Source organism: Trachinotus anak, unplaced genomic scaffold (assembly GCF_046630095.1).
Source record: "Trachinotus anak isolate AG129_WGS33_773 ecotype Australia unplaced genomic scaffold, CSIRO_AGI_Tana_v1 ptg000032l, whole genome shotgun sequence".
NCBI classification, from domain to species: Eukaryota; Metazoa; Chordata; class Actinopteri; order Carangiformes; family Carangidae; genus Trachinotus; species Trachinotus anak.
Genome location: NW_027273883.1, coordinates 12394845 through 12517367, shown reverse-complemented (window position 1 = coordinate 12517367; position 122523 = coordinate 12394845). Strand labels below are relative to the sequence as shown.

The window sequence follows — 122523 nt, the reverse complement described above, 5'->3', positions numbered from 1 at the left end:
CGTCATTAAACCCAGCCTGTTGTGTGTTTAGCCCAGGGTGAAATAAAACAGAGTAACAGGGGTGTGAAAGCCAGGCAGCCTGAGGCAGTGCTCTGCCCAGAGCACAGCACATATCCAGATGTGATGAGCTTGTTATCTGTGTTATTTACTGGCAAGCTCTTCTGCCTCGGGGCATTCATCATCTCTCTCAGACTTTGTACATTTTCATAGGCTGTACTCTATGATTTTAAGGCCAAGGTAATGTCCGTAGCCTAGTTATTTTAACATTCTGCTCTCTGCTTCGCTTTTTATCTCTGCCAGTCTCTCAGCCTCTCTTCATTTTTCAGGACACCAATTTCGTCTTTTAGGATTGCTGTTTGAGCCGCGGATAGCAAAGGACCCAGAGACAGCTGAAGTCATACAATAGAGGAGAAACCTGAGAAAGTGAAAAGTGGGATATGTTCTCATTTCTTTTCTCATATTCCAGCCAAATTTAGCCAAAAGAATAAGAACATTTTAAGACTGTAACACCAGAAAGAATGCACCAAATTTACATTTGATAAATGTAAATGTGGTGTTTTGGTTGAATGAACAAAGCCCGCAATTTTGTAGGTTTTACTATACTATAAAACAGAAAATTTACCTTACAGCTGGCCTCTTTCCAAAGTGAAGTGTGTATATGCTTTCAAAAAAGGGCAGGTATGTGGCTAGGGAGGCAGAGTGAGTTCCCCACTTATCACAAGGCTGATGGGTCAATCCCAGCCTCCTGTCCATATGCTGATTAAGAAATTGAACCCCAGTTGTTGCTGATAATTAGACTTTGATTAGTTCCTTACATGGGAGCTTGTTTCTCCATAGGTATGTGTCAACTAATGAATAAGAGGGTATATAAATGCAGTCTATTTTAAAAAAAAATCACAAATCACTTCGAATAGGACCATTAGATATTGTGTGTTCTGCAGTGTAAATGATACAGTAGTTACTTTCTCATCCTTGTTTGCCTTTTTATACTCTTTCTCCCTCTGACTGCTCAGATGTGACCCTTGGTTTGATAAGTTTCCACCGGCCTGTAGAAAAAAAATGTACAAAGTTCTCCACAACACCATGATCATGCAATTTCGGAAGAACTGCATAGCTGATATGTATGCAATCACACATCATACAACAACACAACTTCTTCTCCAGCAGTGCTTGAATCTGCTAAACTCCTGCTGCTCTGTCTGCATGGTGGAGTCCAGCTGCCTCATTACACTAACACCCACACACCAGTATTGACTAGGATGGTTCATTCATGTTTGTGTGCATGTGGTTTTGTCAGTAGAAGCGGAGGCACAGAGATAGTTGTTGGAGGTCGGCCACTGTTATCACCTGCCTGTGCTGCTCCATGATCATGTGGTATACCTGTCAACTGTAATCTCATCATCATGACCACCGGCCCAAATGTCACCTGGTTCTGTCAGCGGGAGACTGTCCCCATCACTAACCACATCCCTTGTCTCTAACTTCTCTTTGTGCTGAGATGACAGGGGCTGTTTTCTGTGCTGGAAGCTTCTACTAACAAAACCTTTTATGTTGTTGAGACGTAACGAATCGTCAACATTGTTGCAAAAATGCAGCATAAGACGGGAGCAAGTGCACACACGCACACAAACACGCACTCTACTGGTTCCTGTCATTCCCTTTTCATGACAGTAAAACCCTTCAGGTGACCCCACCAGTCACAGTGCACCAGGAAGCGAAGATGTATGATCTCCTCATTCTTATGCCCATGTCCTGGTGTTCCTATGGTAACCAGAGGGACAGATATACCAACACACAGAAGTCTGTACGTGTGTGTGTGTGTGTGTGTGTGTGTATATATGTGTGCATTTATGTATGAATGGGAGAGACTAGAGGCAGCACTGAATTCAACTATGTATCCTTGCATGTTTTCATGAATGTGCATGTACCCAAGTGTCTGAGCAGGTAAAATGGGGAAGTAGCATTGTGAGCTGGAGTGACAGTGATGTGTTGCCGTGGTGATGATGAAAGGAGGAATAGTAGAGGGAAAGAAGCTTGGACATACTACAATTCACATAGTGGATACACCTAACCCTGAACACACCTCCACAGGATAGGGAAGTGGATACACACAAATACATAGATTAAATACACGCAAACAAAAGCAAAACAGTTTGTCCCAGCCGTGTTTTTATTGACATTTTCATTTTCCATCTCACCACCAGATGCCCTTAGAGGTTCCCGTCCCTTGCCAGTCACTTGACCTTGAGCCTCCCTGCACACTGTCCCTTATTAAGTCCCAGGGTACACAGACTTTTCCCACTCTCGGTTACCATGTTGTCATGGTTTCCGTAACATTATTGTGTGTCCCAGCCATTTCTGCCTGCTGCCAGTTTTCTATCTGCTTTACGTCTTAGCCCTATCAGACTTGGTCACCTCTTTGGACTGTCTTCCTGTTGCCAACCTGTAAGACAGTGATCACTGTTCAAAGTTAAGTGCCTGTAACTGAGCCTGTTCTGCCTGTGTGTCTACATTTGAATTCCTGTTGCTCTGTGCTTGAAATGTGACATCTTGACTTTTCCCATTTTAGTTACCTGACGTTTCTCTCTATCTCATCCGTCCATATGATGTTGGTGATGCAACGGCACATGAGGAGACTGAGCTTTGTGGAGGGGTGAAAGGAGAGCCACACCACTTCACTAACCTCGCCCAGTTTCAGGGGACCTCCACTCCCTCTTCTCCTCAAGTGCCAGACCTTCTCCCTCAGGGCCACCTCTCAGAGGTCACTCCTGAAAACAACCTCTTGAATATCCAGACTGCTTCCTGACAAATCTCCATATCAGCATTTTAATTATGGCCGAGGTACGTTTATGTCCTCATTTATAATTACATTACTCAGAAAAGCTTGAGGTGGTAATTTAAATTATTATACCACCTATATATTAAGGTGGTATTTCACTTACACAACTCTACAACAATATCACACTCTTCACCCAGTACTGAAGCCCAGTTGAGAAGTGTCCAAAGCTGGTGAGAGTACCACAACATATTGTTTTTGTTGCGATTTTTTGGGGTTGGATTAGTGTCTGTCTGTCCAGCATCTCCACAATCAGTACAACACTTTTATTTACCTCAGAACTGCAGCATCTTACATTAAGTCAAGTTGTAGAAGCACATCGTCATCCCTCACTTACTTACTGCCAACCCCTCCGTTCATAGACACCTACGTAGACATTTTCATTTAATATGCACTCTTATAGGGTTGGATGCACACAATAAATGGCTTAGGAGTTTATAGCAATATGCTTTCAGCCTTTTCTGTTCAATTAATCCATTATCTGCTAAGTCCATTAGACACTTTATTGGATTAGAGGGTTCCCTAACACATACACAATCGTGGATGTAATATTTCCATTAGTGAAACTGGATAAAATTATTAATGTGTGTGTTGTTATAAAAGATCAGATTACAGGCTCTTAAATGTATACCTGATCCATTCAAGATTTAGTTTAGTCTGCAGTCAGCTTCATGGGCATTAAAATCAAACACACCCTGTCTGTACTGTATTCTTTTTATTGCTTGAAATCCATAAATGTTTGGTGTAATTTTAATGGCAAGACCTTAGACAGCTGGCCAGAACCCAAACAGAAATTCATACAGTTATGTGGACTGTGCATAGAAGTAAGACAGCAGAGGTTCTTAATTGACCTATTTTTCAGCCTGTTCAGTTGAATCGGGATGAAGGGAGAGACGATGGGTTTTTTAATGATGCCACAGGGGAGTTGTGCTGTGCTTCCTCTCCTGACAGGACGTCTACTGTTGCAACTTCCACTGACATAACTCGGCTACCTGTAACTACTCTGCATATTATACTTTCAGTCACAGCCCAGTGCCACTCAAAGGTTAAATTCCCACTTCATGCTTTCTTTTTTTTCTCTGATTGTGCCTCTTCCTTTTTCTAGATTTCTGTGACTGAAGTAGTGCCCTCCATCAGTGACATGCTTTGTTGCATATGAGACAGGTCCAAAGTCATGGCCTCTGGCCCCTTGAAGAAGGATGCGGAAAGGCTAGAGGTGGAGGCAGTCAGCCAATTAGAGGCTAGGAGCGGTCAGCGGCATGCCAGCAGTTTCTGTCTTGTCTGGCTTTCAGCATCCAGGTGGGACTCTGGCATGTGGAAATGAGGTATTTTTAGCACCGTAACCCTTTGTCTCTGTTCCTCCTCCTCCTCCTCCTCCTCCTCCCCCTCCATCCCACCCAAACCCTGCCCTCAATCCCAGTACCCCAGAAGCACAAGTTTATTCATTTAGTTTCATTTCCTCTGCTCTTTTCTATCCTGCCTCCCTGCTGCTAGCACTATACCTTCTTCTGCTTATCACACTTATGCACCCATAGACAGACACTGAGACGTGTGCATGTACGAGCACAAGCACACACACACACAGAATTACATCAGAATTTTATTTTTCATTTGAACTCTATGCTCTGTGCTCAATGCCCCCCCCCCCCCCCCCCCCCCCCCCCAAACCCCACCCCATCTCCTTCCTTCTCTCCCCAGTTGCTTCCCTGAAAAGTGATGATGGTTTCCATAGTAACCGTCTGTGTCTGTACCAGAGGGGAGTTTCCTTATACGGACTAGAAAGGATTCCGAGCAAGGGGAGTCACAAAAACACAAACGCATGCATGCATTCGTGAAAGTGTTGATTAGCAATCAGCGTGTCCTTCATACTGACTGTTTATTTTTAATGAGCCCAGAGAAAGCTGTTGATTGGGTTGTTCAAACAGGAATAGGCTTGAGTATAGTACAAATTGGGCATTCAAGTCAAATTGCATTTGTGGCACATGATGTAATGTGAAAAAAAATCATTATGAATCCCCAAAGATTTATTTATTTATTTTCATATCACACTGAAGTGCCATTAACGTTTGCATTGAATTACATTACATTGGTTTTTAGGATGAATACATACATGCATTAAGTATATTTTAGTCACTTATTTCCTAATTTGACAACTAACAACATGACTGTTCGTTGCTTGATGAATGTAAGTAAGTCTGTAACACAGACTGGACTACTTGCATGACATACAGAATGATGGTGTTTGGTTTGTCTGCATCTCTGTGTGGAGTTTCTATGTTCCCTGATATGCTTGTGTCTGTCTTTATGCACCGCTCTGGTGCTCTCTCGCTTTCCACAGGAATGTAGGTCAGGTGGACTGGAGACTGTAAATTGCCTGCTGTTGTGAGTGTGCTTGTGTGTACGTTGCCTTCCACTAAATGCACGCACAGATAGATCCCAGATCTCTCAGACCTTAAAATGGAATGTATGGATATAGACAATGAACAAATAGAATGAGTGGAATGATGAATGAATGAATGAATGAATGAATGAATGCAGCTAAAGTGACCCTGGAACATTTCTATTAGTCCTACACAATGTACTGTAGCACTGTCATTTAGTTTCATCATTGTCATATTTCAACAAGTAATATGTCTGCCCTTTTGAAACATATCCGTCATACATTATTCCTCAAATACAAAATTCATCTACTTGTGTTTTGTGCAAGTATGCTCATCAAATGTATTTGTCTGACTGTGGAACTTTTGTGACAGGAGAAATAATCCATTTGCCACCTGTGTGTAAACTTTAAACCAAAATAACTGAGTGGCATCTGACTGGTGATTATATTGTATATTTACATTTTCTGAGCCTATGCAAACTATTGACAACAGTCCTAACACGCTATCAGTCAGCTCCATTAGAAGTCAGCTTTGAATTAGCCAACACAGAAGCAGTACACTCTCAGTGGTTGGAACAGGCTGTGTTTACATCTTCTCTCTGCCACCCTGTTCTCTAGCTTCTCTGGCTCATTTCTCTCTATTGCAGTGATCACTCCTTTGCTAAATGAGCTCAACAAATATTTTGGTACTTTCATGTTTTTACCACCAAAAAGAGCCGCACCAGAAAATGATGTATGTCTATCCTCACCATCCTTCTGTAGCTTTACCCCCCTCGTTTTCCGCTCAGTATCATGAAGTAATGGTGCAGAGCTTCAGTTAACTGGCTTTGACCAAAAGGGGGTGCAGTGTGTCAACCTCACTTCCTTCGCAGTGATGCCTTAAACTCCTCCTCATCTCCCTAAATGTTCCTTCACACATGGTGCTGGCAGACACACTCGCAGCACGCAGACTATTTCAGCTACATGGTCAGAATAATTAATGCAGGACATGATCACAGAACCAGGAATGATTCATTTCAAGCTCTGACAAATTGACATGACAGATTTTTACCAGGTCGCCAGGCTGATAATGCTCACAGCCATTCAGGAATAGCATCCATCACAGTGACCCTCACCCCTGCAGAGGTGTGTGCTGTGTGTGTTCCATGTGCATCCAAGCAAGCCTGTGTGCTTGCATGTAGCAAAATCTGACTGCAGTAGATAAGTTCAAACTGGTCTCCAGAAGGATTCATGTAGCAAAAAGACGATGCAATAAACAGTAAACAGGGTCCTGTTAAATGGCAAACACAGTTCAGAATTATAGAAACGTGTGGAAAATTGGGAGATTAAACAAATGACCTGCTGATTGTGCTATAGATCATCCAGAGTCATCAAAGTCATTACAACTACATGAGCAATTAAACTGTGAGTGTGCTGCAAATGGTGCTTTTACAATCCAATTACCACCTGCTCATTTTGGCATTAATAATTTTTTAATCCCATTTTCAATTGTTTTTGATCTTCAAACTGAAGATTCAATAGATTCTGTGTGCGCACGTGTGTCTGTGTGGGTGTGCATGTGTCTTCCTGTCTGGCGTGGAGGCAACAGAGTAGTGAGCTGGAAGACTGAGTGCTGAGTTTAAAGTTTTACAGCAGTAAGCACCTGCTGAAGTGTCCTTGATACTCGTTCCAGTGGAATATAAATTTTGCCAAGAAATCAAGAGTCTGTTTGTCATCGGCGCTGTGTGTTGTTGTCTTGTGTACCAGAGACGCCATCTGCCCTGTGCCCCATGCTCTGTGTCAGTGTGTGACAGGACCCGGCTTGTCACTGTGAACTCCTGGGGGGTTCTGACAAGTGGCCCAGACAGTGGCTGTGCTCTGCTGGAGGTCGTTGCCATGGAGACACGTGGGGTCAGCCAGACCCTGCTCATCAGTGTTCAGGTCAGTTAATTGTGCACCGGATACTAATGATGTGTAATGGCTCCGTCCTTGGCAAAGGAGAAACTCAAATAAATAAAATGTTGTGTCTGTGTGCATGTGTAGATGAACTCTTGGTCTCTTTTGTGTTGTTTGTGCTTCTGTTTAGGGTTTTTTCATCCCTGTACAGCGTGGGAGGGACAGGTCAGCCTGTCTTCCTTATCTCACACAGTGCTCTTCTGTGACAACTTCAGACAATAGTTTCACACACACACATTCCTTAGCTCTACACCCTTTCCTGTATATTCTTGTAATCTCTACACAATTTATGGTTCTTTTTCTGTCTTTCTTCTTCTTTCATATCACTTTTTCATTCTGCAGTGTTCCAGATTTTAAAAAGGGGTGCAAATGCAAACTGCTCAGATCAATACCATAAAAACTCGTGTTGCTCATGTATCAGAATGATTTTTCTGCCCTTCACTATCAATCCTCCTGTCCCGTCCTCCTCTTTGCCCCCCACTCAGAGGCAACCTGGCTCATATGACCTCACATTTTGACAGCCACTTTTCAGTGTCCATCCTATGTCTGCAGGACAAAGAGTGTTAGGGTGGACCCTGCCAACACCTCCCTCACTGACTACACTCCCCAATGTGTCTTTCCTGCTATATCTACCTGGAGGATGCAATGTGGACTTCAGTACCACACAAACATCGGAGCATGCAACAAGTCAGATTGTCTCTTAGGTCAGTAGAGTGTTTCATCAGGAGTTTCATGACAGTCCAAAGCATCCTGGGAAAGTAATGTTTTTTTTTTATAGAAGGACAGCATGTCCTCACATGAGTAAGGGGAGTTTATTGATGCATGTATAAATACACAAATCTATGTCTCTATGGGACTGTGTCTTGTGTCTCCAGCTTAGAGTGAAGATCTCCACTATCACCATCCTAATACACTTATTAACATATGTGACCAGTATAAACCAGTATCAACCAGCTGTCCCACCCATATGCATTCTCTCTCCTATTGCTCTTCATGTGCGTGTCATCATGAACCTTATCGAAGAGGAAATCTACACAGAGCAAGGCTGCACGCTGAGATGTTGCACTTTAGCTCCCCCTGCCTACCACTTCACATCACACAGTCAGTGCTGAAACCATCGCCACACAATAATCATGTGATCTTCATACTGGGCACGGTACCGTACCAACAAAGTGGACTCTCCCTCTATCTTTCATTCACGGCAGGTGTGTACAGATGTCGAGTGTCTGTCCACTCTCAGGAGGGGGTCTGTTTTCCAGCTGCTCCCCACCGACCCTCTCAATTCTCTCTCTCTCTGAGCCTCTTTGCGGGGTCAGTCCCCTTCCCTGTCACAGCTGTTCTCAGGTGTCCCAGAGACGCTGCTCCTACCCGCTGGCATTCCACTGCTCTGTGTCGACCCTGTCCCTAACTGGCCCTCAGCCTGGGGTTGAGTGTACTGTGATGGGCACCAAGGACATGCTCTCATCCTTCAAGGTGCGTCTCACACAAGCATACACAGAAAAACACATACACGGAATTTGTTACACAACCATTTAAAACGCCTCAGGGAACCTTAGAGTGATTACTTCATTTACAGTATTTACTGATTTTTATTAGAGTTGGTGTACATATACTTCCTTAATATCCGTTTGTCCAAAGATATTGAAGTTAGAGTTTTTATTTTTTTACTGGACATGAAACAACAGAGGGTGCTAGAAATTAACTGATGACACTCACATGCATTTTAAATAATGGGCTATTAGGACACACCCGAATGAATGAATTATTAGGGGAAAAATTTAAACAGTCCAAAGAGATTATTACCAAATTAAAAATACAATCTGCTTTGAAAATTCAAATTTGAAAATTGGACATGATCATACAGTGAAGCCCATGCTTCTCGTTGGGTATATTTCCACAGATGATGTAATGTGTGTCCCCTGATACTTAGAGAAGAGCTCATAAATAGAGCTTCTGTCACAACCTCACCGGGCAGGGTTTAGACCCACTCTCTCCACTCCAGAACAGGAAACAAAACATTCAGCTCATCATTATTGTGTCCAAGTAACAGTCTGTGGTGTTCAGTTCCTTGACTTTCAGCTCATTGAGTTGATTACTGAGATTGTCCCGTTGTCCATCAATTAGGTTATTACTGGCAATATGCTTACTGCTTGTACCTGTAGTGTAAGTCTTCACTTTCGAAAGCTGTCCTAAAACTAACACCACTCCTATTCTGGTCCTTCGTGAGATTGTTTGCATAATAGAATACAGTGAGAAAAAGAGTTATTTACCAAGTAGTGGCCGTGTGAAAACACTGTCCTCAACTGTTAATGCCTTAAAACACTTTAAGACCATGGAGTAAATTAGATGTAAGTGAATGACCGTAGAATATTTTTATAATTTATTTTTGTATAAGTCATTGAGTAAGCAGAAGGCACATCAGAATTATATTTCCCTTGATTTTATTTGGAAGCTGTGTCCAATATACAAGCAAGACACAAGAAAAACGTCACCATAGCAACAAGAAAGCTATCATTGAATCACTGCCTCTCCTGATTTAATTTGTCTTTATTCAGAGTACAACTCAATGCTGTCATATAAAGAGACTGTGCAAACGGCCTACTTGCCCACAGGCCTTAAACAAAAGCTGTGAGTAAATTGTAGGTCACAAATCTTTAATTAGTTTGATTCCTCAAGCTACTTTTTTTTTTTTTTTTTTTTTTTGCAACTTCACAAGAATTCATCCCACATTATCATTTTCACAGGAAGCTTGCAAGCGCATGTAAATTCACATCCACAATGTCCATTGTGATGTCATTTAGTGTCACATCGCTGTGTACTGTTTGTTTTACAAGCAGCAGGAAACACAGGAAGTGCTGGCGATGACTTTCCCTGAATCAACCCTCGCTCAGACTGAGAGCGAGGGGGAGGGGCTGCGCCGACACCACTGGCTTTGGAGCAGGCACTGAGAAAATCAGTCTAAATAAAATGTTGACTTCACTGTTGCATTAACTTGGCATAGGTATATGTGTTAATGTCTGCATTTATCACCAGCTCAAATACAACCAGCTTTCATATTGTAAAACTCTGTAGAGGGCTGTTTGTTGGATGTAATTTGCAGTTTTAGCCACAGCGTCTCCTTTCCTAGAACTAGTCCAGTGTTTTCAAAGGTGCTGAGCAACTGCTGGACGATATCTGCAACGCTCATCTTATACCTTCACATTGCTGTAAGTGGTTGTGCTTAATCATTGAAGGGTGTAATGCAAACAGACGCAAAACAACTCGAATCCTCAAACGCCCTGATCCCTACCAGAATAATTACATCAAAGAACCTTCAAGAGATTAAACACAAGAAACTGGATGACAAACGTACAACATTATTTTACCAAAAAAACAGCCTAAATTTATTAAGAGAGGAGAATTAATCTGGTACTGGTGGGATTAAACAAGGCCAAGCATTTTTGTAGATAGACTGCTCCTGGTATATCATCATTAGCTTTCCCACTCTCCATTCCCCGTTTCCATTCCCTTGTCTGTCAGCTCCACGGCAGTGTTACTTGATGTCCATCAAGTTTTGTTCTCTCTTCGTCGATGGTGTCCAGCCATGTCTGGTCAAACTAGTGCTGTTTCCTCCTGAATGAGCAGCCTGGGGAAAAGATGCAGAGAGATTGATTAATTATAAAATTAACAAAAAACTAAATGCTGTTGCTGCTGACTGTGTTTGTCCAAGGACAGAATAAAGATTAGAATTAACCTTTGAGTAAAACACAATACAGTTAGAGTTGTAACTAAATTATTTTCATTATTTAATCTATAAAGTATTTTCTAGCTGAATAAATTTACCCCTGTACAATTTCTGAAAATTCTGTTTTAGTCGAGTGATTTAATGAGCGCATATGCTATCACATTGTCACTGTAAACTAAATTTTGTGAGGATTAACAGTAACAAAGCCAGTCAATGTAGCAGGAGTGGTGTATAAATTGACAAGGATGTAACAGAAAACACTAAAATTCATGTTGCTATCTGCCCTTTCAAAGACTGAATCACCGCCAAAGTGGTTTTAGTGCCAAGGGTTACAGCTGCACCCATAGTAACTCAGAGCAGCGCGCATTCAGAAGTCCTTGGTTACCACGGCAGCAGAGCAGAGGATAGAGTAGGTGGGACAATGAGAACATCAGTAAGAAACCTTGACCTTAAAGCTCAACCAATTCACTGACGTACTGCATGTAGTGTATGAACATTTCTTAACTGTAGTTTGACTGGTGAGGCAATTCTCATCCATCATCTATCAGAAGACACAGATTTAGCTACTCTCCTGAAACTACTTCATGTTGTACTCGTTCCAAGAAATGTTTGTGAATGGAAAAGCATATGCACGTTTGTGCTTGCAGTTGACTGTGAAGAAATGGATCGGTGATGATGAATTTCTGTCACAACCGCAAGAGTCACTGTATGCCTTAGTTGACACCCTGTTCATGAACAATGCAATGAAAGGGCAACACAAAGGCAAATATCCAGGTGTTAGAGATATTTTGTAAAGTGAAGTTCTGCCCCCTGACCTCGGTCCAACAGGCTCAGACATTATATTGAGTTGTGGAACATTTCGCTGTGCTTGTGTTTGCTTTGGGCAGGGTTCAGCTATGATTATTTTCAAATTTAATTTTATAGACACATTTCTGTTTTGTGCAAATGGCCAAAACAACTGCTGCACCCAGAAACCCACCACTCTACTCATTTATGCTTAAATACCCCCCAGATTTTCTGCATGTCAATTTGTGGTAACTTGGTGTAATACCCCTTTATTTAAGAATATACACTGTTCTACAATGATTCAGGAGTTAAAATAACATTTTGGTGAAGGGGTAACTTTACAATACAGGGTCACAAGCTTAGATAATGAAGCAGGTGTTGGATTCAGGGACATTTGGTCTTAAAGACATGAATATGTGGTGGGTTTAGGGCTGTGCAGAACTTTATTGTACTGGGACATGTGATGTCTTCTGTCATGCATATTTAAAAGTACTCCACACTCACAATTTATGAATGATCAATTATTTGAGTATGTGTAATAGGAAACTTTTAAAAACGTTTTTATATATGGGTGTGCATTGCATCACGTATTTAAGATGCTCAGGTGACAACTTTTCTTCAGTGTCCTGTACCTTCTGTCAGACGAGCTTTCCCTCCCGTGGGCTGGCAGAGGACTGTGGAACAGCCGACACACAGCACGACAGTCTGGGCGTGACTGAATACTGTGGTGATCTTGTAACAGCCTGCAAACAGCACATAAACAGACAAATCATTTAATGGGATGCCATGAAACAGCTACACAAAAAAAAACAAAAAACAAAAGCCAACTGCCAAACACTTTACAACCATTGCGCAATCAAATGTACTCGTGATCGCTGCTGTGTCCTTGCAGCTGTTTGTGTAAAGGAGTCACTTGAAGCTCATTTCACAGACAACCACATGTATCACTGTATGCCTTATTTGACACCCCAATCACCAAGGAAACAATGAAAGGGCAACACATAAAGGCAATATTTAATCCCCCAAAGAAAGTTAAATATTTATACACCTATAAGGTAAGTATCTTATCTTACAGAGTTCAGGGACACAGGTCTATGACGTGACAAAACAAAACTAACTAATTGGCCGTAAGGATCAGCAGTTTCTCTGGAACAAAAAAGGTGAGGCTAATGACCAGAGGAATAGGATCCCATCATGGTCAAGCATGGAGGTGGGTCAGGGATGATGTGGGGGTGTCGTTCCTCCGCAGGAACTGTCAATACTGACCATTTGACTTGCATCATGGGCTCACAGAAAAGCCCAGCTATGTTGAGGAGGAATGTTATGTCTTCTGTGGTGAACTTGAACCATAGTGATTATTGGACTTTACAGCAAGATAATGATCCCAGTCAGAAGCTTGTCAGCACTACTGAAAATTATCAGCTTATTAGAAATTATCAAAGCAAAAGGGTACTCCAACAACTACTGAGGCTAGGGGTTGAATAATAGTTCGCATGAATATTTGTCAAGAGAACTGGTGGTTTTTAACTTAAACTCAAATCTATGTCAATTTATGTTATCAAACTTGCTTGAATGTATCAATAAATATTCATACTCTGTCTACTTATACTTATTGTATATTTTCATTTAATTCTATACACAACACCACAATACTTTTCAGGGTGAGGGGGACTGAATATGTCTGATTGCGACTGTATATAACTGTAATGTAGATGTGAGGGAATTTCTCAAAATCTTTACTTTCCTTTAGATAAAATCTTTTTTAAAAAAATCACAATTTAATTACATTACAATAATATACAAGTGTTTAAATTCCTGCTATAAAAGATCAAATATAAAAATTAAAAGTACTGTTTAGAAATACTAAAGAGGTGGTACATCAGTTTATTAATCAACCACGAGAAAAATTAATATAGCTAAACAAATCGTTACTCATTAAAGTAAATTCAAATGTGAAAAAAAAAATGCTATTTTCTCACAAATATAAAGATTTCTTGCTTTTCTGTTTTATATGATACTAAAAATTGAATCTCTTTGTGGTGTGGGCTGTTAGACAAATCAATTCTGACATTTTACTGGAAGACAATTTATCAAGAAAACAATCATCAGATTAATCGATCATATAAATAACTGTTAGTTACTATTGTATGCACTATCTTTCCATTACCTTGTACTCCAATTGGGTTGGTATAAAAGTACACTCCCCTTGAAATATCAAATAAGTATAGTATCTTACAAACGGGACAAAATATTAGTAAAGTACTTTAATACCAAACTGAAAGTAAGCACAGCACTTGAGTGAATCTATTTGGGTTATTCAATAACATTTTTCATCTCTGTTTATGTAATGCTCTACTTCATCATCTGAATCTGAGGGTCTGGGCAGGCTGCCACATTAACAAACTGACCTGGACATTTGACATCCATAAAATATGAATTAGGACTCTGCACAAGACGTTTTTTCTTGTGTCGCCTCTTCTCCTCCTCGGGGGTTGGGTGCAACAAATCCTTTGCGAGCTGAAAGGAAATCGCAAACCATAATAATCAGTACAAACATTTAAAGTGTATCCAGCATGTCACACCAATAAACTTCACAGAATGATAACAGGAGGGCAAAGGTTGAAATATCTTTACAGCTTTGAGATTTAAAAAAAAAAAAAAAAAAAAGGGGAAGTAAAAGAGAGGGAAACGCGGTAGCTGCTGCCACCAGCATACGAAGCCACTGTGTTATTCTTAAATCAAACCACAAAACGAGTCTTGATGCCGGTGTTAAATCAACAAATCACTAAATCTAAATTTAAGAAATGTTCGGACTGTGCTGACAAGGAGCATCGTGGGCTGCTTTGCCGTCCACGTGTTTCGCCATATTGCGTCTGTTTTCAGATCTTTCAATCCACGTCACAGCAGCAGCAACACTTTGACCCCGGCAGGAGCAAAACACGGTTTTACATCGTATCAACCTGTCCCCGTCAAAAACACTTTTTAATGACTGTTGGCAAGAATAGAAACAGTGGGGCTACTTACGGGCATGTCTGCGTGTGTGGACGCTCACCGGAAATAGAAAACCTTCTTGAGCTACGTGCCGGAAACTGTTGCACGAAAACCCGGAGGAAGAAAAATCTACTAGAAAAAATAAAAAATAAAAAAAATAAAATAAATAAATAACTTTTGTTTTTTGGGGAGGGTATTTGTGTGTGTTTACACCCAGCTACCTATTATATAAAATAAAATAAAATAAAATAAAATAAAATAAAATATACCGCTATTTGTGTTACACCAATCTCCAGTGCTGATTTGTTGACCTCCACCTACACACTAAAGTTTTACTGTTTTAACCATGGATGTATTATAAGGTCTTATAATACATCCATGGTTTTAACTCAGGCGCCCAGAAACCAACCAATACTCCAGAGCTGAAACTGTTAGTCGATTGACAGAGCATAGCTGTTTTTATTAATCTGTTGAATAAATTTGGGGGCAAAAATGAGCAAAATCCACTGCTTCTCAAACATGATGGTAAACATTTTGGGGTTTTTGATAGTTGGTTATCAAAATATTTATTTGGGCCGTAGGGAATAATGATGAAAGTTTTTCTTTTTTTTTTTTTCTGGCATTTTACTGAGCAATCAATCGGTTATTAAAGAAAAAGAAATGTCACATGTATTTATAATGAAGGGCAGCAGCTTTAACGTTGTTTTGATGGCGATCGCCAGCCTCTACAACCAGAAAAGGTGACACCACCCCTCACGTCCCCTCGGGTACATGTAGTTATGATGTTTCTGATCAAACGGCGCCATCTAGCCATCATGCTGGGTGCCTGCAGGTCTGAGGAATTAACTCCCATGAAGCACTCCCACACTACGTAGCCTTTCAGCGGATCTGGGATCTGGGCCGACAGCAAGTTTTTTTTTTTTTTTTTTTTTTTTTGGAGGCTGAAAAAAACACGTAGCCACCCCGGTATGTTTGTAAATGGAGTGATACTGACTGTCGGAGGACTGTAAAATGCACCTCGAATAGATTTGGCGATGACGGCTGATCCGCAGTAGGTGGTTGAACTTCGGATGGAGTGTGTTTCTTTATCCAGCGCAGTCCACACAGACGCACTGAGGGGGATCGGAATTTACCGGTGACAAGTCTGCTTGGGGAAAAAAAAAAAAAAAAGGAAAAGTTGATCCACTCGTTACATGGCGCAACATTTTTAAAAAAGCCTGTTTGTTTTTAATCATAAGAAAGGGAATCGAGATACAAAGCCCAAAGTGGATGAAAAGGATCGTTTATAAAGCGACAACCTCAACAAATCCCCTTTGAGTTGTGCTCAAACTTTGAAGAACAGCTCCAACCATGGCGAAAAAGTATGATTTCCTTTTCAAATTGTTACTCATCGGAGACAGCGGAGTGGGGAAAACATGTCTGATCATTCGTTTTGCCGAGGACAATTTCAACTCCACATACATTTCAACCATCGGTACGTGTAATGTTTGCCTTATAACCTATACGACATTATGATTGGCCTCTCTGAAACCTGGGATATGAGCAGGACAAACGTTTGCTGACATTTCATTCTTCCTCTCTTTGATGCCAAACTGGTTTCCCAGACTGCTTTCATGTCTCGACTAGCCTGTGCTCTCTTAGTATTTGTTCTTCTGTATTCAATCTGTCTTTAATCTTTTTTTTTCCTCCTTGTTGAATGTGTGTGCTGTCTCTTCCCTGACCCTCTCCCCGATCTCTCTCTCAGATCTCATTCCTCTCACTCGGCTCTCAGAAGGTCCACCCACCCTCATTCCTATCTCTTTTACCATCTCTACGCTCCCAGAAGTATGGTTGGCTTTCTGCAATGCACAGCTTTTGCACAGGACAGCCCCCTCCCCTGCCCCTCGCTGTCTATCTGTCTGTCAGCTTGTCCATCCAGCAGGACAAAAAAACAACCAAAAAAACCTCACAGACAGTGTGTCCTTCATGACTGTACATCTTTATGTCTGTGGATGGGAGTGCACTGAGGTGTCAAAATCACAGTGGAAATGACCATGAATCAGTCCCCACCCAAGTGAGGGTGACCTATATATTCTGCAATGTGTGTGTGTGCCTGGGTGGGTGTGTTTTTAGTTCATATCTGAGGTATTTAACTCATTCTCTGCCCCCCTCCTCTACGCTCTTTCCTGTCCTTTCGTTATCTCGCAGGCATCGACTTTAAAGTAAAAACCATTGAAGTGGATGGAAAGAAAGTGAAACTACAAGTCTGGTAAGAGGTGACAGCTGCTTGTTGTTTTGTGATTTGGTGGCAGCAGATGAAGCTGATATGTTGAGTTAGGTTCCTCTGTTTTCTGCCTGCCTGTCTCATTTTACTGGCAGGAAAGAGGAACCTCCCTCTTGTTCTCCAAATGAGGACTTTATGACAGGGTTTATTGTCCAAGTGTCCATCGCACATGGCCGCCACAGAGTGCCACTTCATGTCATGTTAAACTTTGTGTAAAATGCACGTTAAAATGCATCGCTCTGAATTTTGCTACATCTCCAACTTTCTTTTAACCACAGTTGCATTTTTAAGGCCTTGCGAGATTCGCACGCATCAGTGCACATTTTTGACTTTGAATGTGTGTTGCTTTGTGCAGGGACACAGCAGGGCAGGAGAGGTTCAAGACCATTACGACAGCCTACTACAGAGGGGCCATGGTGAGCACAGGAGGCCTGCAGAACAAGCAGACTGGATAATCAGGCTGACATCACTGCCCCTTTGTGTCGGCTCTGTACCTTTGACTGACTCTCCTCTCTCCCCCTCTCTCGTCTCTGTGTGTCAGGGCATCATCCTGGTGTACGACATCACAGACGAGAAGTCCTTCGAAAACATTCAGAACTGGATGAAGAGCATCAAAGAAGTGAGCCTGTTTCCACTTAGCCAGACAACCAGGAAATACTTAAAAACAGTGCTCAGTAGGAGCCATATTAGTCATGAGGCTGGGCCTTAACTCACTGCAACAACAAAGCTATGGACAACAGGGTCATTGCACAACTGGTGATTTTAAAGGATCAGTTCATCCAAATCACACAAAACATATTTTAGCCCTTAAGCTTGTTTCTACTGAAGACAAAGCACCAGCGAAAACAATTCACAGTGAAAATTAGTTTTAGTCAGTGATTGTCTGAGGACCAAAATGTAATTAAAAATACTAACAAGGGATCAACGGTGACCAAGATACTTTGACTTCTTCTCAGTCAAGAGTTTTTGATCTTAGTCATCTATCAATATCACTTCATGGTGTACAAGAACTTTGTATAAAGGCAACAGCAAGTATTTCAAAACCTAAACAGAACAAGTCAAAGCATGGCAAGATACCACTAACTGAGCCAACTTTTCTACTGAAAGGGGTTTTTTAAACTTTTATAACTGCAAAGTTTTTAATGGAACCGTTTTGTGGCAGTGTTGTGTTTCATTTGTTGGACATACAAGAAAAGAACTTCAGGAAAATATGAAAGTATTCATACAAAGAATTCACACTGCATAGTCAAATACCTTCACACAATCTCATAAAAGGGACACAAAATATGCAAAAGTAAATGTGACATGAAAATCAACAATTTAGGATTACTGTAAATACTGATCCACAGTGAGCGCCCACATACGGTAGATACCCTACTTTTACTTTCATTTAATGAAACATTTGATTTAATATGTTCAGTGACCACAGAGACCACTCTCCTGCTGCAAACAGCTGCTGTTATTGCCGCTAAAGTGCATATCATTCTGGTTGTCCAGTTCAGGCTTTCATGTTAAGATTTCTGCTCTCTATTCCCTTCGATCTCTTTATCTGTGTCTGCCGCCAAGCAAGCACCTTTAGCCTACCCAAGTGCACCCCAACTCAACTTGCCCTAATCAATTAATTGCATGCCCTCTTTCCCAGAATGCATCAGCTGGGGTCAGTCGGATGTTGCTAGGTAATAAGTGCGACATTGAGGCAAAGCGGAAAGTCTCCAAGGATACAGGAGAAAAGGTGAGACGACCTTTGCAGAAATATAATTACAGCCCATGTGTTGTAAGCTGTGAGTATAATTTTGAAGTATCAGTATTGTGAAAGTACTGTTGTTCAGAATAGTGTGTAGATGGATGGAAAAATGAAGAGTCAGAAGTTTGATTGTGAGAAAGAAACAACAGAAATAAAAAGAAGATTACTGAATATGGAGTCATGTGGGTGTTTTAACTTGTTTGAGGAAGGGACAGAGTATGTCAATTTTAACGTGCCAGCTTTGAATTGATTTTAGATAAGGAGCAGGAACTTTTGATTACCCATATCCTGACCTACACTGTGTCTGTTGTTGACAGTTGGCTAAGGATCATGGCATCAGATTCTTTGAGACCAGTGCAAAGTCCAGCATTAATGTTGAGGAGGTGAGCCGGAAAAAAAACCACTGACTATCAAAACACTGTCTTGACACCTCAGTAAACTTTGCCTTATGAGCAGGTTTTGTTATGAGAGTACACACACTCTGCAGACTTTGACTTTCATTTTCTATCATTCTTTTTATCTTTTTGTTTTTTTTTTTTTAGTCGTTTCTGGCTTTGGCACGCGACATACTACAGAAATCCAACAAGAAACCAGTGAGTAAAAACAAACTTTTTATACTAAATAACACCAAACTAAAGCTTTTGTTCCTCCATGAATGTGGGATTAGTGATGTATGTTAGACCTCATGTATATAACTTCTTTTTCTTTGTCTGTTTTTCCTCGTTTGGCAGGGCCCCACAGGGCGAGAGGTGAAGATCACCAGCAGTACAGAGAAAAAATCCTCCAAGTGTGTTCTTCTCTAGATATGACACCAGCTAGTACACAGAAGAAAGTGCCATACAAATACAGATTCAAGAACACGTCAGTATTACTGGAGGAACACAGTGTAACATGTTTTCTGTCTCCATCTGGTGGCCATAAAGGTTAAATACATACTGGTTCAAAAAGTGTTTTTATACCCTAACAATTAATACTCCCTTTACAAGTGTTTGTACTTTTGTTCCACAAGAATTTGCCATAAAAATTATTTATGGATTACTCCTTTGAGATAGTGCCTGTATTTCACCTGGAACATATTTTCTGTGACATCTACTGTGTGTAAAAGCCATGAAGAGCTGGTGAAGTGGAGTCTTAGATGACCCTAAACTGAGCCCAGATAGAAATTCAAAAACCAGTCCCCACCATGTTTAGTACGGCTATACATTTTTTTAATTTCACCCTGTATTACCCTGGCCACATTATGAACCCTACATCAGCACTGTTTAATGTCTTGGAAGAACTTCAGCTGTGTTTTAAAAGTCTTTTTGGACTAAGTAGATCAGTAGTTAAAAAAAAAAAAAAAAAAAAGAATCACACTTCACTTCAGCTTAATGGAACCATTTCAGTCATTTCAGTATGAGCACATGCAGTAGTAGCTTTTAGTAGTTCAGTAGCAGAGGAGGACTTTGTTGTAAAATGTTTTGATTCACATACATACAGTTCTCACAGCAGACTCCAGGTTGTGGTCCAAAATGTCATTAAATTAAAGTGGCTATGGGCATCTCAAGGATTCTATTAGACAGAAATTAAATGGAAATGCAAAATTGACAACAACAAGTCATGAAACGCCTTTGGTTGGCAATACAATTTCATTTTTGACTGTTTCAAATTCAGATGGTTTGTATTATATTACAAGAGCACAGACAAGTAGACATCCCATTCCTGCAGTGCCATATGAGAGACATGGGACATATTTTGCTTCTCAGCATTTTAGTGGCACATAAATTACATCGCAGAGAGAACGTCAAGTTTTAAATGTTGAAAGAAGTTATATTTACATTTCATTATATTATTTTGTGCAAATCCCTTGAGAATTGATGAGATGTTTCAGTAGTGCACAGCATTATTGTAATGCTGTTATAATGCACTGCACAGAATCTACAGCATCAGATGACTCTGACCATGCTGAATGTATAACATGGAAATTTCCTGGTTACATCATATAAGAAATTGAAAACATGCTCTTTGTGGTAATGAATTAAAAAGGGTTGATCTTGGTTGTTTGTTGAAGCTGAAGCAAACACTTAGTTTTAATAGATGAATGGATTGAGAATGTGGAGCATGGGAGCTGAGATAAGTGCAATATGAGAGGATGAGTAGAGAGAAAAGAATGATGGATAAAGCAAGTGAATGGACAGGATGTGAGAGGCTGGGAAGCAGCTGTGCTCATCTGTCCCTCATTTGGAATTGATTTAGTGGATCGTGCCTTTTATCTGAAGTGCCTGGTAAATCTCTTACTAAACACTATCACACATTAGCTACATCAGACTTGACAGTCTCCTTCTTCAGGAAATTTTCAGATCATTCAAAATGACTGTGATTATAGGTGCTCATCTGATCATGACAGTTTTTTTTTCTGCCCAGACATACTATTTCCTGTAACATGTTATTTTCACATTCTGTGTCTTTTTAGTCCTGCCACAAGACTTTGTTACTTGCTGAATAAAAATACAAAACTGTAAACATGACAAGTATGTAGTGGGTTCAAACTGTGTGTTGGCACAATAATATACAGTATGTCAATTGTTCAGAAATGTTGTAATTATTTTCTTGTAAGGAGTCAACTCAGTCAGTTTATCAATGGATCTTGATCTAGATGTCCTGCAGCCCTTTTTACAGAAGATAAGTGGTCAAATAGTCCACTGGAGGAGTCTCCTTATTAATTAAATATCTAGCTAAAATGACAAATGTGTCATGCTAGAGGTGGATTTTCCATACCTGGCAACCTAAAAGTTGTTGTCTTTAATGGCTTGAAATGGATCTATAAAGTAGCAATACATTATGTATTAGCCAGTAATAGAACCATTTAGCTTACAAACCCTTTGCAGTTCTCATATGTCTGTTGACAGATATGGATTAGACAAGGCACCTATGGGACACTCGTTCCCATTATTAGGACCCTCTGTCGCCTTCCTTTTAACTACTACTACTACCCCCACCCCCCACCCCCAACCCCCCCCCACCCCCCACCCCCCCAGTACAGCGGCCAGTACAATTTTCTCCCTCGCTGCTGCAGCAGCAGGAGCTGGAGCTGGAGTCTGTCGCTAGGCAACCGCCCCTCCTTCCCAGCATCAGCACCACAACGGTGTGCGCGCTCTCTGCCGCATCTTAAAGTTGCCTGCACGTCCTGCGTGCCTTGTCATCACGTCGGGCTGGTTTCGGTTTGCAAACACGATACATTCCTCTCCCAGTGTCAGAGCCGTGCCGAGAAACAGAGGAGAGACGTGAGGGCAGCAGAGGGAGGGGCGAGTGAGAAGAAGAATTAAAAGATAAACGCGGAAGGATTTATACGCGTTATCCTGGACATAGGTGGGCTATAGGCTGGGAGGCAGTGAGGTGAAACATCAGCTCCACACAGGGACACAAAACACACGGGCTGAACGGGATGCCCGCGTGACTGCAGGGAGGACCGAGGCCGCGGAGGAGGAGAGGGAGGGGAGGGGAGGGGGGGAGGGTCTAGGTGCGTGTGTGGACCACCGCAAAACCCCCGAGGTGGAGTTGTCAAAGATCTAAACCTTCAGAAAGATTCAGCCCGGTGTTGCTGCTATTTTTGGTGCAGTTCGAAAATCGATGGAAGATATTTATTTCCTGTTCATGTCGAGGTAATTAGTCCCGCTTCCCGAGCGAACCCGATGTGATCTTTGGGCTTTTGATCTCCACGCCGTCTGTTTTTTTTTTTATTTTGTTTGTTTGTTTTTTTTTTCTTGACGGTAACAGGATGAGGACTTAACATAAGGTCGCGGGAGGGGAGCGCACATTTGCTCCTCCTGAATGGACAGACCGCGGACTGACCGGCTCATGTCATCGCGGCTGATCAGCTGGGTTTTTCTTTGGGATGCTTCAGAATTTGCGGCCTGTCCCGGTCTCCAGTTACCGCAATGCCACTGGCGAGAGGAGGGAGAGGTGGAAGGCAGAAGACGGAGAGGAGAGAGCAGCAAAGAGCAAATAAGTATAACAATAATGTGAGGATTGCAAAAAAAAAAAACTAGCCTCAGTTTGTGTGATTGTGTCGTAGTCAGAGAAGTAGGAGAATGGTATAGACTGTACTCTATAGGCTGTAATGGCCTGTGAACTGCATGGGAGGTAAGAGACGCTGTATTGACTGAAGCAACATTAATATCATGGCTGAAACGTCAAATGAGACGAGTAAAGTGGCTGCGAGTGTGTAGCGGCTGCTCATTTCTCAACTTTCTGCTGACAAAGTTCTTGGACTCACTGACTGGACAATAGTGCACACACCATGGAGCACTGCGCAGCACCTATGGCACCTGCAAATGGAGAGCTTGGTGCATAATTGTAACAGAGTGGAGCTCTGAAGCCAGCATTTATGTGTCTCCCTCTTCTACTCTCCTGTGCTTCTACCCACACAACTGAACTTTGTTTTATGAACCCGGAGTGAGTGTGAAACTTCTCCCAGCCTCCTCCTCTGACAGACGAGCTTAACATGCCTTCACCGTCAGACTCCAGCAGCGTGGCCTCTGCCTCGGGGTCTCGAGGCTGGTCAGACAGCCGGAGGGGCATGTCAGGCCGGGGGCCTGGTGGTGCGCGACTGCTGCTGTACCTGGGGCTTTGCCATCTGGGCCTGGGGGCCATGGTCCTGGCCTTCTCTTTCACCAGCATGGCCTTCACCTCCTCAGCTCGCGTGAGGCAGTCTTGTCCATTTTGGGCTGGCCTCTTTGTAAGTGTAAATCTGACAACAACATGCAACAGTAAGAATGAAACAAGAGGTTAAAGTGTGTGTCTTCTTGTGTATGTGGTGTCTGTTACCAGGTGGTGGCATCGGGAATAGTTGGGATCATCTCGTGGAGGAGGCCTTTGACACTGGTGGTATGTACATTTCCATCTGATAAAAAGAGCATGCAAGACTCTAAGCTGCAGGTGTAGAACCATGTGCCATGCAACAAGGCTGGATTACCAACATGGCAGAGAGTTCCCCGGGGCCTCAGACCTCCAGGGGCCATAAAAGTCCAGGTTCTCTGTGTTTCAACCAGGTTGTAGTGATTTGACATATTTGCCAATTTGTTTAGAAGTCTGCACCATTAAAGAATGACGAGAACTGAAGTGAAAAGTCGTGAGAAGTTGAGGAAACAATTTCACCACAAGTTCATTTTAGTAGCTGATCTTCATCAGCAGATGGAATTTGCCCAGTTGTGGATGAATGTAGACAGATGTAGACAACTTTAACTAAAAGCTGAGGTTAAGAGTTTACTCTTGACCTCGGAAACACCTCTCTGATTGACAGGATGTTTACCAGTGAAATCACAGGCTGTAGTCTTTGTTTATAAGAACAAGACTCGGCAAACACTTTGGACTCTGTGGCACAGGCTTGACACCCTGCTGTATGTCAAATCTCCACGCTCCTCCACAGGTGTCACTGTTCATGCTGCTGTCGGCAGTGTGTGTGATCCTCAGTCTGGCTGGCTCGATGCTCTCCTGTCAGAATGCGCAGATGGTCAAATCTATGCTCACCTGCCAGGTACGCAACATTATGCAAGTATTGTCTGCTGCCTCATGCTGGAATGCCCTTCTAGCCAGATGCACGGGGGAGCATGCCAGAAATAGTTTTTGATTCAAGTGAATATGTTTTTAGTGTGCAGATGAGTGCTTCACACCAATCCTCTGTGTATGGGAATGTGTGTAGGTGAAGAATGGTCTGTGTGTGTGTTGCGTGCCCCCTCACACATGCTCTATCACAGAGGAGGAGAACCTGGTCCTCTACCCGAATGGTGACTGCCACTCAGTCAGACATCAGCTGAAGGTGGGTAGGATGTGTATGTAGACCCAAATGATCATTTTATTGCCCAAGTTAACCATTTAATATGACACATACTACAAATAAAATGCTGATTTATTGTAGAGTTGTGATTTTTCTGAATGCATATTTCTCTGCAGGACCTTTTGTTCAGTGCTTGTGGTCTCAGCATTCTCTCCACCATCATCTGTACTTTGTCCACTGTGACCTGCAGTATTCACATATTCTCCCTGGACCTTGTGCACCTGGTGAGCACAGACACAGCACATTTTACATTTACCAGACTGGCAGTTTTTTTTGTTTTTGTTTTTTTTTTTACTTTGACAAGCACTCTGCAATTCAGCTCTACTGCTGCCTTAAGAAATTAGCGTTCAAGTTTTAAAAACACTTTGTACAAATGTTACAGCCTATAACCATCATGTGTGTGTCTCTCCCTGCCTAGCTGGCCCCCCATCGCTCTCGGTCAGTCAACCCAGAATGCACCACTCCTCAGGATGCCTTCCTGACCAACATCATGGACTTTGAGGAGTTTGTTCCACCCATCCCTCCGCCTCCCTACTATCCTCCTGAGTACACCTGCAGCTCCGAGACAGATGCTCAGAGGTAACAAACATAGAGCAAGTGCTTTCACTGTTTTAATATATAAAAAAAAGACTTGTGTACAGTATGCAATATCCATGAACTTACAGTACATTGGTGGAGTACAGACACACTGAACTGACTGTAAGAAAATGATTACTTTTGTATTAACATCCAGCATCACCTATAATGGCTCCATGGAGAGCCCTGTACCCCTGTACCCCACTGACTGCCCCCCTCCTTACGAAGCTGTGATGGGACAGAGAGCTGCCAGCCAGGTGAGCATGTGTTTGTGTGTCTGTGATCTGTGTGTGTGTGTGTGTTTGTTCTGTGTGATGCATCTGTTGACCATGCTGATCCCTCTCTGTCGTGACTGTTAAGGCAACAATGTTTGACCCCCATGGCACTGAGCTGTCTGGAGAGAGAGGGACTTCGACTGCCTTCAGTGGAGAAGGTGAGAAAACATCACATCTGGACAGGTTCACTGGTACTAGTTGAGAGGAGGAGTGGCACTGTTGTTTATGTTACATTAAAATTTAGATTAGATGATTAACAGTGAAGCAATAGTATTATAAGTATATATAAGTGATTTTCTCTGTTTTATATAATTGCAAATGTAATATTCATGAGAATTGATAAAATTCTTTGAGTATTGAAAACAACTGGGCCTTTGTTGTTTGTTAGCCTTTAGTTTTGTGAAATCCATATTCTAAAATTTTATAGACTAAATGATCAATTGATTGATATAACAGACCAGTTGCAAATGAAAATAAGCTTTAATTGCAGCCCTGATTTAATTGATATGCAATTTTGGGGCACAATGTTCATATTTGAATGTGAACTTCCAAAAGACTAAAAAGTCTATAAAGGTTCTGGTCTTGATGATAAAAGATTACCATTTTACTTTGACTAGTGTCCATGGACAGTGGATCTCTGTTGATGTCAGAGATTGTGGACATCCCTGATGACTCCTCCCCATCAGAGGACTCCTGTTTGATGGAAGTTGGGCTCCGGCCCCAGGGGGAGAGGGGCAACAGGACAGCTGGTGAGGGTGGAGATGGGGGAGATGGAGGGGAGTACTTCAGCTTCCGTGGTCCTCTATCTCAAACGCCAGAGAGTCCTCTGGCAGGAGGACCAAGAGCCATGCGCTTCCTCAGAGGAGAGAGGTCCAACTCCTGCTCTTCTCCCAGCACAGCCACCACCACATACAGGTGAGGACACACACGCAATGGATGAAATCATATCATAGTGCAAAATTATTGGGATATAAGCTAATTTTTATGTTGTGGACATCCCTGATGACTCCTCCCCATCGGGCATGTTAGGTTAAAATCAAGGCTCAAATCCAAAATTAAGTCTGTAACCAGTAGACAAATATCCTCAGTTCTCCTATGTTGCCCTCCAGGTCTCCAGTGCTGCGTCGCCAGGCCATGCTAGCTAGCAGCTGTTCCCAACTGGAAGCAATAGGGAGCTCCGCCTCTCAACAGCAATCCTCCATCCCAGAGATTCGAGTTCGCCCCTCCACTCCCTCACGCCAAGGAGCTGCTCCAACCTCCTTGGTTCCTCCCACTTCATCCTCCTCAGCTGCCAGTGAGCAGGGCGGTGGTCAGGCTAGTGGGCCACCCCTCCCACATCAACCACTGTACCTTCGACGAAGGGCAGGGAAGAGTGAGAAGGATGGAGAAAGTGTAAGAGTGGATAGTGAAGGGCTGCTACGCCTCGTGAGGTCACACAGTGAGCCAGGCCTCGGCTCCTCGACTGATACAGGTGATTTAGACACCAACATGAAAACATCTCTGAACTTTAGTTTTACAGTTTCCATAACTTCCCTTTTGTCCCCTCTTCTCTAGTTGACTTTGGCTCTGGAGACAGCAAGGCATCTATAGATACAGGTAACAGCTTTTATCTAAAGATGTGACGTACAGGTGCGTCATACATGTGTCTGACTGGGCTAACGTGCATGAAATTCTCTATTTAAATATAACTCAGAACCTCGATGTATGGTCACTGCCTCTCTTTTCTTTCCTGTCCACATTTACTATAGAATTAAAGAAGGGGGAAACCCAAACAGAAAACATGTCACAGTTGTTTTGATGAGATGTATCTCAGCAGCTAATGGCCATCATTTATCAAACATCGTTAGAGCCTAGTGCCGATTTAAGCACCGTAGGAGACCTGCAAATCTGTCCCCATGTGGATGTGATTTATGAAACTCCTCTGCAACATCTAAATTAACAGTGATTTGATTACAGATTGATAAATTAGACTCCACTGTAGAAACAATAATGTGCCTCACCAGCTCCTCGTTTACATTATTTTCAGGTGGTCTGATTTATGAATGTTTTATTGACACTTGTCCTATCACAACAAAGGCTTAGACAGTAAAGTGTGCAAGTACGTAGGTAAAGATAAGCCATGGTAACTTGGCTTCACTGCAGGAAGCCTGTTTCCATTAGCCTACATTTTATCGTACTGAATATTGCATTGCAACATTTAAAAACATGATAATGCTCTTATTCTTTGTTTCAGAGCATGACAACAATCTCTCTTTTTCTTCTGTGATTTCAGTGTAGTTCCATACACATACCGCATACCCACAGCTATGACAGATGTGGAATTGGTACATACTGTCTACTGAGGGTAAAAAACCTTCTGTTTTTCTTTTTGTCTGTCTCCAAAGGGCCATCCTCTGAGGCGTGTCTGTTGCCCCGCACTTCTTTGCCTCCTACTGCAGCTTTGCCCAGGAAAGGCAGCATGAAATCAGCAGCCACAGGGGTGCAGGTCCCTGCCAAACCTCCACCCACATCGCCACTGCGTTTACCTAAAGACTGCCACCGCTCCCTCGGAGACCTTAAGGCAAGTCTTGAAAAGACAGGGTTAATTGAACTTGACGGTTGCCATGTCAGTCTAAGCAACAGCTGGACTGTTTGCCTCATTCCAGCCTTCACTACACTGATCGTTTCTCTTTTCCTTCAGGTGACTCGAGTTCTGGTGGCTCGTTTCCTGCAGCGCTCTAAACGCAACCTAGCTCCATCCTCCGAGCATGCTGGGAGCACAGGGCAGGGGGCTAAGAGGCGAAGTGGAGCTGAGGGCGCTGCCACCAACCACATACCCCTGGAGCAAGTATGACACCAAGCTCCGATTAAACTAATTTCAATTATTCACCTTTATACTTGAAATATCATGTTACCCCTGTACTTAATTTTCCACAATGACTTTTACCAGTTTTCTACAGCAGAATCGAGCTGTCTAGTGTTTGTCTAAATGTTCACTTGATAAAATCTTCTTCAGGTGTTGAGGACCCCCTGGAGCACCAGCCGAGGACAGCCCAACCAGCAGCCTCATCATCCTCCTCATCATCGAGGACACCACCATTCCCATAGTGACAGTCGACACAACCGGCACTACAGCGGCCGGGCGCCAGAGGGGATCCACCTGCGCAGCTGTGGAGATTTAAGCTCCTCCTCCACAGCGTCACTACGTCGATTGGTGACGCCTTATCCACCGCATGGGTCATCGGGGACTCTCTACTCAGAGTCTGCACTGTGAGGACAGAAGGAGGGCAAAGGAGAGATTGGGGAGGGAAATAGGAGGCATACGAGATGGCAGGTTAGGGTAGGGAAGAAAGGCAGGTTGATGATAACTGAGTCTAAAGCAGGATTTAGTCAAGTGAAAACATCTATTATTGATATTTTGAAAGTCTTCCCTCCTTTTTCTCTTTGTCACTTCCCGTTTCCTGAAGCCAACTGTGCGAATGGCCTTATTCAGTGGTGCTCTCCATCACTCGGAACATCAACTCAGAGCTCACACTTAACTCACTGTACAACATAAGTGAAACAGTCATTTGATGCGTATTTCTGGCTAGTGTGGTCTTTCTTCCAACAGAACAAATACATTATTGGCTGAGAGCAACCCGCCAGAAGCATCTTTTTTGCTGTATTCTCCACCTCCTCCCTCTTAAGAGTCATCTGGAAACATCTTTTCCTCAAGAATGGAGACAGAACTCAACTAGCACTTCATGCTAGAACAGCCACTTACTCACATGTACATTTAATCTATTACATAATGATGGGTTGCAATATGCATCTGGCCCTTTTGTACATTGCTATATATCCACAGGATCGCTCAGGTGAAGTGATCATGGAAACCCTTATTTTGTCTTCCATTGATATAAAAAAATGCATCTCAATAAACATATAGTTAGCTGAGTACAATGTAAGATAAACAGATGAGGTTTTACACGAGGATAAATGCTCTCACATTAAAACCCCTTCCCTGAGTTGCTAGTTTTGCCTTTTTTTTTTCTTTTTTTTTTGTTTTGCAATTCAGATTCCCACTTTTTCCACACTTTCACACCTCCACATTGGCCTTCAAAGAAAGGCAGCCAGCATTTCTAACACTGACAGTACTGCACGCCACAGACACACGTTTAGTCTTTGCAATGTATTCTCTGTGGGTGGCCCCATGGACATGGTGGTTTGATTTGCATATGTGCATGTTTTGCTACAACCTCCCAAGTACAGCAGGAACCTTATGCATTAGATCCTGATTGTCTGTGTAACTAAGTAACATGTCCTCAGAATGTCTTTATCTGCATGTTTTGACAGTGCTTATTATTTTTTCTCCTCCTGCACCCAAGAACTATGATAGTAGCCATTTGAAATGTGTTTGTGCTAATAGATAGCTGACGGGAAAGGTTAGAGTCAAAGATGTGCAGTGTTCCCAAGGTTTACTGCCAGATGGCCCCAAACAGGCCTCTGCATCCTAATTTGATATTGATGGGGGTTTGAAAATGATTCAAGTGCACATGTATATCTGTGACACAGGCTAAAGCAGCCTGATCCTGTAAGATAAAGAGGTGTAAATTGCACTGTGACTCTGATGAAATGAAGAGTCTCTTGCAATAAATGTACAGACATTGTTTGTTACAAGGTCGCGCTTCACACTATGTGTTGGCACGGTTCCCTTTGGACTTGCAAGGGGTTGTGTGTGGGCGGTTAAATGAAGAAGAAAAAAAGAAGCCAGCTTGGGCTGCTGACACTCCAGTGACAGTGAACATGTGATGGGTCTGGCAGCTCTGGATACTGAATTTTCAACTGTATGAATATATGCGTGTCAGATTGGAGTTTTCTTTGGAAAGTCTTTTTGGTGTGCTCACTAAGTGATGATATTGACTCCATATCAGTAAAGGCACATTTTTGGGACACTCATATGTATGTAACTAATTTTAAAAAAATTACATGCATACACATGCAGTCTGCACACAGATACAGGCACACTCATACACCCTTATAAAGGCACTGAGCTGTGTTTCTACCTCCTGTCTTGCATAAAACATTATTTATTTGAAGAGATGTATATCTGTATGGCAGGCCTAACAGGATAGAGCCTTGAAACCTGAATAATAAATGTATCCAAATATGACACCTATTCCAGATTTTAAATGCAGTGTCAATAACAAAACTTTCAATGCAAGTTATGTATTTCAACATATGAAATAAATAATAGACATAAAATACAATACCAATGTTGATGTTTTATACAAATAATGAGGGGCAAAATCACAATCTTTCAACCTAATATCCTTTGTTTTTTGTCTCTATTTTGTCCTTTTCTTGATATAGTTTTTCTCCTCAGTTAGTACAACCCTGATTACAATACTTGAAATGCACCACTCCACTTAAACCCCGCCTCTTGTCAAATCCTATTGGTCGTCACACGTGAAAGCCCATCCTGGTTCGATACTACCAGCCAATGAAAACGCTCAATGTCAAATGGAGCCTTCGAAGTCCACGCCCATAAGCACTACTCGCAAGGGATTTTGGGAAAGCTAGTTCTGCTGCTTTGTAATAAAACGGACGGTAGCGGGACAGCGAACTACGACCTACACATCCTGGTTTTAGGAGACGTTCACAGGCTTCAGTTGGACAGCAAGACTACGAAACAGAACAGGGGCTTTTTTTTGCTGAATTATACTGAACAGCTTGGAATAACAGGATTGTATCATTATGGTATGTAAAGGCATGTGTACGAACAAAAATGACGTTGATTCTGCATGCTATAGCTAATTTAGTTAACTGACGGGATGCAGGGGGACAATGTAGACTAACGTCAGCTAACGCTTCTTTCCCTGACAACGGAACTTGCTAGCTAATAATAGTCATTCTCTTTCCCTAATCCTTGCTGTTGCTTACTGATCTTAGGGTACGAGACCATGGAGCTAACTAGGTTAGCCTGGCAGTTTTCCTCACCCGGAACAACAAGTTCCTAACGCTTTGTGATCTCTTCACTAGTTGGTACAGTCTGGTAGACCACAGCTTGTTTATCGTCGGTCAGGACACTTGACGGCTGGTCGGGAATGAGACGTCTGCTCAGCTTTGTCATTAACAGCACTAAAATGTGGCTGGCCGTGTCCCCGCTGAAGTTAAAAAACACGTCTCTTCTGTTGCGCACCTCGTCATTGCAGGGAGACATCACTTGCAATGGGACGCACACCAAGAAAGCGTTGCTGTCAGACCCTCAGCTATTTGAAGCCCAGTTTGAGGAGCTGGTGACGGAGCTCTCAGAGAGGGACCTCACCGACCCTGCGCTGGCCGACGCTCTGAACAGGCTGAGAGAGGTATGTGTGTTATCTTGTCCCTTGCCGAGCATTGTCCGGCGTTTGCTGAGCTGCTGTTTCATGCAATTTCTCTCTGCACTTTTTGCTCATAGGTTTTGGTGTACAATTCCCCGGGAGGAAAGAGGAACCGAGGCCTGTCTGTGATTGGCTCACTGAGGGAGCTTCTCCCACCCACTCAGCTCACCCAGGACACTGTGCAGCGGGCTCTATTGGTTGGCTGGTGCATTGAGTTGGTAAGTGTATGTTGTGGGATGTAAAAGTGAAATATATAAGTATGTATGTAAGTAGTGCACTGTTGTCCAAAAGCTACTACAACCTTTGCATGCACCTCTCCCTTCCACATGCATCGTCCTGCAGCAGCAAATACACACTAATGCACCAAATCCTAATGAGTCTTTCCTGTTGACCTTTGCCAAAAACTAAGCAGCTGGCTGTTTAAGGTAACTAGGCCCCCTTTGAAACACATACCTATGTATTTGTTACCCCCCTTTAAAGATTTACAGATTTTGTGAGGACAAACGGGCTTTGTCTTCCTTTCAGTGATATTTGTTGACAGTAATAAAAATGTAGCATAACGTCAACTAGTGCTTTAGAATTTAACCTGGCTGGCTGTTCTAATGATACTTTGCAAGGGGTGTTACGTCCTCTAAGTCATTAAGTGTTAAATCTGTGTCACTGTTTCTTGCAGCTACAGGCATTTTTCCTCGTGGCGGATGATATCATGGATGCATCTGTGACTCGGAGAGGACAGCCCTGCTGGTACAAGAAGGTGAGACTTCATGTATTCCAGAAACACAAAGACTAAAATGGCTTTTTGTAGTGTGATAATTATTTATTTTTTACTATTAATGGTGTGCTCAGTTTCTCATGTCAATCCTGTCTGCTTAATTTTAAGGATGGAATCGGTCTGGACGCCATCAATGATTCATTTCTCTTGGAAGCATCAATCTACAGACTACTACGCAGACATTGCAGGGACCAGCCATACTACGTCCACCTACTGGAGCTGTTTACTGAGGTATTATATGTGCTGAGTGATTACACAGACACACACACACACACACACACACACTAAGACAGGGTTCTGACTGCATTTCTGTGTGCTTCAGACATCTTTCCAGACAGAGCTTGGCCAAGCTCTGGACCTCATGACAGCCCCCCCTGGCCAGATTGATCTCAACAGATTCACCATGGAGAGGTAATGAAGTGAAATCTGTAATTCAGTAAATTTGCAGAGAAGAATATTAAGAATATTGCTTACCAGAGCAAACAAATCTAAGGATTTCTCTCCCTGTCTTTTAGGTATAAAGCTATTGTAAAATACAAGACTGCCTTCTACTCTTTTTACCTCCCAGTGGCTGCTGCAATGTACATGGTGAGTGTGTTTATACCGCAAACACATGACAGAACGAACTCATGGACATGATGGTGATGACACTGAAGTGTGAATTAAATGTTACAGAGCTGGCTTTGAAAAATGGTTGGAAAACGACCAGATGACACAATCTGGGCACAGAAAGTAACAGAGTAATGTCTTCCTCTTTCCCCTAATTATTTTACTTATTTTTTTACTTTGTAGGCAGGAATCGACAGTGAAGAGGAACACAATAATGCCAAACACATCTTACTTGAGATGGGAGAGTTTTTCCAAATACAGGTGATTACTTTTTACACATCATCCCTCTTTCACGTCACATATTGGAAAATGTGCTGTAGACTATACAGAGTTTATAACCATCCACTATATGTCATTTACAGGATGACTACCTAGACTGTTATGGTGACCCTGCTGTGACAGGAAAGATCGGTACAGACATCCAGGATAACAAATGCAGCTGGCTGGTAGTAACAGCCCTGGAAATCATGACCCCTGAACAGAGAGCAGCGCTGGAGGTGGGACTCACAACGCTTTCTATTTAAACTTCAAATATGCTTTGATATTATATAGCTGCAAACCAGCGTTGAATGCAAAGATTCTGTGGCTCAAATATATTCAGATTTAACAAAAAAAGTGTGGTTATACTATACACTATACTGTTTATTTACAGTGTGACAGAGTGTTACAGGTGTTAATGTTCAATCACTTTTCCAGATACATTATACAAACAATACAAAACAATGCATTCACATCTCTGCAGCAAGAGAAACTTTTTTAGCAGCTGACTTCATTTTCATCTCCTCTGCAGGCATGTTACGGGCGCCACGATGAAGCCAGTGTAGAAAAGGTCAAAGCGCTGTACAACACCCTGCAAATGCCAACACTGTACCACAAATATGAGGATGAGAGCTACCAGCGACTACAGAAACTCATCGCCCGTCACGCTCAAAACCTCCCTCACTCAGTCTTCCTCAACTTTGCCAAGAAAATCTACAAGAGGAACAAGTGAGAGGGAATGGCGATCTTTGGAAGCATCATCCTGGTCCCCTTTTGACTTTTATCATGATGCACAAATGAACACCTCTCCATTGAAAGAGGGTTTGCCAGGGAAAAGGGCTCTGACCCAAACAGGACTGTGATATTTTGAAATCCTGCCGGCAGTTTCTTAACTTTTCAGTGATTTGTAGATATTTGGATGTGGATGTCATCAAACAGCCAGTCTCTGTAGCTCTATTTATTGAACCTAGTGCATAATGTACAGCGTAACCGGTCATTTATATAAGGATGACTCTGGGTGACACGTGGATTGGTTTAGCTTTCATATTTTTCTGCCTTGAGGAAATAGTGGCAAGAAATAATACAGTGAAAGTGGTTTTGGTTATGTAGGTATGGATTTATTCATTAATAATAAACTAAGAGGGGCAGTACAGATATGATGATGATATATCCTGGCAACAGACAGAGGGTCAGGCCTGATCAGCTGTGTTAATTCCATATATTTTTATATTGCTCCTGGATGTTATCGCTTTTAATAAATAATATATGTCCAGTATTTTTCTGTCCTTTTCATCATTTTGATGTTTGTGTCTGTGTGTGCAGGCTGTAGAGCTGAAAACTCAATTAGACAAAACAAAAAAAAAAAAAAGATCTGCAACTATTTTGAGAATTAATGAATCCTTTCAGTCATTTCTTAGACAAAGAAAAAACCAGATGTTCTCTGGTTCAGGATTCACAAATTTGATGATATTAGTTTGTCATATGTGAGAGTAAATTTAATATGTTTGTGTTTTAAGCTTTCGGTCAGATAAAACAAGCTATATGAAGACATTATCACAGACCCTAGGAAACTATAATGCGCATTTTGACTATTTTCTGAAATCTAATCGATTCATCAACTTATTAAGAAAGTACCCTCCAGATGAATCATTGATTAGAATAAGTGTTAGCTGCAGCCCTGGCTGGCTATAGGTGAAGTTTGCATATTAGGTCATTTCGTTGAAGACAGATTGATGAATGCAAGAATGAACTGCGGATGGAGTGACGAGAAATCAAAGGAAACGAGCCTCTTCCTCCTAACACTTGGGCTTTAAAAAAATTAATTCTTGAAAGGGGGTTAAAATGAAGATGACTCAATGATAAATTGAATGTGATGATAAGGCAAGGAAGGGGTGTGGTTTGGTAGGCATGGGGTGGGGGGGGGGGGTTTGTTAGATGCTCGCGAGAAGACGGATGCTGAGGCTGCGAACGTCGGAGGGAGCTTCACATTCACACGGACTGGGATGCGAGGGAGCCCGACGAGATGGAGACCTTCATCCATCTTTACCTGAATCTGATCGTGAGTCGAGTGCCATTTTCTTATCCCGCCAGCTGTCTGTTTTCACGGTTTCGCACGAACCTGCGCGGTACGGTTCGGGTAAGCAAAACCTCCCGTTCCCACACAGAGGCTGCGTAGCTCTGGGATCATGCAGTTCCGCTCTTAACAGTGATAATTTCTTTCACAGTTTTATGAGGAAAATGCAATAGGTACTATGCATTTGAATGGGAGCCTGAATGTTATGTGTCACATTTGAGTTATAATGAGGGTGGATGGGCCTGTATATCAGGGCGATGCGGTTGGAGGTACCCCCTCCTCCCCCTCCTCCTCCTCCTCCTCCTCCTCGCCCTCCTCCTATCCTCCCTGTCTCCATCAGCTCTGTGGGATCAATAAATGCAGGGGCAAATACTGTGCTCAGGACGGGTTAAATTACATATGATGGTATGATGTTTTTTTTTTTTTGTTTATTTCAAGGCTCTCTTGTCTTTAATGGCCATTCAGACGAAGGCCCAGTGTAAGCAAGCACTTGAGTGATTTGTATTCCTCAGTGATGTGAAGGGCACTGTGGAGGAATATATGAGCAATAGCCTTCGGTAGATGGGCTTTAAAAAGGCAGACTTGGTGTTGTTCAGTGCTGATGTCTGATTAGTTCATGCTCCAGTTAAATGTGCCTTATGTTCAGCCATTGCTCTAGGTCTGGTGTTTTTTGTTTGCTTGTTTAAAAAAGAAAAACGTCATTTCTTTTGATCTGGATCTAGATCTGCCTCTTGTCTGCTTGAGAGGATGGACATGGCACAGATGGAGACAGCTTGACGACTGTAAACTCATGAATATCAGAGCTCAGTGAAGCTGAACAGAACAGATGAAGATGATAAGTGACATTTATTAGGCTACAAATTAGCTAACAATTATTATCAAGAGGGACCTTTACATGTGATATGAGTGTGGGTGGGTGTTTGATTTTGAATAGATATATAACACCTGAAAACCAAGAAACACAACAAGGTGGACACATACATTGAAGAAAACTTGCACGCAAATGATGCAGCACCTATGTACACTACGTACATATTCAAGGATTTATTTACAGAGCTATTGCAAATTCAAATTACTGTAGCATCTCAATGTTGCCCACAAAAAAAAAAAAATCTTCAAAGTTTCAAATGCTATTACACATATTTCTTTATCATTATGATTATGAAATGTCTTTTTTGTCCGTGCAACAGTCCAACATTAAAAGGTACTCAGTTTACGGTCATAAAATGCTATGAAAACAGCTCACATTTGAGAAGCTGGGACCAGCAAATATTTGGCATTTTTCCAACTTGACCAATTAATTAATTATAAGTATCGATTAATTGATTAATTTTCTGTGAATGTATTAATTGGCCAGTCATTTCAGGCCGATTATTTTCTATAAGTGGTGATGCTTATTGATGTTTTTCATTTTTTTACTGGAATGTGTGTGAGACAGTGTGTGTGTTCATATCACCACCTCCCAGTGTCCTCCCAGGACTATGGCCGTGATAATTATAAAACGGAAAGCCCAAAAGCAATTGGGTTTTAATGAATCGTCCAGACGATGGGTTTTAACTTCAAAGTCTTTGCTTAATATGAAAACATCGTGGAGCAAGGAAATGGTCTTTGATGAGCAGAGTTTGCTCGTAGTCGTTATTCACTGTGTGTCTCCTTTGATGTTACAGGATCTTGGGAGTGAAGCCAAGATGTGACCGTCACAGCGCGTCATTGTTTGGATCCCTCCAGCCTTTACAACACTTGTTTCTATAGCAACAGAAATATAAGAGTATCCTAAAAAGTCCCATTCCCACAATGCAGTCCTCTAGCAGCTCCTCTCAGCCTCCTAAGCCACGGCGTTTTGACGTCAGCAGGCGGACCAACACCTTAGCTGGACCAAAGTCTCATGGCCCTGGTTTCCAGAGGGAGGATAAAAACATGAACACAATTACCACATCCTCCCCACGCCGGGCTACTAAAGGCCCCACTGCATCCACCAGGACCAGGGTGGGAGTGCAGCCTCGAGTTCCAGTAAGCCAGTCCAGGTTTGGCTCTCAGAAACAGGTTTCCACCACCTCCAAATCAGCTAAACCCAAACCCAAGAATGCTCGTGCATCAGCAGCAACCAAAATTGCACCTGCAGCTGCTCCTCCTCCTCCGCTTCCCTCTGTTCTCCCTCTTGACCCAAATTGCAACGAGCCGAGCCTCCCATGTCTGTGCTGCGATGGTCGCTCCCCACAAGACAACAACAGTATGTTCAACCATAACCACAATAACAACAACACCATCTCTCTCAGACAGCAGCTACAGCTTCCTCCTCCTCCAGCCCCATTGCCCCAGGGGAAGGATGACACAGGGGCCAAGGAGCAACGTCAACCTCCATCACAAGTGCAGGCCCAGCTGGAGCCCTCTGCTTGCTCTGCTGCCAGTCTGGGAAATGAAGGTAAAAATGCAGGTGAAAGTGAGAATCTGGACAACAAGAAAAATGAAAATGTGAAGGTAGAGGAAGAAGATGACGAAGAAGAGAGCAGTGGGGATATTGATATTGATGATGATGAAGAGGAGGCTGACAATGATGACGACGACGATGATGATGATGACACTCTGGTGCCCTCATGCTGTGACTGTCCCCCCTCCCTTCTGGAGTTCTCACTCTCCTCTTCTACCTCCTCATCCTCCACTTCCATCAGCTCCTGCTCTGATCTGGAGTCTGACTGTGCAGATCAATCCGCCTCCATCTGCTCTTCCCATGACCAAGATAATCTTTCTGTCGCTCTGTCTCCCAAAGACTCTCTTCCGCAAGCCCCTGAATGCAAACCTCCTGCTCGTTCACCCCCATCCCTTCCTCTTAACCGCAATCCCTTCTCGGTAGCATCACATTCCCCAATTCCCCCTTGCTCCCCAGATGAGGGCTACCCCTCTGCCCTGGACTCCCCTTCTCCTGATTATTTAGGAGTCAAAGGGGAGTCTGAGGTCACCAAACTAGGTTTGCTTGACTTTCTAGAATCAGTAGGGGAGTTTGGGAAAATGGAGCGCTTCAGCCAGGTGATACAAGTGGCTCGTTGGGATCTGGAGGGGGAACAGCACTGGGATGTTCTAAGAGATCGCTTAGATCACCTAGATCGCTTGGAGAAAGTGAACAGGGAGGTTAAACTGGCCTACATCGCCAGACTCCATGAGAAGGGATATGATCTCGGAGACCTGGAAGAGCAGGACCTCTCAGATGTCATGGATGAAATGGGCAACATCGACATTCCCTGGAAACTGTATAAAAACCATGGGGGAAAGATGGGAGAGTCTCAGGAGTTTTCAGATGCTGGGGTTGACCTCACTGCTCCATCAGACTGCGATGATCCTCTCGTTCCAGATTCCCTCACCCCTTCACCTGTCGAGCCGCCTCCTAGACCCCCCAAACCTCCAGCACGTCACGCCAGTGTGAGCTCTTACCTCCACACCTACATCAATATCAGCAGGGAGACCACCTCCATGGCTGTCTCCACCTCTCCTACATTGTCTACTTTCTCCCCTAACTCATCATCCCCCACATTCACCACTTTCAGGTGCGAGAAACCCCTACCTCCATCTCCACCATCAGTTCCTCCTCTCCCTGCCTCTAAACCGGTACCTTATCTCACCCTCTATACCACTCCTTCTCCACCTCCATCCATCCCCACCCCAACTCCTCCCATCCCTCCCCCTCGGAAGCGCCACCTTGCCAGGAAAGAGGCACAGCGGCTCGCTGCTCTTCAAGCCGAACAGGAAAAGACCCCGCTGTCCCTCCCACCTCCTACCACACGGCCCCCACCTCTTCCTCCTCCACCTGTTATCTCAGTCTCCTCCTCATCTCCCCCTGCCATACCACCTCCACCTGCCCTGCCTCCTCCACCCTCGTTCCATGCACTGGATGTAGAGATTCGGAAGTTACTGATGCTTGCAGGGTTGACCCAAGCAGAGCTCCTCAAACTCAGCCCAGAGCTTGGTGTCTGTGTGGGAGGGTTAGAGGGTGAGGGAGATGGAGATAATCATCTTCCATCTAGATCTGTGGAGTCAGGTGAGTTCAGGCTAAAAGACAAAGAAGAGGAGAAGGAATGTGACACCAAATTCATGGGTGGAGATGGCTGCAGCAGCAGAGGCAAGTTGGATGGAGATCAAAGAGTAGATATAGCTGAAGAAGGCAAAAAGAAAGAGGAGAGCAAAGATACACAAAGGACCACCTCGTTCACAGAGATGGCAAGAAGAAGGAAGAGGAACAGTGGTGTCACCTCCGACTATTACTACAGCACTGGTCTTAGCAATACACAAGAGACTAAAACAAAGAACATGAGCTTTGAGACTTTCCATTATCCTCCTGAGTTACCAGATTCACCTCCCCCTCCTCCTCCTCCTCGCCCTTTACCCCCAATCCCCCCGTCTTTGCCACCCCTCAAAGTCAGCACTCTCCCTGCCAACTCTGCACAACCTGAGCGATTCGATTGGCTCATAGCATTCACACCTGATTGTGATGCCCTGCCGCAGCTTCCCCCCCTGGAAATGAGAAAATCTCATATGGAAACTCAAAAGAAGCTCGGTTCATCAGGGTCATCTCCAGGCTCAGCTCCAAAGGTCACAACCTTCAAAGAGCTGCGTCTCCGCAACAAGAGCACTTCCCCTCCAACAAAGGTGATCACTGAACCAGAGCCTGACCCCACAGTCATCACTCCAGATCCAGATATACTGTACAACTTGAGGTGGAGAAGAGAAAAGGCAGGCACCGATGGCAGCCAGTGGGAATACACCTCTCAGGCTCAGGCTCTGTTTATGCAGCCGCCGCCAGCTCTCACCTCAATGGCCGCTCTGAAGGAAATGCTCCAGAGAGCTGACGAGGAGGGCGGTCAACCGGAGCTGTGCCCATCACAGAAGATTGGCTGCTCAGTCAGTGACAGCAGCCTGTGGACTATGGGCAGAGAGTGGGAGGGTGAGGAAGTCAAGAGGGAGGAAAAGGAAGGGAAGGAAGAAGAAAAAGAGGAGCAGGTGGAGGTGAGAGGACGTGCAGATGGAGGCAGGACTTTTCAATCAGGAACTACAGGTGAGCATGAGTTCCATGATAATGATAATTATAAAGGTCTGTGTTGTGTATGTGTGTGTGTGTGTGTGTGTGTGCATTTTCGTGTGTGTATAGGAGAAAATAAACACATCAGAGTAACTTAGAGTAAAACTGGACGACATGACAAATCTGAGATGGGCAGATGATGAGAAACAGATGGAGAAAGACAGTCAGTGGTGCACAAATAATCTCCTTAGACAGAACAATAGAAAGAAATAGAAATCCAAGGGACATGAAAATGTAGACTCATTTATGGATGTATGGAACGAGAGCAAAGAGTTGGAGGATGAGCATGAGTCACAGAGAAGCGTGATGCATGATGATGTGATGGATAAATGATGACGAGGGATCAACAGAAGGTGATTTCAGATGGGCGAAGCAAGTAAGACAACAAGCTGGAGAAGGAGCATGAACAAGAGGGAGAGATGAGGAGATAAAGACAGGGAGTGGAGTGGAGGTAATATGAGGAGAAAGGGGGTTGGAAACTTTCCAGCCAGTATTTCCTGTACTGGTTATCAGAGTGTGATGTCACCACTGCCTTATTCAATTATTCATCCACTCTTCAGACCGAGGGGAGGGGGATAATGGAGGCCCTACTGAGCTCACTACCTTTCTCTTTCGCCTCTCTCCCTCCAACTCTTAGCTCACATCTCTTTTGTTTTATCTTTCTGTCTGTAAAATCCTATTCCCTTTCTCTCGCCCGTTTGCAGTACTTTTAAATGACATTAGCTTGGGATGTTTACATGCTTTTCTATCGCTGTCTATCCTGCCTCCCACCCCCCACCTGCTCCCCAGAATGGCACAGATAGCTCAGATCAAGTTACCCATATCAGGCAGTGCTGCAGTAAGCTACATAGAAACTAAGGATTAGAGTGGCAATGTCCAGATAGTAGGATGCAGTCTCATTTTAAAAATTGCTCAACTTCTCCCAGCGACAATCAGCTGCTAATTTTACAACAATTTATGTGACAGTTGTATCATTACATTATGCCATTATTTTACAAATGTACCCATGTAATCTAATGTTCAATGTCAAATTAATTAGTTATGTGCCGTAGAAGTTTCTCCAAAATCACTGCAATGAGGTGTGGTGGCCATGGCATCAATAGGTGTGTACACCTTTAAGAGCCCAAGGGGTGGATCTTAGTAGATGGACCAATGGCTGAGAGCCACTGTAGGGAAAAATAGGAAGTATCATGTGTTGGTTACAGTTCAAAGACAGCCCAAGTCCAACCAAGGTATGGTTGCTTTCTAGCTCCTTTTGTAGCCCACAGCTTAGCAGTCTGTCACAGGTAATTGAGTGTAATGAAAACTGTGTTGCCAAGCGCCACAGAGACAGTCACGGTGATTGAGCAGGAACGGGCAGAACTCTGTTATCTGTTGACTGACTCAGCATTACACTGTATGCTGTACCGGTGGAGAGGGGAGGGGTGGTGGGGAACGAGCAAGAGAGAGAGATAGAAAACAAAGGCAGAGAACAGGAAGAGAGAGAGAAGGTGATCCAGAGGTGATGATGGCAAGCACTGCAGTAAAGTATGAAACATTTAGCATAAGGGCTGGCACTCACTGTGGTGTCTTAGACTAAGTATTCCTAACTTAAAATGCACGTACGAAATAGAAAGTGAAACCAGATGCCTTAAAGAAAAATTGGATTGGTAACCTATAATCAAATATGAGTGATAGTGGCATTTTCATTATGGTGACTGAGTGGCTGAGTGTTTCCACTATTTCTACTATGCAGCTGTGAGACTGCTCATGAGTTATTCTTTTATTGCAATGGTATCATTTCCTGTTGTGTCAAACCCTTCTAAGCGAAAGACTGCCGTTATTGCCCTTCATAAATCAACTCCATTGACTCCCATACACTGTCAATTTGTAACTGTCAGTCAACTATTTGACTTGTCAAGATACTGCATTACTGCATGATGTTACATGATGATGATCTCTGCTGGAATACATTCATGAATGTGCATTTTTCTCTCAACTGACACTAACATTTTCTGCATCTCTCTCTCCTTCCCATTTCTTTGCCACATTTTTTCTTTTACTTTACTCTTCTTTATTTTCCTCAAATTTCCATCCCATTCTGTTGTTACCATTGTTTGTCCATGATTCTGCTTCGCTCCCTCATATTACTCTGCTTGTGCGCCTGCCCTCTCCATCTGGAATGTTGCACCATACAATTTTTGGCCTTTGTACCTTCCCCTATAAGCAGTTTCCTCACCCCCACTCTCCCTTGCCCAGTCCTCCCAACCCTACTTCCTCCACACTGCCCTCCCTTCCTATCGCCCAGGCTACTGTAACTCCCAGCCCCTTGCAGATCCCAGGCCCCTCAGCCATGTAGGCAGGGAGTCTACAGACAAACACTGCAGCACACAGTGGACCCCTGCTGCCAGCTCAGCTTGTATCCACAGAGATGATTCCAGCACTGATTTAAGCTCTGGGTTTAACTGCGATTCCCTGGCTGATTTCGGTGTAGACTCTCCTCATGATTATGGGAATATCTTCAAGCAAAACACACTCTCGTCGTACCAGTCTATTAGTGATTCCAAAACTAATGACAGGGAGTTTGTGTCTGACTCTATTTGTAATTTTGACTCTCTCTTATGCAGTGACTCAGAGAAGAAGCATGACACGCACACTAAGACAGATATACCTGTTAGTGGCACCACTGAGGCACCAGGTTGCACCACTCCATATAAGAACATAGATGTCATGATGACACATTCAAACAGTGTCAGTGCTAAGGATTCCCTGTATTCAGAAAGGCGCACACACTCACACACAGACCACAACAGCAACAAGGCCAGGACATCTAAAGAACTTCCTCCTCTCCCCACCTATTACCTGTACCACCCTAAGAACTGCCCTCTGCACAGGGGTGCCCCTCCTCGCCTCTCCCCTATCGGAGCCCTCTCCCCTCCCCAGCGTCCCGGAGCGCCCCCTTCAGGCGCAGCAGGCACCTGCCTCAGCTCCCCGCTTTTCCCCCGCTCGCACACCTTGCCTGCCCTGGCTGCTCCCCTCTACTATCCAAACCTCTATCCTCCTATACCGCTCAGGGCGCCCCCCCTACCCCCAAAACTCTACCAGGCTCCTCCGCAGTCACGCGTGGCGAGTAAGATTTCTCTCTCTCTTCTCCCTCCTTACATCTTACACTCTCTCTCTTTGTCTGACATCTGCCTTGCATGCATGTCTGTCTGTCCGTCTCTCTTACTGTCTGTTTCTGTCTTTGCTCTCTGCTCTGGATATGGTTGCCCTCTCACTTGTGTCCCTTTCTCAACCCGGGGGATTTGCAGATTTGAAAGAACTGGGTAACTCTAGCTGTTTTATGTATCAGACGCCAGCTCCCTGCAGGTCATCTGATACGTCTTATCTACACTGTCTTTTCAAATTTGCAAAAGGCCTTCAGAAGGGTAACAGCTGTTCTTGTTAGAGGTTGTCTAGAGTCACACTCATCACTCTCTCTCTCTTTGTCCGCTTTCTCCTCTATCTGTCTGTCTTTGTGTCGGTCTCGTCTTGTCTGTCTCCATGTTGTTTTTGCACGTTGTGTTGAAATTGACACATGCATTTCATGCAAAGCACAACCCAAGTAGCTGGTTGATGGTGTTGTAATGTAAATAATTTTTGAGGCCCACTGCATCCTGTTCATGATATGAATGTCTGCATTTATGTAACTGGTTTATATAACTCCATTTATATAAACATGAGTATGTATACGACACCCACCCTTTGCACATGTGTTATTTTATCTTACTTGATTCTTGTGGTAGCGCAGTTGTTTCCCTTTTAGTTCAGCAGTTCCTCCTATTTATGCTTATGTTTATACTGATTATGTGTGAATGTTTGTGTGGGTGTATTTGTGGGAGTCGAGGTTAATGCATGGGATCCTGTTTATCCCTGATGCAGACAAGAAGTTGTCTTCACAGATCCAGATGTTGAACGCTCACCACAGTGAACCAGTATTTGCAGAATGTGCTCACACACTGTTTGTTGTCAGTAGTACCATCTGCTTCTATCTGCCTTTATTCAATGCTTCTCCACTGCTTAATTGCTCTTACTAATAACATTGATATTTCAGTTACGGCATTTCTGTCTGTGGTGATTCATTTTGCTTCTGTTGAATTTGTTTTGTTTTTTTTTCCCTATATTTGTACAATAAGTAATTGCTCTTTCGCTGTCGCTGTCAGCTGTTCGCAGTGTCTCATTTGCTGGCTCCGTACAGAGGGGAGAGACTTCCTGGATGGGCGAAGATGTGAAGTTTCCAATGAGAGGTCTCGGCCTGTCCTCTCTGTGTCTGCAGGAGAAGAAAGGTGTGGGTTGTCCCCTGCCCAGCTGTGCATCGTTGTCTTTGACCCAACGAATGCTTTCTGTGTTTAACTGTAGACCATTGTTCTTCTTCCAGCTCTGGTCAGTGCGGTCAGTGTGGCAGTGGAAGCCATTTTGGCCCAGTTCAGTTCTTCTCGGACTGTAGTTCAGAAGGTCGGTCACTGTTAAATTTCCATCATTATCAATATTTCTTTTCAGTTTGAATGACTGAATTTAGTTGTTTTTTTGTTCGTTTCATGTGAAGACATTCTTTGTCCCAACAGATGTCATTCTTAATTACATATTGTCAATGTCTTTATATGTAGAAAAGATGTCATGTTGTTATAAATGTATTGTTTATCTCTGAAAATGATTTCCCTCCCTTTCTTCTTGTTCTGACTCTACATGTTTTGTTCCGTCTCTCCTCAGTCTCTCTCAGTTAACAAGGTACTAGAATATCTTTAGATAACCCAGTCTCGTAGATGCAATAATTTCTTTGTAAACTAACTCCAAACTCCCGTCCCAAATCACCTCTCATCACATCATACCGACCCTCATCGCCCTGTTTCTCTCAACCCCAATGTATCTGTCCCATTTTCCTTCCCTCCCTGTCTTGAGTCATCCTTTCTGATCTCTTCCCCTATCTCTACATATCACTGCACATCTTTTTCCTCACCCTGTCCCATTTCACCCCCACCATGCGTTCCTCCCATGCTCCTCATTCCTCTCCTCTCCTCTCCTCTCCTCTCCTCTCCTCTCCTCTCCTCTGCTCTCAGGCCTTATCAGGAGACAGCAGTATAAATCCATCTCTTGGCCGTCTGGTGCTGCAGTGCCTCTGCCCCGCCCTGCACAGCTTGCTGACCGATGGCTTGAAACCCCACCAGAGTGACTTGATTGCAGGCAGGAGGCCAAACTCTGCGTGGGGCCTGGTCCAGGCCTCCACCAGGCCAGGTAGCATACTAAGGATCATAAAAAAATGAACTTGTTTTGACTTGGATGTTAAGATTTGGATATTAAGCTGTCATTTCTGTGGGTTTGATTTCCTGGTGGATAATAATAAGCTCTGGACAATACCTGTTGATTTTAATGTCTAAAATGCTGAATAAAGTGAACAACAGGATGCAGATATCGATTGGCCTGTGAGTGCCAAGCTTCACTGCAATTTTTCACTAACCTCTATAAGTTCCTCTGTTGAGTCCTTTCTCGCTCAGCATCTCTTTTCTCCTCTTCCTCTCAATCCATTTTTCTAGGTCCTAAAACACAAGCCTTGTTCAACCTTCAAGTTCGAGTGTGGGAGCTTCCCCAGCTCAGACAGAGCAAGCACAGGTTCAATGCGTTCCTCCTTGGCCTACTGAAGTAAGTGTCCCTCTCTAGTCTCCACTGGTAGCACGAATCAGTAGTTAAACAATATGCTTTAAAGTTTGTAATCAGTAATCTATTTTGAATCCCCTGCAGATGTCCTCTTCGTATTCTTAGTTTTCTTCTTCTCTCTTTTTCTTTCTTCTAGTACCAAGTGTCTTGACCTGTGGCTGTCCCACCTTCAGTCGTGCAGTGGTAAGTTTCCTTCACTTCCATGCCGTGATTGTTTTGAGCATGCATATGAGTAACAGTGATTTCTTCTTTTCTCAGATGTGTTGGAGACATACTACCGCCCCACCTCCTTCATGCGTCTGTCCCTGACCACCTGCCAGCCTCTGTTTGAGGAGCTGCTGCTCGTGTTGCAGCCTCTCAGCCTGTTGACCTTCAACCTTGATCTGCTTTTCCAGCACCACCATTTGGAGCCAGACAGTCACAGCCCAGAGATCCCCAGTCCGCCCTGTCAGGATGCAGGGTTCCAGAAGTCAACAAAGGGGTCCCAGTCCAAAATCACAGGCAGCACATATATTGAAAGCCTCTCAGAAGTAGACTTCGGAAGCCCAGAACATCAGGCAGCTCGAGAAAATGTATCACCATTGGCTGGTCCAAAGAATGGAGGATCAGGGCAGTCAACACATGTCAGTGATGCACCCGTAAAAGCTTCAGTCTCTCTCAGTCAGACAAGCCCTCAGCTGTTGTGGGTGCAGGAGAAGGAAATTGGAGAGTTACCTCCTCCTGATGTTGAGGATGACAGCCTTGCCCAGCAGGCAGGACAGGTAGCCACTTCTGTGTGACTGCTCAGTGTTTGTAATCATTTATGATTGTGTGATCCTGCAGGGCTGACATGTTTTTTTTTATTTAATTTAATTTTTTTTAATATATCATAGGTGATCCAGCAAGGGTGGGGGGCTGTGATGCGCTGGGGAGGCCGACTGAGCCAGAACCTGGCTGAGCTGAGCCTGGCTGCAGGGAAGAAGGAAGAAATGAAGACAGATTTGCCGAACCTCCCGACCCAGGCAGGAAGTGACTACACTCCGGTCAGCAGTGGTGGTCAGGTGCCCTGGGGTCTGGGCCGGCTGTTTGGAGCCTCTAAAAGCCCCAACAGCCCAACAGGTCACACACTGCCAACCAGGTTAGTCAATGAATGTGTGGCATGCTGACCTGCTAGGATATACACTACATTATAGCGGCTGATTTCACTGACGAGCATCTCTTCAGCCAGTTAATAAATTAATGCTGAGCTAATGCTGATTGAAACTTGAAACAATTACACCTCACAAATAAACTGCGTAAATTGTCTGTGATTTCCTACAATTCCTCTCCAGGCGTCCCTCTCAGTGGTTGGCTCCTGGTGTCACAGCACTGACCAGAATGGTGAGCAGCAGCTCCACCCCGATGGTGAAGAGGGCTGCAGAGCCTCAGGGAGAAAGTGAGCCAGAGTCAGAGACAGAGGTCGACAGGCTGGAGATGAAGGACAAACCCCGACCACTCAGGTAGAAGAGAAATGAAATGATGAAGATGGTAATATGAAGGATGGATTTTTGCATTTTTATTGGCTGAGACAGAATGAAATTGGGTGGGAAGTAATAGATCAAACTGTATCTGTCCTTCAGACCATCATGCCTTCTTCTGGGTTTCTAGTTGTGGCATGATTTGTCCATTTTAAAATGACTTCAGTGTCACACCAGAAGCACCATTTGCAATAAAGGACACCAGAGACTGGTTATCATTTTGTCTCAGAAAGACTATAATTGGTGACTCACCAGACTGATTTGGAGTGATCCTGCACAGTGACTCATACAAGATTGGGCTACATCATAAGCTGAAGATGACAGTTGGTGTATAATGTAGACCATTTTGGCTGAGAGAGTCTCTGCTGTCTGTTCTCAGGTCAGTACGAACACTGTGTGACCACACTGGGACGGGTTCGGAGCTCAGCTTCTGCAGAGGCGAGGAACTCGTGGTGTTAGGAGGCGTCGACCAAGACTGGATTCGCTGTCGTCAGGGAGACAAAGAGGGGCTGGTACCTATTGGCTATACGTCCCTCATCATGTGACTTTGGCACCATAACTGCTGCACTCAATCAATAAAAAAGAAAAAAAAAAACAAATAAAGAAATATATATATATATATATTTTAGGCGAGTATTGAGAGGTTATGGTGAGGCTCCTCTACTCTGAAAGGGATATTTCACACTTGCTTGGTTTAGAGTTTGAGTTGAGTTCATACCGCCATCTGTTCCGCTTTACGTTCATCAACAGCAGTCTGCAGCCCTCTCCCTTTATGAACATATGGGAGTTTTTTTCCCCTATTACAATCAATCCAGTCTGGTAGCATTCAACTAATGGATTTTAGCAGCAGGAATGCAGCAGATGGTGAGAAATAATGACTCAAGTCAAATTTAGACCATTTCACACTGGAAGACCTTTGATCTTGAAGTGAAGTATCCCTTTAAATGCCCTTTTCTCAATTTCGGCCTTCCTCGCCTTTAGCCACTGATCTGAAAATGATCACAGGGGAAATTCTGTGCAATCACCCACTACCAGATTCAAGTGGTGTCAGATCAGCGGCTGCCTGTTGTGAGGAGGCGACAGTCGACAGCTTGGTAGTAACCACGTAAATATCTCTATTCGTCATTCGTAGAGAGTCGCGGTTCGCAGGTTGTCGAGTGGAGAGAGCATGTCAGAGTACTGGGCTGTAGCTCCTGTTGCATACTGCGTAGTAATGTAGTGAATTGTAGCTGTGTAGATCTGTGTCCTATTGACCTTTCACCCCTCTTGACTTCTCACTTTTATCGCCTGGTTCATGTGTGTTTGACATGTTTCTGCTATATTTGACTGTATAAATATACATAAAAAATATATATATATATAGATACATAAATTGAGATTGTTATTACCAAGATAGATAGAAAGATAGATGAGCAAGAGAAAGCAGGTAGTGAAACACGAGCAGCAGCTTAATACTGTGAGGAAGTGGATGATTAATACTGAATGGATTAATTCTTTATCTTCACATGTGCAACTTTACACACACATTAAGTGGCTGTCATACGTGCAAAAAGAAGGGTGTATGTGTTTGTTTTAAGTATGAAATCCAGTATCTTCCCTCTTGTGTGCTTTGTGTATTGCCATTGTCTTGACATCATATTCATCAGATAATTAGACATAGTGTTATTCATACCTTTAAACACTGTATGCATTGCAATGTGCCATGAATGCTTTGAATTAATGCCAGAAAACAGCTATCTCTCCCACACAGTTATTAAGGATAGCATCAGAAAACAGCAATCTGTAGCTAAGCTCTCCACTTGTTCAAAACCTCACAAGGCCAACGTGGGTCACAAAACTATGCTCAGCTCTTGTTCAGCACTATCTGAACTTAAAATTATATGAGAAAATCCATGCTGTATGTAAGTCATAACTGCTACTGTAAAGTTTGTAGGTTTGGTGGCTGGTCTTCACCTCGTACCTCAGCTTTTGTATTTAACTTTTACCCCTTCCTGCCATGTTTGCTGATCATAATCATTGATATTAATGATAGTGGTAGTAGAAGTGGTAGTGGTGGAAGTGATATGTTGATTCTAATGTTGCTCATATGAAATATGTTGATTTGTGTCATATTTATTAATTATTCTCTAGATTCGGTATTTATGACTATGCATATGGTTAAATGTACAACAAAAAGCCTTTTTTGTTTGTTTTACAAAGTCATGATTATTATTTAAAGTCCTCATGCAAGTTGCCACCTAAAGGCCTGAAGTAATAGCTTAAATAGTTAAAAGTGAAAATAAGAGTCTGATTTAAAAAAAAAAAGAAGAAGAAAAAAAAGGCCTGACACTAAAGGACCTCCATTTAATTCAGCAGGAATGTTTCAGTGCTATCAATCAGGGAAAGCTCAGTTCTTCATAGGTTCCTCATGTTATTGTATCAATGCCATGTAGCATGAGATTACTGTCACTATGGCAACAGTCCAGTAGCATTATGTTAAACTAGTGCTCATAACTTGTAACTTGTGATCACAATAAAAAATGCCATCAAATGGATAATACCTAGGTGTTTACAGGAAATAACGTCTAGATAAAGATAAAATATCAGTTGACACATTAAGTTGTGTTGATGCTTTTTTTTTGTTTGTTTGTTTGTGTATTATATGTTTTTCAAATGTGAGATTATACTCTAAATGCGTTTGTTTGAAAGCTGTTAATTTATTGGATGTACAATTTATTGATCTTGGGGTTTTTTGAAAGGAATAGCTCTCTATCTGACCCATCTAGTGTCTCTCTATCTATCTGGGTTCTTTGTGGGTGTGCGTGTATGAGTGTACACATGGCAGCGTATGGGGCAGTGAACGCAGGGAAGTGTGCGAGCACATCTGTGTGTCTGCACATCCTGCACTTTCACTTATGTGTGCATGTGTGTGTGTAAGTGTAAGTTCCTCTCCTCCTCTCCTCCTTTCACTGGTGTCATGTAGCCTGTAGACATCCCCCTGTGTCCTACTATTGCATTTAGTTGAGTGCCCCTCTAGTGTCAGTCACTGTCCACCTCCTGCATGTGCTTGTTTGTAAATACACCAAATAAAATGATCAGTATAAACCAATCCTGTTCAGCTGTTTGAGTCATATTTCTACTCTATAGCTCTTGTAGAACACACCTTAATCAGCAGTTTATGTTATGCTGCTGTTAAAAAAAAAAAAAAAGTAAAAGACAACTCACTCTGAAAATGTTCAGCATAAATGACGTCCTGTATTTGTTGTTGACTGAAATGTGACAGGAAGCTACCTGCACATGTCAGATTGCAAAGGAAATGAAGACTCAACATTGAGCTCTCTGTAAAACACTGTTAATACCAAACTAAACACTCGATCCCTTTTTAAGCTCAGGCAAAGGGAATACTTTGCTCAAAAGATCAGAAGATCCAAGGATGCCCTCGGATTGTTGTGAAGGACAGGAAGAGGGGACAATAAATCTTGGGAGTGAGTTGCAGCCCTCCCCCATCTTGTAACCGTGTTTCTTTGATAGTGTCCTCCATTGTGGGTCATTATAGAGGACAACACAGTGTGAGATATACAATCTAACACCACTAGATAGCACTGTTAGCTCAAGCTGATTAACGTCACTGCAGCACTCCCTCAAATACACACACACACACACAACAAGAAGGAGGCCATGTAACTGATAGACAGACAGTCTGCAGGGTTTAGTACTAGTAGACATAAAATGCTTTTATTATTATGGATAGGCAAAAAGTCTGAGCTGACATTCTATGGCGTTGAGTTATAACTGTTTTTGATGTTTTGTTTTTCAGATGCACATTATCAGAGGCAACAGGCAAAGGTTACATGTCATGCAAACTAGATAAATAACTCTTTATGTGTACCTTTGCTATAAAGTTAATCATCCACTGGCAATAATGTAGTGCTCTTAGTTAAAAAAGGAAAGAGGAAAAATATACATACAGTATGTAAACAGTCAAAGAAATTGCACTTTCTTGGCTTGTTATTAAAAGCCACACTACTGAAAGAGAGCAGAAATTTAACACTGGAAAAACTAACTCACTGTCACTGATTGTCTGACCAATTTAAAAAAAAAGTACACTCAGCTAAAAAAAACAAATTATGTAATTCTACAAAAAAAAAAAAAAAAAAAATCATATACAATCATAGTCAGTTTTAAGGAGAAATGTCTGATATATTGGTCAGCTGTATAACTGGTTAAAAACATCTTAGTAAAATGAAAGATTTGATTAATGACCTTTATGTATAATCCCAATAATATTGTCATGTATAGTACTAATTTTACACGCTACTGCTGATAAAAGGAAAACAGGTCTCTCTCTATGTACATTCACATGAAACTAAACGCTTATGGTTACTTCCACTAAGTGGATTAGCCCAATGCTCCTAAGATGAGAACAATCTACTATGCATCTGTACAGAAAAATGACCTCCAATCCTCAAATATTCACAACTTAAAAAAAAACAAAAAAAAACAAAAAAAACATAACAAAGGAAGTTCTTATATAGTCCTTATCAGAGGAGATATTGCTTTTAAAGACTGCATGAGTTCGCTTAGGTACGTACACAAGACAACATGGCACTTCTACAGAGCATTTGGGGTGAATCAATTCTAGTTTTCATTCCCTTTCCTCTCTCCTTTCTCCCCCCGAGGACATTCTGATTGTCAATGCTCTGAAGCAAAGAGCTAAACATTCTCAAAGGCAGTCTGAAGTAAACAGAAACACTTTTTACCCCTCTCCCTCCCTTCCCCAGGAAGCAATACTGAAAATAGTCAACAATAAACATTCCTATCATGAATATATTTTGTCCATTTCTTTAGCAGACAGTACTCAAGCTCTTTTCTCTTTTTTTCAAAAATAACTTCTTTCTTAAAACCTCATTAGAAATTCTCTTGCAGCGATGCCAAAATTCCTATCACTAAGCCCACCCCCTCCCCTGCCTATTCACTGGTACATAGCAGACACTGTCTTGGTAAAGTGAAGAAAAACCCTAACACTGTCTCAACAGATTTTAACCGGCTCATTTCTCCTTGTGTCATTTCCCAAAGGTGCAATATGACTTTGAAAGCCTTACGAGTAAATGAGGGTTCAATTTTGACCTACTTAGGGCCCAGGCTACATTTCTGTTCCCCCAGGCAGCTTGTGAGCTCCTTGTCTCTTGGAAACTTCAGAGCCGAAATGCTGAGTACTACATGTGTGTGTATATATATATATATATATATATATATATATATATATATGTCCACTTTCAGTCTCCGAGCAATGTCTGTCTTTACCAGTTTGCTTAAGGTGCTGAAGTAAGAGCGATCAAGGTGTATGTGTGTGCATTTATAGTGTGTCCACTCAGCATACATACAGTCTTTAGTGTGCTTGTTCATCCAGCACTAGTGCAAATTCATTTCAGCTGGTCTGCTTCTTTCTTTCATCTGGGACAGTCTATCTCTGTTTCTCTCATCCCTCGCCGCTTGGACAAAAGATGCGTTGCCATGGTTCCATCCTTGGTGTGATGCCCTTCAGAGCGCTAGGTTCAACACACTCATCTGTCAGTATGTGAGATGTCTTTCTTGCATTTTCAGCCACTTTAATTCTCCCCCTCTCTTCTCTTTTTCCCACTTGTTCTCTGCGGCACTACTACCGTTGATAGCAGTGTTGTGACATCAGTTTGTGTCCATCTGTCCAGTGGTGGGCCTGGTCCCTTTCTCAGAGTGGTCCCACCTACATAAAGGCAAGATACGATCAACAAAACAATGCATAGACAATACCTCCCCAGGTCAGTCCCCTTTCTGTATCTGATGCTCTACTTACCTCCCTCTGATAGCTTATGAATGCTGCAGGGTCAAAAGTAAATCATTGAGCCGTCTCTTCCTCTGTTCTCTGCTGCAGACCTCTTCTTCCCCTCGCTTTTCTTCCTCTCCCTCCTCCTCTTCTCTGTTCTGGGTTTTGGTGTGCTGTGGTGAACAAGTACGTACGACTAATTGCAGAAGCAGATTTTTATCCTTGTGGAAATTTGCATTCATAAAAAGGATTTTTTTTTTCCATGGGTAGAGTTGTTAACTCACACAGGGGCTGGCAGTGAGCAAGCTGGAGGTGTCCTGACTCTGATGGTGGGGGTCACTGCTAATAACCGTCACCTCCACCCCCACTGGCGGATCTGAGGGTCAGAAGTCAAACAGTATGTTGGTGAAGGCGTTACAGGAAGACAAGAAAACAGCACATCATCTCTTTTATATATATCTGTAATTATGCCAGTGTCCTTATTTCCCCTTGATTCCTATCCGCAATCAGTCAGGGAGCCTTTGATGGAAACTGTGTGGTTTCACTGCTAATGGGGAAAGTTGATGCTTGCTGGGTTGCTGGACACCAGCAGTGGATGACAGAAATGGGGAAACATTTCTGCAGGCTGAAATTCTGTGGTTGGAAAACTGCTTAACTTGTGCTGCTGAGTATGATATGGAGAGACAAGCCAAATATGAGGATGACGGGCTGTGAACAGAGCACACACACGCACACATGCATGCACACATATAGTAAAAGACACCAACACGGGACACAAAAGGAAGTCTATACAGATGTACATTAAAAATGAAAATGTATAGAGTTCAACCACATACTCGTATGGATACGCAAACACCTACAGAAACAAAAACTAACACACACACTTGCTTCATGGACCTGACTTGATGTGGCTGTCGTCCCCATTGGCTCCATCACAGGACAGACGTTGTGAGTCCCTCTCCTCCCCCTCTGCGTCTCTCTCTCTCTCCCTCTCTATCCTCAGCCGGATCTGTCTGTCTCTCACCAGCTCCCAGTTCCTCACGAGGAACACGTGGTGTTTCACCACAAAGCTCCTGGCCCGACACACGGGGAGAAATATTAGCCGTCCACGCTGACTTTAGTTCAGTAACAGCGCATGAAGTAGTTTATCTTGAAATGTGAATCACTGTGTTCTTTCCATACCTCTCACTGCTGGTCAAAGGCTCCATGTCGAGGTGAGGGAACAGGCTGGTAATGTCACTAGAGCTCTCTTCCTGTATAATAAAAAACAAATGGAGGCACGCATGTAAGTTTTGGAGAACAAAGGATTAAAGTTACATTCTTCATGGGCACAACCTCAAGCCACATAAACTCACCGCTGTCTGGTGAGAGGATACAGTCCTCTCCTTCAGCCGGCCTGAGTGTAACAGAGAGAAAGAAAAAGAGTAAGATATTGTATGAGAGTATTGATTGGAGCCATCAACTAAACCGGAAGATAAAAAAATCTAACACTGGCAACTCACAATAACGCCGCTTCCTCTTGAGTGGTACAGCAGGCTGCCTGTGAAGCTGCCACCAAACAACATGAGTATTACATCCCTGTACATTTGTAACACTCCAAAAAACCTACTTGAAACACTCTTGTGGCTCTGTGAAATGGGGCACTACAATACCTGGTTGTGCTGCCACAGCCACATAACATCATAGGGCAACTGGAAATGAATCCGCTTCAGCCTCAGGTATTTCCCTAGAGGACACAAAGGCAGTTTAGATGGACAGACACAGCTACAACAAACTACAGCAGTGTTTGCATTTTCTTATACACTCACCAACATGTATGGGAGCAGGTAAAAGGGTGTACTCGTGCTCCCCTGGTGTGTACTCCAAAGTCTCTCTGGAAATCTGCTGGGCTTGAGATGGGGGACTAGGAAAAACACACCATAAATAAACACAAAACCTGATAACAAAAAATGTTCCAATAGTTTGTTTATGAAATCCATCAGCTCACTCTGTTGTCTTGTAATCATCCGAGTAAAGACCTGCCATCAGAAACGTCTTCCTGGGAGGACCATCTGCTCTCTCCTCTCTTTGGATGGCTACTGGTTGGGACGGAGCCTGGTCCACATCTGTTTGGCTAAAGCATTCAGGGGGCGTGTCACACTCAGGTTTATCCATAGCGACACTAAAAGTAAAGCATGAAGAGAGAGATAGAATGATAGAGAGGAAAAAGAGAAAGAAAGAAAAGGCACTGGTTTAGCACACAGTGCTGAAAACAATAGGTTAATATAGCAATAGTGAGTGGTTGTATTGAATTTTCAAATCAACCAGCTCGGGTGCTTTTGAATGCAGTTGCGAGTGTTTACCTCTGATGACAGGGGGAGTCACCATGTTTTCTCTTCCGTCCTCTCTTCCTCCTGGCCTGCAGCTCCACCTCTGTCACCTGCTGCACTGAGTCGCCTCCTCCATCTCTCTCTGGCACTCTTTCTTCTTTTCGCCCTCCCACTTCTCTGCCATCTCTGTTGTGGCTGTGTACTGGCAAGAGGTCAAGTGATGACATGGAGGGAGCTGCGGAAGAGTGTGTGGGGGAGGGTACAGTGAAGGGCAGTGGGTGCTTCCTGGGGCGTCCTGGCCTTCTTTTGTTTTTGACCGCCACACTATCTGGTGTTGGCACACTTTTCTGCTGCCCCCGGCTTCTTGAGTCACCTTGCAAACCTGCAGTCATTGAAATAGAAAGAGGGAGGGAGGGGTTGAGGCAAAAAGTGGGGTGGGGGGGGTGGGGGGATGGGGGTGGGGGGGTGTAAGTGGTAGAGGGGAAATGAGACAGATGTGGATCAGCGATTGAGGCAGCAGGAGGTGTGAGGTGAGGCCAGTCTAGGCTGAGTCATGCAGATGGGCCACAGATTAGGTGAGTCACGACACATTTCCTCTGACCAGATCACTTCTGGGAAATGCATTAACAAGTGATTTATGTACGCACTCACACACACACATAGCAAAGAAAAAAACCACAAGAATGGACAAAAACACCGTGCGCCGTGCATACTTTTTTGTGTGAGCATGCACACGTATGCACTCTTCCACACAAATTGTTTTTGCACATTCAGTTAATGTGGCACACAATCTCAAAGAGCTGAGCAGACAGAAGAAGAGAGAAAAAAGTCTGTGTGAGCGTGCCCCTGCAAGCACGCTGTACTTTAAAACATGTGTGTTCAGTTAGATGATGAACTGATGGCAAATGTATTCCACTTCTTGCAAAAACAACATTTTCCCTTCACAAGCTTACTTTGCCCCTATTCTGACCCCAGTGCTATTCCTTCATCAATCACTCCTGAGGTCATCTATCTTTTTGTTCCATTTTCCACAGTCCCTGACAAGACTGACCACTCTTTCCTTATTGGATTTTTCCAAGTCAAATAGGCCCTGCTGGCCAGCAGTGAGGGATAGGCCAGGCTTTAAATAGCCAATCTGGTGGTTAACTAATGACTGTGTTCACTGGGTAGCCCCAGGCTGCAACAGTGTGCGGTTTTCTGCAGACCGGGAAGATTTCAAAGATTTTCTGGCAGATTCCCATTAAGATGCTGCCCTCCTGCTATAACACTTTTTAAAAATTCCAACTGAGAGCGGTTGCTGAGTGGTTGCATTTGTGAGTATGTGTCAGGCATGTCCCCTGCACAGGAGAGGGAGTCTGAAATTGGCTATAAAAAGAATGGAGTCTGATTTCCTCTCAGACACCCTCCAGGCTTTGATGTGTGGCTCAACATCACCTGAGAAAAAGCAATGCTGTCACTATATTGGGCAAACTCTTGGTGCCACAGTCTCGTCTCCACACTGTGCAAATATGAAAATCTGTCATACTGAGCAAGTGAAAAGAGGCTCTTGGCATAAAACCTCTTCACTCAGCTAGCAGTCACGATTTGGTTGCTACTGTTGTATTTCAATGGGAGGCACAGTTGATCTTAGATTTCCCATATTATCTAGATTACTGTCAGTATTCTACATATTCATATTTTCTGGAGATGAAATAATAGCAGAATACAACTGTGCATTCACATAACTCAAGAGGCATCTGTCAGCACAGTTTCCAGCCAGTGAAATACAAACACTGCTACTTTAGCACTAATGCTAACATTATCTCATTCTGAGCCAACAAACAGAAGCACAGACATGTCAATGATCTGCTCATTCACGTAAGTAACAATGAAATCATTCATGCACCCTCACCTGATTCTCTCCTCTCTCTCCAAGCTGGCTCGTCTCTCCTCCATGACCTGTCCTCACTTCCTGAATTCCTACTGGCCAATCCACTCCTTGGTCCCCTCCCACCTGTTGCCATGGCAGCGGATGTGAACAGATTGGTGTGTATTGGGGAAGAGGATGTGCTGTACAGGTGTGACTCTTGAACATCCTCACCATCTTCGTCCTCTCCATCTGATGCAATCAGTCCACCTGTACGTTGCTCCCCGGTGAAGCTTCTCCAACTGGGGTTTGAGTTTCCAAATCCTTGCCCTCCCAGACCCCCGAATTTCATCCAGCTCTGGCCCAGGCCGCCCCAGCCTCCTCCAAATGAAGACAGGTGAGAGGAACCGAGCCCCAATGAGGTGAGAGATGTGTGTTTGTACCTCTCTGCTGAGGATGATGATGCTGCGGCAGCAGCAGAGGAGAAGGAATCATTTCCATTCTCACATAACCAAGGCGATTCTTTGGACATTGTGCTCCCCATTCCTCTTGTCCCTTTCCTCCCACCTTCTCCTTGCATTAAAATGAACCCTGACCTTGGCTTTGAACTGGCCAACCCCTCTCTCTCCATGCCATCTTCCTCCTCATCCTCGTGTAACTCCTCCTCGTCATCCATGTCTCGCTCGCAGTGCCGGTGACGGTGTTTATGTTTGTGTTTGTGTTCGCTCCTCCCACAGCCACAGGAGAGGCTGGATGTGAACCCTGAGCTGAGATGTGGGCCTCCTCCACTGCCTCCTCCCATATCTCCCTCAACCTCTCCTCCTAAAGTGCCCTCTCTCAGCAACCTGCTCCTGCGCCTGTGGAATCTGGCGGGGTTGAGGAGGAAGTGGGCATGGTGGGGCTGATGGGGCGCATACTGGTGATGAGATGGAAGCGGGTAGGAGCTGGGGAGGTGGTGGTAAAGTGTAGTGGCTGGGGGATAGCTGCTGTAAAAGCCCATATTTTCAATGGTCTCCTGGAACTTTGACGGGCAGCTACACTGTCTTCGGTCTGGCTTCCTGTTACAATGCACTGGCTGGCAGGGGTAGAAAGGCTGGGGGGAGAAGGAGGGATTAGTAGGGTAAGACGAAGGGTGAGGCGAATAGAAACCATTCAGATTGATCCTGAAGATATTAGAGCGGAGAGAATGGGAGGAGGGGTGATGGCGCCTTCCTCCAGGAGCATTCCCACTCCCATCAAAGCCCTGTCCCAGTCCTGTCCTCACCCAACTTCGCCGTCCGATATGGACCTCGCTGAATTGACCAATTAGATCCTCTAGTTCAGCCAGAAACTCTGGATCCTGCATGTGCAGCTGCTGGTGCTTCTTCTTATGTTTATTTTTCTGTCTCTTCAGTGCATTGTGCCCAAGGCAAGGATAATAGTCTGAATGAGTGCACTTATTGTGTCCTGGGCATGGGCAGGGGCACAAGCAAGTACAGGAAGAGGAGCAGTCATAATCTCCGCCTGTGCCGGTGTCTGTCTCTGTGCCGCTCCACAGAACTTGAGTTGCTCATTGGGTTTGTGTGTCTGGGGATATGAGAGGGGGGTGAGGAGATAGGAGAGGGACGGTCCACAAGAGAGGATGGGTGTCTTTGACCCCCAAGCATCATACCCGAGCCCTGACCCAACCTGAGAATGCCTCGAGCTCCCCTCATCTCCCCTCGCTCAGAAACACTATTGTTGTCCGTTCCAATACCGCTATCACTAGGTAGTGTCTCTTCGCTGTGTGATTCACTCCTGGGGGAGGGAGTGGCCTCTTTCAGGTGGCCAGGGGAGCCAGGTGTGTGATGCAGTGGAGGGGTGGGACAGGAGAGCTTACATGAAGACTGGTGAAAGGGGAAGTGATGCCTTCCCTGACATGGACAACTCTTCTTCACAAAGGGAGAGAGGGAAGAGGAGGAGGGAGGACGTGGGGAGGTACAGGATGATGATGGGGAAGGGAGGGAAAAGGGATGAGGAAAAAGTAAGGAAGATGTTGGTTCTGTGAGGCTGCCCTCACTGTAGGGACTCTGAGCCCCACTGGAGTGGGTAAGAGATGGGGAGGGAAAGGGGTGAGAGGGAGGAGGCTGGGGTTGGTGAGACGAGAAGAGAGAAGTTTCAGAGGGATTGGTAAACAGAGATGACTGAGCGGAGTTCTGGGGGTTGGAATTTAGGTTAGCTGTTTGGACTTTAGGCTTGCGTCCTCGTCTCTTGCCCATGTAGATGGTCCCTCTCTTACTCACATTGATCTGAGGGCCCAGTTTACTCCCAAAGGATGAGGACAGGGCTGAGAGCGTGTGTACTGTTGTAGCCTCTATTGATTTACACGTTCTCAGAGAGGTCTCACCATCTGCCGCCTCGCCTCCCCTTCCCTCCTTTCCTACATACCCAGAGAGCATTACCTTGTGAAGTCTCCTCTTCTTTCTTTTCTTCATCTCATTAATCAGCCTCCTGATCTTTAGCTGCCTGTTACCCTTTTCAGGAGGGTGAAAATCTTTACTCCTGTCTGTATTATCATTGTGATTCAGTGCATCTCCACTCTGGTCCTCGGGGAGGGGTCGTTTGGGAGGACGGCCACGCTTCTTGGGGCTGGATTTAGAAGGAACAGCACACTGCAGTATTGGACTTGGCTCCAGTACAGGGGCTTTCTGAACTCCGTTACACCCCGGAAGAGGCACCTCAGCTGGGATAGCATTCGGTGAAAGTTTTGGGGGAGGTTCATCTAAACTAGAGCTGTTGGATTTAGGGCGGCCCCTTTTTCGGGCAGGAGTTATGGGGCATCTGGATGCAGGGGGGCAAGGGTCTGATGTGGGGTGACTCTGCTTTGGGGATGGAGGTTTGGTTGCAGAAGAGAGAGGAGAGGAGCTACTGGTTAAGGAGCTAAACGGAGTTGGGTGTGACTCATTGGTCTGCTGAATAGTGGCCTTGGCAGGAAGGGACGTCTTGGGGTTCTGGGGGAAACTTAGTAAAGGATTATGTTGGGAATCTGAAGGGGCTTCCTGATTTTCCACCCTCTGAGCCCGGTGCACCAGCTTGGTCCAGCTGGGCCGTCTGGCTTTACGTTTTTTGAGTGGCCGGCTGTCTTGCTCTCGGGGGGAAGAAGGGGGAGAAACAGGGGCACGGGCAGAAGGAGTGGACAGAGAGGGAGGAGCAGAAGAGGGGTGGCTTGGAGGCACAGTTGAATGTCTTGAGACGTCTTGTTCTTTTGATTTACTGGTGTCACCTGTTGTTGTTGCTGGTTCAGCTTGTTTAACTGGCTTGGAACTGTCATCTATCTTGTTTTTCTCTTCTGGTTTTCCAGAATTCATAGAGATTTTATCTAGTTTGCCACTATCAACTGTTTCACCACATTTAGCATTATTATCTTCTGTTCTTTGTCTGTCTGGACTAAGCTTATCCCTCTTTTTCTCAGCTTTTCCTCTTTCAGCCTTTAGTTCGTCCCTCCACATATCATCAGGCCTATGTCTTTCAACTTTTTCTTTACCATGCCTTGATTTTCCATCCTTCCCTTTTTCCTTTTTCTTCTTCTTGCCTTCCTCCTTTCTGCTCTCACTCTTTGCTCTCTCAGCTTCAAATCTATCTCTCTTTGATTTTTTGTCTTTCCGTTTCTCTTTCTTCGCTTTCCTCTCTTTCTCTCTCTCTTTCTCTACTGAGAGATGTAGAGAGGGATCCTGATCTTGGGACTGGGCAGAGGAGGGATCCACAGAGTGGGAGGACTGTGGTTTAGGGGTGACTGAGGGAGAGGAAGGAGAGTCTGGCCTACTCTTATTGGACAGGCTAAGTTCTTTGTGGGAGCTGGTGGAGACTAGAGGTCTTGTCGAGGAGTCCATGGAAGAAACACTGCTGTGTTTCCCAACTTTGATTTTTGACGAGGTGGAAGTGCCAAGGATGTCGGCAGAGCCTTTCCCATTTGATAGTCCCTTCTGTCTCGCTGTCTGGACCAAACCATTATGTTTCTTGGAGACGTTTCCTTCATTTCTGGTGTCTGATGCAGAGAGTGCCTGGATGCATGGTGTGGAGGGAGTGGTTGAAACTGTCTGGTCTGTTGTGGATGAGCAGGGCTTGTGTCCTGCAGGAACGGGCTGGCCATTGACATTAGGAAGCTTCTCTTTCTTCACTCTCTCAGATGAGCCATTTGAATTCACCTCTGTCTTATCGGCCAGTTTGATAGGAACCTGAGGAATGCAAACATGCAATCTCTGTAATAAACAGCAAAGGCTGTGACATCCATTAGTTTGCTGTAGACAACAGTGAAGGACAATGGGAAAGAGACAATAAGTGAAATGCTTTTGTTTTTGTCTGCCCATTAAAAGAGAGAGAAAGGACAAAATGACTCAATCAGGCAGAGAAAAGAGGGCATACTGAGGAGAAGGAGAGAGTGAGGTGATGGAAACAGGAATGGGGTTGACACAGAAAGGAGAAATACAAAGGGAGAGAAACAGAGAGGAAGGGAGTGGGACAGGGACAGAGGGGGAGTGAAAGATAAATGAGAGCAGGTAGAGAAAAGAGGGGATGTAAAAATAGAAGAGAGGGACAGATATAGAGAGCCTGGCAGAGACAGAAAGAGAGAGAGAAAGCTGTGCTATTGGTAGCTATAAATTGCCACTAATACAGATGAGAAGGCTTGACATTTCATACTTGTCCTGTAATTTTGGTATGCTGCAGCCTGAGTGGCGTTTGTGTAGCTAAAGCAATAAGCTTCCCCTTGGGTGATTGTCATAAGGACTGATGGACCAATGTCTGTAATGGCTCCAAGTGGTTGCTGTGCTGTTGTCCTATTTATAGGTCTGTTTATTTAAATGTGCTGCTTAAGCCTCAGTATTGAGACAATGGCTCGTTTGACCTTATTACAACTGAGCACAAAGTTGGGCGATTTTGCACCACAAAAGCCCGTCTGGTGGTTAACTACAAAAACAAAAAGTATTCACTCACTGTAACCCTTATTTTTTTTCCATTTTATGTTAAATTTAACTAATAGAAGGTTGAGCATTGGCACCTGACATGAGGGAATCTGTATGTGTGTGAGGAAAATTGACCTTGTCCTCAACTTACCTGTTTGGCAGACTTCGTCCCTTGGCTGGCTATGGCAGGGACTGAGGCTGGGGCGGAAGCTGTAGTAAATGTTGATGATAACGACAGTGGCTGCGAAGACGAAGATGGTGACGACGAGGTTAATGATGATGATGCAAGTGGTGGTGAGGCAGCAGATGCACTTTGTTTGGATGTGGTCTGGACACCATCCAAGCCTGAGCGTTGCTCTCTGGTTGTCTCCTCTGGGGTAGAGCTGGTTTTACTCTGCTGCCCCACTCCTCCTTCACCATCCCCCTTCAGCAGTCCCCCCCTGCCTTGTCTCTGATAGGTCCTGATGGTGGGCTTGCAGACGTAGCTCTCCAAAATCTTGGGCGGTTTCTTGGTGCGTTTGGCCTGGAGTCCAATCCGGAGTCGTACATTCCCCTCAGGGCAGCTGGTCTCTCTGCCAGAGATCTGAAGCTGCTGCTGCCCTGCACTTCCACAGCGCCCCTCAATGAGTAGCTCCAGCACTGCCCCCTTGTCTCCTTCTCTCTTCTTCCCAGCTCCTCTTTTCTCCTCCTCCTTTTTCCCTACATCTCCATTCTCCCCCTCACCTCTTCTCTTTTTCTCTGCCACTTGGTCCTGTTCAGAGTCTTCAGGTGCAGAGGTGGGGTCCAGAGTGGAGTTTGTAGCTGGAGGGGTTCCCCCCTTCACTCTCTGGTCCATCAGAGAAGTCAGGGGGGAGAAGCAGGATGCTGTGGGGTTCCCAGTCTAACACCTTCAAATGTACCCAGTGGGGTTAGTGGGGTCAAGGGCAAAGAGATGAATGCAGGTGTAGGTCAGGAGATTTGCAAAAGAATATCCTGTAATAGTCCAAGCACAGGTGGTTGCCTTCATCCAGCGAAGGTCTCTCTCTTCTCTTTTAGACTTAAACTGAGAGGGAGTAAGTTTAAGGGAGAGAGAGAGGGAAGGGAAAGACAGACAGACATAGACAGAAAGATAGAGAGACCAGTGATTAGTCATTTCAGTGAGCTCAGATGCTGAATAGTAGCAGTACAGGAATTGAGGGGAAAGTCCCCTTCCTGCAGGCAGCTGTAGAGAGGTGCTAAAGTCTGTGTCCACAGAGATGATCTCATCGTACAGAAAGCCCAGGGGGCCAATCAACGCCGCTGATTCCCAGAATGTCGGCACTAACGGGAAGAAAGACCTACTCACGTTCCTCAAAAACACAATCAGCTCGTTTTCTATAACATATCTGTAAATAACAGCAGCTCTGACAGACTCCTTAAACCTCTAATGTTCTACTTATGTACAAATCCTTAATCTGCCTCCTCTTTCCCAAATCAATATATCAATCAATCAGCTCCTGACTAATTCAAACACTTGATCCAGTCCCCCCCCCCCCCCCCCTCCCCTCGCCCCACTGTCTTTGCGCCTTCTGTTCTCAGCTACTCCCACAAGCACTTCTCCTCCCACCCTTCCCTCTGCTGTACTTTCTTTTCTCTCCGAAACTCCCCTTTTCATGTTTGGCAGAAAGCTTTTGCATGCATTCTCTATTAGTCCCATCCACTCTCTCTCTCTCTCTCTCTCTCTCTCGCTCTCTTTCTCTCTCTGTAGACCACACAGTAAAATGGTCAACTCATACACTGTATCCATGTTAATCAGAACCATATTTCCTCCTCCACTTCGTTCTTTTTCTCCTCTCCAACCTAAATCCCTCCATTCACGGTCCGACCATTCCCCTCCTCCTCTTTCAGTAGTGGTAACACAAATCCGTAGGAAAGGGTAAAACTTATTTTTGGAAAGGAGTGCAAATTCCTCCTCCTCCCATTGCTTCCTCTAAGTCAAGTAAACTTTTCATTGACCCCATTGTAAATGGACTTTTAATTTGACATTACAGCAAAGTAACACACCCTAAAATAACATTCTCCTCACCATAAAAACTTTCACTCTCACTCGCACAGTGTTCAGCCCAGTTTCTAACATAACGTATCAAAGGGAAGCAGCATCTTCTGTCACGCTTACTTCATTACACCCTCTCTCTCATTAAGGGAGACACTCATCCATTTTCTAATAAAACACACCCTGCCAAGCATTCTTGCAGATCTCTCCTGAGAGCCTCTTATGAAATAGCTCGTCTGTCCCTCGACTGCCCCCTTAAACTTACAAGAGCATCTCAGATAATGTTTTCATTTAAGAGCTCAGTGGGCTATCTCTCGTGCCTCTTGGTCCCTCCACACCCAAACCCTTTCCTTGAATCATACTGAGCTCAAATCAACATCTGTTCCAGTAACTGCTGTTATGTAACCGTATTGGAAAGCATTTCCAAGGCCAAACCTTCGTACAATAAAATAAAATGAGCACAGAGATGGACAGTGGTCCTCTTAAATAACAGCAGCCACTTTTTATTGTGGCCCCTAGTCCGGACGCCTGTCCCGTATGAGGAGAGAGAGAGCGAAGGGAAGGGATCCAGGCATTAGGTATAGCTGGAGTCATACAGGTCACAATCATGTTGTGCAAAGTGTAGAGCGAATACGAGTGGCAGGTCTTCTGACTTAAAAGGGTAGGCCCATTCAACATCAGTCAAAGTGCATACTAATAGCTTTTTATACTCTCCAGAGCTATACCTCTCAAACATAACTCAAAATTATTCTAACATTAGACCAGAAGCTATTCCCAGTGACGGGATGATGGGTGGACTTGACACCGTAGTCAGTGTGGTTCTTCGGCAGCGCTGAGGCGACGGTTAAATCACGATAATGGCCCACCATATTTCCAAGCCATCATCATCATCATCATCACCACCACCACCACCACCACCATCCCATGACGGTGTTATCATCAATAACCACAACACCACTGTCATCTGCCTGACAACAGCAGGAGCACAGCGGCCCTGCCCCCTGGAAATTAGGGTGTTGTTGTGATGGCATCTCGCACATACTGAACCATGGAGGCTCACACAGTATAGGTGCAGCCTGAACTCCACATATACAAGGGGAAGTTTCTCACGAGTCTCCCTCCTCCTCCTCCTCCTCCTCCTCTCTCTCTCTCTCTCTCTCTCAAACACACACACACACACACACATCAGTGAGTGTATTAGAAGTGTGTTGGTCGTACATTGTGTACCCAGGTCGCAGCTGCGTAGGCTGACTGATGTTGCTACTGTAGATACAGTACGGGCAGTGGGGGGGGGGGGGGGGGGGGGGGGTGTTACCGCACTGGAGCAACCTATCACTGCTTTAACCGAGGACGTCAACGGGAGCTTCCTTCTCCATAATGACTTTGCGCACCTTCTGAAAATCACTATCCGCCTGATGCTGTCGCACTTACAAATGATACACACAGGGCACGTGTTTTTTGTTGTCGTCACACTCCCGTCTCCAGAATAAAACACGTCGCACATTTCAGCGGCTCAAAAACATCCACGGCTGACAAACTCAACATGGAAGTGGTGGGCTGCGTAGCGAGAAAAAATGTGCTCGCTGGTGGTGTTTTTTTTTTTTTTTTTTTTTTTTTTGTGATCTTCTGCCCGTCCTCTGCTAAGCCCTTCTGCTGGTGTCAGCGGCGCTGAAATAAGAAATATAACCACGCACGGAGAACAGAGGAGGGGGGGGGGGGGGGGGGACACACTCGGCAACAAGGGATAAAATTAGCGCAAAAGCGGATGCACAAAATTCTCTGTAACCTACTGTGCTTTGAGCTGGCTGATGATGACAGGCCTGCACACATTAATACAGACTGCCATGACAATCTGTAATAAGGCTACGTAGGCTACTTACCCGAGAGCGCGTCCCAGAGCCAACTGCGTTTGAGCAGGAGGTTAAGGTGTTTGCTGTCCTGCTCCCCGCTTCGCACCGACGGCAATCCACAGCTTTTGGTGCATTAGATGTTGCTTTGATTACATAACTAAGGCCAGCGGAGGTTAAAACACCCCCTAAAACCGAGTTTCAGTCCCATCAGAGCGCAGAGCCCGCTGTGCAACAACATTGGCGCGGGTGTTTTCATAATCATACAGTCGACAGATCTCCGTCGGCGCGTCTCCGCAGCTAGGTGGCGGACTGGTTACGCTGCTGGACCTGTATTTCGCCACTTCTCTCGGGGAAAGTTACATCGCTCCCGCCTGTGATAATAATGGCTCGGATCGTGCTCTCGTATGCGCACAGGCTGTTAACGTGTCAGGGCTGAAGGCTGAAGGCTGCAGCAGTGTGTGTGTGCGTGTGTGTGTGAGGGAGAGAGAGAGAGGGTGTGTGTGTGTGTGTGTGTGTGTGTGTGTGTGTGCGCTACGGTGGTTACAGGCTGACGGAGCAGAGGGGTTGGTGGATGTGCGGGAATGCAACTGCGTGGCCATTTTCATGTGGCCAGAGGAGGGGATAAGACGGTGAACACAGCACAGGATCTCATTGCGGTTCATAATAGGCGATTGGGGAGGGCTATTTAGACGCTTAATAAAATGGCGACGACTTGGCTAAAATAGGCTGTCGGTAGGATCCGAGGAGCAGCCGAAAAGTTGCATCGTGTAACGCAATACGGGATTCAGCTTACACGGTGTAAGGGAGAGGAAAGAAAGACAGGCTGGGCCAAGCACTTATTAAAAAGTTAATTTGCGTGACCTGTTTTGTCGTGCACCAGGATGCAACAGAAAGATACTGATCCAAAACTATAAGCAGTGTTGTTTCATGCAGTGGGAATGACACAAACATCGACGCATAGCCTGTTGAAATACTTGTTTTAGTATGAACAGTTTAAATGAAGTTATGGCTAACAGTGAAAATAAAAGTATTAATAATTAGAAGAATATCAATATAGAAATTACTTGTTAATTTTTTGTTGTTATTCATAGTGTTCACAGTAGAAGTAGTGACATCATCATTACTGCTGTTTTGTTGTTTATATGTCTATGCACAGAACCAGATTAAGGCAATATGGAGCCACAGGACAAAAATGCTTTTGGGCTTCTGCTTGCCCCCTGGTCCTGCTGCGTTTTGTGCAATTTCTATTTACACTGTAACCTCCTCCTTCCCAGTAAATGCACAAGACTATGCATGAATTTCACCCATACCCAGTTAACAACCTGCTACCTGTACAGGCTTTGCTATTTGTCCAATTGTTACTGGTAATTAAAGTGGAATAAACACCATTTTATTTAAGAATATATGCACTACGTAAAGGCAATATCACCTAAAAAAATAAAGTTTTTACAGCTAGATTCTGATTTAGGGTCCCTCTATAAGGCAGACCCCCAGCATGCTGTAATGATGCAGGACTTGTCATAAAGCTCTTAGCATTTCAGTTAAGTAGAAACCAAAGGACAACCTATTATTAGCTGTCACTTGTCCCTGTGACTCAAATCAAATCAAATCTTGATAAAGGCAGGCTCTGCAGACTTAGGTATAATTACAGCATTACCTAATCCAAAAGAGAACCTCAACTAGACTAAACTAACTAAACCACAACTAGATTTCGACACAGATTAGATAAAAATTCAGGAACATCTTAGCTGATATTGTATTTTAGCGGTGCATATTCCTAAACGAATTTGAATTAAATCAAGTAGTGTACAACTAGGAGCAGCTTCCCTCTTTGCCTGCGTGGTAACCAGGCCTGACTTTACATTTCACATCACGATTATTCGTAAGATGTTTGCTATAGACCATGTGTGTCACTTCCAGTGAGTTGATAACTAAATATGTTTTTAAAAAATTAAAAGAAAGATTAAAAGATTTATTTGTCACACACACATTTGTGCAGTGAAATGTTTAGTTACTATATCCATAGACTGTGCCTAATGCAAGTAATAACAGAGAAAAATACAAAGACATATTTTCAAAGTAGGAACATTATAAAGAGAAAATTTAGATGAAAGGAAGTGGAAAAGCAAGGAATGACGTAGAATTAATTAAAAATTAAAAATAGAATATGAAACATGGGAAATGACAACTGGAGCAATGTGAAATATGAAAATGTGGAGCAAAGTGTGGATATTGATACTTCAAAAAGATAACAAAGAGGGAGATGTAATGCAAGTTAGCCCTGAGAATTGTGTTGGTATACACCTTTTTTCATAATGGATATCTCCTTTTCAAAAGAGGCGTGTAATTTTTTTCTTAATCTCCCTTAATCTCTACAGATACATTACTTAACTGGGATCATTAAATTGAAAGAACTATACTTGCCCCTCTGGGCTTTGCAATTCGTTTAAAAAAATACAAAGTAGGCAAAATCTCACAGGACTCCTGTCAAAACATCCCTATTCAGTGCTGTTAAAGTGGTTACTATGCACTGAACACCTCCACAGCTTTCATAAATCGACCTGCGTGGATTGTATTTACAGGTGAAACATGTCAAAGTCTGATAAACTCCATTTTCCTCTGATGTTGTCGCCTGGCTCTCGGCACCTGATTGGCCAAACAGAATTGCGATGGCGTGACGTCACTTCCTACTTTGTACTGCATGATGGCGGTGTCCATGGCAGCTCTGGCACATTGACTTGGCCTGGAGGTGTGCGGTTTACTCTACACTTAACCCAATACCCGAGACGTTTTTCTCTTGATGACATTACCCGAAGACTTCGCCAGTGGACATTTAATGAGCTTGAACGCAGGTAAACGGTTTTATGTGCCCTCCTAGCTCTGCATTGCTGATGTTAGCTGTTAGCTAAGAGTTTACGCAAGGTTACAGGGCTGTGGTGTGAATTTGCACATTACCTGCTGCTTTGGTGCCCATGGTCTCTGAAATATGACTTATCCTCATGTCTTCCTTCTTGTTTCAGGTCATGGCACTTCACAGACTATCCCTTAGACTACGGCAAACGGTGAGGTCACTGTTAACAAGAGGTTTAAGTGAGAAGCTGCAGACACATAACCTGTACTGTTCATTAACAATAATCCCTTTAAGACATTTTTTTTACCGAGGCCAGCTGCTCTGTTTACAACGCAAGGGAGGAAATGTTGCAGCCGTTCATTTGTTGATTTACATGCCTGTCAATAAGCCTAGTAAACAAATCCATACGTGGGTAAGGTAACGTGTTATTACACTGTAAAGTTTGGTTTACAGTGTATACACTATCAAAAAATACTGCCTCATAGTGTTAGTTACACTATCATTTAGTAATTATTTAAAATGGTCAAAAGGAGTATTAAGCAAACTAGAAATAAAATTATTTGTCGATTTATAAGTAGCCCATCAACATAATAATTGTCAATTTGATATATATATATATATATATATATATATATATTTTGTTCAAGCAAAAATGGTTAAACGCCGCCAAAAATTCTCAGGTATCAGGGTCTGAAATGAAATGATTTCCTGCTGTACTTTGTCATATATATATAATTGTAATCTCAATACTTGCAGGTAACACATGTAAGGACCCTTCATGTCAGTAGATGTGGGCAGCAGCAGGAGGCTGTGGCTGTAGAGTCTGAACCTGAGCCTTTCTCTGTTATCAGAACGCAGGAGAGTGATCCGGTGAGTGGATGGTTCAGACAAATAACATCCTCACTACGGTGCTAACAGACAGAGTGAACACACAGTAGCGTTGCCTAGTTGCAACAGTTTTTGTGTTTGTAGCAACAGTTGTCTGTATAGTACTTATGATTTTAGCTGGTGATCTCACTGTTTGTGTCTTTCCAGGCTTGTCAATCTGAGAAACATTTAGGACAGTATTATACTCTACCCTCTGCAGACGTCCAGGCTCTGTTCACTCATGGCCTCCCCTGGCGCTATCAACAGCAGGTGGGAATTATTGTTTGTGTCAATGCACAATTTAAATTTGTTCTGCTGGATCATAGACAATAGTTTGTGACTTGTTTAAATGTCTACAATGAAGACAAGTTTTCATGTATGGTTTTATAGGTGAAGACGTTCAATGAAGCCTGTGTAATGGTGAGGCAGCCAGCTCTGGAGGTCATCTCATACCTGAAGAAAACAGACTACAGCAAACCTGCACAGCGATATTTATTTTGTATCCTTCAAAACACACAATCACACTCGCACAGAGAGAGAATTGAACACACTCTTCTTCTCTTAAAGATACTGATTTGTTTGCTATTGTTGACCTTATCAAGTTGTCTAGATGGGTTGCAGGGTACTGGGAAGACAATGTCTCTCTGTCACACAGTCCACTTCTGCTACACACAGGGATGGCTGGTGATGCATATTCCTGACGGTGAGACAGACACAGTCACACATAACAGATGGCCGACCGGTAACCAGAAAGTTTGAGTAGTTAACCGCTTTGAATCTTCTGTGTATTTTTTTATTATACAGCCCACCTCTGGGTGAAGAACTGTAAAGAGCTGCTGCCCTCATCCTATAACACCTCTCGCTTTGACCAGCCATTACAAGCCGTTGAATGGTTACGCAGCTTCAGGACCACCAATGAGAAATTCCTTTCAAAGGTAATGATTTTGAACCAGTGTGCCTTTATAAACATCAGCTCCAGATCATATTTATATTGGCTGCAATTTAACAGTATAAACAAAATGATTCTGAATATATGTAGAAGGCTTGTGGCGTTTTACAAAATTTGTCACATTATTAATAAGCACTTGGGTATTAATGGGCATTAAATGAGCTGCCGCTGCGTCTTCACAGCAGTTGCTGATGCACGTAATGCTCCTTGACGATACCACCTGAACCTACCCATGTGTACAGCAGTAAAAAGGACTCTGAATTACAGTTTCTTTGCATAGCACAGTAACAACAGAAGAGCATGATGGAGTTCGAGATTTTTTTAGTTGAGGGAGAAGTCTAACATTTTATTGTGATCAGTACAAAGTCAGACCCTGCTCTATGGCATGTCAAAAGGAATCTAAATGGTATAGGTTTGCAATCTATATAAAGCTTATAAAGACTTAAGTAATCTTAAGCATGTTGACACAAATGCAAGTAATGTAATTGAAACAAAACATTGTGCAGCTTAAAAATTGTTGTTTGAGATATTAATTGGTGTAATTATTGTCATGGAACTGATTGTGGAACATTTATAACTTTATATGAACTACAAATCTTACTTTCCACATTTCCAGTGTGGGGAAAGAAACCCAGTGCAGAAACTCGGATGAGAACCTAGTCCATATAGAAATGGTCAGTGACACTGTGCTGTTTCCTTCCCAGATAAAGACAAAGCAGCGTTATGTGTGGACAAAGAGAGAGTTCACTGAGGAGGGAAGTCTGCTAGGACAGCTGGTGGATCAGGTGAGTCCTCTCACTGTGCAAGTAAATAGGAGCCTGGATGTCCTGCCCTCATCTCTTTCTTTTTCTGCTTGTTGGAGCTGTGGTTTATCTAATCCTCCAAGACTTCTTCATATTTCTATCTGTTACCTATTCTTTCCCTCTGCCGGACTTATTTCCCCACAAGGATCGATAAAGTTTCATCTCTTACCTTGCCTGTGCTTAGTGATGATCAATAGCTGATGAACTGAGCATGGTGATGGATCAGCACAATATTTTTGTACCGTACACTGACAAAGGCCAAAACAAGCAGTACATTTATTTGTAGCCTGTACATTTCTCACCTTTTTCAGTCATTTTGCTCTGTTATTGTTTAGCACATCATTTGCTCTAATATAAGGTGAGCTTTGGGACACAAGTGCTGGTTTGTTGTATCTGACTGGTCAGTGAATTTATTTTTAGGTGACTGCTGGTGTTACTGTGAGGTTGTTGTGGGTTATTAATGTGATTAGATCATGTTCTGATAACCAGCAAACTAACAGGACATTATTTAACAAAGGTTAGACTAACAGATGTATTTTCTTTCTCGCTGAATCAGTTTCAGAGCTCCAGTTTTGGCATCCGTATTAAACTGTTGAATGTTGACAGGCTTAAAATTAAAGAAGTTGTGCTACTTGACCATAACTCAGTTTCTTAGATTTATTGTTACTATTGTTACTATTTCTGTCCTAAAGATTTCCAACATAATACAACAGGCTTTGATGGTGTTTTCTTTGCTGTAGGGTATATCTCGTGTGAAGAGCAGCAGTGATGTAGTGGGGGCGGTGATGAAGGAACTCAGGCTGCAAAGTGGGCAGCCGGAGTCAAACTTCCGCCTGGCTGTGGCTGTGGATGGTGTCAATGCCCTTTGGGGAAGATCCACCATCAAGAAGGAGGATAAGAGCACTGTGAGGAAATATATTAACAGTCCTGTCACGCCTCATCCTTATCTTCATGCTGTTTCACTTTCCACTGACAGGAAGTCTCATGTGTGTCTCTCTCTCATCATCATCATCAGGTGGATCCAGAGGAGCTCACTTTGGTTTATAACCTGAGGAAGATGATGAAGAACGACTGGGTGAGAAGAACACACTAAAGGCGTTGACCATAGCTACATGAGATTATTATCTTCCTCTTTCTTGTCATTAACACTTACTCTCTTGTCTCAGACTGGAGGTGCCATCATCGCCACTGTGTGTCAGACGGGCGCTCTCTACATTTCAAAATCTGCCTACTTGCCTCAAGAGCTGTTGGGAGAGGTCAGAGGTCATTTTATTGTACTTTTTAAAAATCTATAGCACCTTCAAACTCTGACAGCAGATAAGTTTGTCTTTTTTTTTTTTTTTTTTTTACTAAGAGAGGTCATTAGTCAGGATATTGCAATTCTGACCTCAGGACTGCATCACTCCAATCAGCAGGTTCAGGGGCCAAAGCTGTTTATTAGTGATACACACAAGACACAATGGTTATGCTTTGTTGTCACTTTGTTGCGAGTATCTCACCTTTATGTTGTCTGTGAACATGTGCGTGAAAAATTACTTGTGACAATCAACAAAAGATGAGTCTCACGCTTTGTTTTGCATATACAGACCATCCCTCTTTACAAACTGGAGAAGCATAAAGGAAATGCTTTGTGGAACAGAAACTTTACCAGAATTACCTTAAATGTGTTTCCATCCTGTCTGCCTTGTTCAGTTTGTTCTGTTGCTGAAAGCTGTACCTTTTGGCAGTGTTGTGTTGTTGTGCATTATATTATTTATTGCAGGCGTATTTATCTGCTGTCTGCTGCATGTCACAAGATCAATTTCCTAATGGACAAGTAAATCCATCATCGTCACCCACCTCTTTCATTTATGTTGGACAATGATTGAACTGTAAAACTCAAAGTAGGGTTTTATACCAGAGCCAAATAAAAAATGTTGATGTTATAATTGGAAAAATGAACCTTTTAGACCTCTGTCCATGACCACCGATCATGTGGGCTTGACTTCAACTTGTCTTTTTTAATGATTTTTTAATACACATCTAAAAATATGCATTACTGATTTCTTCCAGCTATGCATCTGAATTACATAAATACTGATATCTGTTTTTGTTTGAATTCTGACAGGGCTTGTGGTGTGCATTATTATGTCTGTATTCTTCAGATTGAATTTATTGTGATCATACAAGTGATACTGTTTGTGATCATGTTGCATCTCTCAACATGCAATTGAAACCAATGATGGATTCAAACACATCTAAAGACGACAGGTTTGATTTCCTGTATTTTGACTTCCTGTCTGTGTTTTGCTCATCAGAGGGGTTTTGACAGCATGGACCCGTTTGTCCCGGTGTCAGTGCCCAACTACAGTGAGAAGGAGTTTGAGAGCTGTTACCTTTATTATATGGACCGCCAGTGGCTGCAGCATCCACAGAGTAAATAATAATGATGTTGATGCTTTGTTATGACATACTATTGACATGCAAGTGATGCTGTTGAACTAACTTTGATTTTTTTTTTTTCTTCAGGCCGAACAGAGGAAGGGAAGAAAGAACTCATCTTTTTGAGCAACAGAAATCCAACGATGTTGGAAAGAATTTGTGCCTTCCTGTGAAGTCACAGACAGGCTTAAATCACACACATACAAACACAAATATCACACACACATACACACACACAATATCAGTGTCCTGGAAATATATAAACATACAAATGTCAATGTCTATAATGTGTAAATTATGATGCATGTGTGTTACTTTGATAATAAAATGCTGAACAAAGTAAAAAAGTACAGTCTATTTTTAATTCTGAAAACAGATTTAGTTGGAATCCATTAGGAAGAACTTTTGCCTTCTTTTTCTTCTCTGAGAGGGGAACTGTTTATTGAGTTCAACATGCAATTGTTAAATGCTAGTAGATGGATAGAGAGATGGATTATATTAATCCCAAAGAGGAATTGCAGTCACAGCAGCCTCTTTACATAAATCTTAGAATTTATGTATATACAAAAACCATAGAATTTAAACCTGAATTATATACAATAACTAAAACAATTAAACGTGAACATAGATACAAACAATAAAAACAAAACTATACTATTAGTATTTACTAAACTATTTATTAGCATTCAGATGCCTTGGAAAAAGACGCAAATCGCATTAATTACCACTGAAAAAGTTTTGTTTTGGAAAATAGTTCATTATCTGCCAGTAAAGTTATTACCATTTATTTTTCTACACATGACACTTGGGGAAACTAGAAGGAAAAGTGATGCGGAGATGGAGCAAAACGGTCTTAAGATCCCATTCATAAAATATTTCCCAAAGCCAACGTCACTTAAGCAGCTCAACTGGATCAAAAACGCGTAAAAAAAAAACAAACAAACAAACAAAAAAAAACCTTATAGAAATGTGATCAGAATAATCAACGAAGCACAGAAGTGTATTTTCCTGTGCCCTAGCTGAAGGAGCAGCGCCACCTGGCCGCAGGTACGCTTGGTTGCAGGGGTGTTCACGTGACAGGGTACGGGGTCACATGGCTGAATTTCCCATTTCTCTTCACAACAACCCGGCGGGGACACGGGCTCCGGTATGGCAGGCTGGACGGACGCCAGGTGACGGCGGAGTGTAGATATCTGGACGGACTAACAGGGCATGTCAGAGTTTCTGTCAGGACCCTCTGAGGTGAGATAATCAGCTGTGAAGTGCTCTGAACGACAATGAGGTGTGTGTGTGTGTGTGTGTGTGTGTGTGTGAGCTGCATAAACAGCAGCTGGGTCATTGTTAACTTGTGTTTTGCCTTTTGACGCAGATTAACCTGTGTTTAGTTCAATGTAACCTGGATCTACTTTGTGTCAAGATAAAATGGCGTTGTCGTCGCCATCGGCTGTGCTTTTGGCCCTTGTTTTCCTCCCAGCACAAGTGACCCTCTCAACAGGTAACACAACATGATGCTGTTACTTCTCTTATGTGCTTCACCAGTTCAAAGTGTAACAGAATAATCACAGTCATGTGCCTTCTTCACCCAGAAAGCAATAAATGTGTCGCCAGAAACTTTGGACATGACTCAGTGGTGTGTGAGTGTAATTCAACCTACTGTGACAGTGTTGGGTCAGTCACACTGCCTCCACTGGGACAGTACTCCTCCTACCTGAGCAGCATGGCGGGCAGCAGACTGGAGCCAGGCCTGGGTCAGGTCCAGGCAAACAGCACTGGGGCAGGTGAGTGATGGGGTGGGCTTTTGGTGAGCTGTCAGTAGCGCTGGAGCAGGTACAGATTATCTCTTCTGTTTATGTGTCTCTGTCAGGCCTCAGGTTGACTATCGTTCCCTACCAGAAGTACCAGAAGATCAGAGGATTTGGTGGAGCTATGACAGACGCAGCAGCCATCAACATCCTGTCCCTTTCTGCCGGTGCACAGGACCAGCTGTTACGGCAGTATTTCTCTAGTAAAGGTACACTACATAGGTAAAAGTGTGTGGCCACCTCTGTAGACTGGTGGCTGCTTTGCAATAACAAGGTAATGCATCAGAGAAGCATGATGTAAATGTTCCTTCTAGGAATATTCAGGAAGTAGATACAAATGTATTATTCTTGCTTTTGCATTTTTCATATATGAATATATCAGAAATCAGTGTTTCGCACAAAGCAACACCTCCGACATAATGAATATAACATTTCACACAGTCTGCGAGAGGTGTCTGTTACAGGGGTCACACATCATCAGAATCATCATCATAAGCATCAACATTGTCCAGTATTACTCATATCAGTTGTTATTAGGGTTGGGCTGTATGGGTTACAACATTATCATGATTTCAATAAGGCTGTTTGTTTTTAATATGTGCATAGATATCATGATATGGCAAATGTATAAAGAATCCCTTAGAAAATATTGAAACTAATGTTCAGAGTCATGAACTGTTCCACAAAAAAAGATCAACAATTATAACTTCTCCTATGAAGACATATCTCATATAGTTTCAACTGTGTTATACTATATGTTCATTCATTATCTGTTTATACAGTAGCCTCCACTTCTTGAGGCCAACAGGAGCAGTTATAGTTGTTGCCAGGGGCAACACTTACATGCGCTTACATCTAGACTTAGATCACCTAGCCTTTGTTGTTACTACTGGTGTGTCTCTGGCAGGTATCGGCTACAGTGTGGTGCGAGTCCCCATGGCCAGCTGTGACTTCTCCACTCGTCAGTACACCTATGCTGACACACCTGGAGACTATAACCTGGACAACTTCACTCTGGCCCATGAGGACATCAACATGAAGGTCTCCCTCTCTTTGTCTTACACACAACACACGCACATGTCCATCAGTCTATCCCTCTTATCTGACCTCCTCTTCTCCTCAGATCCCTCTCCTGCAGCGTGCTCAGGCCTTGTCTCCTCGCCCCTTGTCTCTGCTGGCTAGTGCCTGGAGCGCCCCCGCCTGGATGAAAACTAATGGTGCACTCATAGGAAAGGGCTCCCTGAAGGGCCAGCCTGGTGGCAAAGAGTATAAAACATGGGCTCAGTACTATATCAGGTGACAGGAGCCTTAAAGTGATGTCACATGTAGGTAATGTTTGATACAAGGGAAATGTATTCTGATGGTTGCTTTAATCTGTCCTCTCAGATTCCTTGAGGAATATGCTAAATATAACTTGACCTTCTGGGCTTTGACCACAGGGAATGAGCCCTCTGCAGGACAGATAACAAACTACAGGTCTCTCTTCAATTCATTTTTCAACTGCATTTCATACAAAACATTACTAAACATCCTCATGGCTTCACAACAGACTGAGAAGTATTTTTGTCTCACTGCAGTTTTCAGGCTCTGGGCTTCACGCCTGAGGAGCAGCGGGACTGGGTGGCTCTGGACCTGGGCCCTGCCCTGCATGCTTCATCATACCCACACACACACGTTCTCATACTGGATGACAACCGCCTGCTGCTGCCTCACTGGGCCAAAGTGGTGAGTCCAAGGACAGATATGACAGGAAAGGCCATAGTAAACCTTTACATACCTGAGGCTACACTGCTGTTGCAGAGACCAAATCAGAACTCTTCAGCATAGAATTCATATGACAAAAGACCTTGATGAAAGAAGACTATAACATCTTAAGACCATAATAACTTTATGTTCAACACAGTATAAAAGGTATAAAGTGAGGTAAATGTGTTTAAATGCTGCGGGAAAGGTTCACTCACTCTGTGGGGATGCAGCTGTGGGAATAATGGACCCTTTACTACCAGTCCCGCATCTTTGGGATCCAATCTAAAACTGACAATGTATCAGATAGACATCTACCTGAAGAAAGGTGTTTTGTGTAGTAGCTGAGCGGCTCCTAAAACATTCCACAAGAAAAAAACAGAGTTCGCCAAGTTAAATTTAAGACTTTTTTTCAAACCATTTTATTACTGCACAATTTAATACTTCGATTCACAGTCATACCACCCAAAGGATGAAAGTATGATGGAAAACCAGTAGGGGCAATTTGGCCTAGAATTGATATATACACACTTTCTCAGAACTTCCCAGCAGCATATAACAATAATTCCTAATGATATAATCAGTTTATATTCATATTAACTCAGTCTGGATAGAAATGATTAATTTACGCTTTTGCTCAAATCAGCTATTGCTCATTATGAGACGATAAGCTATCTAACTACTGTAGCCAGCAATATTGACAGTGTTTGCAGCAGCTCTAATGGTGCTGACTGAAACGCCATAAAATGGATTAAAAAAAAAAAAGCATCCCTGCATGAATAATCCACAGTCAAAACAATCCCACTTTTTGTTTATTGGTTTATAAAGGCTCCTGATGCAAAAACATTTTTAAAATAATTGTACTGTCTAAAGAAGGCAAGAGAAAATATGTTGTGAATGAAATTTAGAGGAGTTTTTAATAACTCAAAAGACCTTTTTAAGACTTTTCAATAAATAAACAGTGAATGGGCTTAATTTATATAGCGCTTTTCTATTCTTCAAGACCACTCAAAGCGCTTTACAATACGTCATATTCACCCATACACTGATGAATTAAGGGTTCAGCGACTTGCCCAAGGACACTTAAACATATGAACTGGAGGAGCTGGGGATTGAACCACTGATTTTATGATTAGTTGACAACCTGGACGACCTCCTGAGCCAAAGCTGGTCCCCCGAAAAAAGGACTTTGATGCCCTTTTTTGCCTGCATTTTATGTGGAAACTCATCTTTCACTCAAGCTTTTTCCTTTCCTTGTCCCTGCAGGTCCTAAATGATGTTCATGCAGGAAGGTACATTCACGGTGTGGCAGTTCACTGGTACATGGATAACTTTGTCCCAGCTAAGATAAGCCTGGGAACCACCCACCATCTCTTTCCAGAGTATTATCTGTTTGGCACGGAGGCCTGTGCTGGGTGGAAACCACTAGACAGAGGGGTGAAGCTGGGGAGCTGGAGCAGGGCTGAACAGTACGCATGGGACATTATGGAGGTATGATCATCTTATCTTGTACATGTGAGTTATGCTTGTCCAGTCAGATCCGTGGATGTGAGATTTGACAAGCTGTGAGCTGTTTCACAAAGGTGAGTCACCTCCCCTGATGCTGCACTGCAGGTTTGCAAGTTGCACTCTGCTGCACAAACTGCCTGCAGGCCATCAAAGCAAGCTGGAACTGGTGTCTTGTTTCTTCTGTCTTCACTGTCTCAAAGGAAATTGGACTCCATCCATTCTATCCCTTTTGCACGGGTGCATTCAGCCTCTAGATGTTATGAGAATCAGGAGGGATTTGTTTATGTAGATGTGTTGTTTTTAAACAAAACACTTCGTACAAAGTTACACAGCACCAACTAGATACTGAGCTGTGGGTGTTTTCTTCATGGCAGGACTTAAATCATTATGTGGTGGGCTGGACTGATTGGAACCTGGCGTTGGACCAGACTGGTGGGCCAAACTGGGTTAAAAATTTTGTTGACAGCCCTGTTATAGTGGACGCAAACCGCGACATCTTCTACAAGCAGCCAACTTTCTATAGCATGGCCCATTTCAGGTAGTACATGTTTGTTCACACTGTCTCTCCTGTTTGACCCGTTCCATCATCACAAGGTGTCACAAGTCTAATGGGAACCACATAAATCTCCTTTTTACGCAGTAAGTTCTTGTGGGAGGGGTCTCAGAGAGTGGGGGTGTCTGCCAGTCAGGAAACAGACCTGGAATACACTGCCTTCACCAGACCAGATGGTTCAGTAGTGCTCATCATACTCAACAGGTACTGTACATCAAATCTGTTTGAATATGTGTAAATGATATTGGATTGTACTGAACTATGTGTGCACGTGTTTGTTTTGTAGGTCGTCATCAGTGATCCAGTTTGAAGTCTGGGATCCGGCTGTGGGTTACATCAGCTCCACTGCTCCGGCTCGTTCATTGCTCACTCTTGCTTGGAACACACACTGACCATGAATACGAGGACATAGATATATTTCTACCATCTGCCCCGCTTTTTCAGCATAGCACAGATTGATTCCGTTGGTCACTTAAATTAACCTTGACTCATTTGACATTCAACTGAAATCTTAATATGCCTTTATGCACCAATTCTTATCAGGGATGGTACTTGGAACTAATGAATGTATCAACTCACCAGAATGACCTGTTTGCCTTGAAATTTGCCTTGATTTCCAGCTAATAAGATGCTTTGTTGTCACCATTTCAAATCTCAGAGGAAATCATATAAATAATGTACAGTTTGTAAATGCCTTCTTTTGTTGCCATTTAATCTTTGAATTTTAATAAATCACATTGTTCTAAAATATTCAGCGTCACATCTAATGTTTTACAATCTTTTGATGTAAACAGGATTTTAAGATGACTTGTGTAAAGAGGAATGAAAATTAAACTATGACAATTTTTTTGTCAATTTATTAATACCTCATAGACATTTTTTTCATATATATAATATACAGTTTCAATAACCAGGTATTTCACATTTGTGTCTCCATTCTCAATGTTTTTTTTTCCTTTGCAAACCATAGGTAGTTGGACTAAAATTATTTACACCAAAAAAAAAAAGGTGATAAAAATGTGAAACAAAAGACGGTCATAAACAGAGGAATAAAATGACAGAGGGGTTCCATCTGTTTATCATATATACACCAGGAGGAGTATGTTGAAATCCAAAGCATTATATAATGGTGTGAGCGCTATAGATTTTTAATTTCATTCCCTTACTGGTACATTTTAGATTTTTCTTTTTTGATGTAGAAGAATCTCAAAAGATGTGAAGAATCCCTTGCTTTCATTCGATGTCAAAGCTTCCATTTGTTGCCATTAATCAGCAGCAACTCAACATGATTTCTATAAAGTACTTGTATTCTTTACTGAATAGCAGCACTACAGAGGATGGACACAATAACATTAACACCCTTACAATGTGATGCAATAAAACACCAACAGAATTAATCACCATGGTCCAATCAACATCTTCCTGTCACAATCTCAACAAAAATGTAACATTAAACCCTTCATAAACAGAACATTTATTGTAGGGCTATAGGTGTTCATGTTGTTAGGTCCAGACTCTGTAAATGCCAAACGTAAAAGTAACCCCTACTGTATTCCCATATGCCGTACAGGGCTCAGTTGCAGGTTTTAGCGAATCATCGGGTGAGTAAAGAGGAAATGGTATGTGATATAAAGTCTGGCATTTCCCCACAAGAGTGTATTGCAGCAGTGCATTTCAAGAAAGATGGAAAAGGAGTTTGCTTGAGAGGTGGAAGTAGAGATGACATGGGCTTGATCATCATCAATCTAGGCTGGTTTGTTATTAGGCAAAAAAAAAAAAAAGATCTAGCAGACCTCAAAGGACTATTAAGACGTCTGTTTGGGTATTTGTGTACATGGTCGAGGAGAAAGGCATTGAAATAGAAAATAAAAATACAAAAGAAAATAATAATCAGACTGAGATGATTATGACTGCAACAGAGATGAACAGAGGAAAGTGAGAAGCGTCTCTGTCTTCTCGGTGTGTTGTAGAATGTAGGCGTGGAGAACCGAGGGATAAGAAAGAATAAGAAGTCTCAGAAGGACCATCTCTCCTGTGTGCGAGGGTCCATAGAGAGGGAGGGGGACTGTGATGGGGGCTCGTTGCTGCTGTCTTCTCCGTTCAAACTCTTCCTACACACTGGACATGTGTCATGCTGTGTGGCCACAGAACAGAATGTACATAACATTAGCTTTGGGCAGTTTTCTCACAAGACTTTTAACAAGTTATTTTAGTCCTGTTCTCCATGATAATTTGGTTGCATGAGCTTCCTGTCCGGTCAGTCAAATACACCTCAGCCAATGTCAAATGACTGTTGGATTGAGGTAGGTTCAGTATGGGTAAAGTAATCCTGGGTTTAGCATTAAACAATGAATTTATTGATTTAACAGCAAATCGACAAATCTCATGAGAGGACTGATACCAACAATGGATTTAACTAACTAACATGTATTTCCTATGTAGCCAAAGTCGTAGCCACAGCACTGCACTGGGGAACATGTCCCTTCATTAACATAAACAAGGGAAAGGTTTATTTTTGACTTAATTCCACATACAGGGTCCTACTGCTGTAAATACTCAGTTGGGCACCAAATAAATGCAACTGAAGATAGTCTCCAACAAACACACACTGCACTACTACTCCAGTTTAAGTAACAATTGCTGAAAACTACAGTGCCCAGCTGTTTTAGGAAATCATTTTAATTACATTAATTTAAAATACATATTTTAAATTACAATTTATTATGAGCCATTATTTATGATTTATGTCTTCAGTGTTGTGGACATTGGATGTTGGATTAATGCATTGTTGGTTTTGGTCTTGTCATTGGATTTGTAGACAATAACAGAAATATAGACTACTGCCAACCTCACCCTTTAAATTTGCCCTAATGTCTCTATGCAAATTACCAGGTAGCCAAAGCGTGTCCAAATTTGCTGTCGGTGACAATCACCTCATGAGCACTGTAAAATATACTTTACACCACGAAATGTTGTTAAAGATCTAGCTCATGAGTTTATTCTGTTTTGCTTTCTTTGTTGTGACTCACCATTTCCAGCCATGGTACTATACAGTCTGAATGAAAGAAGTGGTTACAGGGTAGCTGTCTGACTGGCTCTCCAACTGAGAAGTCCTCTTTGCACACCGGACATTCCATACAGCAGTCTAAAGAAGAAAAGAGTAACTTGATTTTTAGTGGTAATCATCAGTCAGTTTCTTGAGGAGGCATGCATCAAATCATTACAATCAAAACATCATTTGTTTGCATCATTAAATTTCTTAACAAGGATTTAAGACAGTGTAAGGGTACGGTGGATGGTTTGACTGACTAAAAACACTGAGACAAAAGTCTGAAAGAAAAGCATGCGGACCTTCATTTATCCTAATTAGTCGGCTATCAACAGGCCTGCAAAAGCTAGGCTGCATAAGTAACCACACAGTTACAGCTCAGTGGTAAAACAGGACAGCATACACAGAAGAGGAAGTCAAGAAGTACAAAAGGGGACTGAGAACTGTTGATACTCTCAAAGTTACTGAACATTTTGTCACAAACGGACACAAGTTGCAGAGGCTTCTCTTGGCAGGTGGCAACAGCATATTAACACAAGCGCCTGTTCATGCTGTATCCAAATACCGCACAGACATCTAAACAAATAGACACGTATTTACATAATGACAATCATGTTATTAGCCTTTTTTTTTTTTTAACAAAGTATATATTTCATACATTGTCCCTATGTATGCATACATAACTAAAACAAAATAATATCTAATTTACAAAGGACTAGTAGATGAGTGTATTGCTTGGCCCCTTGAAAGTGTTATTTTTGAATATTTTTATCTTACAGCTCATCATGCTGCAGTGATTTCTGTCTTGGCATCATTGATTGATTTGTGACTAGACAGCATATAGCACTTAGCTAGGATGCACAACATTGTATGCACAGATACATCTATAGAAAAACTACTAAGTGTGTCTGACCTGCTTGTTCCTGAGAGATATTGACAGTTGGGAGAGAAGAGATCTTCTCTTTCTCTGCTGGAGGAGGTCCTGTGTTTTCCAGCTGACCTAGTAACTACAAACACACAAACACACACACACTCACTTGTAAACTGTAGAGAAATTAAAAGGTGACACAAACACAAAGTTGGTGAAGTTATATTAGGTTTGATTTACCTGTGTTATCACAGCATCTAACCCTCCCTGTCCCCAGGCGTAATCCCCTGGGTTAGAGTGCAGCATCCCCGTCCTGAAAAAGACACAGATAACTCAAGCTGAAGAAATAGTACTATAACACTGGTCCTGTTCAGACCTGGTATTAACATCCGTCCTGAGTGACCCGATCACAAGTGTAAGTACAGGTGTGAAAGCACCCAGGACGCATTTGGGATCCGATCTCTCAGACCACATTCGGAGGTGGTCTGGGCCATATGTGGTCCCATTCTTTTAGTTTATGCAAATGAGTCCTGGCCACAATGAAGGACCGTTTCATAATAAAAAACCGAAAATATTTTGCTATTTCTAATGGATAAAACCTGATTTCACTATAGAGCTGTGCGCAACGCACTGATTCGCTCAATCTTTCATTACCTCTCGCTTGCTCTCTCGCTCGTTCTCTCTCACTCACACACACACATACACAGAAGCACATTGACAACAGATGCTCTGTCAGATTGGCTAAAAACAACACTGCATACCTGTTTATTTGCATATCACAAGGGGTTACTGGAGACGCATGTGGAGACGCATTTTAAAGCAAGGTGTGAACAGACGAACTTAGAGCTGACCACTTGTGATCAGATCTCTCAGGATGCATGTTAATATCAGGTCTGAACAAGGCCACTGTGACAACAGCAGTACCACTGTGAAGCTACTCTAATGTCATCTTACCATGAGAGTGGAGGTGACCCAGGGACTCCAGAGTTGGCAAAGAGGCCAGCAAGAAACTGTTGCACAATCCTAGCACACAGAAAAAAGAGGAAATGCATGGTTAATGTCATTGCCAAAAATAAGAGGAGGATTGTAACAGCATAAATAGCACTGCCATTATTATAGTGGGAGTATGCAAGGCAGAGAACAGAGCCAAGAAGATGGTAAGGAAAAAAGAAGACATTTACTCACCCTTCCACAGCGGGTGAGCGGTCTGGCCTGCTGCTGCCTCTGGACCGGTATCTCCTTTGGCTGTGCAGGCGAGGGGGGCGTCCTGGACCCCAGTGTTCCCCTGCTCCTAGTAGACCCCCCATAGGTCCTCCTAGGCCCGCTGGGACTGACCCCCCAATTGGTCCCCCTCCCAACCCCCCGAGATCACTGAGACTTCCTAGACGTCCTCCAGGGAGCCGAGGTTCTGAGTCAGGGGTGTCATTGTCTGTGGTAAATGGCCGCTCCAGTAACAATAGGTGCCATAGCTACAGGGATGTTGGGATACGCCAGAGGAGGAAACAGGAAGTGGTTTGAAGAAAAATTGTTTTTTAGTTAAAAAGTGGAATTAAGGAAGGGAAAGCAGGCAGCAAGAAGGAATATGAGAGAAATCAGAGGCAAAATAAAGGACAAAGGGCCAAAGGAAAGGTAAAAGGAGAAAGCGGGGAAAGAATAAATCAAAACACATCAAATGATTGCAATAAATCCTCTTTGCCCCCTTCCCCACCCTGTTCCCCCCAGAATCCCTCAGATCAGCTCATACCTCTGCAAACTGTGTGGCTGTGTCATCTATCCCGTTAGCGCCACCCTCTAGGAGACTGAGGGAAACAGCGCACAAGGGGACAAAAGACACATTATTAGCAACATTTACTGAACCCTACACGCATGTTCACGTTTAGTGATGGCCTGGGACAAAAATGCACAATCAGCCTACAAACTTCAACCGCATAATATGTAGATTCTTTGTTAATACAGTAAGCTCAAGAAAACACCTGAAAGTCCCTCAGCCTGCTTTTGCTCCAGACTAACACCAACAGGCCTTAATTGATCATACTGTCTATAGACGAGATGTACAGTAGATAACCAGAGTAATACAAGTCTCTTACCTGGAGTCTTCGGTTACTTCTTCTATGAACCCTGAATCACATCTTGGACAGATGTATTCCTGGAAAGAATCACAACAAAGACTGAGTCACACAGGTCCGGCAAAAAAGGCCCATTAAAATTCCCTAGAACCCAGGCTGACATATTCATATGTCTTGAACCTGAAGACATTCAGTTGACAAGTATATAAAGTAGTGAAAAGCAAGAAATTCTCACACTGAAAAATCAGGGAATAAATGTTTTGACATTTCTGCTTTAAAAATGAAACAAATAACTTGATTATCAGAGTAGCTACAGTTGATAGCTCTACTTTAGTAAAATCATTCTTTGATAACATGATCTTACGATATTACGATTATAAAATCATTGTAAAGACCTTGTGCTGACTGGTTTTCTAGACAAAATAACACTCAGTCAGTTTGTCTCTGATAGGATAATATCAGCCAGATTTGTATGACAGCCTGTGTTTTATGAATGTAACCCAGGAGGTAAAGCTGGTCCGCCAACCACACCTAATGTGTGCGGTGTTATAGAAACTGCTGTAATAGAATGAGGAAACCCTCCAGTGCCACCTGGTACAGCTGAATCATATGTTGCCTTGAGCATGGGTTTCTCAACCTGGGGTATTTAATATACAGACAGGGTTATGAGAGATTAGACTGATATATTTGCTTTATAATGTGTTAATGAAAAAAAATGTCACAAAAATATGAGCCTCCAAATATTATTTTGTATTATATTGTATTTGGAGCTGACTGAGCGCTATCGAAAACAGAATCCTTATTAATAATATTCTCAAACTCACATACAAAACTTTGTGGTTCTGAAACCAGAGTCACAAACAAAAACTCTGCCTTAAGTAAAAACAGCTAATGTCATTTGTGTGTCGTTTATTCAGAGGTTATATTATCTGTTGTATAAGTGGACACATGACTGAGAGGTGGTCCTTGGGATATACTATAGTAGTGTGAGGCGATAAACTCGGGTGTTGCAGTCATTTGGCTCGGCGAAGACATGCCACAGGACTGAGTGTGCCTGAGACAAGCAGGCCTGTTTAGAGTCCATGACAGCGCAGGCAGGAATTACCCTCAACCATACCATAAAAACATAGTTTCAGTCTGACAACAAGATCGTTTGATGGAAAAATCAAAAATGCTTTTAACAGTCTCCTAAAAAACTAGTTGACATTTTGAGATCATTTTTCATGACCTTTAGACAAAAACTTAAAGATATTAAGTTTACTATGAGTTAAGACTATGGGAATCAGCAATTTTGCCACTTGTGAAATGCTGGAAATGAAAAAAATCTGGCATTTAAACTCAAGTAGTTGATGAGTTATTAAAACTGTAGCTGATTATTTTTTTCACAATTGACTGACTGATTAATTGACTAATTAGTTCAGCTCTAGTCAGTATAAGGCAATACAATTAAACAGCACCGCGAACAACAGCTTCCAAAATGACCACAAAGTTGTATCGACACCTCTCTAAAACAGTTTCAAGAAAAACTAAACATTATATCCTTCAATCTGGGATTTACTGCTGGGCAGTTGTGTTAGACTAGTTTAGTTTTAGCTAGATGTACCCAATAAACTATCAAATTAGTGTAAATCTGAAACTTTCACAACTGTCTAGGATGGAGAATAAGTTTTAAACATCCAAAAGTTAATAAAAGTCTGTAAAATTAAAAGGTCACGACAGCGTCCAGGAATTATATTGCTCTCACTTTTGACTTTAAAACTGAAACTAAACATAATTGTGTTCCCGAAAATTACCCATCTCCTCCTATCAAGAGTGTGTTTTACCAGAAACAAAACGTGTAAACGAAAATAGCCTAATATCAAACAACCACCAATGCAGCAATAGGTAAAATTAACTGACAAGGTAATAACACAGACCTTCTTTCTCTCAGCTGTTTGTGTTGTTTTGTGCAAAACACAGCAACCCTAAGCTGATGTCAAGTGTTGAGTGCTCTGACAAAACTGTCTTAAACATGTAATAATAAAACCTGTCGATATTAGCGTTTGGTTTCTTATTTTTGAAGAAGACATCTGCGAGTGTCACGAGTTTATTTAGTGAGTTAACAACAACAAACGCCGCTAACTGCTAACAGGCTAGCTAGGGTTTAGCTGTAGCAACCAAGCGAAACAAACGGTATTTCGGACAAAAGCTGACTTGTCAACTGCACGTATTACAAAAGAGAGTGTGAGAGATAAAGAAAGAAACACGTCTGCCTTACCGGGAGTTTGGGGTTTACTTCTCCTTTACAACAGTGACAGAAAAATCGATGCGGGGGAACAGCCGCAGCCTCCGCCATCTTCCCCAGACCAGCACACAAACACTGACGTCGGTCCTCCACAAACGGAGGACAGCTGTCCGCCTCCAGCCCGGCATGCACCGCGCCTCTGCTGGGCAAACCCGAGCGAGAGGCGCCGGAGAGCGGAAGTGCTCATGTGTTGACAACGACAAGCCGCATGTGTTGAAGTCTGTAGTCTGTGGGATGCTGGAAAACGACGATAGCCTCTGTCCAAAAAGGTCTGTGAAAATACTAGTGAAGCAGCAGACGTTTCAGATCACATTTTCTTTAGTGGTATTAGCCATTAGCTAGCGTGCAAAGTGTTTGGCTTTTACAGTCAGTACAGTTTCGTTCATTTGTGGATAAGCGACAGTATAAATAATCTAACTGGCATTGTATTTGTTCTAAACATGCTGTTTATTGCTGTTTGTTGTGTGTAGCCCTTTGTTTATACTGTCACTTCATGTATGACAAGCCCTGACATTTACATACCAACACTGCCAAGCATAAGTTTCCTAAACTATGTACTTGTAAATACACTGAATAAGTTTTAGGCACTAAAAGTGAAGTGAGGATGCTCTCAAAAATAATAACATGAATGATAAACTTCATAAAAAGTGCAGTAGACAGAAACAACTAAATCAAATCAATATTTGTTGTAACTACCCTTGTCTGCCTTTAAAACAGCACCAGTTGTCCTCACACTGGTACACTTGCACAGTTTCTACAGGTATGTTTTTCCAAGCATATTGGAGAACTTACCTCAGTGCTTCTGTGGACTTAGGTTGTCTCATTGTCTTCTGTCTCTTCATGTTATCCCACACTGGCTCCGCACTGTTGAGATCAGGGCTCTGTGGAGGCCAGACCACCTCTTACAGGACTCCGTGTTCACCTTGTCTCTGTCTGTGTGTTTGGCCTCATTGTTATGCTACAGACTGAATTTGGGACAGATCAGTCCCAAGCAAGTCTCCTAACTATTGCTGATGCTTTAAAGGTGTACTCCTGTGATTTAGTATTGCATTAGTATGAAATATCCCATATTGTATAAAGCAGGTCTAGGTCCTGTATTAATACCGTGAAATTATTAAAACACTTAATTCACGGAGAGATGCACACAGCCCATATTCAGAAACTGAGACTTCAAACAAATCCATTGGTATTTCTGTAACTTTATGATATCTCACCAAAGCTGTCACTTCTCTCAGCCATGCCCCAAGCTTGGCCCACCCGAACCCACCATCCAGCCTTGCAGGATTTGAGAGATAGGAGATGTAAAACTACATTGAGATGGTTTCTGGTACTTCAAACCACAAGTATATCTTCTTATGGATATCAAAACTTCAGATAAAACACAGGAGAAGTGTAAAATATGGGACCGTTAACAAAAGAAAGGTCAAAATTGAAACAGCAGAAGCCAAGATGATCTCACTTTCTTCATATATGAACATAGCAACTCGTGTTTTTCACATAGCAACAGTAGCCCTCCTCCAACAAAACAAAAATAAATACATTTTCACACATTTTAAATGGAAACATTTTGTAGGCATCCATTTCTTTTTAAACAGTCATAGCAGTTTGCTCTTTGCTGGTCTGAGCTGGCATTTTCCTCCCACGACAACAGCTGATCGTCTTTGTAAATCTTAGGATTCAGTGACCCTTTAATTGGCAAACTATCAGGTCCTAATAATGCTTTTAATTAGTGCTTTATTAAATTCAGATGTTCTGAAGAGCTCAACCAGTCAGCCTCAGCCCACAGTATATATATACTGCATATTAAAAGCACATAGACAGTGTTATATTAATTGTTGTGTTGACACAGGTGCTTAAAATAGGCTTAAAATAAACTTGTTGCGAGTCTGAATGTGAGGCCTTTAATTGTTTGTGTGTTCCTGTGTGTGTGTCTGTGCAGATGACTGCCCAGGAAGTGCGTCTGTGTGGTCTCCTGCTGCGGGAGCACTTTGGAGAAGTGGTGGAAAAAGTGGGAACACACCTGCTCAGAAGTGGAGCACAGAATTTGAGAACAATCATTCATGAGACTGACGTCTCACTGGACCTGGTACCACTCCTATGCTTTCTAGGCTTTAGCCATCCCTATTTCAAACAATGGAAATCTTATTATGCATTATATATTTTGTATTATATATATTGTTTTGCAGTTCATCCAGATTACGTTGGTGGTCCATCCATTGACGATCCATGCTAGATGTAATATGCCGACTATAGTTACCTGATTATTCTGCAGCAGTAATGCAATTGTAGTTTTTTGCATCATTCATTTAATTGCAAAGCAATTAAATGAATGATGCAAATGAATGATGAGAGAATGAAATGAGAGTCATGATGGTAACCCCCCCCCATTTCTGTCCCAATCCAGGTAAAAAAGTCTCTGTGTGTGCTTGTGCAGCATGGGGTCTGTGTGTTCAGCTCAGGTCGTAAAGGACCTGGGAGTCCCACAGAGTATCAGACCAGCTGTGATCGGATTCTGAGAATTCTGCGTTACCCACGCTACATCTACACTGCCAAGACACTGTACGGGGACACCGGGGAGCTAATCATAGAGGAGTTACTACAGAGAGGTCACATGACCATGAGCAGCACTGTTAAGACAGTTGCTGACCGCCTCACGCAGAACATGGAGGGTCAGTATCTTGATGTCTGTATCAACAAAAGACTGTAAAACATTAATGTCACCCAGCATTTTTTAATGGAATCTTTTGAAGCTTGAATTTAGGTTTTCCACTCATGGTAGTTAAGACAGAAAATCCTAATTTGCTTCAAAGGGTAGAAACAAGGCAGAACAAGCAAGTGGCAACCACCATGGATGACTGCAATAGGTCATGACACTTGTCAATCAATTCAACAAGTTCCCAAAAATATAGTTTTTTTTTAGACCTTAAAATCTAGAACCAAGCTCCTCCAAATCGCCACAAAGACCCATATGAAGGGTGATTTTGAATATAGAAACTTAAAGATTTAAAAGCTTAAACAAAATTTTCCAATGACTTCTTTAGATTTGGAGTTTCTTTGGAGCCACTGTCCTTTAAGGTTTTGTGTTAAATATGATGATTTGATGTTATATGTGGGATTTTTGTGGAATGTAATGATGGAAAGTCACTGTTTGCAAGATCATTTTCACACAGTAGTTTTCTCCTTGTACTTCCCGTTGTTATAGAGGGGCGCAGCATGGATTACAGTGAAGTTTCTTCTGCCTTCTCCAAACTGGTGGAGACTCATTTTCTTCAGCGCTGTCCTCCACTAGCGGGAGCAGGAACAACAGACAGCACCACTCCAGCTACCCCTGCCACCCCAGCTGCTCCTGCTGCCCCTGTTAGCACCACCCAGCCCACACCAGAGAGTTTCCCCGACTGCTACAAGGTGCCACACATGACACTCATCGGGCGAGGCAAACGCCAACTCTCCAGTGAGGAAGGAGAGGACCAGAGGAATGCAAAGAAGGCTAAATTAGATTTAGAGGTGAGTGTTTTAATGTTTATTTGATTTTTTTTATCTCCTTAGTCTCTTTCCCCTCTCCATTATCTTATCTTCTACATATTGTATTGTATAACTTTTTCTCTGTCTCTTTCATATGCTCTCTGGCCCTCTTTTGTTCAGTCACATGGTGATGAGGGGATTTACTGGCAGGTGAATTTTGAGAGGTTCCATCTCCACTTCAGAGACCAGGCCATCATCAGTGCTGTGGCCAACAAACTGGACCAGGTCAGGTTTACACATTGAGGCCTGAAATGAATATTTAAGAACTACTTTTAAATGTAGAATATTGCTGAGAAATTCTAGCAGCGACAAATTAAAGAGAGACCGCTGCTCAAAATCTTGTTTAATTTTGTGCCAGTAATGGCCAGTAATGGCACAAAATTTCCCTTGAAAAGATTGCTAAGTGTATCTGCCACATATTTACCAAGATAAACAAAACTAGAGCGAGCAGCTTTAAAAGGTAGATTGAGAAGTTGATATTCTCTGGCAGGCTTATTAATAGCGAATTTCACATTTGCTAAGATTCAGTGCATATCGGCTGGAAAACCGTGGGTTCCAGGACTTTAACCACTTTGTAGTGATGTAGCCGCAGCTTCAAGTTCTGCTGTTGTGATTGGTCATTACAGGTCCCTTTCAACATTTCAGCAGTAGGAATGTTGAATTTATTAAAAAAGGCAATGAAATCTGCTGTAGTAGACTCAAGTTCAGATTAATGTAGTGAAGTATAAAATTCTTCTAAAAGTCTTAATTTGCAGAATTAATTGAGACAAGGACATTTGATGCAACTGATGTGTCAATAACTTGCTTGTTCTATCTCCTTGTTCATAAAATTTAGACATAGAATGACACAGAAGCTTGGTGGTGTATTGTGACATTACAAAATAATACTCAAGGATATGTGTTCCTTATCCTATTTCTGGAGATTTAGAAATTGCATAAAGAGAATCTAAAAGAGACATGCATTTTCCTAGCCAGGCTCGTTTCTCTTTCCTTAGAGATTATCTCATCCCTGCTGAACGCCTTCCTGGTTTCCCACAGTAAGAAGCATCTGGAATATAGTTAACTTTTAAAAACATTCTTAGAAACACGCATGTTCTGATAAAACAATTGGATTAAGCAGGCTGTTATCCACCAAGAAGAAATCAATGTGTGTGAAAGTGTGGTGGACTTGAGGAAAAAAAAGAGCATTCCTTCTTAGAAGGATGAACAGACTGCCAGGGATCAACAACGTTAAACTCCTCCATAAACAGTTTTAATTATTTTAGCAGATTCTGACTGAGCACTTGAGACAGAGGAAGATTGATTCCAGCAGTTAAAATTTCCACTGGAGACGAACTGGTGTCCAGTAAAGATAATAAATCTAGTACAATGCAGTACAAACAGAGATAGTTTTAGGAGGGACGAATTTATATGTGAAAGAATAGCAACCCCTCCTGTTCTGCTAGAAAACGCAGAGAGAGATTCTGCACCTGCCTAATCAACCTCACTTCAACTTAGAACTATAGTTTTCAAGTGGATTTCTTGTAAATAAATTATGTGAGCATCAAAGGTGCTGTTAATAATGTAAAACCTTGCTGCGTTTAATTAGGCTGTTTGGGCTTTTGCCATTCAGACCGGTGAATTTAATGTTGTTGAGGTAGGTAATCTGGAAAGAAGAACAGATGCTTTGACTATCAGTTTTGTTTTTGAGTGGAGAAAATATCACAGTCAATACAGCTACAGTATATCTTAACACCTGGCATGGCTCTTTTCTACACAAGGGTAAATTAGTATTATGACTGTTTGTGATTAAAATGATTTATCATCTCTCGAAATCTTTTCACTTTTATAACTCAGACTAGCAGTGAGATTGTGAGGACTATGCTGAGGATGAGTGAGGTGACCACTTCGCCCACAGCCACCTGCACAAAGCCCCTCTCGGCCAATGAGATCTTCCGATCGCTCCCGAGCAGCTACAACATCCCCAGAACCATTTTAGACCAGTACCTCACTCTGCTGGTGGATGACCCGGTATGACCTCCCAGAGGCACGTTATGCTTCAGGTGTTCATTTTTATCCATAATAATTTTTTTTAGATCCACATTTCCTTTTTTTGATTTCCTAGATGGAGTTTGTGGGGAAGGCTGGTGAGAGCGGAGGAGGGATGTATGTTGTCAGTATCCTTTTTAACTTAAGCATGTTTTCAAGAGTAGTTTGTCACCACACTGGTTTGAAGCCTCATGAAACACAAGGTGTGGATGCTTTTCTTAACTCATCTCTCAGATCTGCACAGAGCGCTGGCCAATCTGGCACGGGCCACACTTGAGTCTGTAGTACAGGAGAGGTAGGTGTGTGTGTGTGTGTGTGTGTATGTGTGTGTGTGGGTGTGTGTGAGTGTGAGAGAAGTTTTAAATGAGTACACATGTGATTATTCTGTCATCAGAAACTCATTCATATGTGCACTTTTAATCTGTCACCAGATTTGGCTCCCGGTCAGCACGCATTTTCCGCCTTTTGCTAAGGAAACGTCACCTGGAGCAGAAGCAGGTGGAGGATTTTGCCATGATTCCAGCTAAGGAGGCTAAAGACATGCTCTACACACTCCTTTCACAGAACCTGGTCCAGCTACAGGTACGTGCTTGACCTGTGAAGATACTTTCACTGTTCCTTCCTTTGCATTCAAATGTTCTCACGAAGCTGTTACCCAACTCAGACTCTGATTTGGGAGTTTGACATCAGAAAGAATGATGGGCTGTGGATTGTTTCCAAAGCGTACTATAGGTTTTGGATTGATGAATGCTTTTTCCCTTCATTCCCACAAGAATTTGAACACACTATGGAAATGCTGCCAAAACTGTCCTCATTCGTAACTGCTACCACACATGATTTGTTACTCTGATAGAAATAAGGGGACATACTGATTGCTGTGATGACTTTAGATATACGAGGCAAGTTTCAAATCTCTTCACGTCAGTTTTCTTAGTGTATTAACATGAGTGGCTTCCTGTAAAGAAATAATCCAAAAAATGTCTGATCCAAAAACCTACTTTGAAAATTATTTTGGCACACAATTTTAAGATGCACTAAGTGGATGAGATGTTTTAAAACCACACTGTAGCCTAATCTTTGTACTTGTACTTGTTCTGTGAACAATGGTGATGTCTCTTTCACTGTCTGACTGACAGTTGGAACTGATTTGAGTCATCGAATTTAAAGGGAGCAGACACTCCTTATTTAATCTACCTACACATCCTCTCTGAGCAACTGTCATATTTTCTTACTCTTCAGGAAGTCCCAAAGACTCCTGACTACGCTCCCTCTCGAACCTTTTATCTTTACACCGTCAACCAACTCCCAACTGCAAGAATGCTGCTACAGAACTGCTACAAGGTAAATCAATGAATGTAAGTTATTCTGCTCAGTTCATGCAGGTTTCTGCTTTTTATTGATGTCTTGTTTGTGTTTTTCTCCGTGCAGACAGTGGCCAACCTCATAGAGAGACGCCTGTTCGAGACCAAAGAGAGCAAGTGAGTGTCTCATTATGTTCTCATGTTTTCTGTGTCTCACTGCCTTTGCAAGCAAAATAATTCAACATGATCAGTTTTGGAAGTTGTACAGTTCACACACTGTGCCACAGATGAATGAGCTGCTTGGTTTTATGTTTGACTGACAGGCGTCTGCTGGAGAAATCCCAGCGAATCGAGGCCATCCTGGCATCTCTACAGGCCAGCGGGGCCGAGCCTGAACAGCTGACCGAGGTTGAGGAGATGATCACTGCTCCTGAAAAGCAACAGCTGGACTCTTTGCGGCTCCATATCAATAAGTAGGAAAATAAAACACAACTAAAATTCCCTTTTACACAGATGTCTATCACCTGTGTGGTCTGGTGATGTTACCATTCTCTCTGTTTCCCTTTTTTTCTTCTTCCAGGTTAGATTCAGCAGAGAACCAGGTAGATGAAACCATCTTTCTTCTAGATTCCTACGTCAACTCCACTGCCACGTCCACAAGCTGAGTCAGATGTATGAACACTGCAACCCACCCACAGTACTTTTGAAAATTTTGCCGTTACTTTTTGTGTATGAATGCTGTCGAGTATGACTGCTTTGAAGTTTATAGTTGAAATGTTTCACTTTGGAGTGGAATAAAATCCAAATAGATAGTTTTTTGCTTGTTTTTACTGCTTGCATCAGCAAATGAATAAACCGAGAATAATAATACTTTTCAACAATTTTAATTTCATTAGAGAACAAACACAAAACAAAACAAACATAGGACAAAGTGATTGCTTGAAATGTAAAACCATGAAGATTTCTGTATATTAAATAGAAGTATTGTGGTTTAATACACTTTGGTTTTCCTTACAAATTAGAAAAAGATTATTTACACAAGTGCTCCCAACCCTGGAAATAGTGGGTAGTGCATTTCTGTTCGACCCTCGTGATACTCTCTTTGGTCCTGAAGGTCCCTGTTGCATCTGTCGCGAGTCAAGTCCCAGGACTATCTGTGTGCCTGGTAGGAGGTGGACTCAGCTCATGTGGTAGTCGTCATGGCAAATGACTGTTGTCGTGGCAGCAAGAGTTGGGCTCAGTCCTCATGGTTTTCGTCCTCTTCTCTGTGTTTGCGTGTGAAGAAACCCAGCTGATGGGAAGTGAGATAAAGATGGGTATTCTGTCCATAGCACATTCTGGTATTTTCTTTGTAACGTACATTTGGATTACAGCCAGATTACAGCCAATATCAATACAAATGCTTCCTAGGCATCTACCAGTAGGTGCAAGGGTAGAAGTGCAGGGAATAAAGGGCTAACACATTTGCAATAAGAAACTTTAGTTAAGTTTGTTTGTTAGTTTTTGTATTTGACTTCATAATTGTTTATGATAGGATGATATGACAAATATAAAAGCTGGTCTAGGTTCTTTAACATCAGTACTTATGATCAGATGGATCTTACAGTTCATCCTTCTTCTGATCCTTAGCCAAATGTTTTGTTCGCCAACAACAATAATGTAGCAACAATAAACAACATTTTACAATTTAGTTTTCTATAAATATTATTTATATGAATATTTCAGATTTTTAAAATAAATAATTCCATAATTTTCATTGCAATATCTGCACACCCCATTTTCCCCATTTATCCTGTCTTACTATACGGTAAAAACATTACTGTGCTCTGTAATTATTCAGTATATACTCAGTAACTACTTAAAGTGTTTATTTACGTCCTATTTAAGTCCTTTCTTAAACACATTTATATCACACCTTGATTCCTTTACCTCTTGTCTTTTTCTCCTGTACTTTTGTCACAGGATTGGTAACCAAGAAGTATATGATTGATCTCCCATATAAACTAAATAACAACACTGTAATTTGCTGTATTCTAAAGTGCTACCAAAATTTGAAGTGAAATGTAATATGAAAATACCTTCCACAGTACGAAAATGATAAGGGCCAGCAGCAGCAAACCTCCGATGATGCTGCCAATCAGAATCCAGAGCGAGATGGGAATGGCTCGGCCCTTCAGCACTTCCAGTACAGTCTAGAGGAAAACACATGAAGGGAGAGATTAAGAGAAAGGAAATACTATTGTCATTCTGACCCACAAAATCCTGCTAGAGTCATCTTACCTCCCTCCAGACTGTTCCTGTGTCCAGGGTGATGAGGTTAGTCTCCCGAGCTGTGAGGCGATAGGCACCTATTATCCTCAGTGACTTATATTTGGCCTAAAGAAAGAGACACAGTGGTGATGACCAATGTTTGTGTCATAGGGCAGAAGAATGGAGTGTGTGTGTGTGTGTGTGTTCATCTCACTTTTCTGAAAAAATCATCGTGGACTCTGCGGCTGATGCGAACGACAGCAGCCTGCCCTCTCAGAAGTTGCTGGACTTCACACACAACCTCTGTGCACCACGACCTGCTACAATTCTAAAGATACAGATATAAAAACACAAACAAGCATATTAACATGTATGCTGGTGCTGCACACTGTTCGGTAGCTGCTGTGCTGCAGGGGGCCTCACCAGTATGTCATTCTGCATCATGTCTTCAGGATGAAGGGGGCGTACATCTCTCTGTCTGACCTTGAGCTGGGCCAGATCACTCAGTACACTGCAGTTAACTCCTGTAGCCTATGGGGCAGTTTAGATAGGTCAGATATGATCCAAAAGAGAGACACAAACACTCAGGCAGATGCAGTACTCACGTTGTATGAGAAGACGTCAGTGATAGTCATGAAGACACTTTCTCCTGCAGCCACAGAGGGCAGATGCAGCCTCAACTCCAAATTACTGACAGAGTAACAGCCGAGGTTCTGCAGCTGCAAACATAAACAAATAATGCTCAGATTTTTCCCCATCTTTTTTAATGGAAGTTTCACAAAACCTGCAGCCATGTGTTGAATTAAAATTTTTGCAGTGAGCATTCGAGACATACCCTGAGGTGCGTGTAGAACTCTGGTCCAATTGCCTCTGACGCTGTACGAGTTGGATGAACCTCATATCGGTTCAAATTAGAGTCACTGCACAGAAAGACAGAGAAAAAATGGAACATAAAATACTCAGACACATAAAACCAAAGAGGAACTAAAATATCTTTATGCTGTGCACACATACCTGCTGACAAAAAGGTCTGGTTCATACTGAACAAAACTCTGCAGCTGGACACTGTTGTCCTCCAAAGTATCCTCTCTCTCCACACTGTCACTGTAAAAGATCAGATAGTTACACAAACTCTTTTAAAGAAGAGAAAACATTGTCAGTGTCTTGTGGAACCAAAATTTCAAATAAAATTTTTATTGAAGTCTTCAGTATCTCTAAAATGTGTGTATGGAGTACCCAGAACATGCCGCTTTAGTGAGCTACCTGGCAGCACTGAGCTTCATCTGGACCCGACTGTGCAGAGATGTGCAACTGAACTCAAATTCCAACATGAAGTTCACCTGCAAACCAATAAGAGAGGAGGCTGCTGAAGTGACACATTTCAGCTGGAGGAAGTGAAGTATGAGTGGGCTGACTCGAGAGTGATGGAGCCTTTTCTTTGGCATGGACGTACCTTTGACTGGGAGCGAAATACTGGATAGCTGACATTACATGAGTGGCTATTCGCACCAAGCGCTGTACACTCAATCTTGAAGTGGGCATCCTCCTACGACAAAAGAGAGATGAAGAAGGAGAGGCTGTGTTAGGCAGCGCGTGTGGATATATGCGTAGGGTTAGTTACACATGGTGTTGCATGTGTTAAGCGCTATATGAGCATTGTCTACCCGAATGCTGAGGCTGGAAAAGTGCAGGTTGCGTGAATAGTGCAGCGTCAGGCTGGTGTTGTAGGCGTTTTCCAGTCTGTTCTGGAGCTGCACCTCCACCGCCAGACGCCTACGAGGGCTGCGAATCACATAAGGCTTCTGTCTGTGGAGACAACACAATGAAAACCCACTGAAACCCAACAACTGAGAAGATACAGAGAAGAGAGGGACGTCTCTAATCTGTACCTCGTCCCAGAGATGTCCATATGAGCCTGCAGCACCAGGTCTGTTGTGCACACGTCATCCTCACCACAGTCTTTAAAGAAGGGGATCTAGAGAGGCACAGGGTGAGAGCGCAGCATGCTTAATAGAGAGAAGAGGAAGGAAATGTGATCCAATGAAGAATCTAGTAAAGCTAACAGTCAATATTGTGTCACTCACAGATTTCTTGACAGTGGTTGGCCAGCCTTCATCCAACACCGGACCGCTCTCAGTGTTATTGATCTTAAACCGCAGCGAGAAGCTGATTGGACGGATGTAATCTGCTGTGTCCTTTATCAAAGACAGAAAAAAATTGTTAGGGATGAGAACAGGTAGCACGTGTCACTCTGTCTGTCCTGGCGCATGTGTATGGAAATGGAAAGTGCTCTAATGCGGCTGGTGTGTGTACAAATGCTCACATAGACATGGAAGGGCAGTTTGTAGCAGAGAGTTTGTCCTGTGTGAACTCGGACTGCCAGCTGGGTCTGTCTGTGGGAGCTGTCGTCAAACAGGGCCCGGGCAGACAGCTTCCTGTCATCCAGCATCGCTGACACCCACAGATCTGAGGTGACAGCAGGTAATTGAGAAAGATGGTGAGTGCTGGAAAAGTCACATTCTAATAATAATTTGAGTGCCTGGCCTAGACTACAGCACTTATATTTTTTGTTATAAGGATCAGAGTGAAAGCCTGTAAATGTGGGGTTCATGAAAAATACCAAAGCTGTTGCTGTTTGGTCCCGGGGAGCGGGTGACAGCTGTGAAGCAGGCAGTGGCATTCAGACAGGCTGATTCTCTGCCACCCCTCTGGCAGGTCTTCTGAATGACGTTGATGGAGTGCGGCTGGAAGGACAGACTCACATTGATCTGGACAATGCTTCGAGAGCTGCAGAGAGGAGGGACAGTCATTGAAAAAACAGAATAAAAAATTTAGCTAGAAGCTTATTTTTTTAAGCCAATAGGCATAGTCAGTTCAATATTGTTGTTTGCATTTAGTATTATTTTAAATGTGGAGGCTATCTGGCTGTAGGTGATACATGTAATGTGTTGTCTAGATTCATTATCTCACAGTGCGTGCAGCTATGAAATAAAATCTGCACTGGCAATGACTTTCCCTTCCTTCTGTGCCTTTCCTCGTCTGTGTCGACCCACCTGAGCAGTACAGCACTGCCCTGTGCTCCAACTGCCAAGTCTATTAGCTCATCTCCATCCAAGTCCAACCGAGCACTCACACTGCGGCCAAAATACTGCAGGGAGGGAGAAATCGATGACCCTGGAATACGCTGTGAGGATGGGAGAGGCAGAGCCAAAAACAGAAGTTAGTTGTTGGTTGATTTCTGAAATGTGCCAAAGAGCCTGTAATTGTAGGTATAAGGCAAGCACCTGTTTGTAATTGTGGTTGATGTAAATACCGTCTCCATGGTATACATAGATGGCCCCCCTGTGTTCATCCTCCAACGGGGCTCCCACCAGCAGGTCAGTGAAGCCGTCATGGTTAAGGTCAGGAGCAGCTGCCAGTGCATAACCAAACCTGGCATCCTGGGACTTGTCCTCAGGCTTCAGAGTACCATTAGACACAAACACCTCTTCCTGAAGGACAAGAAAGAGGAGGGAAGAAAGGTGGAAGAGTTGGAGGAAAGCTCACAAGAATTTGATTGATGTTGTGTATTTTGTAATCAACCCCCATAGAGAAGAGTGATCCGTGTCACTGCTGCCTTACCCCACTGAGGGTGTAGATGTAGACTCTTCCGGCTTCCTTGTTTCCTGAGCCAAGGTACATTGGAGCGGCAACCAGAAGGACGTCAGTGATGCCATCCTGGTCGATATCCAGCCCACAGACCTCACTGCCATAGTAGGATCCAATCTACAGATGGAAACATGTTCTTTCAGCTTACTGCCAGTAGATGGAGTCCTTGCTTTATTCTCTGACAAATGAGACTCCTGCTGTTTTCTGCTAAACTCAATGAGACAAATGAAAGTGACTGAAAGGACAGATGAGAGACCCAAACAGAGAGTGTTACCTGTTCTCCATTGAGGGCCTGTACAATGTTGACATCACCGTCATCGCTGAGTTCAAACAGGATGACTTTGCCTTTGTGTTTGAAGCGAGGAGCCCCGGCTACATACAGCCTCCTCCAGTCACCAACTATCACAGATGACACTGTATAACCTGAAAACATGTTAACATACACATCATTACACACTGCTGCTCTATCTTTGGGCTTCAGTAAAGAGTTACAGAATCACACCTGATGTTTATGTACAATTTAACGCACTTAGTACAAAGTAAAAGTTAATTAACTTTCAAATAAACTTGCATCAGATAATTCATGTATCACATCTGTTCACATCTTGTTTTTATTTTCTGTCAATGTTTGTTACATGTTCATGAAGTCTAAAGTGTAGTCTTGAAAATCCCACTGGGACGGTGTGTTTAGGTGCATGTGGAAAGCTCAGTCATTTGTGATTTGAGTGGGCTGGAGAACAGGGGTGGTATTCACAGGTTAGGTTCTCAGAAAGTTAAGTTGAAAGACGAACAATAAGCAAACAAGGATGTTTTGAGAAGGATCATGTGTATTTTGGAGCTTATTGCAAAGAAAGACGTTTCTGTTTCGCAGACAGCTGAAGCTAATTCGCTGGAGCGCCAGACACTCAGGAGCCCTAGAAAGCCCCAGGTTCACTGTTTGGCAATTACTTTGTGGTAATTTAGTTAACTGAAAGTTTTGGACCACAGGTCAAAATGTAGTTATGCTACTACTGGTAATATTTTAGCTGATATCAGGCTTTTTTCCCCTCCAGGTTTGTCTGGTTTTAGACCTCTGAATCACCACCCACATCTTTTATTTGTTCAGTGATGCGTATAGAATGAATAGAAATGAAAAAGAATATCAGAATATAAATACTATGATGTTAACATCTAAAAGAAATAATAAAATAAAATGAAACAAAATGGTTATCAGACTTTGAGGTCAATCCAGCCAGTCTCTCATGTTGGACCTTCCCAACAACACATAAATGCACCACTGTGAAGGACAGAATAATCTGTGATAGTAATGCACCAACACATGAAAAACACCAGTAATGATCCTGTGAGCACTATGTTCAGTGGTATGATATGTTGGTACCTAAATAAGCAGCATGATTTTTGAGCTCCAGGGGAAACTCGCTCTCAAAAGCCTCTCTGGGCGGCATGATGCGTCCGTTGGTCCCCTCCTTTAGCACTCCACCATCCCAATCATAGGCACCAACCATCCCAAACAAAATGCCATCCTGAAGAGCAGAGCAGTGCATGGGTGAGAAACACAGGTAAAACACATTCACTTCACATTCAGATGAAAAACTACAGGTTGGACTTACATCCAGTGTGTGTGTGGAGAAGCCGATCTGAGACATCTCCATGTGGAACGAGCTCTCGTTGTAGCCCAGTGTGCCTGCAGGTGGACCGGGACAACAAGTCAGCCACGTTTCTTTACACGTCCCCTCCCTTCCTTCCTCTCCCTCTCAGCATCTGATCTAGATGGCATCATTAACATCCTCACTCACCCTGAGACCACAGGTGGCAGACGTGCCTCGCCCTTTCCTTTCCTCCTGTCCTTTCCTCTCTGATTTCCTTGAACATTTACAGTAAGGATGACATTGCCTTTCATCAGCCTTCCTTATGTTCCCGCAACTACAACGCAAGTACACTCCCTCTACCTCCTTTTCCTTTTCTTGCTTTTTCTACAGGACTGCTGTTTATTTTTTCACATTTTTCCCTCTCTTCCATTTTCTACACTGATCCGTCTCCACTCCTGTCTTGAGCTCTGGTACTTCAATTTATCCTTCTTTCTCAGACATTACCTCCTGGTTTTGTTTCCACTATACTGGTTGACAAATCAATCTGATTAAACCAAAAACTATGGGTTTAAACCCAGAAACATAAAACATGAAAATGGGAGTCAGATGATGCTAAAATAGGACAGCAGCAATATGCTATGTGAATATGCAAGAACTAAATGAAAAGTAGGTAATTTAGGTACATACATACATTAGGCACATTGTCATATCATTTTGTATATAAAAATTCCAATATTTTACAGATGAGCTGCATAATATGACAAACTAAAGCTGTTAATTAAAGTTGTTGATTAACTTTACACATTATTTTTTTCCTGTAGATATAAATAAATCTGAACTTTCATGCAGGGAATTTGTGGTTGAAATGGATCATATTATAATAGAATCAGTATTTGGATTTGGCCATTGCCTGGCATTAATACACATTAGAATGATTTACAAAAATGAAAAAGTGTCACTGTCCTTCAGTTGGACTGGAAAAATCCCTGCTATATACATTATACAGTAAATATCTGTATTTTTATGCTTTTGCTTTGTGACCAACTAATAGAACAGTACATGCATGTGACACAACTACATATGAAACTATTATTTACTGATAAATTGTGTGGTTTGCAACACCAGATGTCTTTGGTGGTAATCATGAAAGAATTTGTTTTTTATTCATCCCCTGACTCCCTCCCTGTCTCACACACCTTCCAGAGTGAAGATGCGGTCTCCCAGGGCATCCACAATGTCATTGAGCGCAGCTTCATCAGTCACGTTGAAAAAGTATTTGTCGTCGGGGTCGCTGGCGATATACTTGATCTCGCTGATGAACGTCTCAGGGTCCTGCTGCCGACGGATATAATGGCCCAAAACCTGGAGCCCAGCGTGGGAGAAAAAGAGAGAGAAAAAGGTTGAAGAGAAAATCCCATAAATGAATAAGCAGATAACACAGGTTCAATAAAACACTGAGGGATTGTGCTGGAAGCAGAGAGAGGTAGTGAAAGTGAGAAAAACAGATCCTAAACAGACACTTTGGCATGTATCCGAGCAATTACTTCTCCACGTTACAGAGGAACAGTGAAGAGAGAAAGAGAGATATCATCGAGTCTGTAGTGGGCCAACACCACTTCCAGAACTCTGAAGTAGCACACCAGTAATCTGGAGCTGCAGGATTTAACTCTCTAACATGAAAATAAACACACCTCATAGCCGTGTCATTGCCTGTGCAATTTACCAGTAATTAAGCGATACCTAAAGGCAATAAACTGACTGGGAAACATAAGGCAGAAGGAAATGGCAGCCACCAGAGATTTGTAAATGAGGTGCACAGGTCTAGCTGATAGGTGAAGAGATGACTGATGCACAAGATATATTGTAGCAGCACTGGCCTATGGCTTAATGCCTGAAGTACAAATGAGAAAATTCCATAAGAGAAACCAAACCCAAGAGTCTCCCCCTGTGACTCCAGCTGCCAAGCAAACTAAGGAAATCCTCTGTTTTCAAAGAGTAGGGGACGCAGAGGGGTGTAGTGTGTAACGTGAAGAGAGTCGACTTATAAATATGTACATTAAGATCTTATAGAGGCTGAGAAATTCAACTCGGGCTGCCAACCGCTGCTGGCTTTTACACAATCATGAGCACAGACAACTAAAATTACAAATACAATTACAATTAAATAGTAAAAAAAAAAAAAAAGAAAAAAGTGTCAACACATACTTTACACTTAAACTGCTCCTCCACAAACACACGTTTCTATCCCCTGACCTGCACTGATGTAGAAAACACAGTTTGCATTGCCTGTGCTCTTTTGAAACCTCAGCCCTCCCTTGTGAGCCATTTCACTGCACAAACATACACACACACACACATACACACACGCACACAGGGGCAGCGGCACAGAGAGCAATATCAAAACATGGCTGCTGTTACAAGTACTACTTACCTGTCATCACTTTGACTTCTTGGGCAAACACTTGAGGCAGCTCATTCTCCCTTGTTTTTGTCATCCATTTTTGTTTGTTTCTTTTATCATGCAAGGCAGTGTATACAGTTGCCTCCAGTTTGTGTCTCTGGCTGTCTGTTTCCTTCTCTAGAAACCAAGCTTCTGTTGACCTAGCGCATGTTCAGATATTTCAAGTAGTAACACCCTAACCCACAGTGATATTAACTATAACAGCATGTTTTAACACAGTTAACCATTAACCTCCTCCTGTTTCTGCTGGATAGTTGGAATTTAGACCTTAGAAAGAGAAACACACATTTTTGGTGGTATTTTAAAGGGTTAGTTGACTCAAATTACAAAAAAACATTTTCACACCCTCTGGGGAGTTGTGTTTGTAAGATTTGCGCTGCAACACTATTAGAGGTTGATATAAGTTCACCTGTGCTCCTCAAACGCAAAAAAAAAAGTTTTACAAATTCAACAGCGGCATGTCTTTACAGATACTGTGTTCCCTATTTTATATTAATACTAGTATGTTATTGTGAGCATGTTAGCTCACGCTCAAAGCACTGCTGTGCTTAAATACAATCTCTCAGAGCCACGAAAACTAAGTATGAGCTGTCTTTAAATTTGGGTGAACCAATGCTTAAAAACAGAGCATGCTTTATTTCCCAAGATGTATTCCTTTAGTGAGGCAAAAAAACCAAAAACTAAACATGGTTTACAACAGTAAGGTAAACGCAAATGCAAACCATTAATTTTTCATTTTTTACAGTAGATCTTCCGGACGGATTCCCAGCACAGCACAAACTAACCAAACTTTATAATGATTCAAACATCAGAACAAACGCAGATATGTAACTGAGCTTTCTCCATCCATAGGTCACTTGGTTGATTTGATCTTCAGACATCTACACGCATTTCTATGGTGGCACTTTGTGGCACCTTCTCAGCATTGGCTCATGTTCTCCTCTCTGTGGTTTCAGTGGAGTCTGGAGGTTCCCCAGTTTCTCTTGTGGCATAGGGAGGGGTCTGCAACCAGTCCTGCCACCAGAGTCTGTCTGCTCCTCTGAGACTAAAACCATACAACCACTCAGTGCGTCTCTGTGTGTAGAGGGGGTCGGGTGGGGCTGGAAAGGAAGAGTTTTTGTTTCCACTTGGCTATTTTAGTAGACCCAAGGGGTTCATTTGGGGAGTGGTGGTAGTATTGTGCAGTTGCCTGAGGGTATAGAGTATTTAGTCAGCATACTACTTTCACACAATGTGCGTGGAATGTCAGGGATGAACATTTTGAGGATCACGAGACACTTGAACTCTCACATGAAACTCAGAAATAATGATTCTTTTAGGGAAGCAGCTCCTCAAAGATAAATGACCCATCGAGACTTGATAAGATGTACTCACAGCAATGGCGTATCTGGTAATGTTTCTACTCTCGCACTCCAACAGAGCATCTGGTAGCTCCTCCCCATCATGTGACTCTCCGTCTGTCACTACGATCATGACCTTGGTGGCTCCATCCCTCGCTCCACGCTCAGCACTGAACGCCTCCGTGCTACAAAGACAGAAAGACAGTGAGATAGATGGATATTATGTCATTCTGTCATGCTTATCATGCAAATCCATCTGAACTGAATTTGATTTGAGACAGAGAGGATGAGAGAAAAAGTGGAGGAATGCTATGAAAACAAATTAAAGGAGTGAAAGGGCTGGAGGGAGAGACAGGACACCAGGGAGTATCCAGTCAGTTTCCTAAAATCTCAAATAAACGTCGGCCATAAGATAACATACAATTTCAAGTGCTTCTCTGGGAAAATGAATAGCTAGTAAAACAGTGAGACATTGCATTTGAGTTTCTTCCCGTCAAGTATAAATGGTTCAAAACACAACTGGGCTTTTCCACAACTATATTAGTCAAGCTTGACACACATACATTAGCTGCCAGTTGACTCAAATTGGTCACTGCCTGCAGCGTGCATTTGTCATTGCGTACAGTGACTGCATCTGTGCATTCCCATCCGGTTGTGCCATGATACAGAGAGGAAACCTTAATGACAAACACACACCAACAGACCCAAGCCACACCCTGTTTGTCTGCAGGAAACCTGTTCTCAGCAGGACCTGCTTCAAGTGTTGAATAGGGTTGGTAAGCCTCAGACCACCACACACATGCACTCACACACGCACACACACACACACACACACACACGCACACAGTGATCTGGGAAGAGTGGTCACTGCTAGTGAACTCAGTCATTTTCAGGCCTAACTCCAGCCCTTGCCTAAATATAACATTGTGGTCAGCCGCAAGAAACTCAGAGTTAAAAACAACTGTTTCCCCTATGCAGTCTGCAAATTACATAGGGTGCAAAGAAGGAGAGGAAAGGAGAAAACAGAAGAGAGGAGTGGAAGTAAAAGAAAGAAGAAGAACAAATAGATGAGTAAAAGAATGGGGAAGATGATAAAAGAAAAGATAGCTAGAGAAAAGGATGAAAGAAGATGAGCAAAAAAAAAAAGGTAACTGAAACTAATCAAATGGGGCTGTAAAACCAGTTTAAAAGAATTGAAAGAGCGATAAAAGACTGTATAATGAAGATGAATGTTAAAACTAAGAAGTGCGAATCCTGTTTTGATGTGGTATTAAGATCTTATGAAGTGTGCAATGAAACAAACTTGTAGGAGAGAGAAAGAAACCAAAGAGGGAGCAGGGCAGTAGAGGAAAGGTGGGGATAAACAATGAGACAAGACAGACATAAATAGGTAAGAGAGGAAGGTAGAATAAAAACAAGAGGGAACATTTGGATGAAAGAAACAAGGAGATAGGAAAGTGGGAAGGGGAGATGAAAGAGGAGAGAAAGTGAGTAGAGCTAATTGGGAGGCCTGGTTGTATTTACTACCCATTTTATGGAGTCACAGTAGTATGGTAATGACACAGCGCAGCGGTCTGTGTGTGTACTTTCATGTGTATGTGTGTGGGTGACTAAGAGTGTCTCAGACGGGTGGAGCAATATAAAAATCAGTAGCTAATCCAATTGTAGAGGGTTGTTTGATGTTCATGCATCAGTCTGTCATCTACTCTGCCTTGAAACTGTACAATCTACATTACTGTCATTTACATGTCAACATTACACTGTGCCCTACTGCACAGGAAGAAAACATATGTGCTATTTGCAGTAAGTGTGTGTATGGTAAAATGTAAGGAGACATGAAATGCATCAAGTGTTTGTGGTTTTCAGCATGTGTGTGACCATAGAGCAGCAAGTTCAGTTCTACAGGGGAAATCCAAGTTAGGTCACATCAAACCGTTAGAAGCAAACTGAAAGTCAGTTGTAAGTCTTTTACGTCTCTGAGTGGTCACAGCCACAAGACTGCATTTGAACATTTTCATTACATTACATTCATTTTGGTAAATGTTCATACTTTAGCCCCACGCAGATCGACATATCAGGAGCAGCGTGGGGATCAGTGACTTTCTCAAGGTTTTGGTTTAAAGGCTGAATCCAATTCACTTCAAAGTGTAGGCCTAATAAGTGTAGGCCTAATAACCAAAGGAATAGTTTGACAATTTAAGAGAGAACTCTTAATAGATAAACTAATATTTGAACTGTGTGGTCAAGTTAAACCTCCATGTATTTTATGTATTTATTTATCTGTAGTGGGGATTTTACCACGTCAGAACTTGAAGCTTGAATATTTTTGTTTTGTAGTTAGGTCAATTCAAATCTTTTGAGAGTCAAGTCTCTTTAAACTATTATTTTCTGTGGGTTTGCGGTGAATTTCTTGTCTAGTGGCAATTTCTTGTTGCATTTTAGTATTAAGTTGGTCATTTAGTTGTCAAGTTTTCATCAGTCAACTTATTCTTCTTTGAGATCTTTTCTGCTAATTTCAGCCAGTCTTGCTCACAGTGGCTCTGTGTGGTCCAATTTTCCCCTCTCTATTGCAAACTGTTGTTTTGTTCAGCTTTTTATTGTTTTCAAGGTTTTTTTTTTAAATTTGTTTCCCCCTGTCCTCACTACTTTTTTAGCATTTGTGAATCAAGTTATATATAGTGTAGCAGAAGTAACAGTTTGCATGGCTTCTGTTCTTTTAAGAGCTATTTTAGCCAAGTGCTCAGGTTTAGGGTTAAGTTTATAATAAGGACAAGGTTAGGGGTAAAGGTCAAAAGTCAAACATGCTGTTAAAGTTGAAGTTAAGGGGTCAAGGAATGAATGCAGTTAATGTCTTTGATGATCATAAAAATGAAAACTATAGCATGTGAATGTGTATGGCCTGAGTCCCTGATGTGTGAGGGGGTATTCATCCATGTATGTGTATACTGTACATATCTGCGTGTATATTTTTACAGCTGTAGCAGCACTTCTTGGCTGACCAGGCTGGGTCAGGCCGTGCCACACCTGCAGCTGTGCTGAGCCAGCAGCCAGCTAGTCCAGCTCAGCTAATCTCACTGTTTTTCTACCCCGTCACTTTCCTGCCCAGTACCAGCACTGCTATCTGTCCATCTGTGTGTGAGTGTGAGTGTGTGTGTGTGTGTGTGTGTGTGTAAGTATGAGAGGGAGTACATATGTTTGTATAAATCTCAATGTAAATTGTTTTATTTTGTTATCAAATAAATCTAACATTATTCTAGAAACTGTAACCTAGGCCTGATTTCAGATTTCACACACCTAGATAAGAAAATTTACAGTAGTTTAAGTGCTATATTTCTTTTTTAGGAATGGGCCCTGATGAGTCTACTGATGAGTCTACTTCCCCATCAGTCAGTGGGGAAAGCTAGTCACAGGAAGAGGTAGAGAGTGGCCAGAGTGTGTAGCAGTGTTGTCTAATTTTCCCGTCACTGGTGTTTTAAGGCCACAGTTACACAATTTTAATGGCTCCATTTTCCAGTCACTGCTTTTCAACTACCTTTTAAATGTTAACTTTTACCTTTAAATGTACCAGAGGCAGGAACTCTCCAATTACCTGTGTGTGTGTGTGTGTGTGTGTGTGTGTGTGTGTGTGTGTGTGTGTGTGTGCGTGTGTGCGTGTGTGTGTGTGTACGTGCGCGCCTAAGTAGAACACCTATCCAAAACACACATCCCAAAATGGAAGTCATGGCCACACATCAGGTCTGGGTGTGGTGCTCTATGTGGGTATGACTTTAATAAAGCAGGAATTTTATTTTGAAAAGAAAGAGATATTTTAAGACTCAGAGGTTTTCACTGACCCTCAACCTATGGAGCTGTTTCTTTAGACTTGGGTTACAAACTTAAACACCCCCCAACATACTTCTATGAAGAGAAGTCATGAAGGTGATGACAGACCAGGGAACAATACAGCCAGGAGTAATGAAGAGGAGAGAATTTAAAGACAGTGGTGTAAGAAGCACTGAGATTCTCTGCTTGAGCAAAATTGGCAATACCACTTTGAAAGAAAGCTGTATTAATTCTACTTCAGCAACAAGTTACTTGGATTACAAGTTATTTGGATAAAGTAACATAAAATGGGAATACCCAAGTTAAGTAGAGGTACCTACAAATATACTTTTCACTGCTAGTTAGAGTAGATGATCTACTCCACACATATTATCTGGGTTTTATCACTTTTATAGTGCTTGTCAGTAACTGGAGATGGCACATTCTTCCAAAAACACTATAAACAGCTTAGTTTAACCTTTAATTTAAACCTTTAGTTTAAACCTCCATTCAAAGTTTTTTTGGTCACTTGGCCACAGCACACACTCCTGGAGCTGGGCAGGTAGCATACAGCGGCTTTGTCAGAGCCTTTTTGCTGAAAACAGCTACCTGCTACAGCTGGAGGGAAGTGTTTCATAAGAGCAGTTACTCCTTTCACTTTACACACAGTCATGTGATCTACTGTTAAGCTAAAATATTAGTGTCACCAAAAATATTGATTAGAGGAGCTCTAAGTACCCCGTGACATTGAATATAATTCTTCTGATAGCCTGGTGAACCATAAATCAAAAGCAGCCTGATGGGATTATGCTGGAGCATATCATTGGAAAAAAGAACAGACTAGAAGAAAATAGATCTGATTATCACTATAACTACAAATTACATACAGATATATTTGGAGAAAACCTCTAAGAATGTTACACCAAAATCTAAACAGCCAGACAGTTTCCAGTGAGCCAGCCAAATCTACAGTATGTTCTAATATGAGAAGGATCAGCCAGTAAGAGCAAAGAAACAGTGATTGACGGGCCTACCAGGCCATGTGGATGGCATATGCAGTGCGTGTCTCTCGTCCCTCCTGACGGCTGATGTTTTTGGCAGCCTCTACCACCTCCTGTGTGGTCTGGTAGTCCTTCAGAGACCACTCATGGACTGCTACCTCGCCATACTGCAGTATACCAACCTGAATGTACACACACACACACACACACGCATGCACGCATACACACACACAAACACGCAAGCATTTCAACAATGCCACATGTTCATGGTTGTGCTGGCACATAGTTGTGGAAAGCAACATCTGAGACTCATGTTTCTGGAGTGAACTATCTTTTTAAGTACCAATCCTGTTCTTAAAGCAAACAGTGCACTTGGGGAACTTTTGAATTCATTCAAAAACCAGAGGTATTTCCTCTTCACCTCACTTGCCTGCTACCCCTTAACCCCCCCCCCAACATCCCCTTTCAAACCCAAACCCCCTCTCTTCACTCCTCTTGTTTGGCTAGAACGATGTCCCCAGATCCCCCCCTGCCAGCTTCCATTCCTCCTCAACCTCAAGCTAGCTCAGCTCATGTCCCCTTACATTACTTCTGCAATTCATTCTGGTCATATTTGCCAAACTGGTTCTTTATATGTGTCACACTGTGCATGTTTTGACTCAAGGGAATAGTTTGCCTTAATGTTCTGGCCAACAGCTAACGGGTCCCAGAGATTTAAGTGTGAGACAAAACTCAAATTCAAACCCACAAGTTTCCATTTCCTATGTAAATAATATTTATAGGCAGTGCAAACGAACGTAGATTTGCACTTTTACCTGCATCTGGTCCGAGCTGATGTGGAACTTGCTGAGGATGTTGCTGAGGAAGTTCTGGACCTCGTACCAGGGGTAGATACTGTTGGAGCCATCCAGCACGATCACGATGTCCATGTATGTGGAGCACCCTGCCACATGTGGGAGTTGAAAAATATTTGGTTAGCTAAGGGAGGCCAATGCAGCATGTTTGTCTGTTTCAGTGTGAGTGTGTGTGCAAATGTGCGGTTACTTTGCGCTGTTGGAGCGATGGTCTCTCTTGGTTCTAGGTCATCGCTGACAGAGGCACAGATACCAGTGCTGAACATAGACGTACCACACTCCTGAGACCACAGAGGGGCACATGCCTGCCAAACCACAAGCACACACACACACACACACACACACACACATACATACATACACACACAGAGGGACACACACAACAGCATCTGTTTTACAGGTGAAGCAATTTCGGGAGCATTTTCAGTCAATTTGAGCAGTTTACATTTTTAAGTATTTGTGTTCCGCTCTCAAGACGTGTAGGTGGTTATTTGGTTGTTATCAAAGGGTTTAAACACGTAGACATATGTCACCGGGTGACCCAAGTATAAACACACAAAAAAACCCAAAATGAGGGTAGACAGGGAACAAAAAGAAAACAATTCATAAGAGGGAGTAAGTCATGGAAAAACTACAATAGTGTGGTTTGGGTCAAAGAAAAATGAGGGAGAGGCAGAGAGACTATTGTTGACATGTTGGCAGTCACTGTTGTCATGAGTGGTTTAACAGAGCTGGAACACCAGACCGGAGGAGCAATTTAAATCTGATTGTGCTAAATGTAAGGGAGTGAGTGTGGGGTTGGGGGTGGGGGTTGGGGGGTGGTTCACATTTCAAATATTTCTGTCTTCAAAGCATGCCATTTATTTGGCTTTCATACTAAGAGGGCAGAATAAGGGGAGAGCGTGGAGAGAGGAGATAAAAGAGAAACTCGCGCATACAGCCAAGAGACAAAGGAGGTAGACCGAAAGTGGGGTGAAATGGGGTTGAATGAGAGAAAGAGAAACATCCTGGTTTTTCTTGCCCTGTCATTATGGACGGGTTTCTCCTCAGGAACACAGACAGGCAGGGAAGAAGGGATGAGAGAGGGATGAGAGAAGGGGAGGAAGACGGAGAAAAGCGAGAGAGGTGCTATGGCTTTTGGTAGGTCTGTCATTAACAAAAGGCCGGAGACGCATTCCGATCCTGTTATAGACCTGACCACTGGAGTTAAGACACACACACACACACACACACACACACACACATTAAATTACTCCACACCCGGAGCAGCAGTATAAACCTGGCAAACACTAAGACACGCAAGCATGGTTGTCTAACACACACACACACACACACATATATGCACGTATATATTGAGAAGAGTAACTACCGTGCAAACACACACACATACTGCACACACAGCACACACACGTTGTTGCAGAAGTGTGTTCATGTGAAAGCCAGAAGCCAAAGAACTGGAGAATTCAGGACTGGAGAGCAACAAGTAGATGTGTGTATCAGAGCTGGAGACTTGAGATGTGAGACTCAGACACGAGTTAGAATTAAGTCACAAAACTGCAAACTTACATGAAATGGATAATTATCATCACTCCCAAGCTCGGCAGAAAAGGAGGCACAGAGTGACGATAATAATGTCCCCATTACAGGAAGGTAGACAAAGAGCCTACAGGTGGATGCCCGGGTGGAGGTGGAGTTTATGTAATCATTTGTAATTTGGTGCTGTCTGTTTAATAAATGTAATTTGAAGAGGGTGCCTTGGGTGCTGGGAATTTGTTCTGGACTTTTTTTTGGAACTGGGGGATCAGTTACCTGCACATGGTGGCATCTAGAGTCAAATAAAAATATGCCAACTGAAATGATTCATTCAAATCTGCTCTCACCACATCCCTTCAGGCTCCCACATAAGTCTCACAATGCCCACGTAACAAAAATAAAAAAGCCTTGTTTCCCAGTGTTTAGACTACATACCAGGAAACCATCAGGTGAGTCTGGAGTGAGAGTCATTCCCAGATGAGAATTCCTCAGGTTTTTGGAAACGTTCTGAAGAGCACTTTCACCTGGGATAGATGGACAGACCGGTTTAGAATGAGGTGACAGTTTATATCTAAACTCGATGTGAATTTTTTCATGGATAGCTGATTTTGCTCAGGTCATTTGTTTCTCTCACCTAGATTCACTTTGCTGCAGTTTGAGTTCTTCTCCTCTCCCACAGTGCACTTGTACACGTCTCCTTTCCTGTTGTTGGGCGGCCCATCCCAGGGAGCACCAACCAGCATTCTTGAACATAATGACAGAGCCCGTTATCACCAAAACATCCTCGTGCATCCTCTTTGTGTAAGAAATATGACAGTTTAATTATTTGTTTCCTTCTCTCTGTTTATTTTTTTGTCTGTCTTTCTCCCTCACGCAGTCTCAGACACACTTACGACTTCTCTCCGTCCACTTCATGCTGTAAAACAGAAAAGCCAAACAGAGCGTCCTCCGGACCGGTGAAGATGCGTGGATGCTTTACATCTATGTTGAAACACTGACACAACTCTGGAAGACATAACATAATAATACTCATAAGACTTTAAAGTGAATTAAAACATGCAAAACATGGAGCTGTAAACTGTACACAACTGTAGTCACATCTATGGTGCAGAGTTAGATTATCATTTTCCCTCTTGGCCCTGGAGAGTGTGCTGGGAGAGAGACTAGGAGGGGGGTTGAAAATGTGGATAAACAGAGTGACCAAAGGCAACCACGGAGGAAAAAAGGAGTTCAGTCTGAGGGGAAAGAGGGAGAGGAGAGCGGAGAGAAGAGGCATAAGGCAGAGAAGGGTGTGGGTTAGAAAAACTATGGAGTATAGTAAGCTCCCTGTTATGACACACAAGCCTGCCCTTCATGCATAGAGAGAGAGAGGTGAGGAAGACTAAAGACACAGAGAGCAGCAAGATGGTAGTCAGAAAGTTCACTGAGTTGCGAACACTTAGGTGTAAACTGAAAACTAGTTCTAACTGGCAAATGAAAGACAAGTGGCTTATTTTCTCTGTCTGCAGGAAAACCCTAAATACAGTAACATAAAGGCACAGGTACATCAATAAAATGTTTTCTGCTAGAATTATCGACAAAGTGAGATTAAGTCAATGGATGGTTGAAATTCAATAATATATATACATAAGGATAAATTAAGGATTAATGAATCTTTGGCAGCAACATAGAACTTCTAATTTCTAAGTAGATTTTCATATAAGTTCAGTGGAGTCGCATAATTCTTCTCCAATATATCATACTTCTTTCATCAAACACTTAGGGCGACCTTGCCCTCATCAGAGATTGTTCCTGGTTTCTGTAAATAAACTCACTGCTGCTCAGATTATTCAAGATCTCCCTGAGAGAGCAGGGACCTGACTGTAAGAACCATTTGCTATAAACGGACAATTCCTACCACAGAAGTCAGTCTCAGAAACACCATGAAGCTCTTGACAATACGTATTTAACTGTCCGCATGTGTGTATCTACTGTATGTCATTTGTAGCCTTGAAAAGCAGGGTGTGTTTCGTTTAAGGGACTTTCTAAATAAATTTGACTTGACATGTAATTTAGCAGCATCCTGGGGTAACTCTCATACTGTACATAACTCAGTGATTCCACTGGAGAAAAGTAGTTCTGGATGGAGAACAAGACCAGAACACTGCTGCTGTGGTTATACACCCGCTACTCACACACTTGTATACAGATACGTCCCCACAAATACACACCGACACACACAGACAGTTACCTCAGCCAGGCCAATCAGAGGGGGATTCCACTTGGTTTTGAGTGAGAAACTAGATATGTTCACCATTTCTCTTCCATCTCTACTCCTGCATGCACATACTGCGATTTCTTCAACTTGCTCTTAATTTTCTTGTAATGTCATTGTATTTTCAATCAGTTCTGTTTCTTATTGTTCCCAAATTTACTTACTTGACATGTATGGCTACAAAGATGGCAATGCTGGTCCCTTAGTCGGTCTTCTTCAAAACAACTCATCAACTGTGACATGGATTGCCATGAAATTTTGCACAGATAATCATGTCCATTCCCCAGATGATGAAGCCTAGTGACACTGGAGATGCCCTGACCTCTCGTTGATCACCACCATGAGGTTCATAAGTTCTGTGTTTTCAAGTAAAAAGAAGCGTAAGCGATTGGAATCTGATACACTTCTTATCAAATCAAGTTAATATCTCTTCATTGTTCATTAGCTGTCCTCTCTGTGTGTGCACTGAAAAAAAGATCCAGTGTTCCTACACGGTCCTGGCTCTGGAAGTGGGTAATAGACAAAGTGGCTAGCACCAAGTCACAGAGCACTATTCCAGCCAGTCAGCAACAGTGGGCCCTCGTGTTTGTGAACAGGACAAGGTAAAGAAACCGCGAAGAGAGGAGATGGGCGAAAGGGGGCAGTGGGAGTGAGAGATGGTAAATCCGGCACGTGCCGAATATAGTGCCAATTCAAGGATTAACCTGGGAAGGAGAAGGAGCATTCTTCCCTTGCTTCCCTGCAAGGGGAGGGGAGATTGCAGATGAGAGACCATTGCAGAGACCGGAGGACAAAGCAAGCGCATGGAAGAAATTTCTTCAGTGGCAGTGCGACGACGGAATATACTCCACAACATAGCTGCACTGTCAAGATGGAGAGATGGCCGAAGAACAGCCAAAGCGCAGGAGGTCAGAAGAACAAAAATTGAAAAAGAGGTTCTCTGATCTGGAAAGGGTGAAGAGTTGCATTAACATTGGTAAGGCCCTCAAGTGGTGGAGACTGCACGCTCAGACTAGGAAGGAAATTGAGAACAGGACTTATCAACGGGACAGAGACTGGCAGGACCAGAAAAAACGTTATGGATGTTTTAACGGCACACTAGCCGACTGATGTGGCAGCGGATTTGACACCGGCCCATTGCTGGTGCGAACAACAAGGATTTGTCCCGTTAGTCGCAATGGCCAGTCAAACTATGATGGAGAACCCACAGAGAGATGAAAGGCATGAAGATGAACGTGTACAATGTGCAAAAGGTTTTATACCCACCCAGACCCTAAAAAACACATGTTTGCTAGCATAGTGGATTTATCTGGTTGGAGGCAGAATTTGAAATGCTATGCCTGGTAATGTTACCTTCCTCGTCAAAATTTCAATTGGTTCAATCCTTTGGTTTATGACGACATAAAACTAACAACATTTCCATCAGCCTCAGCTGTTTTTAGTATTTAGTGCTAAACTAGCAAATGTCAGTACGGTAAAATGCTAAACTTATTCATTATATCTGCTTAGTATCGCAGTATGGCAGTATGCCAACATTAGCATTTAGCACGCCTGTGCCTAAATAATCTCACAGAGTCGCTAGTATGGCTGGAGTCTCTTAGTTTCTTAGTCTCTTGTTTCTGTTCACCTCGTAGATCTGTATGAGCTTCCAATAATTCAATGTCCAAACCCCCAGTGGTTGAATCAGAGATTCAGCCATTTCTCTGATTCTACACAGATGTTTAATACACCTCACCAATGGGAATATGCGTAGGCAAGGATACAATAATTCCTTAACACTAAATCTTCCATTTTCATGGCTAGAATGAATAAAAATCTCTCTATCCCAACTTCTGCAACAAGTTTTTCCCTTTTATTCTCTACCACCACCCTTCTTACACACAGCTTTGTAAAAGTTTTCTGCCTTTCTTGTGGCAGCGTCACCCACCCTCTCCAATTCCAAATTTCTTTCCACAACAAACCAGGCCTCTGATAACAGCTCCTGCTACTGATTTTCTCCTTCATCCTCCGAGTTCACTCATTCTCTCATAAACCATGAATGCTCCCCCTTTTTTACCCTCTCTCCTATAACACACAGAGACACAAACTCTGTAAGTCTACCACAAGGCCCCCTGCTCCCTTGCCAGCCCCTCAGACTCCCACAAAACAGTACCATCATTCCCTGTTTTCCCTGTCCTGTCCTCCCTCCTCTGGCTTCATTTTCATTGGGGTTTATATATGACACTCTACCACAGGCTGTCTGACCACCCATCACCATGACAACTGGCGGCAAACATTTATCAAGCCAAACTGAGTCCAGATTCTCTCAACCACACATTCGGCTCTGGGCACTGCTGCTCAGTGTGTATGGTTGTGTGTGTAGTAGGCTATAAGCACTTCAGTGTTTTGGATACTTTAGAGACATGCCAGCACTTACAGCAGCATGCAAAGACATTGATGTGTGTTGTTTTAATTGGACTATGATATTTGAACCCCCCCCCAAAACACACACACACTTCTTGGTCCTTTGTTCATGCTCTTTACTTTACATCCCTGACTTACAGCACCTCTGTGAAAGGTCTGGTAGTTGAGATGTCTACTTGATTGTCTGTTTCTATCATCTTTATATAACTGACTCATAAGATTTCCCATGCAACCCCCCATCCCCCGGCGTTTCACCTCTTCTCACTCTTTCACAGATTTTCTCTCCATTATCTCAAATGTGTTCTGTTCTCATCTCTGTCACCCTCTCGTGGGGAATGGGGGTGGAAGAAGAGGAAGAGGGGGAGTATAGGAATGAATGTCAGCAAATGATAGGAGAGTAAAAAAACACAAGGAGATAGCTGGGAGAATAATAGCAAGAATTTATGAATGGCTGAAATGGAGTTAAGGCACACACACACACACACACACACACACACACACACACACACACCTGTGTTCGACATCTCAGTAAAGCATTACAGAGTGTAACAGACATGGGATGCCTGCTGCCCACATCAGGGGAGCTCTGCTGAAACCATTAACATTACACACATACTCCCTCAGCTACATGTTCCTGTATGACACATGCACAAGCTAAAAACATCACACACATATACACACGCACACAAACTAAAATCACATAAGCACACAAGCACAAATTTAAGGAAAGGAAAGGTGGTATAAAAAGGGGGAAAATTACCCTACACATGCTTGATTTAAACTGCTAATGGAGGGTAATGTGTAAAACCATACCACAGGCAACATTTGGTTGCTGGCATGTGTAAATAGGTGTGTGTGCCTGTGTGTGTATAAGTGTGTAGTATGAATAAACTCAACGGTACATGCATTCCTTGTTAATTACTCAGCTTCTGAATGAGAAGCACTTTGCATATAAGAAGAAAACTGGCCTCCTGGATAATCAGACTTTAGTCTAAAGTTCAAATTTAGCACAAATGCCAACATCTTAATCTATAGATCAAACAGACGCTTTGTGTGTGTTTGATTCAGAGCTGATACGAAGTCAACATGCCTTGCACACCATAATATCTCACCCTGTTGATCTAATTTTGCTTAATGGCTGCATGCTGTAATGCGGCAGTTCAACCACTGCTTATCGGCTGCATAAACACTACGTTTTGGTAGACAACAATGGTCTTTTTCTTCAGTTTCTTTCATGGTGAGCAGGAATGGTTCAATGAGGTGTGTGAGGCGACTCTGCCAGAGTGAACATGAGTAGCAGAGGGGAGCTGATGTTCATGTTTCGTGGAGAAAAGACTCGTGGCATAGATGCCTTATTAGGGACACATTAGACATCAAGTCTAAGAGGTGGAAATGGCTGATATGGCCTGTGAGGTCATATTACACAGCTGCCAGGGTCAGAAGGTGTCAGCTGTAAGTGGAGATGAACCAGTAACCTTTTGGCAGAGGATACATGCAAATATCTATGATGGCTCCAGACATCTTCTGGTAGCTGAAGGCCTCCAAAGAGAATGAAATATTTCCTCAGTACAGACATCACTGATAGATTTACGAAAGGATCAGACTTTCAACCAGGAACCATCACTTTGTTGGACTCATGCACAACTTCCTATACGTTTTGATCTGTTTGGCAAATGGAGCGCGGCCATATGTTTTAATATGCCTGCTTCTCTGCGCTACTGCACACAGTCATGTTAGGAATGTCTTCAAGGTCAGTCGTTTACTGTCACACAGAATAAAGCTCTTTGGGACCTGGGGAGGCACGTGTGACTCCATTATTCACATATGTTGTCTGTTAAAGAAGAAAAAGTTGTGGAGGTTAACGACCATATCACCCAGTGAGACAGCACTGGAGGACAGGAGAGCAACTGGGGAGGGAAGAGGCATCAATCATGAACAAGGGTTTGACTTTTCATAGAGATTAAAGAGCTTTCAGATTACTGACTAAAGTATTTGCCATCCTGTTTAGACTCAAATAATCATAACATTAAAAAAATATTAATTTTTTGAAATACCACCGAATAACTGGACTAAAAAGTAGTTCTTACCTTTACAAAGGAGGATGAACTCCAGGCACAACAGGTATTTACGCAACTCCATTTATGAAACAGAATGAAAGCAGTCTCTCTTTCTTCTATTTTTCTTCCTTTTTTTCCTTGTTTACAAAGTGGCCTCCTCTGAGCCGGTGGAAATGCAGTACATCGGCGTCCACCACAACCACACACACACACACACACACACACACACAGGCGCACACAGGCGCACACGCACACACTCACAAGCGTATTAACACACTCTCTTTCAGCTCCTTCTTTCCTCCAGAGGTGAGTAAAATCCTGTCAAACTGAGCTGCAGTGTCATGTCTGCTGTCCGGGCGTGAGGTTCACTTCAGGACCGGCCCGTTTACAAAAGCAGAACCGAGCTGTCAGGTATAGATTAGAATAAAATAAACCTAGGCCGTTCCCACTTCTTTAAGATCCTTCAGGAACATTTCTGACTGACACCACACTGGATGGGCAGGTATTATGGCGTCTGAAGGTTTGCCACGAATTAAGCAAAAAACAAACCAAAACAAAACAACAACAAAAAAAAAAAACTTAGTTGACACTTCAGTGACCCATATTTTTGGCGTGGAAAATCAGCGCACCTGTCCCGTCAAACAAGAGGCCGCGGTTCAGTCATTAAACCATCACTAATGTGCAGCACCTTCCCAAACGGCCCGTCAGCAGCGCGCTTTATGCCCCCGGACTGCGCAGCGCGTCTTTGAAGATCAGGCTCTCCTGTGGACACAAACTCCCTCCATCAAGACAAAAGTTTGAGGTGAGTTGTCGTGCGCGGTTCCCCTGATAACTTGTTATCCATGATCCTGCCCGATCACTCTCATAGAAACGCTTCAGAACTCTTGTTTTTCCTGGCGATGTAAATATGTGCCTCCAGCAGGCTAACGGGTTTCTCTCACTTTGAAATGAAAGAGCGCATTTATCCTCAGAGCTCCCCTCCCTCCATCCTCACTGGGCAACTGGTTCACATTGACAAAACTCAAACCCGCATCTCTCTCTCTCTCTCTCTCTCTCTCTCTCTCTCTCTCTCTCTCTCTCTCTCTTTCAAACACACTCAGGATTTCTGGCTCAAAATCTTTCAGATCGCCCACTTATGTCTTTCTTTACGATGCATTTCACGAATAAGATCTCCAGCTTTGTGGAATATAATTAAGCCTTTTGGAACCTCTTTAGGGCATCCTGTGGGGTTTATACGCTGTAATTAATTGCTTCATTAATAATAAATAAATAGTTAGGCATAAGCCATTCACAAGATCGGGGTTGCCAGGTTGTGCAAAATCGTGTTCCATGTTCCTCGCTTTCAAAGAAGCCACAACGTTCGTCAAACACTTGCAGTTATACATATTAATAAAGCATTAGTAAACAATCCATGAAGTCTGATTTAAGTTCAGTTTCCCAACTGCCCTTTTTCAGAGGTTGAGTCTTTGAACAGTCCAAAAAGACAGAGCAACTGAAACGCTGGGAGAGGTCTTGCAACAACCTGGCAACTCAAAAAGTCTTCTTATTAATGACGTATACTCAATGATTCAGTATTTATGAATAAAAACTTTAATTACAGCTTATGAAGCCTTTATAAAGGATGTCAGAGAGCCTTTTAATTATATTAGTTAAATTCAGATAAATTAAGAGGGGTAAAGGCTTGAACGCTCGACCCTTCAGTTATGTGTTGGGGGCATCTTCCTGGCATGGTCTGGGTTCACTGAGCAATAGTTAATCTTATTAACTCCATCTGTGTTTTCTCTGCTATTAAAAGTCAAAATGTCTGTTGTGAAGAAGACCTATGAATCTTATATGTACACAATACACAATAATGCCCTGATACTGGGAAGCCTATTATGATTCAGGTAAGCATTATTAAATTAGGCGAACAAGAGTAGAAAAATGTGTAAGGAAAGAAAAAAAGTGGTGGTGTTCGTAGAGCGAACACCTTACTATCAAGGAGGATAACCTTGTGTCTTTTGTGTGTAAAAACAATTGTTTGGGTTAAATTTTACTTTTACTTTAACAAGTGTCCATGCATGTTCTTCATTATGTGAAGAAATGTGAGTTTATTACTGTTATATTCAAGCGATCACTCTAATCCTTTGATGAAACCAGGATGACAATGCATCTATCTCCAAGGAACAAGAAGTCACTGAATGGTTTAATCAGTAAGAACATGTTGAGGTTTGTACGTTCTGGCCTTTGCCAGATCTCAACCCTGTTGAAAACTAATGGGAGATTTTAGACTGATACGTTGGGCAGTGCTCCCCTCAAAAATAAATGTCAATATGCTTTATAAATGAATTGTTAATATGTATATAATAACTTTTAATTATTAAAAGGAATAGAAAGGGGAATACATGCA

At 42.8% G+C, this 122523-nt stretch overlaps 11 protein-coding genes and 2 non-coding genes across 17 annotated transcripts; 7 read left to right on the top strand and 6 right to left on the bottom strand.

Annotated features, from left to right (window-relative positions):
• Window positions 1-9575: 9575 nt before the first annotated feature.
• rps27.2 (ribosomal protein S27, isoform 2) lies at window positions 9576-14800 on the bottom strand. The gene is made up of 4 exons (XM_071469880.1): window positions 14686-14800; window positions 14070-14178; window positions 12294-12404; window positions 9576-10776 (listed from the first exon to the last, which is right to left on the bottom strand). Exons 1-4 carry the CDS (start codon window positions 14689-14691, stop codon window positions 10748-10750), a joined length of 255 nt encoding a protein of 84 aa, XP_071325981.1. The 5' UTR covers window positions 14692-14800; the 3' UTR covers window positions 9576-10747.
• LOC139613965 (small nucleolar RNA SNORA13) lies at window positions 11509-11640 on the bottom strand. The gene has a single exon (XR_011686861.1). It is a non-coding gene; the product is annotated as a small nucleolar RNA SNORA13 (small nucleolar RNA).
• Window positions 12540-12671, bottom strand: LOC139613964 (small nucleolar RNA SNORA13). The gene has a single exon (XR_011686860.1). It is a non-coding gene; the product is annotated as a small nucleolar RNA SNORA13 (small nucleolar RNA).
• A 716-nt stretch (window positions 14801-15516) lies between the features above and the next one.
• On the top strand, window positions 15517-21169 carry rab13 (RAB13, member RAS oncogene family). The gene is made up of 8 exons (XM_071469837.1): window positions 15517-16126; window positions 16840-16900; window positions 17271-17331; window positions 17457-17534; window positions 18558-18647; window positions 18977-19042; window positions 19202-19252; window positions 19391-21169. Exons 1-8 carry the CDS (start codon window positions 16003-16005, stop codon window positions 19460-19462), a joined length of 603 nt encoding a protein of 200 aa, XP_071325938.1. The 5' UTR covers window positions 15517-16002; the 3' UTR covers window positions 19463-21169.
• A 1001-nt stretch (window positions 21170-22170) lies between these two features.
• On the top strand, window positions 22171-30550 carry fam189b (family with sequence similarity 189 member B). Its single transcript, XM_071469906.1, has 14 exons — window positions 22171-23376; window positions 23469-23525; window positions 24067-24174; window positions 24340-24456; window positions 24591-24698; window positions 24893-25053; window positions 25208-25307; window positions 25411-25483; window positions 25943-26240; window positions 26435-26796; window positions 26880-26921; window positions 27710-27885; window positions 28006-28152; window positions 28321-30550. The coding sequence occupies exons 1-14, from the start codon at window positions 23143-23145 to the stop codon at window positions 28576-28578; spliced, it is 2241 nt and encodes a 746-aa protein (XP_071326007.1). The 5' UTR covers window positions 22171-23142; the 3' UTR covers window positions 28579-30550.
• A 330-nt stretch (window positions 30551-30880) lies between these two features.
• fdps (farnesyl diphosphate synthase (farnesyl pyrophosphate synthetase, dimethylallyltranstransferase, geranyltranstransferase)) lies at window positions 30881-34578 on the top strand. The gene is made up of 10 exons (XM_071469907.1): window positions 30881-31040; window positions 31496-31648; window positions 31741-31881; window positions 32337-32417; window positions 32544-32666; window positions 32758-32846; window positions 32951-33023; window positions 33228-33305; window positions 33407-33541; window positions 33835-34578. Exons 1-10 carry the CDS (start codon window positions 31038-31040, stop codon window positions 34033-34035), a joined length of 1077 nt encoding a protein of 358 aa, XP_071326008.1. The 5' UTR covers window positions 30881-31037; the 3' UTR covers window positions 34036-34578.
• Window positions 34579-35228: 650 nt separating this feature from the next.
• On the top strand, window positions 35229-50698 carry rusc1 (RUN and SH3 domain containing 1). Of its 5 annotated transcripts, none has more exons than XM_071469519.1 (13): window positions 35229-35361; window positions 37044-40420; window positions 42654-43553; window positions 44626-44748; window positions 44841-44917; window positions 45173-45190; window positions 45520-45694; window positions 45994-46099; window positions 46251-46297; window positions 46373-46875; window positions 46987-47231; window positions 47425-47592; window positions 47990-50698. In XM_071469519.1, exons 2-13 carry the CDS (start codon window positions 37171-37173, stop codon window positions 48153-48155), a joined length of 5778 nt encoding a protein of 1925 aa, XP_071325620.1. In that variant the 5' UTR covers window positions 35229-35361; window positions 37044-37170; the 3' UTR covers window positions 48156-50698. The 5 variants fall into 5 exon arrangements, with proteins under 5 accessions (XP_071325620.1, XP_071325623.1, XP_071325622.1 ...); XM_071469520.1 differs by having other exon boundaries at window positions 35293-35439; XM_071469522.1 differs by lacking the exon at window positions 42654-43553.
• Window positions 50699-50824: 126 nt separating this feature from the next.
• On the bottom strand, window positions 50825-67465 carry LOC139613147 (histone-lysine N-methyltransferase ASH1L-like). The gene is given in 15 exon segments (XM_071469531.1): window positions 50825-53332; window positions 53423-53565; window positions 53677-53768; window positions 54290-54465; window positions 54575-54645; window positions 54748-54788; window positions 54895-54940; window positions 55045-55118; window positions 55201-55295; window positions 55380-55553; window positions 55735-56083; window positions 57593-59044; window positions 59046-61740; window positions 62618-63508; window positions 66358-67465. Coding segments are annotated over 13 exon segments (6078 nt in total). The 5' UTR covers window positions 63302-63508; window positions 66358-67465; the 3' UTR covers window positions 50825-53332; window positions 53423-53436.
• Window positions 67466-68987: 1522 nt separating this feature from the next.
• Window positions 68988-74565, top strand: dap3 (death associated protein 3). Its single transcript, XM_071469529.1, has 13 exons — window positions 68988-69179; window positions 69348-69389; window positions 69935-70048; window positions 70214-70315; window positions 70436-70544; window positions 70656-70748; window positions 70850-70980; window positions 71699-71779; window positions 72538-72702; window positions 72813-72872; window positions 72964-73053; window positions 74095-74212; window positions 74306-74565. Exons 2-13 carry the CDS (start codon window positions 69351-69353, stop codon window positions 74389-74391), a joined length of 1188 nt encoding a protein of 395 aa, XP_071325630.1. The 5' UTR covers window positions 68988-69179; window positions 69348-69350; the 3' UTR covers window positions 74392-74565.
• Window positions 74566-75299: 734 nt separating this feature from the next.
• gba1 (glucosylceramidase beta 1) lies at window positions 75300-80575 on the top strand. Its single transcript, XM_071469528.1, has 12 exons — window positions 75300-75460; window positions 75588-75713; window positions 75805-75996; window positions 76083-76229; window positions 76928-77061; window positions 77144-77316; window positions 77407-77496; window positions 77598-77745; window positions 79030-79254; window positions 79647-79810; window positions 79913-80029; window positions 80112-80575. The coding sequence occupies exons 2-12, from the start codon at window positions 75641-75643 to the stop codon at window positions 80215-80217; spliced, it is 1569 nt and encodes a 522-aa protein (XP_071325629.1). The 5' UTR covers window positions 75300-75460; window positions 75588-75640; the 3' UTR covers window positions 80218-80575.
• Window positions 80524-88198, bottom strand: rnf115a (ring finger protein 115a). The gene is made up of 9 exons (XM_071469530.1): window positions 88066-88198; window positions 85830-85888; window positions 85487-85541; window positions 84928-85211; window positions 84697-84765; window positions 83983-84055; window positions 83788-83881; window positions 82855-82970; window positions 80524-81959 (listed from the first exon to the last, which is right to left on the bottom strand). The coding sequence occupies exons 1-9, from the start codon at window positions 88141-88143 to the stop codon at window positions 81840-81842; spliced, it is 948 nt and encodes a 315-aa protein (XP_071325631.1). The 5' UTR covers window positions 88144-88198; the 3' UTR covers window positions 80524-81839.
• A 7-nt stretch (window positions 88199-88205) lies between these two features.
• polr3c (polymerase (RNA) III (DNA directed) polypeptide C) lies at window positions 88206-95940 on the top strand. Its single transcript, XM_071469527.1, has 14 exons — window positions 88206-88361; window positions 90032-90178; window positions 90497-90761; window positions 91295-91596; window positions 91735-91839; window positions 93451-93624; window positions 93719-93770; window positions 93877-93937; window positions 94074-94224; window positions 94882-94983; window positions 95071-95120; window positions 95267-95416; window positions 95524-95626; window positions 95728-95940. Exons 2-13 carry the CDS (start codon window positions 90032-90034, stop codon window positions 95606-95608), a joined length of 1644 nt encoding a protein of 547 aa, XP_071325628.1. The 5' UTR covers window positions 88206-88361; the 3' UTR covers window positions 95609-95626; window positions 95728-95940.
• itga10 (integrin, alpha 10) lies at window positions 95812-121145 on the bottom strand. Its single transcript, XM_071469524.1, has 30 exons — window positions 120165-121145; window positions 114314-114425; window positions 114055-114164; window positions 113856-113944; window positions 112078-112192; window positions 111849-111976; window positions 111067-111215; window positions 106266-106416; window positions 103627-103792; window positions 102452-102525; window positions 102220-102364; window positions 101116-101264; window positions 100815-100958; window positions 100478-100684; window positions 100247-100377; window positions 99814-99980; window positions 99517-99659; window positions 99278-99388; window positions 99083-99168; window positions 98858-98999; window positions 98647-98739; window positions 98457-98533; window positions 98208-98297; window positions 98029-98113; window positions 97799-97912; window positions 97617-97724; window positions 97408-97521; window positions 97224-97319; window positions 97022-97135; window positions 95812-96234 (listed from the first exon to the last, which is right to left on the bottom strand). The coding sequence occupies exons 1-30, from the start codon at window positions 120214-120216 to the stop codon at window positions 96181-96183; spliced, it is 3516 nt and encodes a 1171-aa protein (XP_071325625.1). The 5' UTR covers window positions 120217-121145; the 3' UTR covers window positions 95812-96180.
• Window positions 121146-122523: the final 1378 nt, after the last annotated feature.

Bases quoted from the DNA above. Each gene is read 5' to 3' on its own strand.
- rps27.2 (XM_071469880.1), bottom strand. The intron at 12,405-14,069 runs GTCAGTTTGTTA...TGCTGTTTGCAG, and splicing joins TATGGATGTCAAATGTCCAG to GCTGTTACAAGATCACCACA. The intron at 10,777-12,293 runs GTACAGGACACT...TCTTTTCCCCAG, and splicing joins GAAAGCTCGTCTGACAGAAG to GCTGCTCATTCAGGAGGAAA.
- rab13 (XM_071469837.1), top strand. From the start codon at position 16,003: ATGGCGAAAAAGTATGATTTCCTTTTCAAATTGTTACTCATCGGAGAC. The intron at 16,901-17,270 runs GTAAGAGGTGAC...TGCTTTGTGCAG, and splicing joins AAAGTGAAACTACAAGTCTG to GGACACAGCAGGGCAGGAGA. The intron at 18,648-18,976 runs GTGAGACGACCT...TGTTGTTGACAG, and splicing joins CCAAGGATACAGGAGAAAAG to TTGGCTAAGGATCATGGCAT.
- fam189b (XM_071469906.1), top strand. From the start codon at position 23,143: ATGCCTTCACCGTCAGACTCCAGCAGCGTGGCCTCTGCCTCGGGGTCT. The intron at 24,457-24,590 runs GTGGGTAGGATG...ATTTCTCTGCAG, and splicing joins CAGTCAGACATCAGCTGAAG to GACCTTTTGTTCAGTGCTTG. The intron at 26,241-26,434 runs GTGAGGACACAC...GTTGCCCTCCAG, and splicing joins ACAGCCACCACCACATACAG to GTCTCCAGTGCTGCGTCGCC.
- fdps (XM_071469907.1), top strand. The intron at 32,667-32,757 runs GTATTATATGTG...TGTGTGCTTCAG, and splicing joins TACTGGAGCTGTTTACTGAG to ACATCTTTCCAGACAGAGCT. The intron at 33,542-33,834 runs GTGGGACTCACA...TCTCCTCTGCAG, and splicing joins AACAGAGAGCAGCGCTGGAG to GCATGTTACGGGCGCCACGA.
- rusc1 (XM_071469519.1), top strand. From the start codon at position 37,171: ATGCAGTCCTCTAGCAGCTCCTCTCAGCCTCCTAAGCCACGGCGTTTT. The intron at 45,695-45,993 runs GTAGCATACTAA...CCATTTTTCTAG, and splicing joins CCAGGCCTCCACCAGGCCAG to GTCCTAAAACACAAGCCTTG. The intron at 46,876-46,986 runs GTAGCCACTTCT...AATATATCATAG, and splicing joins TTGCCCAGCAGGCAGGACAG to GTGATCCAGCAAGGGTGGGG.
- dap3 (XM_071469529.1), top strand. From the start codon at position 69,351: ATGGCACTTCACAGACTATCCCTTAGACTACGGCAAACG. The intron at 70,981-71,698 runs GTAATGATTTTG...TTTCCTTCCCAG, and splicing joins ATGAGAAATTCCTTTCAAAG to ATAAAGACAAAGCAGCGTTA. The intron at 71,780-72,537 runs GTGAGTCCTCTC...TCTTTGCTGTAG, and splicing joins TAGGACAGCTGGTGGATCAG to GGTATATCTCGTGTGAAGAG.
- gba1 (XM_071469528.1), top strand. From the start codon at position 75,641: ATGGCGTTGTCGTCGCCATCGGCTGTGCTTTTGGCCCTTGTTTTCCTC. The intron at 77,317-77,406 runs GTGACAGGAGCC...CTGTCCTCTCAG, and splicing joins TGGGCTCAGTACTATATCAG to ATTCCTTGAGGAATATGCTA. The intron at 79,811-79,912 runs GTAGTACATGTT...CTTTTTACGCAG, and splicing joins TATAGCATGGCCCATTTCAG to TAAGTTCTTGTGGGAGGGGT.
- rnf115a (XM_071469530.1), bottom strand. From the start codon at position 88,143: ATGGCGGAGGCTGCGGCTGTTCCCCCGCATCGATTTTTCTGTCACTGT. The intron at 84,766-84,927 runs GTGAGTAAATGT...TCTGTGTGCTAG, and splicing joins CGCTCACCCGCTGTGGAAGG to GATTGTGCAACAGTTTCTTG. The intron at 83,882-83,982 runs GTAAATCAAACC...GTGTGTTTGTAG, and splicing joins TAGATGCTGTGATAACACAG to TTACTAGGTCAGCTGGAAAA.
- polr3c (XM_071469527.1), top strand. From the start codon at position 90,032: ATGACTGCCCAGGAAGTGCGTCTGTGTGGTCTCCTGCTGCGGGAGCAC. The intron at 93,625-93,718 runs GTATGACCTCCC...TTGATTTCCTAG, and splicing joins CTCTGCTGGTGGATGACCCG to ATGGAGTTTGTGGGGAAGGC. The intron at 94,225-94,881 runs GTACGTGCTTGA...CTTACTCTTCAG, and splicing joins AGAACCTGGTCCAGCTACAG to GAAGTCCCAAAGACTCCTGA.
- itga10 (XM_071469524.1), bottom strand. From the start codon at position 120,216: ATGGAGTTGCGTAAATACCTGTTGTGCCTGGAGTTCATCCTCCTTTGT. The intron at 102,526-103,626 runs GTGTGTGAGACA...GTCCACCTGCAG, and splicing joins CCGCATCTTCACTCTGGAAG to GCACACTGGGCTACAACGAG. The intron at 97,320-97,407 runs GTGAGATGAACA...CTCTTTCTTTAG, and splicing joins ACGATGATTTTTTCAGAAAA to GCCAAATATAAGTCACTGAG.